At 38.1% G+C, this 144,179-nt stretch overlaps 6 protein-coding genes, 1 long non-coding RNA gene and 1 pseudogene across 11 annotated transcripts; 3 read left to right on the forward strand and 5 right to left on the reverse strand.

Annotated features, from left to right (window-relative positions):
• The first annotated feature begins 5,717 nt into the window (after nt 1-5,717).
• On the forward strand, nt 5,718-13,240 carry LOC110937503 (cellulose synthase A catalytic subunit 3 [UDP-forming]). Its single transcript, XM_022179932.2, has 14 exons — nt 5,718-5,900; nt 6,726-6,789; nt 7,402-7,597; nt 7,676-7,890; nt 7,979-8,066; nt 8,143-8,344; nt 8,434-8,700; nt 9,623-9,968; nt 10,053-10,190; nt 10,942-11,067; nt 11,151-11,363; nt 11,447-11,714; nt 11,794-11,996; nt 12,084-13,240. Exons 2-14 carry the CDS (start codon nt 6,769-6,771, stop codon nt 13,017-13,019), a joined length of 3,219 nt encoding a protein of 1,072 aa, XP_022035624.1. The 5' UTR covers nt 5,718-5,900; nt 6,726-6,768; the 3' UTR covers nt 13,020-13,240.
• A 118-nt stretch (nt 13,241-13,358) lies between these two features.
• LOC110937505 lies at nt 13,359-15,327 on the forward strand. The gene is made up of 2 exons (XM_022179934.2): nt 13,359-14,648; nt 15,192-15,327. Exon 1 carries the CDS (start codon nt 13,493-13,495, stop codon nt 14,603-14,605), a length of 1,113 nt encoding a protein of 370 aa, XP_022035626.1. The 5' UTR covers nt 13,359-13,492; the 3' UTR covers nt 14,606-14,648; nt 15,192-15,327.
• On the reverse strand, nt 14,956-16,227 carry LOC110937506 (glutathione transferase GST 23). Its single transcript, XM_022179935.2, has 2 exons — nt 15,895-16,227; nt 14,956-15,459 (listed from the first exon to the last, which is right to left on the reverse strand). The coding sequence occupies exons 1-2, from the start codon at nt 16,210-16,212 to the stop codon at nt 15,112-15,114; spliced, it is 666 nt and encodes a 221-aa protein (XP_022035627.1). The 5' UTR covers nt 16,213-16,227; the 3' UTR covers nt 14,956-15,111.
• Nucleotides 16,228-41,673: 25,446 nt separating this feature from the next.
• Nucleotides 41,674-43,912, reverse strand: LOC110937488. 2 transcript variants are annotated; one of them, XR_002590820.2, is made up of 5 exons: nt 43,448-43,912; nt 43,317-43,366; nt 43,170-43,226; nt 42,747-42,812; nt 41,674-41,826 (listed from the first exon to the last, which is right to left on the reverse strand). XR_002590820.2 is itself a non-coding variant. In XM_022179913.2 (5 exons), the coding sequence occupies exons 1-4, from the start codon at nt 43,640-43,642 to the stop codon at nt 42,805-42,807; spliced, it is 336 nt and encodes a 111-aa protein (XP_022035605.1). In that variant the 5' UTR covers nt 43,643-43,912; the 3' UTR covers nt 41,674-41,826; nt 42,747-42,804. The 2 variants fall into 2 exon arrangements, 1 of the variants encoding a protein (XP_022035605.1); XM_022179913.2 differs by having other exon boundaries at nt 43,170-43,260; nt 43,325-43,366.
• Nucleotides 43,913-49,283: 5,371 nt separating this feature from the next.
• On the reverse strand, nt 49,284-49,787 carry LOC110934010. The gene has a single exon (XM_022177206.1). The coding sequence runs from the start codon at nt 49,785-49,787 to the stop codon at nt 49,284-49,286; it is 504 nt and encodes a 167-aa protein (XP_022032898.1).
• Nucleotides 49,788-52,227: 2,440 nt separating this feature from the next.
• On the reverse strand, nt 52,228-94,506 carry LOC110934009 (annotated as a pseudogene).
• A 5,972-nt stretch (nt 94,507-100,478) lies between these two features.
• LOC110937487 (cationic amino acid transporter 9, chloroplastic) lies at nt 100,479-103,873 on the reverse strand. Its single transcript, XM_022179911.2, has 8 exons — nt 103,499-103,873; nt 102,595-103,004; nt 102,246-102,422; nt 101,929-102,153; nt 101,676-101,852; nt 101,371-101,592; nt 101,211-101,300; nt 100,479-100,843 (listed from the first exon to the last, which is right to left on the reverse strand). The coding sequence occupies exons 1-8, from the start codon at nt 103,707-103,709 to the stop codon at nt 100,700-100,702; spliced, it is 1,656 nt and encodes a 551-aa protein (XP_022035603.1). The 5' UTR covers nt 103,710-103,873; the 3' UTR covers nt 100,479-100,699.
• A 5,768-nt stretch (nt 103,874-109,641) lies between these two features.
• Nucleotides 109,642-113,962, forward strand: LOC118491166. Of its 4 annotated transcripts, XR_004890669.1 has the most exons (10): nt 109,642-109,852; nt 109,947-110,056; nt 110,404-110,539; nt 110,732-110,922; nt 111,030-111,112; nt 111,253-111,324; nt 111,460-111,524; nt 111,611-111,687; nt 112,588-112,791; nt 113,064-113,959. It is a non-coding gene; the product is annotated as an uncharacterized LOC118491166 (long non-coding RNA). The 4 variants fall into 4 exon arrangements; XR_004890668.1 differs by having other exon boundaries at nt 109,947-110,093; nt 112,588-113,962; XR_004890670.1 differs by having other exon boundaries at nt 111,020-111,112; nt 112,588-113,962.
• Nucleotides 113,963-144,179: the final 30,217 nt, after the last annotated feature.

Consider the following 144,179-nt stretch of genomic DNA (forward strand, 5'->3'; position numbering starts at 1 on the left):
GTTACGATGAACCCAAGGAATTTGCCTTCTTCCATTCTAAACGAGCATTTCCCTGGATTGAGCTTTATGTTAACGCTTCGCAGAGTTTGGAATGTTCTTTCAATATCTGTGAGCATGGTATCTTCTTCCATGCTCATGACGACCAGGTCGTCCATGTAGATTTCGACACTTTTGCTTATTTGGCCGCGGAAAGTGTCGTTCATCAACTTTTGGTAGGTTGAGCCCGCGTTGCGCAACCCAAACGACATTTTTGTATAGCAGTAATTTCCGGTGGGAGTCCGGAATGCCGTTTTGTCTTCATCCTCGATTGCCATTTGTACTTGATGGTATCCTTTGTAGCAATCGAGGAAACACTTCCACCTGAATGGTGCGAGATTATCGACCTTTTCGTCGATTTCTGGAAGCGCGTAACAATCCTTGGGGCAGGCTTTGTTAAGGTCTTTGTAATCGACGCACATGCGCCAGCCCCCGGACGGTTTTTCTACCATGACTGGGTTGGACAACCAAGTCTGGTATTTAACTTCCCGCAGGATGCCTGCGGAGAGCAGTTCTTCGATCTGCTCTTGCATCGCCTGATTTTTAGCTGACCCAAGGTGGCGTTGGCCTTGGATCACTGGCTTGATACCTGGCATGGTATTCAAGTGATGTTGCGCAATATCACGTGGGACCCCTGTCATGTCTGCGGGTGTCCACGCGAAGATGTTTTGGTTCCTGAAGAGGAGTTGCTTCAGTTGCGCTTTGGTGGTCGGGGACAAGGCGTGACCCACTGTGACCTTTTGTTCTGGGTATATCGCGTTGAGAACCCATTTTTCTGGCTGGTCGTTGGGGGTGGGCCTTGCGACCTTGGTCGGACGTACTTCGTCCGACATCATGACGTCCCTGCGGGCATAGATTATCGCGACCCCCGATTCGGTTGGGAAACCAACCGCAGAGTGGGGGACCGACGTAATCATATTGAAATCTCCTTGGGATTCTCTCCCGAGGAGTACGTCATATCTGGAGGTGTGAGGTAAAACCATGAAGTTTACCTCTTCTGTCCTTGTGCGGTTTCCGCTGGAAAGACGCACAGGGAAAGTAATCTGGCCTAGGGGAAAGACAGTTTCCCCTGCGAACCCGGTTAACGGGTAATCTACTGCTTGCAACCGATCTTTGTCCTCCTGGTCGAACTAGTTGAAGCATTGTTCGTAGATTATATCAGATGTACTGCCCGGGTCGATGAATAGACGCTCGGTGCAGTAGTGTGCCAGTTGGCCTGAAATGACGACGGCGCGCCTATCGCGCGGTCCGCCTCGGACCTTTGGAAAGACGACTTGCTCGTCCTTCCAGTCACATTCCGGCCTTCTTGCCGCTTTTCGCGGCCTGCCCGTGCCTCCGTGGATCATGTGGGTGGAAGCCACGTGCATGGTTCTCTTCCCGGAGGAGGTACCTTCGCCATGAGGGGTAATGCGCTTGGTGGGTTTTTGCCCACCTGGCAAAAGATGTTGCAGTTTCCCCTCCTTTAAGGCGCGCTCAATCTCCAGTCGGAGACTGATGCAGCTGTTGGTGGTGTGGCCCGAGTCCTTGTGGTACTCACAGTAGAGTGTGAGGTCCTGATTTTTCTTGAACTTCATTGGTTGGGCCGGTCGCAAGAACTGTGGGTTCGCAAGGAGGACCTCACTTGGCGACATGGTGATCTCGGTCCAGTTGCGGTCCCGAGATTCTTTCTTTGACGCCCGACTGTCTCGGGCGGGGTTGTAGTTCTTTGGGTCGAACGTGTTGGTTTGCGGGAAGTATGGTTTGGAAATATCGCGATTTCCAACGTCCCGGTTGCGTTTATTGTTACGCTTGGACCATTGTTGGGATGTTTCGGCTTGGGGTTTTGCCTTTGTCACATGCGGTTCGAGTGACCGCTGTGTCTGGGCGTATTTCTTAACCGCAGTCATGACATCTTCCCATTTTTTGGGCAACCCTCCTTGCCAGAGATGGTCATGATCATCTCTCTGTCTTTGACGGCCCGGATGAAGTGGTTTCGTGCCATTTGGTCTGCCACGTCACCTATCTCCAGGCACTCTTTATTATATCGGACGACGAATGCTTCGAGCGATTCGTCGTTCCTTCGCCAGATGTTCATGACGTCACACGAATCTCGTTCGTGGCGTCGCTGCTGGCAAAAATGTGCGAGGAACTTGGTACGCAAGTCCTCGAATGAATCCAGTGATCCCACTGGCAAAGAATCGAACCATGCCCTGGCCAGGCCCGTAAGGGTCTGGGGGAAAAAATTACACCAAGTGGGTTCGTCCCACTGGCCGTTGATGCCCGCGCCCATGAAGACGTTCATGTGGTCGTCCGGGTCGGTCGAACCACTGTATTTCCCAACGTTGAATGGGAACTTTGTCGTGGTGACATGGGCGTTGGCAATCCGCGTGCCGAACTTGGAATTTTCGGCCGCTGCCTTTGGCCTGTATGGTTCGTTCGCAGGGCGCTTTGCCGCCCTAAGGTATGTGTTGCGGGGATGACTGGGAGGAACATAGTTGCGTCCTCCTGGTCTGCTACTGGTGTCATGCGAATCACCGCGGTAGCTGTGGTCGTCAGGGTCGGTATGACCGTACCCTTCGGTGTATGGTTGTGGGCCCAATCGGCTCTGAATGCCTGGGCCGCGTCTGGAGGTTGATCGCCTCCTGTCCTCGCCATGGGGGCCAAGGCGGGTATGTACCGGTCCTCTGGTGTGGGACCCGTATGAGGAATCATCCTCGCTGAGGGTGTGGACCGAACAGTAAGACGATCCCCGTTCTTCACGTCGGCTTCTTGAAGCCGGGCGTGAATGTATACTGCCGTCGTATTGTAAAATACGGTCAACAGGGGTGTGCGGTGCTGGGGGAAGCCCAGCTCGTATATTCGCTTCAGTACAAGCGCGGTTGTATGCTGCAGTCAGCGTGGCTGCCTGCTGCTCGTACCAGGCATGAACGGTCATGCCTGGTGGGATCACAGATGGGAACTGTGATAAGTCATGTCCGAACATAAAGGAGGGGCTCCTTTGTGTGGACGTGCCAATGTGTCCGGGTTGGGAGGTCGAGGCATTGACCCCTACCGGGTTTGGGATTGGAGGATTTTGGTTATCCGCAGTGTTGTTTTGGTGATCAGTCATGATCGTGAGAGAGGAAAAAGGATGGTTTAGAAAATGCTAAGAGTAGCGGTGGGCGCCAATGATGAAACAATGGTTAACCGGGCAGGGTTAACACACTGGTCTCGTCAAGAAGGGTTAATCCCTTCCTCTCGAGGATCGCTGGCTGGATCACCGGTGGTTGATCTCCTGCACAAGGAAACAAGCCGTGACTCGTAACAAGGAGGATGGGGTTGGGGGGTGCTCCTTGTTACCACTCTCCGGCGTGAGAATCAGTAGTTTGCTTGGGAAGCAAAGTAAGATAGTAGTAGTAGTGAGAGAGTTGTGAGAAGATACCTCAAACCTGGTTTGGGGTTGGTATTTATAGCCGAGGAGTGAAGGAGGATGATGATGGATGGACTGACGACGTGCTGCACCTTTTCAGGTGTGTCAGGCTCGTCGGTTATGGAGGTTACGCCACGTCAGTCCATTGCTTACGTAGCTCTGACAGGTAACTGCCATTGGTGCCACTTGCACTGTGGTGTCAGTACCACTTGCTTGAGTGCATAGGATGCGGTGCAAGCCGCATCGCTACGTGCGGTAACATCTGAAGTTACCGCGTCTCCTACTTGTGATCAAGGAATACGCGAGATGCGGTGCTAGCCGCATCGTCGTCTTGTTTGCATCCCTTGTCGTGACGAAAATGTCCGTATGGTGCGGTGTCAGCCGTACCGCTACGTTCATCTTCTTCTATGCCTAAGGTAAGACTTTCCTGTATTGATAGAAGTGTTCACTGGATGCGGTGCGATGCCGCATCGCTGTGAATACTTCCGTTTTCATACACCAGATGTGATGCTATGTCGCATCACTCTACCGTTCTCATGTCCCATGTGAGTCCTCCTTTGTTACTAGATAGATTGGATTCAACTCTTGTGTCGACGCGTTCCCGCATGGGCACAAGTAGGTTGTTTAGCTAGTGGGGGTTTTGATAAGGGTAATGGTCACTCGCGGTCGATGCTGACGCGAGATCTGGGACCATACCCCTTCAGGGCCTCACCCCTTTTATGCGTCCTTAATTCTTTAAAGGGATGCGTGTATGGATGAAGCAGCAAGTACGAAAATGGTATGCATGGGATGAGTCACAGACGCATGGGATGATGGGATGAGTCACGGACGCATTGGATGAGTCACGGACGCATGAGATGAGTCACGGATGCATGGGACGCATGATGTCATTGAGACACGTGTCACTTCTACATTGGCGGACACATGAATGAGCCCTGCAGACGCATAAGCTCTCTTGTAATCAATGATGCCCTGCTTCACCGACGCATGAGGTGACCATTTTGATAAATCAAACTTATTTCTTGGCTATTTTCGTAAATTTCTAAAAAACAAAAGTGATTCTTTTGGTCAACGTTTTTTTTAATGTCTAATCGTTTTGGTGTCTTCATTTATAAATGTTTTTGATCAATTTATAGTTTTATAATTTAGATAACCAAATTCTCCAAAAGTGATTTTACTAAAAAACTCTAAACCTAAGTTGTGTATCTTTCCATCTATTCACAAATTCATATTCTTCTTTAGGGTGCAAACGAGCCGAGCCGAGCCCGAGCTTGACCAGACTCGAGCTCGAGCTTGATTAACTTATGTGAGCTCGGGCTCGAGCTCGGCTTGATTCGAGCTTTGTTTTCAAGGCTCGAGCTCGGCTCGTTTGTATTTTCTCAAGCTCGAGCTCGGCTCGGGCTCGGCACGTTTATTATATATTAATTAATATATTAAATAAAAATAATATAAATAATAGACTTTTTAGGCTCGCGAGCTCGACAAGTGAAGCTCGGGCTCGGGCTCCTTTACTAAATAAGCTTATTTTTAGGTTCGAGCTCGGCTTGTAAACATGTTTGAATAAGCTCGGCTCGTTTACACTAAGGCTCGATAAGGCTTGGCGAGCCTAACGAGCTTCACATACGAGGCTCGAGCTCAGGCTCAATAAGCAAACGAGCTTTATTTTAGGCTCAAGCTCGGCTCAGACTCAATAAGGCTTGACTCGTTTCGAACTTTTTCTCGAGCCGATCTCGAGTAGCCGCGAGCCGCTCGGCTCGTTTCCACCCGTATTCTTCGTAATGTCAAAATGACATTACTCTCTTTGGTGCATAATGCAATGAGTTAATTACTGTTTTCGTCCCTGTGGTTTGTCAAAAATCACTATTTCAGTCCATTAGTTTAAAAATTGCGATTTCAGTCCCTGTGGTTTCACTTTCGTAACCATTTCAGTCCACCTTGTAACCATTTCAGTCCCTGTACTTAACCGAATAATGGATTGAAATGGTTACAAAAGTGAAACCGCAGGGACTGAAATGGTTACGAAAGTGAAACCACAGGGACTGAAATCGCAATTTTTAAACTAATGGACTGAAATAGTGATTTTTGACAAACCACAGGGACGGAAACAGTAATTAACTCTAATGCAATTAAAGAAAAAAGAACACTTACATAGGTAATAGTGCATATAAATAATAGTTCAGGGTCCACTTGTATAACTCAGTGTTACCAGAAACAGTAGTTTATCATTTATGCTATTTTAAGCATTGTCGGTGTACGGTGGTGACGAAACGAGTGGCATGAGTGGAGTAGCAATGTCACTTTCGTCTCTCGTAAGCTATTTCGACTTCAATTCTCATTTATCTCTTCAAACAGCTGTAACAGCAACTTGTATCATTCATACACACAAAAATATCTATATCGCTCCACAAACACAAATATTCTCCACAAACACAAATATTCTCCACTCGCTCCGTATCCACTGCTTTTCGCCACTCAGGTCCGCTTTCATCTGCTAATTTCCATTCATTATATGTCAATTTACGAGAAATTCCACCGGTTTTACTGTATAATTGTATTTGCATTTGTCAATTTTGTGATGATGTTGATTTGTGATAGTAAAACTAAGCTACTGGAATTATATTTGCATTTGTTAATTGTGAATTTTGAATTTTGTAATGATTTTGAAATCTGATAGTTGTAAGCCTAAGCTATATGAATTTGTTACAATTAGGGAATTTGATTTTTGTGATTTTAACACAGGTGCTTACAGTATAATTGTTGTGTTCTGCTCAATTATATTTTTGCATTTTTTTAATTGTTAATTTTGCAGTTTAGACACGATAAACCTGTTTAATAATTTTATATTATTTTTAAACATAATTGAAATTAGGAGGCTAGGCTCCATCGTTTCTCCTTCTTGGTACATTAAACATACAACCGTGTTACCGACATGAGGTATAAAGTAGTTAAAACGAGTCGTATTCATGTTTGATACTTGTGTTAATCGCGTTGTCTCTGACATGTCACGATACGACCTGTTTTTGTCAGCCTTACAATTTTGTAATGATTCTGAATTCTGATAGTAAGTTTAAAGCTATATGAATTTGTTACAATAGGGAATTTGATTTTTGTGATTTTTAACACATATAATTGTTGTGTCCTGCTCAGTTATATTTGCATATGTCAATTTAGCAAGGATTTCAAATTTTGATAGTAAGCTTAAGCTATAAGAATTTGTTACGGTTAGGGAATTTCATTTTTGTGATTTTCACCAGGTGCTTACACTTACAGATTGTAGTTATCGTTTGTGGTATCATTTCAGGCTGAGATTGATGGTTGAGTTCACAATTGGTTGATTCGGAGCAATGGAATCAGGAGAAATTGGGGTTAGTAACTTAGTATAATAGTATTAGTATTTTGTAACAAGTTTTGGCCTCTTTTTTCCCTCTCTAGTTCAATGTTGCAAATTTACGTGTTAGAACGATGGAACTGGTATCTATGAACATGCCATGCTGATTATGGAGTAGATGATTGTTTTTGTTGTAACTTGTTGCTTTTTTTTTATCTACTATAAGACCGCCCGTAATGGGGCCTTTTTTTTTTTTTAAATTCAAAAAAAAAAAAAAAAAAACGCTCGAAAACGCCCCCCACCCATTACACCCCGGCGTGATTAAGCGTTTTTCGACAAAAAGTTGGGCCGGCGTGTTTAAAAAAACGCCTAAAAGGGCTTGTGGCAAGGGTTGACTGACCAATGGGGAAACTTTTGCATTGTTTAATTTAAACAAAAATTTTGTGTAATTAATGGAAGGGGCGTTATTGGGCATTACCCCCACTACGCCACTTTTGCAAAAACGCCCAATAATGCCCCCATGCTGACTGGACTGCCACATGGCAGAAAACGCCCCAGGTGGGGGCATTATTCGACAAACGACTACGCATGGTCTAATATGGTATTGGATTTAACTTCAGTTTACATTTGTTATGTTTTGATTGTGCAGGGGAAGTCTTTGAAGAACGGTGGGAATCAGGTTTGTCAGATATGCGGGGAAAATGTTGGCACCACAGAGAAAGGAGAGGTGTTTATCGCTTGTGATGTATGTGCATTCCCAGTTTGTAGACCGTGCTATGAATATGAGCGCAAGGATGGCAATCAGTCTTGCCCTCAATGCAAAACTAAATACAGGCGACATAAAGGTTGTGATTTACTTCAAAGCCACCTTATACAGTTATACCAATCCAATCTCTTTGCTAATTACTAAGTATATATTGTAGGAAGTCCTGCTATTTTTGGAGAGGAGGAGGATGTTAACGCTGATGATATTACTGCGGATATTCACTTAACCGAAACTCAAAGTGAGAAGCAGAAGATATCGCAGCGTATGATGAACTGGCACACGACATATGGAAGAGGGGAGGATGCTAGTGCTCCGAATTATGATAAAGAGGGCCCGCATAACCATATACCTTTTCTAATCAGTGGACAAGAGGTTCGTTGAATGCTTAATCTACACATCCATCTTTCCGTTTTAATATTCGTTTGCTTCAATTACGATATTTAATTCTGCTTATTATTAGGTTTCTGGTGAGTTTTCTTCAGCATCTTCTCCTCCTCGTGGCGGAAGAACACATTCGCTTTCTTACCATGGTGATATTAATCAATCACGTACGTTATGATGAGAAAATGAATTAATCTTTAAAAATACACTGCTCTTATTTGATACGAAGTATTCTGTTTGCAGCTAATGGTAGAGCTGTGGACCCCGCAAGGGAGTTCGGAAGCACAGGATTAGGCAACCTTGCTTGGAAAGAGAGAGTTGACGGCTGGAGGATGAAACAAGATAAGAATGCGGTTCCGGTTCCATTGACCACTAGCCATGCTGCTTCTGAAAGAGGTCAAGATATCGATGCCGCCACTGATGTGCTGGTCGATGACTCGTTGTTGTAAGTCTATTGGTTCCATGTCGTTATGATGCGCTATTGAACTGAACTGTTGCTGATTGATTACTTTTAACTTGTTTTATCTATTAAAGGAATGATGAAGCCCGCCAACCACTTTCTAGAAAGGTTTCTATTTCGTCATCCAGAATAAATCCTTACAGAATGGTTATTGTACTCCGATTGGTCGTTCTGTGCATTTTCTTGCACTACAGGATAACGAACCCTGTGACCAATGCGTATCCGTTGTGGTTACTTTCTGTTATATGTGAAATATGGTTTGCAATATCTTGGATATTGGATCAATTCCCCAAGTGGCTACCAGTAAACCGTGAAACATATCTCGACAGACTAGCTCTTAGGTAATTCACTTCAGACTTCCCCATCATACTATTTATTTAATAAATGTACTAGGTTATAACCCCGTGTATTACACGGGTTGAATAAATAAATTTTATATACTAAATAATAAAACAATATATCTTTAAAAACCTCCTTTATTGCATGGTTTGAATAAATTTAATTTTTTATATATTAAATGATAAAAAGTTATATCTATAAGAACCATATGTATTGTATGGTTGAATAAATGTAATTATACCAAATAAAAAAATCTATCTTTAAAACCATGTGTATTACACGGGTTGAATAAATGTGTTATTGTTTACCAAATAATAGAAACGTTATATCTTTAAAAACCCTTGTGTATTACACGGGTTGAATAAATATTATTTTATATACCAAATAATAAGAAAATTATATTTAAAAAAAACTAATGGATATACTCGGTACGCCATAGATATGGTGATTACGGAGATGATTATTGAAAAGAATATATAGTGGTCAAACATGTTATTCAAGAAACAAATAAGCAGCTATTTGAGTGATAAAATATAAAATAGATTATATTTTAAAAACACCCGAAATAAATCTAATTTTATATATAAAGTAATATACAAGCTGTTTAAAAATTATGTAATAAAATCAATATAATAAGTTTTTTAATAATGAAAATAAAAATAAACAATATATTATCACAAAGTTTGGTTTTGACGATTAAACTAAATAATATTTAGTAGGAGAGTTATCTATAATTAATTAGAATAGATTAAACTAAATAATGATTATCCATAAGAGATTAAACTAAATAATAATTATCTATAAGACATGGCTTAATATGATGACAAGTGTCCGAAAATGGTTTCTTTTATTATATGTATAGATATAAATTTGAATTTTTTTTTTTTTTTTTTTTTTTTTTTTTTTGCAAAATCATTGTAACAGGTATGACCGGGAAGGAGAACCGTCACAGTTAGCTGCTGTTGACATATTTGTTAGTACTGTGGATCCCTTAAAGGAACCACCTCTTGTGACAGCAAACACTGTTCTATCTATACTTGCAGTTGACTATCCAGTTGACAAGGTTTCATGCTATGTTTCTGATGACGGAGCTGCTATGTTGACTTTCGAAGCTCTGACCGAAACATCAGAGTTTGCAAGAAAATGGGTTCCTTTTTGCAAGAAATATAACATCGAGCCCCGAGCTCCTGAATGGTATTTCTGCCAGAAAATTGACTACCTCAAAGACAAAATTCAGCCAACTTTTGTCAAAGACCGTCGAGCTATGAAGGTAGAAACCGTTTGACGCAAGTAATCTTCGATTCTCTTTACTATTTCTCGAGTAAAAATTGGTACTTTGTTCCTTTTTTGGCAGAGAGAATATGAAGAATTCAAAATTCGTGTCAATGGGCTTGTTTCCAAGGCTCAGAAAGTCCCTGAAGAAGGATGGGTTATGCAAGACGGCACACCGTGGCCCGGAAATAATACTAGGGATCATCCCGGAATGATCCAGGTAATCTAACTTTCCCAAATTATGTCAAACTTGTATTTTTACCCGCCGCCGCAAAACTTAAAGTAACTCAAACTTATACCGTCAAATATTTGACCCGACTCGTTTTCGAACAAAATTTACGTCAAAACGTAGACCAACTAAAAACGCACATGAAAATAAGCACGGAAACGTATTATATTTGACCTGACTCATTCCTGAGAAAATTTACGTTGAAACGTAAACCAACTAGGATTTATAACAAAACGTAGTTAAAAATAAGCATGTAAGAAAATAGTGTTTCTTTATGCTAAAGAATGGTACCACGCATTGCGTTGGAGTCGAAACGTTAAGTAACTCGAATTTATACCGCTTAGTGAAAACGTATTGTATTTGACCCGACTCGTCCCGAACAAAACGTAGACCAAGCAAAAATGTACATAAAAATAAGCGCGTAAAACTCTAGGGGGGTCAAAATGACGTTTTACAAAGTTTTTAGAAAGCTGAGGGAGTGTAAGTGGTAATGCTAAAAGCTGAAGGGTTGAATACACAAAAAGAAAAAAAACCATGGGTTGAATGGCATTGTTGTAAATTTAATAAAGAAAAATAATAAGAAATAGAGGTTGTGTCTTAGGAACTATTCCTACGACACCCGCTTTTGTTATATATATATATATATATATATATATATATATATATATATATATAATAATTAGTACATCTTGTTTATGCATTTCTCTCTGAATCATGACTAAATTGTTCTTTTCTTTTTCAGGTTTTCTTAGGTCAGAGTGGTGGGCTTGACAGCGAGGGAAACGAGTTGCCACGGTTAGTTTACGTTTCCCGAGAAAAACGTCCCGGATTTCAACATCACAAGAAAGCTGGTGCCATGAATGCACTCGTGAGTAATTTTACATTCAAATCTTCATGTATAACTTTTTAACGTAAATGATGACCCGTAACTTACAGTACAACAATTTATAGGTGCGTGTATCGGCGGTCCTTAACAACGGCCCTTTCATATTGAATCTTGATTGTGATCATTATATTAATAACAGCAAGGCACTGAGGGAAGCCATGTGTTTTATGATGGATCCGAATCTTGGAAAATACGTTTGTTACGTTCAGTTTCCACAGAGATTTGATGGAATTGACAGGAACGATCGTTATGCTAACCGAAACACTGTCTTCTTTGACGTAAGTTTTTCAAACCGGTTAAATTTATATTCTTCCATCCCAATTATACAAGTGTTATATTACATCCTTTTAAGTTTTAACAGATAAACTTGAGAGGTTTAGACGGCATTCAAGGCCCTGTTTATGTGGGAACCGGATGCGTATTCAACAGAACAGCATTATATGGTTATGAACCACCTATTAAACCGAAGAAAAAGAGAGAGAAAGGCGTATTGTCTTCCTGCTTTGGTGCGTCACGAAACAAAAGTTCAAATTCAAACAAAAAGGGGTCAGATAAAAAGAAATCGAGCAGGCATGATGATCCCACCGTTCCGGTATTTAGCCTCGAGGATATAGAAGAAGGCGTTGAAGGTTCACAATCTAGTCTTATAAAAACATATCTCAATGTTTATATCTTAGTCTTATTAACGATTCTGTTTATTCATATCAGGAGTTGGGATTGACGATGAAAAATCATTACTAATGTCACAAATGACCCTCGAGAAAAGATTCGGGCAGTCAGCTGTTTTTGTTGCGTCGACACTTATGGAAAATGGCGGTGTCCCACAATCTGCAGCACCAGAGACTCTTTTAAAAGAGGCTATTCACGTTATCAGTTGTGGGTATGAAGACAAAACCGACTGGGGGAGTGAGGTTCGTTTTCGTTTTGGTTTCAACTTTTTAAACCTTTTAAGATGATTTGGATTTTTGAACAGTATCTAATGAGTTGAATATTGACAGATTGGGTGGATTTACGGTTCTGTGACGGAAGATATTCTTACTGGATTCAAGATGCATGCACGCGGTTGGCGATCGATATACTGTATGCCACCTAGAGCAGCCTTTAAAGGTTCTGCACCTATAAATCTGTCGGATCGTTTAAACCAAGTGCTCAGATGGGCTTTAGGGTCAATTGAAATCCTGTTCAGCAGACATTGCCCGATTTGGTATGGTTATAGTGGAAGACTAAAATGGCTCGAACGTCTTGCGTACATAAACACAACCATTTATCCAGTCACCGCAATTCCGCTTCTGGTCTACTGTACGTTACCAGCTGTGTGCCTCCTTACCGGAAAGTTCATCATTCCGCAAATTAGTAACCTTGCGAGTTTATGGTTTATATCTCTATTTCTTTCCATTTTCGCAACGGGAATACTTGAAATGAGATGGAGCGGGGTCGGGATCGACGAGTGGTGGAGAAACGAACAGTTTTGGGTGATCGGTGGTGTTTCCGCCCATCTTTTCGCTGTTTTTCAAGGTCTGTTGAAAGTGCTTGCGGGTATAGACACCAACTTTACCGTTACATCGAAGGCATCCGATGAAGACGGTGATTACGCTGAACTTTATATGTTTAAATGGACGACGCTCTTGATTCCACCGACAACACTCTTGGTGGTGAATATGGTGGGTGTGGTCGCGGGTATCTCGTATGCTATCAACAGCGGATACCAGTCGTGGGGTCCACTCTTTGGTAAACTTTTCTTTGCGTTTTGGGTGATCGTTCATCTCTACCCTTTCCTTAAGGGTCTTATGGGGAAACAAAACCGGATGCCTACTATTGTCGTCGTGTGGTCTATTCTTCTTGCATCCATCTTCTCTTTGTTGTGGGTTAGGATCGACCCGTTTACTACACGAGTCACTGGCCCAGATGTTCGGTACTGTGGAATCAACTGTTAACCTGTCAATTGGACATAAAATCCCACCCTACATACGACCTCTGGATATATAAGCTGCCTGTTTTCATAACTACCTTTTTTTCTGCACAAAATACATGAATTGATGGGTGTTTAATGTTTTTCTATATAGCTTCTTTTCTTTCCTTTTGTTATGTATATTTGAATTTGAATAGTATAACATTTTACACATAAGCATCATAAAATATAAAATTAGTTAACACAGATCCATATTGTCATTTAGCAAAAAATATTCACTCTTTATAAGAACAACTCAAAATAGTCCACCTTGGTCTTTATTTTCACGTGACCACACAAGACCCTGGTCTTCTATATTTCCCACCATCGGATCACACCTCCAAAACACATCCAACGGTGACCAACACACCATCTCAGATCTTTATTAGTTATAATCATCATCAAATCATATCACTCTTTCTTTCTTCACCTGAAAGCTTGACCCTCCGCTGAACAATCATGGGTTTCACAATGGGTCTGAACCTACTCCTGTTACTAGCCATGGTTGCAACCAACATCCTCTCACTCTACCACCTCTCCACCACCATGATCTCCACCAAACCACCCACAACCCCCACCCCACCTGTCCCAGACCACCTCCTCCGCCAGCTCCAAACCATACGCGCTACCATCACCCACCTCACGCGCCACCACTCCAACCCATCCATACCCACCACCCCTTCCACTATCCCCTCCGAACTCCTCCTCTACACCCAACTCTCCCCCATCGCATCCTCCTGCCGCCACCACCCTGACCTCCTCCACCAGTACATGAACTACACCCCTTTTTCCCCTTGTCCGCCACCGTCCTCCGCCGCCGCTGAACCACTCATCCTCCGTGGCTGCCACCCTCTCCCCCGCCGGCGTTGCTTCTCCCCCACCCCTAACAAACAACCCACTTCACTACCCACTAACCCCTTCTCTCCGGTGCCGGAATATTCCATTTTATGGAACAATTACAAGTGTAAAAACTTTAACTGTCTTAACCCTGATCTGGGTTTTGATTTAAAGAAAGAAAAATCAAAACTTTTAACTTACAAAACCGATCTTGATCTCCCAATATCTCAACTAACAGACATTGCTAAAAAGTCAAAAATCGTTGTTCGGTTAGCGTTGGACATCGGTGGCGGTACGGGTACTTTCGCTGCTCAAATGAAAGAACAAAATGTGACAGTGATAACCACCACAATGAGCTTGGGTGCACCTTACAATGAAGTGGCTGCACTCAGGGGATTGGTGCCTTTACATGTTCCATTGCAGCAGAGGCTGCCTGTGTTTGATGGGGTGTTGGATCTTGTGCGGTGTGGGCATGCTGTGAATCGGTGGATCCCGGTGCAGGCGATGGAGTTTTTGGTTTACGATGTTGATAGAGTGTTGAGGGGTGGTGGGTTCTTTTGGGTGGATCGGTTTTTTAGTAAAGGGGTGGATCTTGATAAGGTTTACGCGCCGTTGATTGGGAAGTTGGGGTATAAGAAGGTGAAATGGGCGGTTGGGAAGAAGACGGATTCGAGTGGCGTTAAGAATGATGAGGTTTATTTGACTGCTTTGTTGCAAAAGCCGGTCTCAAGATGACAATAACGATGATGACGGTGATGGTTTTGTTTTCGCTCTTGAGGTACCGATTTGTGGTAATGAAGCTTTTCTTAGTTGTGATTTGAGGGTAAATTTAGTATCTTTTTTTCTGATGATCCTGTTAGTGCATCAGTGTGTTAGTTCTAGTTTATGGGACTTTAAGTAAAGATCAAGATTATGAAATATAATTATGTATGTAATATGTAAATACCTTCACTAAGCAGTCATGTATTGAGTTTGATTGAAGGGATGATGGATGGTACATGTATGTACTGGACTTGAATTATTCAATCGAACGATGGGTTTTCATCTGTTGGTTCGAGGATCTAATCTGTTTGGTTATTCGGGGATTACATAAAGGTTTTGGATTACATAAATCTTGCAACTCATACATACGGCGAAACATATGGATGTTCCATTTATTTAACATACACGACGAATGTGTATATATTAGCGAATAGCGACACATTTGACACCATAAAACAAACATGTTTGGTTGTAGAAAGTTAGCCGAACAGAGTTTGTTTGCTTTTTTGAAATCTGGCTATTAGGGTCTCTTGATCAGGCCAGCTTTCATGAACTGCAGGGATCTCAAGGAATCTATCCCTCCATGCGCATAGTTTTGGAAATGAATCTTCATCAAGGAGTTTCACACCACTTACCACTTCTAAGGGACGAGAATAATCAGCAAGCCACCCGAAAGCAAGATCCAAGAATCCAACGCGCTCTCCACTCAAGAAGTTATTTTCATTTAGCAGTTGTTCTACGCGTTTTAGATGCGCCAACGTTGTTTCTCTAGCTTCCTCTTGATCCTTCCCTTGCTTCCTAAAATAGCCATAGACTGCTGGTAAAACCTGCATTTTAAGTTTCAACTTTTCATATAAACAATTCATTAATGTAATAAAAGTAAAAGTTAATTGCCAAAATCGTCCCTGAGGTTTGAGCATGTTTGCCATTTTCGTCCAAAATGACCTTTTTGTACCATTTTGCCCCTCACGTTTGGCATTTTTTGCCATTTTTATCCAAATGACTAACTTAGTTAAAAAACACCGTTCAATGAGGGGTATGTTTGAAAATTTACATTTATAAGTAGGGGTATTTTGGTCTTTTGGCCAAAAGTTTACACGCGGTGTCCTTAACCTAATGCGAGTCAAAATTGCCAGTCATAAACAAAACGAACCGAAAGCTTGCATGATTTCAACCAACCTATTTCAAAACCAAATGATGAGACATGCACTTATATTAATAGCAAGAACAACAACAAATGTTAATCATAGTCGGTAATTTACCTGCTCATCGCCGTATTTTGCCCAGAAACGTTCATTGGCTCTGAGAAGAGGATCTTGAGGTAAGAAAGGACTCACGTCCTTCCATGTCTCATCGATGTACTCTAGAATCACAAGCGAGTCGCAAATGGGTATTTCATTGTGCACTAGTACCGGCGCCTTCTTGTAAACAGGGTTGTACTTCAAGAGTTGAGGACTCTTATTGGCATGATCTTCATATGTAATTTCGTACTCTATGCCTTTCAACTTTAGTGCCCAAACAACCCTTTTAACAATTGGGCTAGGCCATGTCCCCAAAAGCTTCACCTTTTCCATTTCCATTTTTGAGGTTGACTTAGTAATTAGTTGGGTTCTTTCTTTTATAGGGCTTTTGTAAATAAGTATCTTCTAAGCATATACCTTGTGCATTGCTATTGTATAATAAGATGATTTCCTGCATGCTAACTAAATTTTGGATTGGGTGTAACTAGTAGTCAAACAAAACAAAAAGATATCAACAAGGGGAAAACATGGGTATGTCTATTTGGTACCCCAACATCATATTCGGCTGAAAATGATGCCTTATTCTATTACTTGTTATTATTTTATTATTACTATTATACATATGAATTTTTACTTGACATGAACAGTAACCTTCATTTGTTTAATTATTATATATTATATTTTTATTATAATACTAAAATATTTTAATTATCTTTTAATATATTTTGTTTTTGGATTATAACTTTTAATATAAGACGTTCTATAGAATTTTATGAGTTTATTGTTGCGACCTTCTTATTTTTATGATTTTATCTACGTCTAGATCTAAATTTTGCTCAAAACTGATAAAGTAATTTTTTGGTATAGTAAGTTGTAGCAACTGTCGATGTCGTACCAGTATTGTGACTGAAATCATCAGAGCAGGTACCAGTGTTTGTTTTTATGGTTATTGATCGATGTAAAATACTGTGGATATCTTTTTGGGTGTATAAAGACTTTATTTTTTCGGTTCCTTCTTTCAGTCGTTGTATTGTGTGTCAATACCATAACAGACCGATATCGATATAAACCGAATTCCTGCCGCATAATGCAGGCAAATCCCACTAGTTATATATATTAACAGAAACCTGTGATGAACAATGTTTTTTTAATATTTATTTTTTCTAAGGTTTCATTATTATATTGATTTATTACATTATTGTGAGAACTAATTTGAACACAAAAAAAAAACCTAAAAAATCTAAAAAACATACAATTTTTTTAAATATTTTTTTTATAAAAAATTGCTAATAATCGAGTTTTTTTAGGTTGATGCGTGTGTAGTGTAATATATTTTTGATGTATATTTAAGCCCCTTTTTACACTTTTAGCCAAGTTTTAAATTTATAAAACACGATATTTACTAACACTAAACACACATATGGGCAAGTGCACCCATCGTGGACGTAGTATAGTGTTGGTAAGATACCGAGGTCGTCCAAGGATACAAGAGCTTTTAATACCGGTTTATCCTCAACGTCTAATCAAATCAAAAAGTTAGAAAAATGTTTTAAACTAAGAAAAATAAAAACTAACTAAATGCTGAAAATAAAAATAAAATAAAAACAGATAGACAAGATGAATCACTTGGATCCGACACGTGTATTAGTATAACCTTTGATTATTTTCGCACTTTTGCACTTGTTTAAGAGATTATCTTAGTTATTGTAGTAGGCCCCTCTTTTGAAGGCGACGTTACCCTCAACCCAGTAGTTTGAGTCAGCAAGGATACAATCCTAAAGGGTCGGATTATTGAAAGATAATGAATTAAGTTATTAATGCAAATTGTGGTAGGCCCCGCTTTTGGCGGTGACGTTACCCTCGGCTAAGTAGTCTGAGTCAGCAGGGATACAGTCCTAAATAGCCGGGTTATAGTATTAATAGTAGTTAACTTATGAGGGGGTCAAAGAGTTTGGATCCCCGCCATCCAATACCTATGGGCATTGAAGGAGATCCTACTAAATTTGACCCAGGTCCCAAGCAGGACCTCTAAACGCTGAACAAGGGCAAGACCCTTACCAAACCGTTCCCTTAACCCCCGACCAGGTAGCCAACATACCTCCATATAGACCGTGGAGATATGAATGGTGAAAATCTTTTATTTTATATAGACAGTAAAATAATGCCAAGACACCACGGACAAACGATAAGGAAAGATCACCTTCAACATAAGTAACTAGTTATTAAAGTCATTAATACAAAACCAAATAAAAAGTGCAAAAGATTAAAAATAAAAAGTATTATACTAAACACTTGTCTTCACCAAGTGATGTAAGAGACTTAGGCAAACATGGCCTTGATTGTCAAGAACTCTTACGATCAATCTTGGATCCCGAGACGACTCACACACTCTACGATGGACAATGGATGATGGTGGTGGATGATGGTGTTATGGTGGTGGTGGGTGGTGGATGAGGTGTGAGAGAGGTGGTGTGCCAAGGGATGAGAGAGAATGAAGCCAAGCTCCTCTATTTATAGGCTGAACAGAAGGCTGGACACGGCCCCGTGTCCGCTGGACACGGCCCCGTGCCCGCCTGACACTCTCTCTCCTCATTAATTGTAATTGCGAATTACAATTAATGCGCCTGCTGTACTTTCACCACGCCCCCGTGCCCGCTGGACACGGCCCCGTGGTGGGCAATGGAAGCTTCTACTGGTTTGTCTTTTCTGCTGCTTCCTGGGCACGCCCCCGTGTTCGCTGGACACGGGGCGTGTTCAGACTCTGTTTCTTCTCTTTTGCCTTGGGAGATGCCGTTGAGGGTCCGGGCAGTCCACTTTTGTTCCTTTTCTTGTATTTTATGGTAGAATTAGTTGTCTTTTTGCTTCTTTTGTGATTTTGAGCTCATTTCATCCTGAAAATACAAAAGGAAGACAAAAACACTCTTTTTCCAACATTAGTACTAAAAAAGGGTTAGTTTTATGCCTTAATTGATGTGATTTATATGTTGCATTTTACACACATCAAATACCCCCACACTTGAACTTTTGCTTGTCCTCAAGCAAAACTCTTTAAATGTGGCTTACACTCCCAAATGGAATAGGTAGAAGAGAAGTTTTTTTAGCTTGTCCTAGAGTGTCGGGAATCCAAGGTTTTTATAGGTTTTATTTTTATTTATTTACAATCCTATTCGTTATGATTTATTTTGAACGTTTCATAAGATGAATTACTTAATTGGGCATAGCATGCCTTATTAAAATTCCATTTATATACAAGTTCACATACCTCACGGGAGATCACTCAACACTCGGCCGAAGGTGTATATTTAGTGAATCACTCGAGAGCGGCACGGAACTCACGTCTTCCATAGGCTTGCCAAGCAATCAATCCTCCTCCTTTTTAACTTTTTACCTTTGTAAATATCAAGAGGGCTTTTTGGGTGAAGGCTTGGGTTTAAAGGTGGGTGGTTGGTTAGTGGTTAGTAAAAAGGGCGAAAATCGTAACAAGCGTCGGTTTTCGTGAAGTACCTTGTTTTTAGTGACTTTTTATTTTGAAGTATTTCTCCAAACAAGCTTTTATAGCTTTTGTTTGTTTTTGACTTCATCATTTTTTTAACGTCACATAAAAAGGTGAGTTTACGAAAAAGCGAACTTGTTACTAAAATAAAAAAAAATAAAATAAAAAGGTTTTTGGTGGGTAAAAAGGGTTTTGGGGTAATGAAATGAAAGGTTTAGGCTCAAAGGGGCTAATTAGGGGGATTTTGGGTAGGTAAAAAAAATTGAAAAATAATGGTTTTGAAAGAAAAAAAATGGTTAGTCCTAATGCCTCCATCATTTACTTACTTGGGTTTAAGTTGGTAAGGACCGGGAATGTATCGTCGTGGCAAGTTCTAGATTTGTAAGGACCGAGCGGCTATTCACACAAGAAACGAAAAATGAGCATTTAATCTAAATATGTGTATTTTTGTGCTCAATAAAGGCTCAAAACTCACTTTTGTGGGAATGGGTTTTTAATGTGACCAAGCATATATAATCGAATTTTTAACTAGACTTGTTATACCGTTTCATAATTTTCTTATGTTGGTTCTTTTTTTTATCACGACGCTATCGGTTGTAAACTTATAAAAATATAACCTTTTTAGAACTTGTTATTCCCAACTTAAACTAAGACAAGTAAAATAAAAAAATGAAAAAGTTTTTGAAAAAATTTGGGGTGTTTAGCGGTTCCAATAGAGTTTTGTGTAAGGCTTGTGTTTAGGATTTTGCAAAATTTCAAGGTTTTAGCATCCCCCCCCCCCCACTTAAATTACACATTGTCCTCAATGTGTCCAAAAATAATGTTTTTGGTTGATTAGAATGTATAAAAGTGGGTTAAAAAGCAAAGATTTATGTTACTGGCATCCTGGACACGGCCCCGTGTTCACCGGGCACGGCCCCGTGGTCAAGTGCCAGTAACAAAAATTACAGAATTGAAACAGAAGCCTGGACACGGGGGCGTGTCCGCTGAACACGGCCCGTGTCCAGTTACCTGAACTGGGTGATTTTCTGCAGGGGCTCAGCACGGGGCCGTGTTGGTTGGGCACGGCCCGTGTTGAGCCTTCTGTGATGGAGATTTTTGTCGGGTTGCTCTGTTCTTCGTGTATGGTTCCATTTTTCTCGTTCCCTTTTTCATCCATTACCACCATGAGTGTGTTTTATTCTCACGACAACCATCAATCATAAAAACCATCATAGTATTGCAAATCATAGAGAGACATTACATTAAGTTAGCTAAATAACTAGGGGATACATAAGGTTATCATAAGGGTTCTACTTATTTAAGAAAATTTCAGGAATAGCTTCCCGATGTAGTAACTCTCTCTAGCCGATGGCTCCTCGGTTGTCATTCAAAGCCATTCTTCTATCTCCCTTGGGAGGTAGAAGGTAGCTTCATTCTCTTCGATGTCTCGAGGAGGAATGCTCACCGGGACTCCTTGCACCACCCTTGGTTGAGGTACTTGGTGCATGGCGTGCCATTCTGCTGGAATGATGACCTCGGGTACTACATTCCACGCCCTTTGGGTTATCACCGGGACCAAAGGCGGGGAAGCGAGAAGGTTTAATCTCTGGTGCAAGAGATTTACTTCTCGTAGGCAGCCCTCCAAACCTACCGTCAGATGATTAATACGATCCACCAAAGCTTCTTCTACTCCCGTCATCTCGTCTATGGCTTCCCTCAAAGCGTAAACGTAGTTTACTAGGGAATCCTCTGCCGTAGACGACCTCCTTCCATTTCGGTTATTTCTCGAAGATGTTCCGCTGTTCCTGCTGGCCATTTTCTGCGAAATAATCCGAAGATAACTAAACTTTTGCAAAACAGTACCTCGAACACGGCCCCGTGCTCAATGAGCACGGCCCCGTGTTCAGCTATCTGCAGGATTTTTGTCTAACGACTCCAGGTTTTTAAATTATTTTAATACACTTTTATTGTGTTTTAAGCTTAGATAATTTAAAACAAAGTTATAGAACTAACTTTAGACAAGAATCTGTAGCAAAAACTCCTACAAACCTTTCATAGAAGGTTGGAATCATGGGTTTCCAAGCTTCCATGGAGGTAAGGTTTGAAAAGTTTTTGGAAGAAGGAGAAATGAACAAAAGTGGAAAAGACAAGATGGTCCTTAGGAACCTTCTTTTAGCACTTACCTAGGATGGTATATGTGAAGATCCCAGGAATCTCTGCTTGGTGAAGTGGTCAAAAATGAGCAGGATTCAGGCTGCATTTAAAGAAAACGACAGCACACTGGACACGGCCCCGTGTCCGCTGGACACGGCCCCGTGTGCAGAGAAAATCCTGACACATTTTGTCCGTATTCTGACAGAATCAGCAGAGAATCTTCTGAGTGAACACGGGGGCGTGTTGACCGGGCACGGCCCCGTGTCGGCAGGCTGTTTTATGGAGTTTTGTTTCTTACTAAGGAGCTAATCTATATCGGGTGGCTCTTGACTTGTTGGAACAACCCCAAAGTGCCTAAGATACCTTAATTGTCCTATACTAAGGCGAGAACGCAAGAGGTTGTCGGTGAGGGTAATTCCTATTTTCATTCTAGGTGGACAAGTCCAACCCTTTCCCGGGCTCTCGTTAAAGAAGGTGTATGCCGAATCGCTCAGGTCTATGTATGCATCAAACGAAGTCGATGGGGAGTCCTTCACGGCACAATCGGCACAGGGACGACTATCGTCCGCGTCTTTTCTAGGTAAGAAGGTATTTTCGGGAGCAACGAGGTTGTCGGAATGCGGTTCCAACATGTCACACCCCCAATTTCCACGTGTCACCGGTGGGCCCGGTGTGGGGTACAGTGACGTAGTTGGCATCGTCATAGACAATCAACACAATACAATAATGCACAGCGGAAGCAGAATAGAAACATTTCAACTTTAAATAAAGCGTAATAATAAATATCACAGTAGTTGAAATGGATCCACAGGCGGATCAAATAAAAATAGAAACAATAGTTCAACAGATAAATGTCGTCCGAGTTTGCGAGACTATTGTGGACGCTCTCTAGGAAACAGCCAGCCTATTTCCGTATAGTACCTGCACTTAATCTTTTGGGAAAAATACGTCAGTTTACACTGGTAAATACAAATCGACTGACTCATTTTGAAAATGATTGAAAATTGATTTAAATGCACAAGGCATAAATATTTTTATTAACTTGGGATAATTATATAATATAAACTTGTGAACGATTTACATGCACTTATATCTCTGGTGGCCCGGGATCTACTGTCCGGGCTAGAGATTTAATTGACACACCACATCAAAGAGTTATACACGACGGGTGTACGCCTACACCCCGTGCTCTGGTCGTGGCCATCTCGTAAGATAATGCCAAGGATATCCGGGACACGGTCAACAACCCCCCAAAGCCTTTTAAGTAAGACAAAACTGTTTAAACGAAGTCGCACAAGCTATTCAAGACTGAACACCTATAAGGAGCAGGACTTGTGCGCCCGATCAAGCGGTATTTTAAATACCGTACCCCAAGCCCGTATAGGGAAAATAAGTCAAAATGTATTTACCTGAGCAAGTATAAGTCACAAACGATAAGTGGTGGTAGCTTTTACCGGGCTTCCTAATCTGGAACAAAGGTTTATAATTACCCTATTAGATTCCTAACGGCCTTTTATTTAAGCTTAAGCTTTGACCGGTTAGTTTTAGGAATGATACGGTTTACGCACGATTAAACGAAAGACCGGATAGAATGTGATTTAGACCCGACAAGTTTGAATACTTGTATAATATGGGTATACTAAATACATTCTGGATTTTGAAGTAAAAATGATATCGTTTGACCCGTTTCGGTCAATTTACGCAAACTAGTTACGTAAACCGAACCGAACGCGAAAAGGGCGATATGGGTAGCCAAAGGATTCAAATGCAAGTTCCCTGAATTAATATGCTTAGAATATGATATTACATCAGTAAGTTATGTCCTATATTGCCCGGGATAATTTTAAACTCAATTTATGCCTTAGAAGGGCATTTTGGTCATTTAAAAGATAATAAAAGGGTAAAATTAGAAATCTGAGTTTCGGGTCTGGTTCATACAGTAAATATACTTAATATATCATATTATATCAGTAGGGTATGACCCATATATCAAATATATCATTTAAAACCAAACTATGCACCGTAGGGGCAATTTAGTAATTTCACAAGGGCTAAAAATGCCAAAACTGGAAACCTGAGTTCAAAATATCATACTTACTGTTATTATATGAAAATATGTGATTTACATCAGTAGGTATAAGTTTTATAGGTTTAAAACAAGTACAACGCTTACTATGCGCTTAAAACGCTAAAAATACGATTTAAGGGCGTTTTCGGGTTTTCACAGTAAATCTGAGATTTTTATATTTCCAGAAGTCTTATAATAATTTATTCATCATACAAAATCAGTAGAAAAAGGTTTCGGGTCAAACGGATGTGTAAAACTCCTTTTATAGCTAAAACGGTCAAAACCGACATAAGCCGAAATGACTAGGTGATCTAGGATCCGTTCAGCCAAAACTTAATTAAAAATCATCAAAATTCCCAGAATATTATATTACATCTGTTGGTAAAAAGTTTTATACCAAAACGTGGCCAGAAATGGGTTCTACGCGTAAAGGACCGTTTATGTAAATTTATAATATAGTTTTACGCTAATGGCCATAACTCACAATCTGGACCACCAACTGATCCGAAACTTTCGGTGCAAGTTTATATAATAAAAATAAAGATTTCTATCCTTTCACTTTTCCAAAAATCCCGGTTTAAATCAAAAAGGGCAAAATAGTCAACTTTATGCATAAACCGGAAACAAGCATTCGAATAGGCTAAGCATAGACTCAATCAAAGAAAATTCCAGAAAGTTTAACTAAAATAAAAATAGTCAAAAATACTTTCCAATACAGATCTTGTACATGCATGTACGAATCCGAATCGATAGTCTACGAAATAATCGTTTTACAAGACTTTCGGTTCCGATTCGTGGCTATACTATAGATTGTCGAGTTGATGATGATTAAAACACATTTATATATATATTACAAGTTATTTTCAATGATCAATCAGGTTGCATGTCATCTATATCATTAATCATGTCATTTTTCGCAAAAATCACTTCTGTTGACTTTTTAGAAATAGGTTTGACTCGTCATTAAGCATGCATGTAGTGGGAATCAGTTAGTACCCTTTAGAGGGTTTGTTTCCCACATAAATACCAATCTATAACAAGTTTCAATTCGAGAAATTACTGAAAGAAATCCGTTTAATCAGAAAGTCAAAGGTTATGAACACCCAGTTTGACTTTTACTAATAATCACAACAAGAATGGATTAGAGAACGAATTGAATGCTTACAATGGTCCTAAGGATGTTTAGTGGACACTAGAAGTCGGCCTTGATGCTCAGATTATCTCCAGAGAAGCTTTGAGAGCTCTTGCAAGTCTTGGTGTTCTTGTTCACTATTGTAAATGTCAAGAAATGAGCTAAATTCGGATTTAAAGCTGAGATTCTGAGGGTTACTGTTGATGGTAGGCATGCATGGCTCTTAATTGGTGCAATTGGAGGCAAGACCAGCTGTTAGCAACTCAAAATCGGACCCAAATCTGACCCAAACACGATTTCTGTCGCTGGGCAACCCACGCGGCCCGCTTGGGCTTTCCCAGGCGGGTCGCCTGACCCCTGTTTCAGCCAAACAACTTTCGTGCATTGACAGAATTGGTCCCTGAGCTTGAACGTGCCGTTTCGGCTACTTTTCTCGACCCGTAAACCCCCAAACTTGGTTTCTAAGAACCTTAGGACTTTTACCAACATGGTAATGCCCTCGGATAACTTTGCGCTCAACCGAAAAACCCTGAAATTCGACGTTGACGCTTTTAGTCCCTTAAGTACGGTTTTGGCCATAACTTTCTCATACGTTGACGAAACTTCATGAAATTTTTACCACATATTCTAGTGAGTATATTTTAGCTATACAAAGCTTCGGGTCTGCCAAAAGTCCACTCAGAGGTATAAATTAAACATGTTGACACTTTTGGCCCCTATAGTTTACGATACTTCACTTTTGGGCAATTTCCGCGTCGTATGATTCATGAACCATCCGTTAAAGGTTATAAACATTATGTGGGGTTATCATAGAGCCTATTTATCCATTGTTGACACTTTAGACCCTTATATTCCATAGTTTTCACTGTTTGTCACTTTTAGTCCCTCTAAAGTATGTTTTCACATAACGGAACCTTATGACACGTGTCAAGACATTATTGGACGAAATTTTTCGAGGTGTTACACAACATTTCCTCATGGTCATCGTCTTGGGATGGATCTAAAAAATCCTTCCTGAGTTCTTTTGACCAATTGAGAAGTAGTTCTTCTAGTTGAAATAGCTCGTCAAGGAGCATTTCTCCTAGAATATCTGGCTGGGCGCATTCGAGGGAGAAATAATGCTTATTTTTACTTTCGCCCCTCTTAAGGTTACAAGGAATCGGTGGGTCTATATAGTGGGGCCTATAAGTGAGGAAAAAACATTTTAATTCCTCATGTTCGCCTCCACATATTCGACACCACAAACCATAAGAGTGCCGAAAGTAAAAAGAATTACTATCACTCATGTTTGTGTCAGAAATTACCAACCCCCGGGATCTAACGGTTCTGTTTTCAGCAACTGAATCTTGGGCACGGGGGCGTGTTGAGTGGACACGGCCCCGTGTTCAGCCTACTGTCTGACTTAAAACAGGATTGCCAGTTCCAATGATTGAGCACGGGGCGTGTTCAGCGGGCACGGCCCCGTGTTGAGCTCTGCAGAAGCTAAAAATCTAAGAAAAATCCTAAAAAAAATTAAAGAAAAATAAAAAATATGATTAGGCCGTTGATTCCTAACTTTCTTAAAATCCTTGTGTCCCCGGCAGCGGCGCCAAAAACTTGATGCGTGTCAGTGTATATATGTTTTTAGATGAGTATTTAAGCCCCTTTTTACACTTTTAGCCAAGTTTTAAATTTATAAAACACGATATTTACTAACACTAAACACACATATGGGCAAGTGCACCCATCGTGGACGTAGTATAGTGTTGGTAAGATACCGAGGTCGTCCAAGGACACAAGAGCTTTTAATACCGGTTTATCCTCAACGTCTAATCAAATCAAAAAGTTAGAAAAATGTTTTAAACTAAGAAAAATAAAAACTAACTAAATGCTGAAAATAAAAAGAAAATAAAAACAGATAGACAAGATGAATCACTTGGATCCGACACGTGTATTAGTATAACCTTTGATTATTTTCGCACTTTTGCACTTGTTTAAGAGATTATCTTAGTTATTGTAGTAGGCCCCTCTTTTGAAGGCGACGTTACCCTCAACCCAGTAGTTTGAGTCAGCAAGGATACAATCCTAAAGGGTCGGATTATTGAAAGATAATGAATTAAGTTATTAATGCAAATTGTGGTAGGCCCCGCTTTTGGCGGTGACGTTACCCTCGGCTAAGTAGTCTGAGTCAGCAGGGATACAGTCCTAAATAGCCGGGTTATAGTATTAATAGTAGTTAACTTATGAGGGGGTCAAAGAGTTTGGATCCCCGCCATCCAATACCTATGGGCATTGAAGGAGATCCTACTAAATTTGACCCAGGTCCCAAGCAGGACCTCTAAACGCTGAACAAGGGCAAGACCCTTACCAAACCGTTCCCTTAACCCCCGACCAGGTAGCCAACATACCTCCATATAGACCGTGGAGATATGAATGGTGAAAATCTTTTATTTTATATAGACAGTAAAATAATGCCAAGACACCACGGACAAACGATAAGGAAAGATCACCTTCAACATAAGTAACTAGTTATTAAAGTCATTAATACAAAACCAAATAAAAAGTGCAAAAGATTAAAAATAAAAAGTATTATACTAAACACTTGTCTTCACCAAGTGATGTAAGAGACTTAGGCAAACATGGCCTTGATTGTCAAGAACTCTTACGATCAATCTTGGATCCCGAGACGACTCACACACTCTACGATGGACAATGGATGATGGTGGTGGATGATGGTGTTATGGTGGTGGTGGGTGGTGGATGAGGTGTGAGAGAGGTGGTGTGCCAAGGGATGAGAGAGAATGAAGCCAAGCTCCTCTATTTATAGGCTGAACAGAAGGCTGGACACGGCCCCGTGTCCGCTGGACACGGCCCCGTGCCCGCCTGACACTCTCTCTCCTCATTAATTGTAATTGCGAATTACAATTAATGCGCCTGCTGTACTTTCACCACGCCCCCGTGCCCGCTGGACACGGCCCCGTGGTGGGCAATGGAAGCTTCTACTGGTTTGTCTTTTCTGCTGCTTCCTGGGCACGCCCCCGTGTTCGCTGGACACGGGGCGTGTTCAGACTCTGTTTCTTCTCTTTTGCCTTGGGAGATGCCGTTGAGGGTCCGGGCAGTCCACTTTTGTTCCTTTTCTTGTATTTTATGGTAGAATTAGTTGTCTTTTTGCTTCTTTTGTGATTTTGAGCTCATTTCATCCTGAAAATACAAAAGGAAGACAAAAACACTCTTTTTCCAACATTAGTACTAAAAAAGGGTTAGTTTTATGCCTTAATTGATGTGATTTATATGTTGCATTTTACACACATCAAATACCCCCACACTTGAACTTTTGCTTGTCCTCAAGCAAAACTCTTTAAATGTGGCTTACACTCCCAAATGGAATAGGTAGAAGAGAAGTTTTTTTAGCTTGTCCTAGAGTGTCGGGAATCCAAGGTTTTTATAGGTTTTATTTTTATTTATTTACAATCCTATTCGTTATGATTTATTTTGAACGTTTCATAAGATGAATTACTTAATTGGGCATAGCATGCCTTTTTAAAATTCCATTTATATACAAGTTCACATACCTCACGGGAGATCACTCAACACTCGGCCGAAGGTGTATATTTAGTGAATCACTCGAGAGCGGCACGGAACTCACGTCTTCCATAGGCTTGCCAAGCAATCAATCCTCCTCCTTTTTAACTTTTTACCTTTGTAAATATCAAGAGGGCTTTTTGGGTGAAGGCTTGGGTTTAAAGGTGGGTGGTTGGTTAGTGGTTAGTAAAAAGGGCGAAAATCGTAACAAGCGTCGGTTTTCGTGAAGTACCTTGTTTTTAGTGACTTTTTATTTTGAAGTATTTCTCCAAACAAGCTTTTATAGCTTTTGTTTGTTTTTGACTTCATCATTTTTTTTTAACGTCTGATGCGTGTGTAGTGTAATATTATTTTGATGAGTATTTAAGCCCTTTTTACACTTCTGTGATGGAGATTTTTGTCGGGTTGCTCTGTTCTTCGTGTATGGTTCCATTTTTCTCGTTCCCTTTTTCATCCATTACCACCATGAGTGTGTTTTATTCTCACGACAACCATCAATCATAAAAACCATCATAGTATTGCAAATCATAGAGAGACATTACATTAAGTTAGCTAAATAACTAGGGGATACATAAGGTTATCATAAGGGTTCTACTTATTTAAGAAAATTTCGGGAATAGCTTCCCGATGTAGTAACTCTCTCTAGCCGATGGCTCCTCGGTTGTCATTCAAAGCCATTCTTCTATCTCCCTTGGGAGGTAGAAGGTAGCTTCATTCTCTTCGATGTCTCGAGGAGGAATGCTCACCGGGACTCCTTGCACCACCCTTGGTTGAGGTACTTGGTGCATGGCGTGCCATTCTGCTGGAATGATGACCTCGGGTACTACATTCCACGCCCTTTGGGTTATCACCGGGACCAAAGGCGGGGAAGCGAGAAGGTTTAATCTCTGGTGCAAGAGATTTACTTCTCGTAGGCAGCCCTCCAAACCTACCGTCAGATGATTAATACGATCCACCAAAGCTTCTTCTACTCCCGTCATTGAAAATCACCACGAGTTGTGAAAATCACCACGAGTTGTGAGAACTGTGAGAACTTTTTGATCCCGAGCGAGTTGGGCCAATTTTTTTTTGCACAAACGTAGATGAAAACATTACAAACACATCTGTAAAAAAAATTGTCGAGTCGTTAGTTTTGACTTATGCAGGTCTTTTTTACGCGCTGGTGTAAAATTTTATTGAAGATAACACCGGCGCGTAAAAAAGACTTGCATCAGTCAAAGCTAACGATTAGATAATTTTTTTACTTTCTTTTACAGATGTGTTTATAATGTTTTAATCTTCGTTTGTGCAAAAAAAAAATTTGGCCTAACTCGCGCGGGATCAAAAAGTTCTCATGGTTCTCACAACTCGTAGTGGTTCTCATTTTAACTCATCCATATATATATATATATATATATATATATATATATATATATATATATATATATATATATATATATATATATCGGTTCTATGCAGAACACTAAATATTGCAAGAACACACAGAACAAAATGAATCACTCATTTTTTTCAATCCTAAAACCCAAAAAGTAAAAGATAATGTTATAAATGTAAGATTTATTGTTTCTCACACTAGAATTTAAAACAAAATATGAAAAATCTTCAGTTTTTAAATAACCTACACACATATAGGACTATAGGTTTTGTGTAGGCTAAATTACCTACATGTATGTAGACTATGTGTAGGGAAAAATATATGATTTTTTACGTATATATAATACACATATGAATGTAAAAAACATAAAAATTTAAGAAATATAAACACTAAATCCCAAAATTTAGTGATTTAGAGTTGTTCTTTTTGTTCTCGCAATAATTAGTGTTCTGTAATTGTAATGATCCTTATCCTATATCGCAATGTTGAACTAAAATAAACATAGAATGCAAATGAACCGAACCATTATCAATTGAAAAACATTGGTACCGGTATCGATATTCATTTTTATTGTTTTAGATCGATGTAATTTTTCTCTTTCGATTACTATATCAAGTACTCGTAACATAACGAGTCAAACAGTAATATAAAAGAGGAGTAAATCTCCTATATATTAAAAAGAGGAGTAAATGAACACTAATAAAAATGAATGAATAGTGTCGGGTATTGGTATCGGTATAAAATGAGAAGACATGAACAGTAATATAAATATAAATATTAAAAAGAGGAGTAAATGAACACTAATAAAAATAAAAATGAATGAATAGTATCGGGTACCGGCACCGGTATCAAATTTATCAAATTGAGTGTATTTTTGGTATCCGTTCGGCACCGGTATTCATCGTGTTTTACCCTCAAATACCGGTGTCGTACCAGTACCGACCGTATCAAGCCGTACCGTACCAGGTATATTCGCTACCGGTACCCACTTTTGGGTATTTCGGTACCAGTTGATACTGAACTTATCAAATCCTGTAGCAACGTAGCAATGCAAGTAATTGCACAATTTAGATTATTTTTCATACACACAGTAAGTAAACTGTATTTCGTTTGAATGAGATTTTATATACACAAACAACTTATTTTGCTTTATTTTTTTTTGTCTTTTTACGTAATGAATGAATTGTAGCATGTAAAATTAACTTGGATATTTAGATTATTGATGAGCAAATCGTATCAAATCCTGTAATCAAACCGGTATCGTATCGGTATCAAATTTACTATACAAAATCATTTTCGGTACCAATTTGGTACCCACCTTTTGGCATTTTCAGAATCGTTACTTTCGGTTCGGCACCGGTCTAGCACCATAACTATATTTATTGATTTTTACCTTCAAATACCATACCATACCGTATTGTACCAAGCATTTTCGGTGCCGGTACCTAATTTCGATGATTTTCCGGATCGGTACTTTCGGTGCCGTTACCGGTACCGAGCTCATCCATATTTTAACGTGTTAGCATCGTAATAATTGAATTGAAAACAACCGAATTTCCAACGTGTAGGACGTGTGGGTCCTATTATTATATATTAGGTTATTTAAAATCGCTTTTTTTAGGACGGATTGACTATCCTTTTCACGACATTTTTATTTATGTTTTGATATTAGGTATCTGCTTGACGTTACTGACACGTGTTTTGCAGTCATTGGGTTCCCGCCGCAACGCGCGGGCGGAAATTTAACTAGTTATATATAATTTAAAGGAGAAATTTCATATTTAGTATTTTGGTCAACTTTTTTTTTCCAAAATGTTACACCTGGCAAGTTTTGTCTCTAAATGCAAAATGGTAATTATTTATTTGTTTATTTACTTTTTTAACAACAAATGCCTAGACACCCGTGATCATTCAGCTGAAGAGCAAAACGTGGTGATTCGACCCACACTCCCATGAGGAAATCCACAACTGAGAAAATCTCCTAATCTATTGGATTAAGGTTTATTAGTGTGAGGGTGTGAACCTATGAGATCACCTTCCTTTCTCTCCGAAAAACTTCTCGTTAAGGAAAGGAGAGTGTTCCCTTTCTTCATAATCAAACAAATAGACACTCGACTATTGTCCTTTATACTCTGCAGATCTCTTCAAACTTTCCTTCGTTATCATTATCATCACAACAAAATCTACAACTAAACCACAAGCGATCAATAAACTCCTACATTATTTCTAACTCGATGATGAAGAACCTGCTTCCAACTTCTTTCCGGATGCTGATGATAAGAACTTGGAATTTTTGATTGAGCTTTTGGTTCAGTGATATCCAGGGCCGTCCCTGAGAATGCAAAGACTCTAGTGGGCCCTGTGCGAGTAGAGAAAAATTGCCCCTAAATTTAAATTATATTTAAAAAAAAATCCAAAAAATGAAACCTTAAATATAAGATTACAGGTTATCACCCGGGAACTTTCCGGATAGGAAAAATTAATTTATATTAATCTAATTATGTCACGAAATAAAATAACAGAATTAACCTGACTTTTGTTTTACTACTTTTTATCTGGATTTTAAATTTGTTTATACGGGTACGTGACTTCATTCATTTATAAGAAAATCATAATTGTAATTTTTTTTTTAATTTTTACTAAGATTATATCTAGTGGGCTCCATTCTATTAAGAGTAAATTACAAGTTTTGTCATTTATGTTTGTCCCAAATTTCAGACGCTGTCCTTTACCTATAAAATTGATGAGTTTTGTCCTTAACGTTTCAGAATCATGCACGGTTTGTCCTTTAGGCCAAACCCAGTTAGATTTTTTGGTTAAATCTGATCACCCAGGGGTATTTTAGTCTTTTTACCCTGTTTACTTGGTATTATTAAAAAATAAAACAAAATAATTTTAAAAAATAGAGTAAACTGCCATTTTGGTCCCTATGGTTTGGTCACTTTTGTCACTTTAGTTCAAAACTCAAACTTTTTGCATCTGGGTCCCTGTGGTTTCAGTTTTATTGTCATTTTGGTCAAAAAAAGAGTTAATATCCAAAATGGTCCCTGAGGTTTGCTCACTTTTGCCACTTTAGTCCAAATTCCAAATTTTTTAAATCTGGGTCCCTGAGGTTTGCATTTTTTTTGCCATTTTAGTCCAAATTTCAAAAAAGCAAATTTTTTATTGAATTTTGTCTTTATCCTTATCTCTCACAAGGGCAAAATTGTCATTCTATATTATTATAAAGCAATTTATATTAAAGAAAATAAAAAAAAAACCTTAAAAGGGCAAGAACCCAGAACTTCATCTTCAACATCCAGGACTTCCAACTTCCAGAACTTCATCTTCATCTTCCCATCACCACAACCATCCTGACGGCTTCAACCACCATCCCCAACGACATCACCTCCACCCCCGCACCACCACCACTGCACTACCATCATCCCCACAAAACCCAAACCCCCACCCCTGCTACCTCTGTGAGAACCACCGCCACCATAAACCCACCACCACCGACTTAACACCCAATCAGACACATCCATCACCCATTAACACCCTAATCAGACACATACACATACACACGCCGAAAATCTTTGAGAGAGGGAGATCGAAGTGAGGAGATCAGTGAGGAAGCCGGAGAGAGAAAGAGGGAAACGACAGAGATGGTGGCTAAGGTGGTTGCCGGCAGTGGCGGTGTCTCCACCGGAACCCTAACCCCAAACCTGCAACAACCCAAATCCGAAACAACCTGCAAACAACCCCCCACCGTCTCCACCATCACCACCCTCACCGAAACCCTAATCCCAAACAACCTGCAAACAACCCTAATCACCAACCACCTGCAAACAACCTAGATCCATCCGGAAGAGAGAGAGGGAGAAGAGAAAGATCCATCCGGAAGAGAGAGAGGGAGAAGAGAAAGATCCATCCGGCAGTGTTATGTCTTGCCCTAACCCACTGATCTTTCATCCGTTAGTGTCTAACCCACTGATCTTTCATCTGTGTTTTAATGTCACCGGCGTGAGGAGGTGGCGGTGGCGGTGGTGGCGGCAGAGAGGAGTAGAGGGAGAGAGAGAGAGAAGTGGTGGTGGTGCTTGTGAAGAGAGAGATGGTTTTTTTAAAGAGGGTTTTTTTTTTTATTTTCTTTAATATAAATTGCTTAATAATAATACAGAATGACAATTTTGCCCTTGTTTGAAATAAGGATAAAGACAAATTTCCGTAAAAAAATTGATAAAATTTGACTTTTTTGAAATTTGGACTAAAATGGCAAAAAAATGCAAACCTCAGCGACCCAGATTTAAAAAATTTGAAATTTGGACTAAAGTGGCAAAAGTGAGCAAACCTCAGGGACCATTTTGGCTATTAACTCTCAAAAAAATGAAATCAGATCATATTTGTCTTATAAAATCTTGCAATTTTGTCATTTTCCTCAGGGTCAAATCAGGTCATATTTGTCTTATAAAATATGATATTTATTTATAAAAAAGAAATGATCATTTTGTCCCTGCGGAAAATGACAAAATAGCAGCATTTTATAAGACAAATATGACCTGATTTCATTTTTGGACCAAAATAGCAATAAAACAGAAACCACAGGGACCTAGATGCAAAAAGTTTGAGTTTTGGACTAAAGTGGCAAAAGTGACCAAACCACAGGGACAAAATGGCAGTTTACTCTAAAAAATATTATTATTATTATTATTATAAGTGTGTGTATATATATATATATATATATATCAATCATACCGTCACCGTCACCACCAACCTCCATCGCCACCATCACCACCACCCTTCACCCTTCATCGACATCATCACCACCCTCCACCAAACACCCTTGTCAAAACCCCCTCCAATCCTAATCGAAAACCTATCTCAAAATCACTTGTTGAACCTTTTGAATCTAAGATCTGAATCACCACCCCCAAATTAAAACATCATCCAATCTTCAACCATCGTTCATAAACAAAACCCCCAAATCACCACCCCAAATTAAAACATCATCCAATCTTCAACCATCTTCAACCATTGTTCTAATCAAACAGCTCGTTCATAAAAAAAAGTCACCGTTATGATCGTGAACCGGAGTTTAGAGAGAGAAGGACTTTCATCGTCACCACGTCGCCGGAATTTCATCTCCGGTGACTGGTTTTAGAGAGGGAAAGAGAGAGGAAATGATAAAGGGGCTAGGTTCTCTTACTTGAAAGTGTGACTGCCCTCCATCCGCCGAATCACCACCATCACCATCACACCGGACGACCACCAAGAGCGCCGTCGAACTAACCCACCAACTGCCAACGTCGCGACATTGATAGTACCGGAAAGAGGAGATCTGATCGGAGATCGGAACTTGTCGACGGTGATGATGACGGTGGAAGTGGAAGTGGAGGTGGAGGAGATGACGTCGTTGTATCACGAGACCACCTCCACCGTCGCCCCTAAAACAACCACACCACCTCCATCCGCCGGATCACCACCAACTCCGTCACGCCGGATCACTATCATCACCGTCGCCATCTTAGAAGAGAGAGAGAGAGAGAGTTTAGTTTAGACAGAGAGAGAGAGAGAATGTGCAGGAGTTAATTTAGAGAGAGAGCAGATTTTTATTTCATACACTTTTAAATTTGACACAATAGTCCCTCTAATATAAATTGTTTTACACAATAGCCCTTGGATAATGAAATGACAAAAATACCCTTGGATAATCAAATTTAACCAAAAAAATCTAACTGGGTTTGGCCTAAAGGACAAACCATGCATGATTCTGAAACGTTAAGGACAAAACTCATCAATTTTAAAGGTAAAGGACAGCGCCTGAAATTTGGGACAAACATAAAGGACAAAACTTGTAATTTACTCTTCTATTAAAAAAAAGTGAACCCATAAAATAAAAACCGGGACAAATGTTAGGCCCAAAAATAGCACCCCATGCCCTTATAAGTCGAAACACCTGGAAAAATTAAATTAAAAAGCAAGGTTCGAACTCGTGTCTCACGTAAGGAATTGCAGACGCTTAACAACCAAGCTGCATCATCATTTACACTTTAATCTGCTTTGTAAATATTATATATGTATGTATAAAAGAGATTTTTTTAGGCCCCAAAAAAGGTTGGCCTTGTTCGGTGGCACACCTTGCACACCCTACGGGTCGGGCCTGGTGATATCTCCTGATGACATGGCATCTGCGTATTGCCAAGCGGACTACGATTTAAATCAATCAAGTCTTTAACCATCTTACATGGTATCAAAGCCTTAGGGTTTTGGATACTGTCTTCCCTGCGCATTACACACAAATAACCAAACCCTAGCCATTGCCACTCAAGAAAAAAACCTAGACAGGGAGGCGTGCCGCTAGTACCGCCGCCGCCGCCCTTTCGGCCACCGTTCGTTTTTTTAGTTTTCAGTTCCATTCTAAATAAAGTCTTAGTTTTCGGTTTAGGTTTCAGCTATTATCACTAAATCTTTTTTTTAACACCATAGCATTTTACAGCCACCACACTAAGTGACTATCCATCTCTGATTAGACGACCGCCGCAAAGCTGTCGCCATTCCACCCATACACACGCCACCACAATCTCGCCCACGCGTCGCCTTTGACTGTGGTGTGACCCCATCGAATTTTGAAAGTGTGGTCCGTATTTTGAGCCTTGGGGTTTGGCCGCCGTCGAATTTTGAAAGCGTGGTCCGAATTTTGAGCCGCACAACCCTGTTTAGTCACGTTTTTTTCGACGTTTTTTTCCTGCTTCAATTTGTTTCGTATGTAATCAAGAACCAAAAAAATGATGCTATGACCCCATCTTGTTGATACCGCTTCTCCTCATGTTGCTTCTTGCCACGATATGCCGACGCACTACATTTTGCTGCCACCATGCTGCATTGGATGCCTCTTGTAGGAATACGTGATCATCCAAAATTGTGCAGTCTCATTGAAGATTATGAATTGCAAGATTATGGAATTTTGGCATAAGTTTTGACCAGAATTGAAGACCGAGTTTGACTTTGTGTTTTTTTTTTGCTTTCTAGCCTTAGCTTCCAGTTTCCTACCGCTTCAACTCTGGGGGAGTGGGGGAGTAGTGGATTAGGGTTTATTAGTGTGACAATATGGGCCCACTTTATTTTTCTAGGGTTTCTTATATTCTCTATATATGATCGGAGTGTCGCGCTCCGATCAAAGATAATATTTATAAGCCCTATTTACCCTTAACAAATAGCTAGTGGTAGCAAGGGGTCGAACCACGAAGTGTATGTGGTTTGCGATTGGATTTGAATGAATTCTTAAAAGATGTCACAATTTATGAAGCTTGCTATCTTGTTTTTGTGTATTTTTGTTTGATTGAAAAGATATGAATTTAAATTACTAAAGTAATTAGGTTGATAACTACTAATGATAAACAATTGCAAAAATGTAATTAAAGGTTTAAACAAGATAGAGAAAACAAGGCTCACACCCAGTTCGGTAATTTCAATCCTAGGGATTCTACACGTTTTAGATTCAATTTAATTGCAATATGATTAACAAGTTTAGTGTTACGAGGCTTAGGTGCCAAGAGCTATCAACGTCGTAAATGACGGACCGCAATGCACTTCGTTACCAAGAACATGTAAACTCTAACCTAGATAAGGCATAATTGCACATAAACATTTCGCGAAGTCAAATTTAATCTTCACTGGACAATTCACGAATACAATACCAATGCAAGACAATTAACATAAGTTTCAAAATCAAATCACAACTTGTCACAAATCGAATCTCAAATACAATGTTTAAACCCTAAGAACTTACAAAAACCTACACCGGGGTGAAACCTCTAAGGAATTAGCCGTGCATAATCGAAAGGATTTGATCACCGGATGAGGAGAGCTTGAACATCACCATCTTGAAGCCTTGAAGTGGTGGAAATAGTGATTAGGGTTTGGAATGTTTGATGATGATGAATGGAATTGAGATTAGGGTTGTAGGAAAGATGATGATGATGAAATTGGATGATGGATGGATCGATTGGATGGAATGGAGATGGAATGGTGTGTATCTTGGCTCCAAGAACAAGTTCCCAACTCAAAATAATGTGTAACCCCCGAAAATTGATGACAAAAAATGTTTTTAGATCATTCCCAACCCCAAGGAATCAATATTTTGCGTTGTCAACATAGGGAAGCCGTCACGACGGCCTGATGCCCCGTCGGCGACGGTTGATGTTTAATTAAATGTTGCCGACGGTCAAACTTGCTGCCTACGAGCTTTCTGAGCGACGGAAGAATGCATCAACCGTCGGCGACGGCCCATATGGGCGCCGGCGACGGTGCCTAGATGCTTTTCTTTCTGTTTTTCCCATCTCTTGAGTTCGGTTGACCCGTTTCGCGTCCCGGTGGCTCGTTTTTCATCCCGGTGACCCGTAAAGCTCCCGAAAAGCTCCTTTAACTCTGCTAGACCTGCAAAATACATATCTAATCAAAAGTAGGCTATTCAAAATTAAAACTTGTGTAAAAACATCAAATTAAACAATTACAATCACTGGTTTTCGACCACATATCAATATATTGTAATCCTTATTGTATGAGTGAATCAATCAAGTCGTTTCCATGTGCTTCCTATCTCTTAATTAACTACCGAAATGTATCTGTTTAAGCTCCAGTAAGCTCCCAAGCACATCATTTCCCAGTTACCTTCATTCAAGGCCCCGTAAAGCTTCCAAAATGCACCTTAAACCTATTGAGGCCTACAAAATACAAACCATCTCAAAGTAGTGTATTCTAAAACTCAATTTCACACAAATTGGTAAAATTAAACATATTAAGCTTTAGAAATTCACTAATCCATCACCTTCAAATTAGAAACTGTATTCATGTTTGCACCCACCTTCAACCCCAAGTAAGAAATATGAAACTTGTCAGGTTTGTAGTTGAATACAACCGCCATCCTAACCACCTCTTGTTCTTCTACGCCCACACCAAATAGTTGACTTTTCCTTTGATTTACTTTTAGCCCGAACACCATATAGAAAACTCCTTAGGATTCCCCTTTAAGTTCTTTAGATTGTTTTCCTCCTATTAAAAATAATGTCTAAAGCTATTTAAATTTAAAATTACTATCATGATTCTTCGTATATTATTCCATATATAAATAAGTAACAACTTTGTGCATATGTGAGTTGTACCATGAGCTTAGGGAGTTTTTCAAAAAAAAAAACTTTGATTTTTCACTTTTAACCCAAGCATTTTCATATTTTGTATTTTAACCCCTTTTAGTTTTTTACTTTTAACCCAAACTTTTCCATATTTTATAATTTAACACAACACTTTATTATTTACAACTTTGGTCACCCATACTTTTTTATCTTTCGCAAGTTTTACGTTTCGTTCTAAATTTTGCAAGTTAACACGTCGTAGCGCGCATATGAAGTTCAACGTTTTTTGCTCTATTTTTTCATATTTGACAGACCCGTCGCAACGTGTCCATTTTTTTCCTTTTTTACAAGTTCGTCGCAACAGGCGGGTCCTAGATCGACTAAGTTATTATTTTCTACGTTTTCTGTTTCTGGTTAATTTCTTCGCATTAACACACTGTAACGTGTGTGCGTGGTTCAACGATTTTAAATCTACTTTTCGTTCGGTGTAATTTTTCCCATTTTATCTATTTTATTTTTACGATGTTGAGAGTCGATGCCGTTGTGGCATTGGTGCTACTTAGCACTGTTTACGACGTTTTTAACCTATTAAATTTTTTAATAATATTTTGTTTCGGTTTACCCCTATACTTCCTTTACTTAAAAACTATTTTTTACATGCATATTTTATGTACGGGTAGGTATAAATATGATTTGTTCTACATTCTGACGTAAACTTTTTTTTATAGACGGGTCAGGTCAAATACAATACGTTTTCGTTTGAAGAAACCATTTTTACGTGCATATTTTTATGTACGTTTTGGTATAAATTCAAGTTGTTCTAGGTTTCGACGTAAACTTTTTTGGGAAATGATTCGGGTCAAATATAATATTTTTCGTGTTTATTTTATGTATGTTTCGTAAAATTTGTTTCGAACCGAGTGGAGTCAAATTATGGTTTCTTTTTCTTTTTTCGAAAGCTCTAATTAATCCCTTTCGATTACATGTGCAGATTTACTTCATACCCGTTACGTTACCTATGTATGAGTTGGGTCACATATAATACGTTATGATTGTTATATATGAATTTGATTCACTTTACGTTTGATCTACTCACAATGTTTATACAGGTTACATTGAGTTCAACTAGATACGTCGAAATGTGTGTTTTCATATGGTTAATGCATCATATAACGTTTGGAACAATTCATTCGATGTTTACGATGTACACGCGCCGCAACGCGGGCAGGTCTTAATCCTAGTTAAAAGTAAAAAAGTAAATATTAAAAATAATATATTGATATAATAAAATATAAAAAAGTATATATTATTTTAAATTTAAATTTCTATTCATGATTCTTTATAAACTCTATATAATATAATATAATATAATATAATATAATATAAAATAAAATAAAATAAAATAAAATAAAATAAAATAAAATAAAATAAAATAAAATAAAATAAAATAAAATAAAATAAAATATAATATAATATAATATAATATAATATAATATAATATAATATAATATAATATAATATAATATAATATAATATAATATAATATAATATAATATAATATAATATAATATAATATAATATAATATAATATAATATAATATAATATAATATAATATAATATAATATAATATAATATAATATAATATAATATAATATAATATAATATAATATAATATAATATAATATAATATAATATAATATAATATAATATAATATAATATAATATATATAATATAATATAATATAATATAATATAATATAATATAATATAATATAATATAATATAATATAATATAATATAATATAATATAATATAATATAATATAATATAATATAATATAATATAATATAATATAATATAATATAATATAATATAATATAATATAATATAATATAATATAATATAATATAATATAATATAATATAATATAATATAATATAATATAATATAATATAATATAATATAATATAATATAATATAATATAATATAATATAATATAATATAATATAATATAAGAGTTAATTACATAGTTAGTCCCTGTGGTTTGCACAAAGTAACATACTTAGGTACTAATAGTTTATAATCACATTCTAGGGTATTAACTTTTCATTTTGTAACGTTTGGAGGTATTAACGTTATTTATAGGTTTAAAATCACATACTATTAGTACCTAAGTATGTTATTTTGTGCAAACCACAAGGACTAACTATGTTAATACCCTAGAAGTTAATACCTCCAAACGTTACAAAATGAAAAGTTAATACCCTAGAAGGTGATTTTAAACTATTAGTACCTAAGTATGTTATTTTGTGCAAACCACGGGGACTAACCATGTAATTAACTCATAATATAATATAATATAATATAATATAATATAATATAATATAATATAATATAATATAATATAATATAATATAATATAATATAATATAATATAATATAATATAATATAATATAATATAATATAATATAATATAATATAATATAATATAATATAATATAATATAATATAATATAATATAATATAATATAATATAATATAATATAATATAATATAATATAATATAATATAATATAATATAATATAATATAATATAATATAATATAATATAATATAATATAATATAATATAATATAATATAATATAATATAATATAATATTAAATTTTTGTTTCCATGCTAAAAATTTGTACGTATCTTTCAGTATACTAGGGGTATTCAAACCTTCGCGCGTTGCGTGATATTAGATGTTGCTTTCATTTGGTTAAGGGTTCAAGCTTTTGTAATGTTAAATAAGTGTCAATAAGTTATCATGTTGCTTTTAACGGGTGCGGGGTGTGATAAAAATTTAACATTGATAAATAATGAAAGCCTTAGAGCTTTAATCGCCGAGCTCGTAAAACTTCAATTTGCTTAAAAAACCTAGTAACCAAAATAATGCCAAGAATCCTCCATAAACAACAGATTGGGCTTAAACTTAATTACATGAGCATGAGACAGATCTATACGTAAGCATCAATACCATGTAATCAGCTAAAAGCAAATTAAATGCAACTCCAATGTGAACCCATGATCACACCTGAAATAATCAACATTTAAAAAAGAACACATGAATTTATGTCTTTAGATAAAGTGATATTATGAAGTAGTGGAGGCTTTGTAGAACAAAGCATGCTATGAGGCTATTAGCTACATCGGTAGTAAAATAGAAATTCCTTTATTTTTAGCAGTATACCACTGATTATGAATTGCTGCAGAGACAATAACATAAATTCCTTTATTTGTTTAGCATTATAAAGAATGCTTATGAAAAGAAAAACTGGCCGAAATAAAAAGTATATAAAGTGAATTAATCGAAAATAAGACCTCATTATATTCATCATAAGTTGCTAGTTGCCACATCAGTTTGTTTGAATTATCCACATAAAAGCGCTAAAAGAAGGTTCTTCATGTCGACGCTTAAGGGGATGTCGATGAAGTTCAATAGTACATATAATCTAAAATTAAACAATCATAATTTATTATAAAAGTCTACATTTTTTTGCGATATCTTCTAAGTTTGAGGAGAAATATAACCTAGGGTACTTATTAATCTAAAACTTCCAGATCCGCCTCATCAAAAAAAGCATAACATCAACTACCTCACCAAAACAAAAAGTATACTGAAGTACTGAACTATGGAACACAATACTTTCATAAAAAGAAAACAGAAGCAGAAAATACCAGTCATCAACTATGTTTGTGAGGCTTATAAATGATGCACTTGGGTCTTTAGATTTGCAGCCAGCCACATAAAGTGGCAACATAGTGTGCCATTATATGTACATATTATAGATATCAGCACAATTCAAATTCTCCTAACTAAACCTCATACCACCAAATCCATGTTTTATATTAATATTTTTCGCTTGGAAACTTTTTATCGCAAGATACTCCATCTCAAAATACAACTAAAATCAAAGAAAAGAACAGGCTAATGAGAATGAAATCGAGGCTTACTGAAGCAAAAAAGCATCCTCCAATGACTTTTCGCCGAGAAACACCAAACGTCGCTAGCTCAGACTACTGTTTAACAAATTATTCCAAATTTAAGTCACAAATCTGTTGCGCAAAGAACATTCTCAAAAAACACTGAAGACAAAAAACAGACAACATTAACCAACAATCACTCACCAAGCAATGCGGAAAACAAACCGACTCTCACATTACCTCTATAGCCATGTGAGTAATTAATTATGTTTATCTCTAATGCTTATGTGACATCATGGTTATAATTCAAAATGTGAATTTTGATCGGTTCTTACCGTTAATTAATTATGTAGTCGGCAATAAGGGTAGTTCGTCGGGTAGTTTTTAGAATACTCATCCTCATTTCAGAAACAAATGAAGTGTATATCATATATTGAAAAATACAAATCATACCTTTGTGGCATAAGCACTTTAAGAACTCGATCTTGATGTGCTTTCGTCTTCCAAATCCTAGATAACATGTATAACACTTACCTAAATACAACTGTACATACAAACGAAGTTAGATAATCAATAAGACAAATAGATCGAAAACAATACCATCATACTTGAAGGCCAAATCGGATTGACAAATCTCCATGTTTTCTCGTCTAGTTGTACCGAACAAACACATGAACAGAAACAAAATGAGATCGATTAAGAGAAAATTTGCAGTATACAGTAATACAGACCTTCGCCGGGAGAAATGTAACGGCAGCGGTAAGATCTAAACAATCAGAAAGAACACACCACCAGAAGAAGAAATCGGAGAAAGACTGCGGAACCCTCAGCGACACCTCCGTGTCTGTGCCGCCGTCGTCTCTCTGGTCCCTCCTTTCGGTCTCTCTTTCACGTGCCGCTTCGTCGCCGCCGCTGTGTACTGTCATGCAACGGTGGTGCCGGAGAAGGTGGCCGGAATCGTCGGCGTTACCGCTGGAATTTGGCCGTAGAAGGTGGCCGGAATCTTCTAGATCGTCACTCGTTCTTGAGGAGACATGTGTTGATGATACGTGTTAGGTTTTGTGGCAAAGTAAGGGTGGGCGGGGCACCCACCGAAACCCATACGGGGACCCCGGTTGCCGCTTAGGGGATGGCACCGCCGTTAAATCGGTGAGGTAGAGAGAGGGAGGAAACCGGTGGGGAGTTACCGAAGAGAGGGGGAGGAGAGAGGGATGAGGGACCAATCAAAAGTTTCTTTCTTTTTTTTAAAAAAAAAAAAAAAAAACCAATTCACCTAAGAGGGGAGTGCCGCCATCAATTTTGGGTGTTAGGGAGTTTAAGAGGGGAGTTGACGTGACACACGAGGATTGGTTGGGCGTAAGAGAGGGGACTCACCTCTTAGGGTATACGGTGTGGGACGCGGTGAAGGTCGGCAAAGATGTTTGCCGATCGGCAAACACCGCCGCCGACTATGTCGGTACGCGGCAAACAAACAAAATCGGTAACCCTTTGCCGATCAAGAACATGAGAGAGTGAGGGTAGAGAGAGAGGGGGGGATATTGTGGGTGGGGTCCATTCCTATCTCAACCAATCACAATTTTTTCCTTTTTTTTTTTTAAATAGTTTACCACTTCACCAAGTGTTTAAACCATTGCCAACACTTTTCACCAAAGTTTAAACACTTTTGACTGATTGACATGGCGCGCTCTGATTGGTCGGTTTTTTGGTTTGCCACTTCAAAATGTTTAACCACTCCTTACACCCTTAGGTGAGCACCCCTTAAAGCCCAATAGTTAGTTTCCAATAGTTAATAAAATGGGGGTCTGACATACGTGATTAAGCAATGACCGCCCATAAAGCCCAATAGTTAGTTTCCATCTGCTCTGAAGAACTATTCATAAGGTTTGATTTTTAATAGATTCTAATTAGATATATCGATATATAATTTGTTACACAAAAATAAATGATAAAGAAAATATGGTTTTAAAAAATGAAAATACGTTAAAAGCTAAAAGTAAATATGAATAAAATAAAAATATGTTAAAAGTAAAAAAGTAAATATTAAAAATAATATATTGATATAATAAAATATTAAAAAGGTATATATTATTTAAAATTTAAAATTACTATTCATGATTATTCGTAAACTCGATATGATATGATATGATATGATATGATATGATATGATATGATTGAGCTATTAAATTTTCGTTTCCATGCTAAAAGTTTGTACGTATCTTTTAGTATATTAGATATTTAGATATATTATAAATTATAAATTATATTATAAATTATAAATTTGTAACACAAATGGGCATTAGCTGGTTGTACTGCATGGTTAAAGTGTGTTATGTGCATATTTGTGTTGTATCTTGAGTAATGTCATGTGTACATTTGGTATTAGGAAGCCGCGTGTCCCTTTGCCACGCATCCTTGCAACGTGTAAAACCCTAAAGCTTCACGTTTACTATCTCTCTCTCAAAGACATACGTCACAAACAATCACTTGATCAATCTCAGGCAATCACCTAAATCCTACCACCGAATCAGCAATTGAACAACCGATTTTCAGTGGTTTTCCAGCGATGGCGACGACGCCGGTCCCAGGTTCGTCATACATTTTTATTGTTATTGTGAGTTGTGATACTTTAATCAATCTTATAATCTTTCATGGGGATTTCTAGGGTTTGTTAATATTGTTTGTGTTTAACTGTTTATAGAGAGAGAGAGAGAGAGAGAGAGAGAGAGAGAGACCAGGGTTTATAACTCATAGAAAAGGCATCAGTTGAGCCTCCGGTAAGTTATCTGGGCCGTGCTACACATCGGTACATAGGAGGGCGATCCTCATGGTGGTGTTTGTTTCCCAAATTGTAAAGCAGGATGGTTCAATCGACACCCTATGGAGCAACATATAGGCAATTTGACATGGTACTAGGTTTGACTGTCTGGTCGTGTACCTACCCCTTACATACGCTGCGTAGAGGTCAATACGCAGCGTATTGTGGTAACCCTATATGCTGCGTATTGGTCAATACGCAGCGTATGTAAACCCTAAGTGTGCAGATAGGCAAACTCAATGTGCAGATAGCGAGAGCCTTTTTCACAATTTCCACGGTTCCTTAACTCGGGCTTTTTTACTTTTTTTTACCTTTTATCTTCATAATCAAGTGGCATGATTTTGTGATGTTGGTTGTTTGATTTTAGTAACTCGGTTCTTTGCTAATTTTGTGGTTTTAGTTGTTTGAAGGCAGAGGTGAGTATGTTAGATTGTGATGCTTCTTCATTTGCCATGAATTAAAAAAATGAACCAGCTCAAAAAAAAAATAGCATGTGAATTTGTGGAATTTTTTTTAATGTTATTTGATTCTTTATGATGAATTGAAGTCACCTTATGTGTGGTGTTCTTAATCCCTTTGGTTTAATTTTCCACAAATTAAAACTAGATGTTGGCGACACTATTTTTTTTGCTAATATTGAGTGCAGTTCATCAATACAGTTGCTAAGAACATGTGTAGTGGCAAAGGAATTGGGCGTTTTTGCCCCATCATGCCAAACCACGGCCACCACACCGCCCCCTATGCGTTTTCTTTCAAAAAGTGGCTTTGCGTTTCATTTAAAACGCCTGTTGATCAAAAAGTTAACTGAATGGGCCAATAGGAAATTAGAAAATAGAAATTAGAAATGGGTAATCATTGGATGGGGCATTTTAAACTAATGCCCCAATGCTGATTGTACTGCCACGTGTTGCTTCATGCCCAAGGGAGGGACATTAGTTTCAAGCCCCACTGCACATGGTCTAAGGGGGCATAATCCACCAGTTCAGTTCATCTTGATTAAAGTCTTCAAAGCATGCTTAAAGTTTTCAGTAGAGGTTACAATCCCCAAAGGGATTTAAAAACACTGATTGATGACGAGTCTCATGGGGATGACGGATAGCCAGATACGGAGCTGAGGTCACGACGCCTGAAGGTAAATACAAAGGAGAAATGGATAACAAGCATCTTAAACTAGCATGGATATATGAATGACTGACTATGTGTGTTTATGATTGGAATAGGATATTATGTTGAGTTGTTAAGTGCCTCTTAGCAGATTGGTATGGCTGGAATTGAGTTAAAAATTCGAAGCAGTCACCCTCCTTCTGATCCTCCTTTGCTTTATTTTAGGGTTATCTAATTGCTAGCTGAGGTTAACTGATGTTTTCCTTTTTACCCTGATATACTATTCTGTCCTGCATCTTGGGTCGCCGGGTAGGGTCTAGCACAACAATACAGAGTGGTCTACATGTTTCTCACATATTCCATTCATTGATTTTATCTTCTTGGCCATCAATTAAGAGCCCTTATTGGGCGCTCAATGATGTTCAATTGGATTAGATGTTGATCAAACACAATTGACGGTTGCGTTTTAGCACAAGGAAGTGGAAGCAATGGATCATCTGAACAACTGAGCTATGTTTCGATTCTGACCAAAAGATACTCCTAAATTATTTCTTTATTTTCACGTAGCGGATAGATATTGGTTTGTATCTGAAGTAGGGGTTACGACAAAAGTTTTTATCAGGTAACGTTTTGCTTTTGTATATGAAGCCGAAACACTTAGAACTTTTAGTTACCATTGTTAACTAATTTTTTTAGGTTGTTATCATCACAGACGCAACGGCTGATGAAAGCAATGGTTATGGCTTCGACAACTTTTCCGATCAGATTCCAGTTGCTCTGACCACCGGTCCTCACCCTGCATGTGACATCTTCGTATAGATCGGCAACAATACGGTATGCATTGATTATTCCCCACCATATCCAATAATGGATCCCTAGAGGTCCTGGTTATTATAGCTGGAATAAAGGTACACATAATGCCTAGTAGGGGTGCAAACGAGCCGAGCCGAGCCCGAGCTCGACCAGGCTCGAGCTCGAGCTCGTTTAACATATGAAAGCTCGAGCTCGAGCTTGGCTCGATTCGAGCTTTATTTCCCCACCATATCCAATAATGGATCCCTAGAGGTCCTGGTTATTATAGCTGGAATAAAGGTACACATAATGCCTTGCCTAGCTAGATCTCTTTGTGTTTTATTGAGAATTTTTGAAGTTAAGGTTGCTTTTGTAGTTTTGTGTTGACTGGTGCATTTTTTATAGTGTGGCCATGTTTGTTGTTTAATTCATCAACAAGTCTTTGGTAAGATTGGTTATTCTCCACTTCTTCATCATTAGGTTAAAAAGCCTTACTCTTAAGTTTATGATGGTATTTCTGGAATTAAGAAGTTCTATTACGATTTAGTATCACATGAAAAGACTTTTAGCAAACCTAACAGATTAGAACATTGGCTTAAATAACATAATTTAGCAAACCTAACATATTAGATACTATGGAATAAGAGATAAAATATTCATTATCTCCACCTGCTAAGTTATATGCAGTTCATGCTTTAACTTTCTAGAACAACTTTTAAGTGCTTTTATCATCAAATGAATGTATTTTCAATTTTGCATTTCTAATTTAAAATTTATACATCTATACTCTATAGATATATTTTATTTCTTATGAAGGTTGTGCAACAGCCGACTGTCGCCATCCCGGATATCTTGGCCACCATCATAGGCTGTTGAGAGATACATACTTGGAATCAAACCAGAAAACCAAAAAAAAAAAAAAAAAAAAAAGCAGAACAACAAAACATTTTGTTTTCCAAAAATTAAGCTTGGTGTTCGAATCTGTGTTCTTTCCTTATAACCGATCAATTAACTAATATAAAAATTCATGATGGAAAATGTAATCGTTTGCAGGTTGATGGGTGCATTTAAACGCTTCAGGGGCGCTCTGAAAGACTCCACCAAGGTTGGGCTTACAAAGGTCAATTACGAATTCAAGGTATGTTCTGATGCTAATATGATATATTTACTACCTTTTCATTATTTGATTTTAGTAAGGACACGGTAACTTTAAATCTTAGGAGTTTGTCATTTTGAGCAGATGCTACTCGAAAAGATGATGTTTGATCACAAATGAAGGCTTTGTAATCATTCGGATCTTAGTTGATTGTCTAGACGTATAGCCAGAACTCCAGAAGTATTATTTTGTTTTCCAAATGCTTGACGCCTTGACCTTATTTTAGTTCAATAGTAATAACACAAGCTTTGGGTTGAATAACATGTGCTTGAATTTTAGTTTAAACAGACCGTTGTAGTCAATTTCGTTGCTTGCGGCACAACGCGCGCGGAGCGATTTTCTAGTTGATATATAATTCGTTACACTTTTTCTTGTAACGTAAAATATAAAACTAAAACAATAAGGGCAAGGATGAAAGTTCCTCTAGGGATAACGGTTTCCTCAAGAGTTCATATTGATGTGAAGGTTTTGCACCTCGACGTGGTCGGCCTTCGCCCTTGGGAAATCTAGAATGTATCTACAATATATCGCGATCCAAAATTCTAATTATTTATCCAAAACACATATAAATGTCAGCATAAATTAATATGAATATCTTTACTAAATCTTGTTTGCAAGTAAAATCAAATTCTATCAACACAACTCTACATCATAAAATTTAAGGTAACGTAACATAAATAAAATAAAATCTATTAACATCTCAAGATGCATTCAGTGGCGTTGACTTGGTTGAATTCGTCCATGACTCCATCTCATGAATAACCTTGCTCCCATCACTTTCCACCACCAACACCTCCTCCCCAAAATGCACATGACGCGAACCAACATTGTCCAAACCGATTGCCTGATCGCGTGGTGAACCATCCGTAGACCAGGACCTATCCATGGCTTTGGTTTGGTTGGAGACAGCGCTTCGACGAGGGGTTGTTGGATGAGAAGGGAACCCTCTCCTTGAATTTGCATGGTCATAGTTGTAAGGCAATTCATTACTACAACAACCCTTAAAGCATGTATACAAATAGGTCAACAACCAAAAGACCCACGGTGATCCGATCAAAACTAGCGCGATCCCAGGAAACCATGGTTTGGAAAAGCTGGGCGCGAAAACATAAAATGTTAAGAAAATACCGCCGGTGAAAACCAAAACGAAGAAGAGGGAGGAGATTAAAGGTACCCTTAAATCTCCATCCCTTTCATCCTCCATTCTTTTAATATCTTGCTTCCATTTCTATAGCTATCTATCAACATAATGCCATTCCCTTTCTTCCTTTGTTTTCTGAATTTTACTTGTGTATCTCTCCTCACATCTCTCATTTTTTAGGGATTTCTTATATTTATATGTTTGTTAAATTTGTCAATTTACCCACCATTTGTGTTGAGAAAATGTAGGGGTAATTTATGAGGAAAATCTTCTATGTTTTTTTACCTGCGGCCGTACATTTTAAAGAAGAATTAGAAAGATTAGATTCAAACATTAATTGCCTTCAAATAATTTGTTTAATATGTTTGAGAACATACTTGGTTTGGACTTTGGAGCATGCATGCATAAATACATATGTGTGGGTCCAAAAATATATGCATAATTCATGTTACACATGACGTAGGCATTATGCAATCATCTTCTTGTGTTTTTTAGATATATGAAGCATATTTCCTTTTTAATATTCAATAAATAGTAAATTATTTCTTCGAAGAAGATAAATTAGTAAAACAATTTGTTTTCTTTGGAACAAATAGTTAATTATTTCTTCGAAGAAGACAAATTAGTAAAACAATTGGTTCTCTTACTTGGCAATGTCACCGTCCTATGAATCTTAATTAAGAGTTACACATGTAAAACAACAATGTCACGATGACCTTACAACGATGTCATGATGAGCTTACAAAAGGGTTTTTTCCATCTAGAATTAATCTATCTACTGTGATTTCATACACATGAGTGCATGGAAGAGAAAATACCATATGTGTAACATGTGAACCTATTCTTGTCAAACATTGTTGGTAATTTTAGAGTCACCAAGTTGTTTTTGGTAATCGGGATTTACTTGAAAATCAAATAAGAAATCATAACAAACATGGATTTGAGTTAGGAGGTGTAGAGTACATATTCGATCAAGACTATTACAATTTCAAGTACCATGAAATCTCATAGTTCTAAGGGTGAAACCTGTAGACCATGTGGGTTCCAAGGGGGTACCGCCTTTGTAGGGGTAGCAACAAACCATCGGTAGCAATAAACCACTAATAGCAACAAATTTACTACTGATAGAGTTCCTACTGATAGTGCTTCAACACATTTAACTACTGCGATTACACCCAAGCTGTCATACCTTTTCACGAAAGGATGTGACATATCAAGCCAATCAACCTGGTTTGACCCTATATATTAAATAATCTGGTTTGGTCGTAAGATTAAATATATTATGATTTAATATTTAATCTAGTAGCCATTATAATTATTTACATAATACAGATCAAAATATATAACAACCTATTAAATAAGTAGTTGGTAATTGTTGATGGATCATATTACCCTTATTAACTAATTATGTTTACTCTTGTGTGTTTATATAAGGAGACTTATGTAGAGGTTCTAAGGTTAGACACATAACCTAATTATCATAACATCATAATCGACCCTTTTCTCCTAAACCAATACCCTTTTCGGTTTCATCATCACCATCATCAGTTTGCACCCTAAGGAGGAAACATATCACCTTGACAAAGATGTCGAACTCAGTGGCTTCATCTCTGACTGGATTCTCCACTACACTGTCTGCTGTAACAGGTATGTTTACATGTTTTCCATTATGTTTAAAACAGAACTGGTCATCATTGGTTTCAACAACGAATTTCACTTTGAATTATAACATAAAATAACATTCCATTCTTGAAAATACACTTTCTTTCTTATCCTATTATTGATATGCATCCAAAAATACTTTAATCTGAGAAAAATTACATGATTCGAAAAGCTATTCGAGTAACTGAAATACAAAACACAAAACCAACAAACATTACGCAATGGTTTTGGCCAGACTTACGAGAAAAGTTTCAACCCACCCCCATTTCGTGTCCAGCTCATCAAGCGAAGGCCTAACTTATAATATTCATATTTTAACTATGATTATGAATTTCTTTAACTTCTCTCTCTCACACCCTCATGGTTATTAAAACTATCTCGGAGTAGTGAAGTACAAAGTGTTACCTAATTGAAATAACTTTTCATTTAATAATATTTTGAAATATGATTTTGTGACAGTGACATGTCAACATTTTCCGGATTGTGGTGTTGGTTTACCCAAACAGTCGAAACATGTAACAAAACCCTAAACTAAAACCGAACCATGACCAAAAAAATCTTTGACCAAACCCCATAACTTCAATTCCTTTGGCCAAAATCTAACCTAATCCAAATCGAATCCATCAAACCCAGAACCTGCGGATCCTATGAAATTCAAAAAAGAAACAATATCTCTTTTATTGTCGTCGGATAATTTGCCGAAAGAACCACTTTTACAAACGGATTTTCGAATCTAAGTGTTTGCAAATGTAATGATGTACCCACTCGTGGGGCACAAAAAAGATTACAACAACATACATCAACGATCAAGTGCTCACTTATGATATGCATAAAACATTCATTAAGCTTCGGCTTCAGGTACTCTATGGTAATAAATGGTGCCGTCACTTGTAGGATTTGCATTATATTGTCCATAAAATGCATATACAAAGACCGCAACAATGCTAAGGATGACAAATCTCAACCATGCTTCATAGTGAAGCTGCATATGGAAATTACAATCAGTCTATGGTACAAACACAAGCACTCATTGTTTTCAAAATATTTGGCATACAAAAAGCAAACTTGCCTGATAAAAAATATATTAAAGAAGATGCAAACAACAGGCACTAGTGGAACCCAAGGGCAAGAAAAACCAGGTGGGTCGCTACAGACCTGCTGCATGAAGGTAATATGCCATTATATACTAATAGCTAGGCATTCTGCATTCATATGAATTTGACTCCACTTACATGTCTAAATTGAAGATTGCAATAGCTATGTGTCAAAAACAACATAGTCTTAGTTTCTGTGCGATTCTTGAATCTCATGTGGATGTCAACAAGCTTTCTAAAATTTGTAAGTTGGTGTTTCGTAATTGGGAGTGGACGTCTAATGGAGGAATTTGTGATAAAGGGACTCATATTATCATTGGTTGGAACCCGGATGTCTTTGATCTGATGGTGCTTGCACAAACTACTCAGGTTATCCATGTCCAACTTATTTTCAAGTCTGATAGAAAAGTGTTGTTTTGCTCTATTGTTTATGCAGCGAATTCGTATATTTCGAGAAGGGACCTGTGGGACCAGTTGTCGGTGCATAAGCTGGTAGTTGATAATGGGTCTTGGGTAATCTTGGGGGATTTCAATTCAACCCTCAACCTTGAGGATTCCTCGAGTGGTGCATCAACAATCTCGCCTAGTATGAGGGAGTTCAAAGAATGTATTTTGGATATAGAAGTGTTTGATATAAACTGTACGGGTTTCCACTACACGTGGACACAGAAACCTAAAAACGGAATTGGTTTAATGAAGAAAATAGACCGGATCATGGGGAATATCTCATTTGTGAGTAATTTTCCAAAAGCTGTTGCTATTTTCAACCCGTATAGAGTTTCTGACCATTGTCCTTGTATCCTTAAGATCCCGAAGAAGGAAACGAAAAAACCAAGATCATTCAAGTTTGCTAATTTTTTGGTTTATAAACCGGGTTTTATGGAAATCGTTAAAACCAGATGGGATGTGGATGTTGTTGGGGTCCATCAGTTCAGGTTAGTGAAGAAGTTGAGATCTTTAAAGTCTCCGCTTCGTTCCCTTTTGTATCAGCAGGGTAATATTCATAAGAAAGTTGTTGAGCTTAGAGAGAGAGTTGACTCTTTACAACGGGAGGTTGATCGAAATCCTTTTAATGAGGAGTTACGAGTAGAGGAGGCTAATGTAAATCGGGAATACCAGGATGCCTGCCTGGATGAGGAGCGATTCCTTAAACAAAAGTCCAAAGTGGACTGGTTGAGAGCTGGAGATGCTAATTCAGCGTTTTTTCATTCTTCTCTCAAAAGCAGAAACCATAGGAGCCGAGTTGATGTTGTCAAGGATGCTGGTGGTAATCTATGTGAAGGTGCGTTAGTGCCCAATGCTTTTGTCGAGTTTTATCAGAACTTTCTGGGTTGCGACGGTGTGACAACTCTCTCCCCTTCGCCTGATCTCTTTACCAAGGTTCTCGAGACTGAGGCTGAGAATAATATGATTAGACCTGTAACGGATGATGAAGTTAAAAAGGCGATGTTTGATATTGGCAACGACAAAGCGCCTGGTCCGGATGGATTTACAGCCGCCTTTTTCAAGCATGCATGGTCCTTAGTCGGAAATGATGTGTCGGTTGCTATCATGGATTTCTTTAACACATGTAGGCTTCTTCAGGAGCTTAATCACACCCTTATTGTTCTTATTCCTAAGACTTCGGCTCCGTCAGCAGTTACGGATTTTCGCCCTATTGCATGTTGCAATGTTATTTATAAGTGTATTAGTAAAATAGTGGCTGATCGTATAAAAGGGGCTCTAAATGATATTGTTAGTATCAATCAATCGGCTTTTGTTCCGGGCAGGAAAATTTCAGATAATATTCTTCTTACTCAAGAGCTAATGCATAATTACCATACGGATTTTGGCCCTCCTAGATGCGCGTTTAAAGTGGACATTCAGAAAGCATATGATACAGTGGATTGGAAGTTTTTAAAGGCGATTTTGAGAGGGTTTGGTTTCAATCATACTATGGTGCAGTGGATTATGCTTTGTGTGTCGACTACTTCTTATTCGGTTTGTGTTAATGGGGATGTGCATGGGTATTTTAAAGGATGACGAGGGTTAAGGCAAGGGGACCCGATTTCGCCTTATCTTTTTACTCTAGTCATGGAAATTTTAACGTGTATTCTGCAACATGCCACTAGAATTGATTCTTCTTTTCGGTTCCACAATAGATGTGAGAGGCAACGTATTATAAACCTGTGCTTTGCGGATGATTTATTCCTTTTTGCCAGAGGAGATGTGGATTCGGCTAGAACTATAATCACTTGTATCAATAAGTTTTCGGGTATGTCTGTTTTAAACCCTAATGTTCAAAAAAGTACCGGTTACTTTTGTAAGGTTCCTAATCATGTCAAGATGGCTATTTTGAGTATCATTCCTTTTGTGGAGGAGACGTTACCTGTCAGATATTTGGGAGTGCCGCTGATTTCTTCTAGACTCCTCTACAAAGATTGTAGCATTCTTGTAGAGAGGCTTGAGCAAAGAATTTTGAATTGGAAGAATAAACTTCTTTCGTTTGCTGGAAGGTTGCAACTGGTTACTTCCGTTCTGTCTTCTATGCATATTTTTTGGTCTTCATATTTGATCCTTCCTGTCCGTGTTATTAAGGAGTTGGAATCTAGAATGCGGAATTTCTTATGGGCACAAGGTGTTTTGTTTCATAAAGGAAAGGCTAAAGTCTCGTGGAAGGCAGTGTGTGTCCCAAAATATGAAGGTGGTCTTGGTCTTAGACGTATTCGGGATATGAATCGAGCGTTAATGGTTTTGCACATCTGGAGCATTCTCATTAAAAGAAATTCGCTATGGGTTCATTGGTGTCACACCCCGATCTCCACGTGTCACCGGTGGGCCCGGTGTGGGGTATCGTGACGTAGTTGATAACATCATAGTCAAACAACACAATTTATAAATGCACAGCGGAAGCAAAAGATAATATATTACAATCCGAATATAAAGTAATATCAAGTATTACAACGGAAAGTAGAGGATCCACAGGCGGATCTTAAAACTTAAATGTTGTTCAACAGACTTTAGGCGCCTAGAACTTGCAAGATTCCTTATTAACGCTGTTGGTGCACTTGTGTCTGTACTTTGTCTGTATTCGGTCTGTATATAAAACGATGTTCTAAGTCTGTAAGTTGACCAAGTCAACCATCCTCCGGTTTGACTTGGTCAAACAGTTAGAAAGTAGTTGTCTGTCTCGAAGGATAGCTCCTCGAAGGATACTGTTGATCCTTCGAGGTTCTCGAAAGATATGCTTCGATTGTTAGACCTCGAAGGATCATCCTTCGAGGTGTTTGCTGATCATTCGAACATATTGTCATCGATAGATGATCCTTCGGACCATCTATCGGATCCTTCGGACATGACCTGCTGTGTTTGGGTATATATACCCATGCAATGTGTTGAGTTCAGTAGACACTTAGACAGAAAACATACACCCGAAAGAGAGAGAGCTTTGAGAGAATTCTGTCCGAAACACTCACACACACTTTGAGAGTTTACAAGTTAGGTTTGTAAACATTGTGCTTGTAACCGAAACCTTCATTTGCATTAATACAAGTTGTGTTAATCGGTGAACCCTTGTGTGTTGTGTTTGTACTTGCTTAATCCCGGTTTGCTTGCTAGCTTGGATTCCGCACTCGCTAGTGGGTTAGTATAACAAGGTTTGAGGTTCGTCATCCTCCGACAAAAAGGGACCTACAAGTGGTATCAGAGCTTGGCTCTTTACCTTGTTTAAAACCGGGTTTTTCAAGTTCTTGGTGTGTGTTTGAACACTTGGTTTAACACCCGTTTTTGTTGGTTTTTCTACACCTTTAAACTGGAAAACGTGTCTTAAACTTACCGGGAGTGTTCAAGTTTGGGTTGGGTAACTTAAAAACTTGTTTTTGAGTGTGTTGGTAATTTCCGGCCATATTCCGGTCAATATTCCGGTGACTGGTTTGGAGATAAGGTTACCTTTTTGGGCAACCTTTCAAAGTTGGTGGGAAAGGTACAGTCTGCACATCCTTTCTGCCGAAAGTTGACTTACCTACCCATCACCTTTTCACCAACCCGTCACATCTGCGTCAGTTGTGTCAGAATCTCTCGAAAGATATCTTTCGACATCGAAAGACCATCTTTCGATCAAGGAAGGCTCGAAAGATCATCATCCTTCGACCCATCCTTCGAAGTCTGAAACATATCCTTCGATAAAGGAATCTTTTCGAAAGACAGTGTCCGAAAGATAGGGATTTAACTCGAAAGATAAGGATCTTTCAAAGGAGAATCCTTCGAGTTCTTGAATCTTTCGACATCATTGTTCGAGATTCAACAGTAATCTTTCGAGTACTGTTGATCCTTCGAACAAGTGTTGATCTTTCGATTGTGGTCAGGTTATTGTTAACAAGTTTCTGTGATTTACAAATCTTTCGACCAGGATCCTTCGGCTGTGTGATCTTTCGGGTGGCAATCATCCTTCGTGACTTTGACATAGAATTTATTTTTCTTGTCAAAGATGAATCCGAGTTGGTGGGAACTCCTGCTCCAGAGAATGGTGAATATACAAGTTCAGGTGTCACTCCCTCATGGTGGGGTACACCGGCTCCAGTCGATGGAAAATACACGAATACAAGGTCATCTCCATTATGGGCCGAATCTCCCACACCACCTCGAATTACTGCAGAAATGTGGGCATCAGTTACCAATCAAAGGCAAAGTGAAACGATAACAACAACAGATTGTTTTGGCAATCCAATACAAATTCCTGTAAAGCCGCCTCCCACCACAGACATGTATGGAAATCCATTACCCCCAGTTGCCGTACAACACCATTATTCTACTGTAGAATCGTCACTTCTTAAGAACAGTAGTCAGACAAAAACGGCGTTGTATGCTGAAATTGTCAAAGATGTCAGCAATGGTGGATCCTCGGGGAATGATAACAGTTCCGAACATGTTAGAAGTTCAGATGAAGATGTTTCAACTTCAGTTGAGGGTGATACAACTTCAAGTTCAAGTGAGGATGGATCTAAATGTGAATCATCAAGGGAGATTGTTGATTCTGATGCAGAAAGGCCGACACCTGAGAGTGATTCCAGTCAGGTATGTGCCGATAAACCCACTGCTGTAGATTGTGATAATTGTGCTAGATTAAGAGTTAAGTGTGCTGAACTAGAAGCAAACATGTCTGAGTTGCAAGGCAAACATAATGCTTTACAAGCTAGTTTGTTTGACTTGCAAGACAAACATGTTTCATTGAATGTCAAGTGGTGTGAATTGCAAAGCAAACACGAAGCTTTGCAAGAGAAATATGATGTGACATTTATCCACAACCAGAAGTTGACCGTGGATCTTTCAAAATGCACAGAAGCCAATATGTTTTATGAAAACCATGAAAAAGAATTTAAGTCAATGATTGAGACGTTAAAGAAAGATAAAACTGAATTGACTAAAATGGTTTCCAGAAAACAAACGGAAATTAATTTGTATATCTCACGTCTTGAGACAATGCAAAAAGAAATGGTCTGTGTAAAAACGGAAAGTGAGGCAATCCAACTCAAGCTAGATAGCTATTTGAGTTCTAGCTATGTGTTGGATCACATCATTGATGTTCAGAAAGAAAAACGGGATGTCACATGCATAGGATATAAGAAATGTCCACCACCTGTGAGACACAATTATGATGCGATGCCTGACGAGGAGGATAGAGTGTTCTTTGAACCATCTGTTCCTCTAGATGTGAAGGAGTTTGCAGCAGGACTCGGATACAAGAAAGATGTATCACCAGATTCAGATACTGCAGCAGATACATGTGTGTCTTCTGCTGAACTGAATCAGGATCCTCCAGTCATCATTGAGGATGCTGATTCTTCTGATGATGAATCTGATGATACCATCCCAGCAAAGTCTAATGCGGAAGTCAAAGATGAGGACATACCTCTCGAGAATTACATTCTATGTGATCCTCCTGCAAAACCCGCTAAGACTGTTGCAATCGAGTCTTCGTCTGCAAAAGAGTCGGAGGGTGTGAACTTGCTGTACACTCTCGTTGGTGATGATAAAATCTACTCTGACGAAGATTTTCCTATTAAAAATGTTAATCAATCTTTAATAAGTAAAGTCTTTGAAGATTCGACAAGTAAGTTTTTGGGAAAGACAGGACCACGTGTTACAGTTACACAGTGTCCTCCTATTCCAAAGGCTGAAATTCGAAAACAATTTGGGAATAAGAAATTACCAACAGTACAAAAACAGCAAAATCATGCCAAACCTAAAGGAAAAGCACCGACTCAGGGTCAGAGGAAACAGACCCAAAAGAAAAACAAGAATGTGAACTTTGTGAAATCTAAGGGAACGGACAAAATCGAAACGTTTGAGAACAAATCTAACTTAGATTTTGTTAAACAAGCAACTGTGTTGAAAAGAAATGATCCAAACTGTTCAAAACCTAGTACCTCGGGATCACAAAGTTCATCATCGTCGGCTAGACGATCACATGATGCTTCGGGGATTGTTGAACGAAGATATTGTTTTGAGTGTGGAACAATTGGACATATCATTCGAAATTGTCCATATCTTCATAAGTTGAAAGCAAAGGTTGATGATCCCCGTGAACAAAATCATGCCGCCCAAGAGAATAGAAAAGGCAAACAGGGCGAAAACAAGAAAAAGGTTCGGAAGATAAACCTCGTGAAATCTAGAGGGACTGATAAAATTGATACTTCCAAAAACAAATCCAATAAGGATTTTGTTAAACAAAGTAAAACTTTGAAAAGAAACAGTCAAAACAACTATACACAACACACAAACGGTTGTGATGTAGGACCAAGTACCTCAAGATCACGAAGTTCATCATCCGGCTATTGCAGTTATGATACTCCGAGGTTTGTTGAGCGGAGATCATGCTTTGAATGCTGTGAGTATGGACACATCATTAAGAATTGTCCATATCTCACCAAGAGAAAGTCAAAAATTGATGCCCCCCATGGTAACAATTACCATAAAAGATCTGTTTCACCAAAACAGGACCCTCGTCTTGTTAAACAACGAGAAAAGAAACAGAAAAAGAAACAAAGAAAAGAAGTTGAAAAGGTTTTAAAACCGGAGGTCATCCAAATAAAATCTGTTAAATCGGATGTTAAACATGAAAAACAGAAACAGATTTGGATACCAAAACCGGTAACTGTTTCAGGGGGAGCTGCATCAATTCCGAATCATCGGGAAATGGATGTTACAATTCTCGATGATGACGGACGACCCAAGTCTGTGAAGGCTTGGGTCCCTCTCTCCAACTAATCTCTGAATGAGTGTGCAGGAAGTTCCAGGAGGAACTATTGATAGTCTTAGGATTGTTGATAGTGGAATGTCCTTGCACAAGATAGGCGACAGGAGAAATTGTTGCCTTTGATGGAGAGAGAGGAAAGAAAAAGAAAATGTGGCTGAATGAAGTTGCAAAATTCGACCAAATGAAGAACGTGCCGAAAATTTGGTCATTCTGGTTTTTGATCGGGTCCTCAGGAACGAATGAAGTGAAATGTGTGCCGATGCCTTTGCATGGATTGAACATCCGCACACCATTTCTGAAAGAGAAAGTCAAAGACCTTCGCTGGTACAATGTGGAAGACCAGCCGGACCCGGAGGTTTATGATTTTATTGCTGTCAAGAGACTTTTCAGTAGTTGCAAATTCGACTTTGAAGTTCACACCGGATGGATATCCAGTTGGGAGAGTGCTTAGATTCCTTGCAATGCACGGAACAGTTGCAGTGCTTGGATTCCTTGCAATGCACTGAACAGTTGCAGGATACGCCTTTAAATTCTTAATCTCTCCTATACTTGTCGACATTTAAGCTACTTTGAACAGCACTCTTTGACCTGACACGTTGATCTCGGATATCACCTCACACGTGATTGTTTCAATATGAAACACATCAATGTTGTCATGGTCCGCATCGCTTACCGACATGCCAACTCACTTTTCCAAAATTTGTTAAATCTTTTCTGATAAAACTTAATTTTGGTAAACGGCATTAAGGTCAAGCAAGAGTAAAACCAATATCGGAAAATCATTTTTGTTAATACCTTTGTGCTTTTAAATTTATCTTAGTTTCTTGATTTTAGGGGGAGTAAATTCAAAAATCTGAAAATCCAAAAACATCGAAAAATTTCAAAAACACAAAAACAATGGAAAAACAAAAATGAGTTTCCTGGAGAGCAAAAGAGAAAATGATAGTACATCAGTGGTCTATCCAAACCTCTTTAAACCTTAAATGAAAAACGATAAGCAGCTCTATATAAGATGTATCGGTAGGCTCACAATCATTTTAAAGTGTGCAGGGTGATATAAATCTTAATCGACTGAAGACCAGGTGGGAACCACTCATTGGCATATGGTCTTAGTACCGAAATTTCGTTTGATAGATTGCCGAGGTTCTGAGATATTTGGTCTTTATGCTGCTTATCATCTGGGTATCATGGTTGTATCTTTTACCGAAAAATAACGGGGACGCAAGTCTAGAACTTCCATGATACTATACATACGTGTACATATTTCATACTGCATTCGACCTCAATAAGTGATAAACAATCACATGTCCAAATCAAATAAGTGATAAAATATCACATTTATCCGGGTGTCAAGTTCGTCTCTCTGCTGTACGGAAGTACTGACCTGTTCACGGACTTGCACCTGTGCCCTCATGCATATGAAAATCAAGTTCCTCATCAATAAGTGATTATATCACATAGGACTTGTTTTCAAATCAAAATAAGTGAGTATCTCACAATTTATACGGTCAAACAGATGATAATCGGTATACTCACCGGTAAGATGAACTCTCGTGCATACCTTGATACGGGAATGTGTCGTGATGTGGATGAACACCGGTCGGTAAGTATAAATCATACCTTAACGTATCCCCTCGCCATGATTACATCTGATAAGTTGAGTTTAAGTGGACAACAATACCGATAATTGTTATAGGATGCTTATCTTAAATGTTAACTAACTGAACAACAAGAGTGTTTTGGCATGACCGTACACTGATATGATTCTCTTACCCTCGAAACTCGCAAAAAGAATGTTTGTATATATTTATTTATTTACTGCTTAACTTTTATTGTTTTCTTTTTAAACAGTTTCGTCGTTTGGTGCATATCAGCACGACATTAGCGGTGATGTCGTTTGATAACACTCAAAGGATTTTAAATTGTTGTCTTTTAATTTCAAAAACACGCCTAAAATCCGTGTTTTAATATAAACTTTATAAAAGCCAAAAAGATTCTATTTCTGCTTTATTTTCGATCGTACGATGTTGGAGCTCAAGTCTTCGTTACCTGAAACCTGTCTGAAAACCGAACTGACTAAATATTCATAAACGGTCAAAAATTTGCATGTTTGAAAGTTAAAAACTAAAATTGACAAATTTATTAAACTTTCAAACTGTCGGACGGTGTTTGATTGTGACATGGTCATTCGTGTGTCATTTGTTTATACTATATTCCAAGCAGTTGTTCTCATTACGCGTTTAGATTTCTTGCATGTGCAGATTCTAAAGGCTAGGAGAACATGGTCGATGACAAGCTCTGGAATGAAGACACGACGAGAAGGCGCTCAAAAGATGAAGATGATCGAGTTGCCGCTGGCCATCATCAACACCACAAGGATCTCACTTCATAAAGATAAAGTCTTTTCACGAGCATAACTCAAGGGGGAGCTTATGTTAAGGGGGAGTTTGTCAACACACTTCCTACATGATACGGGTAGTTTGTTGATACACTCTCTGCTTTCAAGACGTGAAGACTTTGAAGATCCTCCGACATTGAAGACTTGAAAGGACATCAGAGTTTTGGTAACTCGAAGACCAAAGACCGTCGAAGTTCGAGACGAGTCTACAACTATAGAAGATAAAGACAAAGCTACAGCCAAGGGGGAGTTTGTTGGTGCACTTGTGTCTGTACTTTGTCTGTATTCGGTCTGTATATAAAACGATGTTCTAAGTATGTAAGTTGACCAAGTCAACCATCCTCCGGTTTGACTTGGTCAAACAGTTAGAAAGTAGTTGTCTGTCTCGAAGGATAGCTCCTCGAAGGATACTGTTGATCCTTCGAGGTTCTCGAAAGATATGCTTCGATTGTTAGACCTCGAAGGATCATCCTTCGAGGTGTTTGCTGATCATTCGAACATATTGTCATCGATAGATGATCCTTCGGACCATCTACCGGATCCTTCGGACATGACCTGCTGTGTTTGGGTATATATACCCATGCAATGTGTTGAGTTCAGTAGACACTTAGACAGAAAACATACACCCGAAAGAGAGAGAGCTTTGAGAGAATTCTGTCCGAAACACTCACACACACTTTGAGAGTTTACAAGTTAGGTTTGTAAACATTGTGCTTGTAACCGAAACCTTCATTTGCATTAATACAAGTTGTGTTAATCGGTGAACCCTTGTGTGTTGTGTTTGTACTTGCTTAATCCCGGTTTGCTTGCTAGCTTGGATTCCGCACTCGCTAGTGGGTTAGTATAACAAGGTTTGAGGTTCGTCATCCTCCGACAAAAAGGGACCTACAAACGCCCTGAGCAGCTTCCAGCCTAATACGTACTTGTACCTGTCACTTAGACTTTGGAAAATACGTCAGTTTTCACTGGTAAATACACTCAACTGACTCATTTGAAAAGAGTTTATGAAAATTGGTTTAGGCGCACAAGGCACAAAACTATTTTTGACACTTGATTAAGATGCACAAGGCAAGATTAATCTTTTATACTTGGGACAAACTATATCTCATGTTATCAGTTTTACATAACTTGCTCTACATGCGGGGCCCGGTCCTATGCCGGTTCAAGATTAACCGACACACCACTATTCCCTTATTGGGAATCCCTTATTGGGTATAATCAATTCATAAGCATAAGGCATCTGTCAGGTGTATGCCTACACCCCGTGCTTAGGTCGTGGCCATTGCATTTAATGAGTCAAGGATATCCAGGACACGGTCGCATTAACCCCCAATGTTTCAGTCAAGCAATACGAATTAAAAACAGGTTATTTGGATTTCCCGACACATTGGTCTTCGAATCCCATACCTGACCATGCAGTATTTATATTACCGTATCCCAAGCCCGTAATAGGGAAAATAAGTTAAGAGTATTTACCTGAGCTAGCTCCTGTCTTAAATAGCAAGAGTTATAACTCAGCCGTATTCCTAAGTAAGCGTAGGTACAATTTACCGGAAAGCTCTAGTCTGGAACGATGGTATAAATAACCAATTAGACTGCTAACGGGTCTTTAATTAAGCCTAAGCTTAGACCGGTTAGTCTTAAAGAAATATACGGTTAAGACGCATGATTAAGCGAAAGGCCGGATAGAATGTGATTTAGACCCGACAAGTTTGAATACTTGTATAATGTGGGTATACTAAATACATTCTGGATTTTGAGATAAAAATGATAACGTTTGACCCGTTTCGGTTAATTTACGCAAACTAGTTACGTAAACCGAACCGAACGCAAAAAGGGCGTTACGGGTAACCAAAAGAGTCATATGCAAGTTCCCTGAGATAATATGCTTTAAATATGATATAATATCATCAAGTTATGTCCTATTATGCCCCGAATGTATTTAAACTCAATTTACGCCTCATAAGGGCATTTTGGTCATTTAAAAGATTATGAAAGAGTCAATTTGGTAATCTGAGTTACAGGTCTGATTTATACAGTAAATATACTTAATTTGCCATATTATAACAGTAGGGTATGACCCGTAGACAAAACTTATCATTTAAAATCAAACTATGCACCGTAGGGGTATTTTAGTAATTTCACAAGGGCTAAAAAACGACAAAACTGGAAATCTGAGTTCAAAATCTTATACTTACTGTTATTATATGAAAATATTCTAAATACATCAGTAGGTATGAGTCTTATATGTTTAATATGAGTATAACACTTACAATGCGCTAAAAACGCTAAAAATGCGATTTAGAGCCGTTTCCCGGTTTTTAAAAGAAAGCTGAGATTTTTATATTTCCAGAATGCCCAAAATAATTTATTTAACAAATAAAATCAGTAGAAAAAGGTTTGGGGTCAAAAGAATGTATAAAACTCATTTTATGGCTTAAACGGTCAAAACCGGCATTAACCGAATCGACTTAGCGACGTATGATCCGATCAGCCAAAAATTAAATAAAAATCTTCAAAAATCCCAGAATATTATATAACATCAGTGGGTAAAAAGTTTTATATCGAAAAGTGGCCTGAAATAGGTTATACGCTAAATGCGCCGTTTATTTAACATAAAGATATAGTTTTACGCTATCGGCCATAACTCAAAATCTGGACCACCAACTGATCTCAAATTTTCGGTGCAAGTTTATAAATTAATAATAAAGATTTCTACTCTTTTACTTTTCCAAAAATCACGTTTTATATCAAAAAGGGCAAAATAGTCAACTTTTAAGCATAATCGGAAACACGCATATGAATCGGTTAAACATAGACTCAAGATGTAAAAATTCCAGAAAGTTATACATAAATAAAAATGGTCAAAAATACACTCTAATACAGATCTCAAACATGCATGCACGGATCCGAATCGATAGTCTACGAAAAAGTCGTTTTATAAGACTTTCGGTTCCGATCCGAGTTTATACTAAAGATTGTCGAGTTGATTATGATAAAACACATTCTTATATTCATTATAAGTTATTTTTGATGATCAAACTGATTGCATGTCATCTACATTACCATTTATGCTATATTTCGCAAAAACGATTTCTGTTGACTTTTTAAGAACATCTTTGACTCGACAAATAGCATGCTTAGAGTGGGAATCAGAGAATACCCTTTTGAGGGTTTGTTCCCCACATAAATACCAACTTATAAGTGGTTTCAATTTGAGAAATGACAGAGCCAATTTCGTTTAATCGAAAAGTCAAACTTTATGAACAACGGTTTGACTCTTAACTAATAATCTATGCTAGAACGGATTTGAGGATGATATGAATGCTTACAAAGGTCCTAATGAAGCCTAGAAAACACTTGGAGGCTGCCTTGACGATCAGATTGCTCCTGGAAATGCTTTGAGAGTTCTTGCAAGTTGTGGGTGTTCATGTTACTATCACAAGTGCCTCAAAAAGTGATGAATTGATCAGATTTATAAGGGAAATCAGATGTTGTGAGAGGTCTCTAGGTGTCTATACTTGCATGTCCATCCATTGGTGCACTTAGGAGGTGATATTAGCTGTTATGCACTCAAATTTCGGACCAAAACAGCAGCTGATCGCAAAAAGCTGCACCTGGGTTTTTTGGCAGCTCCAAACTTTGTTAATTATTGGCAGTTTTGGTCCCTGTCCTTGCACGCGAGGTTTTGGCTATGAATCTTGACTCGTAAACCCTCAAATCTGGTTTTAAGAACCTTGGGACATTTACCAACATGGTAATGTCCTCGGATAACTTTGCGCTCACCCGAAAAGTCATGAAATTCGACGTTGACGCTTTTAACCCCTCAAGTACGGTTTTGGCCATAACTTTCTCATACGATAACGAAACTTCACGAAATTTTTACCACATATTCTAGTGAGTATATTTTAGCATTACAAAGCTTCGGGTCTGCCAAAAGTTCACTCAGAGGTATAAATTCAACATGTTGACACTTTTTAGCCCCTCAAGTACGGTTTTGGCCATAACTTTCTCATACGGTAACGAAACTACGTGAAATTTTTACCACATATTCTAGTGAGTATATTTTAGCATTACAAAGCTTCGGGTCTGCCAAAAGTTCACTCAGAGGTATAAATTCAACATGTTGACACTTTTAGCCCCTATAGTTTGTAATTCCTCACTTTTGTGCAATTTCCGCTTCGTATGATCCATGATCCATCCGTTTAAGGTTATAAACATTATGTAGGGTTATTATGGAGTCTATTTAGACATTGTTGACACTTTGGACCCTTATGTTCCATAGTTTCCACCGTTTGTCAACTTTAGTCCCTCTAAAGTTTGTTTTTACATATGCAAAGTCTATGACACGTGTCAATACATCATTGGACGTAAATTTTCGAGGTGTTACATCCTCACCCCCTTAAAAGAAATCTCGACCTCGAGATTTACTGAAACAAATGAGGATATTTCTCTTTCATCGTGGATTCCACTTCCCACGTGTATTCGGGACCTCTACGGGCATCCCATTTGACCTTAACAATAGGCACGTGCTTCCTTCGAAGCTTCTTCACCTGTCGATCCTCAATCGACAATGGTTTTTTTTTCCACGAACTTCAAATTCTCGTCTATGTGTATATCTGCATGCGGTATAACCAGTGATTCGTCAGCGAAACACTTCTTCAGATTACAGATGCGGAACACATTATGTATAGTGCTAAGTTCTTCCGGCAAGTTTAACTTATAAGCAACTGACCCGATACGTTCGACAATCCTGAAGGGTCCTATGTACCTCGGGCTTAGCTTGCCTTTCTTACCAAATCGCATCGCTCCCTCCTAGGGCGATACCTTAAGTAACACTTTATCACCTACATTGTAGTGAAAATCTTTGCGCTTTGGATCCGCATAACTTTTCTGCCTATCCCTGGCAGCTTTCAAACGATCGCGAACCTGAACGATCTTGTCTGTCGTCTTGAAAACGATTTCTGGTCCTGATAGTTGGACATCTCCAACTTCTGCCCAACATATAGGCGATCTACACTTCCTACCGTATAAGGCCTCAAAAGGCGCGACCCTAATACTAGTATGGTAGCTATTTTTATAGGAGAATTCTATCAAGGGTAGGCGGTTATCCCAACTGCTACCTAAATTAATCACACATGCTCGAAGTATGTCTTCCAATGTTTGGATGGTACGCTCACTCTGTCCGTCCGTCTGCCAACCGTTATGTGATAGTGCTCCTTGACTTATTGGCGGAACATATCCTTAAATCCTTAGGGTGCAATACATCGCGAGCTCCACCAAGCTCCTTAAATAGGTTTTAGCTCATAAGTTATTTGATCTTGATATATTCGATTACTTCGAATGATTTCATATATTCAGAGCTTACTAGCCTGACAATTGACAGATTGGCACACCTTTCCAGGGTGATATCTTTTGTTGAATCTTATTTCTTAACAAGAACTTAGGAGGTTTGCTATTTCCATGGATCCTTGATTCTCCGCCGAATATTGGCAACTTATAGATGGTTATGGATTTGATCGATCTTATTCGTTGTTTCCAAGGCAACTTTTAGATCCCGATAATTGGACTTACCAATTTTCTGTCTAGCAATAGATGTTTAACATCTTATCTATACAAGGTCTCCCAAAGGAGCAGCGTTGATACTTATACAACAATTATTACCGAAAAGCTTATCTTAAGGCGATATGGTTATTCCAATCACTGCTTGACTAATCTCAAAGAATAGTTGTTCCTTACAGCTAGTCGAATAAATCGACGATCCTGGCAGCAATTTGGGGATTTCTAGTTATTGCCTAAATAGGGTTGCGGTAATCAATGCATAAGCAAGATGAACCGTCTTTCTTATTTACTAAAAATCGGAGTTCTTAGAACCTTGAATTTTGGCTTTACGAAACCTTATCCAAAACTTATTTATTTGGCTCTTAGTTCTTCCTATTTCGTTGGTAATAACAGATATAAGATTCTTACATTAACTGCAGCCCTAAGCGGGATGTTTGTCCTAACATCCTCTTGCCTCTCAGAAGGTAAACATGGTAATTCTTATAAAGAAGCTAATTATGACACATAGAGATGTCAGAGATTTCCGCATTCTCAGGCTTTGGCTCATCTATCGCTGTCGGTGTCAGATAAATGACACATTCCCTTTACCATTGCAAGGATGCCCTAAGTAGAGATACTTATAAGGGCATTTTTATATTGGATATCTCCTTTGAATACTACTAGTCGACTTTAGTACAATATGACCATTAGGATATCTTCGGGGATCCCATGCATTAAACCTCCATACTGATCAGGCATGGAAGCAATCTATGGGACACACTAGGATACGCAAATCCTCATATGGTACTCTTATCAAACATAGTTTGGCATTCGCAGACGATAGAAAACAATGAGAAAAATAATAAAATAAAATAAATAATATATATTGTCGTACTCTTTCTGGGGAAGAGTACTCCAGATTTTTATGAAAGGATTATCTCCGAGGGTGGGAGAGAGGTCATTTAAAGATTCCATTGGTAAATTATACCTCATATTTAATATATGAAGTCCTAATGAATGTAATCCAGAGTTTGCTAAGCTTATGGTTTGCTAAAGGTTTATTATCCCTTGCATCAATGTAAAAATACTTGGCAGTCACTATCAATGCTAAATGGTAAAGGACGTACCTAATGCTATTATCGATGTGTACTGTCTCAGGTATTCAACCGGTAGTCCAGGCGGTTCCTTTCTTATCCTTTCCAGACCTAGCTGCTCCTTTCTTGGCAGCCTTAGGGCAATTAGTACTGATGTGCCCCTTTTCACCACAACTGAAACAGTTTGCATTCTTCATGTCCCTACATTCGTGGGACTGGTGGCCAGCTCTTTTACAGATGCCACATTGCTTTATCTTTTGGTTTAATCGACACTGCCCCCAATGTCTTCTTTTGCAGGTTTTGCATGTAGGCTTTTTGTTGGAATCCTGTTGGTTGTTGTTGAGCTTGGATTTGCTCTTCTTAGAATTCTGAGAGTTATTCTCCTCCCTTGGTCTTTTGTCATTAGTTTCATTCATGAACGACTTTTGTCTCACTACATCTTGAGTGAGAGACAAGGATAGATCTACAGCTGATCTGTAGTTGATTGGCCTTGAAGCCTTAACATCCCCTTTTATTTCTGGTGCTAAACCCCCGATGAAACGCGCAATGCGTTTTGGTTCCGGGGTAATTAAGTAGGGTACCAGTCTAGATTAGGGAGTTGAAGTCGGTAACATATTGCTGACAATTTAGGTTTTTCATTGTGAGATTCAGAAATTCTGTCTCCACCTTTTCCACTTCGTGTTGTGAACAGTAGTTTTCTTTGATAAGGTCCGCAAACTTGGACCATCCCATAAGGTATAGGGGAATTTTCCCCGTGGACTGCATCATGGCCTTCCACCATACAAGAGCCTCTCCTTTAAAAGATTGTGAAACGAATTTTACTACGTCCTTATCAGCACAATCGCTGATGTCCACAACCGTTTCCATTTCCTCAAGCCATTCCATAGCATCAATTGCTCCTTTTTCGCCATTGAAATCTCTGGGTTTGCATGAGACGAAATATTTGTAGGTGCACCCGCCCTCAGTTGAACGGGGCTTATCATAGAGTACTAACTCCTGAGGTTCGCTCTTTTCATCTGAAGAGTGAACGGAGCTCTCCTTTCGAGCTGATGTATGCGTTTCCGTATGGATCTTTGAGTGAGTGACACTCGGTTCCTTTTTGTTCTCAAGTACCTTATCCACAACTTCACTAATTGCTGCGCTAATCAAGGCCTGAAGAGTAGTGCCATTAACATTTATATTTATATTTGCACCCTTGTTTTTAGCCGCTGCACTGCTGTGCGCTTCGTCGGAAACCTCCATTCTGGAGCTTTGGTACTAACACCAAAAATAACGTATGCTTAGATGCAAGTTATTATGAAATCATCGTAATAGATGATTTATAAAGTCATGGTATTATTACTAAACCATAATGGTTGTTTGGTTTATAACTTCCTTATAGTATGCTACTAGAAAGTATGTCAATTATATTTAGCCTAGGTCAAAAAGGACCATCAATTTTGTTTATGGTTCGGACCGAGTCCATTACCTTTTGACTGGGGGTCACAATGTCCCAACTGTCCTTGTCATAACGACAATCTTTAGATAGTTGGAAGGCTTGTCATGAAGGACATTAATAATCATAGGCCCGAAGGCCTTGTCACAAAGGACATACAAAATATGGTACATAAGGCATTAATATATAAGCCGCAATCTTATTGGATCAGAGATCTTAAGGTTCGAACATAGTTCTTCACCTTTGGACAGAGAGTCAAAGACTACAACCGTCATCTTTTGAAAGATAATTTATTTTGCCACAAAGGCTAGTCAATGTACATCATTCTGACTAACTAGATGATTGTGAGCCCCAGAGGGGTCAGTCATGGTGAAGCTTTGAAGGCTAACTAACCATGAAGTAATAGCCTACTTAATTATAGGGAATTGTCGAACTTGATAATTTAAATAGCCATGGTGCAAACAAACCATATAGGCCAATAGATAGTATTTAGTTTATTTGATCATGTTTTGCCTAGATTTTTAAATAAACCATCTTTGGCATTTAAATGGAATAAATCCTTAATACTTACTAGACAGGGGACGTAAGTCACGACTGTCAATGTCATAGTGACATTTTATATAGCACAACGGCTTGTTCCATAGGACTTTTTGATGGCACAGATGCCTTGTCACTAGGGAAATTTTTAATACATAATCAATGATTCCTCTGGATCGGAAAATTTCATAATCCATTGTCTTGACAAGAAGTTATGAAATAGAACTATCGTTTTCATGTATGCATCCTTGCCCGTAGGTATACATCCTAGGTGGATGTTTAGATGTGTACATCATGTTCGACGTTTATTAGCCATGATTCCTATCGATCATATAGGCTAATTAAGGGGTTTGGAAGTTCCTAATATAGAGGTGACAATCGTGATTTTATCGCATCACTGTTGTCGGGAGTGTTAACACGTTTTCAAGTGTTAATCAGGATCTGAATCTCTTCTAAACAGGTTTCACCATCTTAGCAAGGTCTTCAATGACATTCAAGCTAGGTCAAACCTTTTAAGATTCTCTTTTAATACATACACTTAACAGAGAAGGAATAATATTTATTTTATTCAGGATTTTTATCACGGATCCTTATTTATAAGTTAGTAATAGCACAAATGGCCTAGTCAAGTAGACAAGTTAAATTTATAAGCCATGATTTCTGAGAATCGAGGCATTACAATTTATCCTAGTTATAAAACATTACGGATATTGAGGTGGCACCAAGGCCTAGTCACAAGGACATTTATAAATTATAAGCTAGGATTTCAGAGAATCAAAGCCTTGAGGTTTGAACCTAGTTCATTACCTTTTTCTGACAGGGAGTCATAGGTTACGACTGTCTTTATTACAATTTCTGGCCCGTGGGCCTATCAATTGACATCTCGTAAGATGTTAAGACATATAGTCATTGTACTGATGATACGTTCAGCGGTCACAGTAATGACATGACGCCATGATCAGTGTTATTAATTTAATCAACTGTCGTTCAGTGGTCATAATGATGACATGACGGCAGGATTATCGTCTAGAGGGCTTTTGAGCATAGCTCACCCCCTTAGGACGGGGAATCTCAAAAGATTACAACTGTCGATGTCGCAATCGGACAGGGTATTATAGCTCGTGGCACTTCATCCTTAAGGGATGATTATTTTACTTACAGGGAATTTTAAATAAATCTCAATTTTCAAATTTATTACCCGTAGGCACTTCATCCTTAATGGATGGCTGTTTTACTTGCAGGGAATTTTAAATAATTCCCAATTTTCAAACTTATTACCCGTAGGCACTTTATTACCACGTATGGTTAAAATATGATCATCTTAATTGATGATGTAAACCCAGGATTCAGAGATCATTAAATTGGGTTAAGAATCTTTTGAAGAATCCTTAATAACGTGTGTGATTTCCAACGAATCACATCTGCCGAGAGTGTTAACATGTTTTCAGATGTTAACTGGGATACGAATCTTTTAAACAGGTCTTACCATCTTGGCCCGGTCTTATAATTGACCCGAAGGCTAGGTTTCACTCTTAAGATTCTGAGTTTATAATTACCGCAGAACAATTTTTTTTTTAAATTGAAATGTTAATAAGGATCTGAATCTAAATTGAGGAACTGCCATCTTGGCCGGGTCTTAATATGACACGAGGCTAGGTCTTGTCCTTTTTGGATTTTTCCATTTTATTATAATGGTAGATCTTATAACAGAATTGTTATTTTAATTTACTTCATATATTATATTCATATATAATGATATAAATGAAATTTAGATAAAACATCCCAATGGTTTTAAAAGAGGTATAGAATTGCCCAAAAAGGGACTTAAAAGAAATGATGTTGTCCTCAAAGGGACCCAAAAGATAATTATCGTTATAAAGACTTTTAAGAAAACGATCTTCAGTAAAAGGAGTCTCTTCTTCATTTTTGTTCTGAATGTCCTCTCCTTGGTCGTACGTTAATCCTGGTCGCGGTACGAAGCTCAGCCTTCCCTAGGCCTCTAATGGGGAGAATTTCCATTATGGCTTCTTTGCTTGACGACATATCAAGAATATATAGAATTGAAAACAACAAAAAAATTCTCCGAATAGAGATGAGGGTATCCCTATGTTAAGTCTAGACTCAGATATGTGCAATTGTGTCACTGAGATTAAACACATTAGGATAGTGTTTAATTCACTCAGCGTTGGCTCTGATACCAACCTGTCACACCCCGATCTCCACGTGTCACCGGTGGGCCCGGTGTGGGGTATCGTGACGTAGTTGATAACATCATAGTCAAACAACACAATTTATAAATGCACAGCGGAAGCAAAAGATAATATATTACAATCCGAATATAAAGTAATATCAAGTATTACAACGGAAAGTAGAGGATCCACAGGCGGATCTTAAAACTTAAATGTTGTTCAACAGACTTTAGGCGCCTAGAACTTGCAAGATTCCTTATTAACGCCCTGAGCAGCTTCCAGCCTAATACGTACTTGTACCTGTCACTTAGACTTTGGAAAATACGTCAGTTTTCACTGGTAAATACACTCAACTGACTCATTTGAAAAGAGTTTATGAAAATTGGTTTAGGCGCACAAGGCACAAAACTATTTTTGACACTTGATTAAGATGCACAAGGCAAGATTAATCTTTTATACTTGGGACAAACTATATCTCATGTTATCAGTTTTACATAACTTGCTCTACATGCGGGGCCCGGTCCTATGCCGGTTCAAGATTAACCGACACACCACTATTCCCTTATTGGGAATCCCTTATTGGGTATAATCAATTCATAAGCATAAGGCATCTGTCAGGTGTATGCCTACACCCCGTGCTTAGGTCGTGGCCATTGCATTTAATGAGTCAAGGATATCCAGGACACGGTCGCATTAACCCCCAATGTTTCAGTCAAGCAATACGAATTAAAAACAGGTTATTTGGATTTCCCGACACATTGGTCTTCGAATTCCATACCTGACCATGCAGTATTTATATTACCGTATCCCAAGCCCGTAATAGGGAAAATAAGTTAAGAGTATTTACCTGAGCTAGCTCCTGTCTTAAATAGCAAGAGTTATAACTCAGCCGTATTCCTAAGTAAGCGTAGGTACAATTTACCGGAAAGCTCTAGTCTGGAACGATGGTATAAATAACCAATTAGACTGCTAACGGGTCTTTAATTAAGCCTAAGCTTAGACCGGTTAGTCTTAAAGAAATATACGGTTAAGACGCATGATTAAGCGAAAGGCCGGATAGAATGTGATTTAGACCCGACAAGTTTGAATACTTGTATAATGTGGGTATACTAAATACATTCTGGATTTTGAGATAAAAATGATAACGTTTGACCCGTTTCGGTTAATTTACGCAAACTAGTTACGTAAACCGAACCGAACGCAAAAAGGGCGTTACGGGTAACCAAAAGAGTCATATGCAAGTTCCCTGAGATAATATGCTTTAAATATGATATAATATCAGCAAGTTATGTCCTATTATGCCCCGAATGTATTTAAACTCAATTTACGCCTCATAAGGGCATTTTGGTCATTTAAAAGATTATGAAAGAGTCAATTTGGTAATCTGAGTTACAGGTCTGATTTATACAGTAAATATACTTAATTTGCCATATTATAACAGTAGGGTATGACCCGTAGACAAAACTTATCATTTAAAATCAAACTATGCACCGTAGGGGTATTTTAGTAATTTCACAAGGGCTAAAAAACGACAAAACTGGAAATCTGAGTTCAAAATCTTATACTTACTGTTATTATATGAAAATATTCTAAATACATCAGTAGGTATGAGTCTTATATGTTTAATATGAGTATAACGCTTACAATGCGCTAAAAACGCTAAAAATGCGATTTAGAGCCGTTTCCCGGTTTTTAAAAGAAAGCTGAGATTTTTATATTTCCAGAATGCCCAAAATAATTTATTTAACAAATAAAATCAGTAGAAAAAGGTTTGGGGTCAAAAGAATGTATAAAACTCATTTTATGGCTTAAACGGTCAAAACCGGCATTAACCGAATCGACTTAGCGACGTATGATCCGATCAGCCAAAAATTAAATAAAAATCTTCAAAAATCCCAGAATATTATATAACATCAGTGGGTAAAAAGTTTTATATCGAAAAGTGGCCTGAAATAGGTTATACGCTAAATGCGCCGTTTATTTAACATAAAGATATAGTTTTACGCTATCGGCCATAACTCAAAATCTGGACCACCAACTGATCTCAAATTTTCGGTGCAAGTTTATAAATTAATAATAAAGATTTCTACTCTTTTACTTTTCCAAAAATCACGTTTTATATCAAAAAGGGCAAAATAGTCAACTTTTAAGCATAATCGGAAACACGCATATGAATCGGTTAAACATAGACTCAAGATGTAAAAATTCCAGAAAGTTATACATAAATAAAAATGGTCAAAAATACACTCTAATACAGATCTCAAACATGCATGCACGGATCCGAATCGATAGTCTACGAAAAAGTCGTTTTATAAGACTTTCGGTTCCGATCCGAGTTTATACTAAAGATTGTCGAGTTGATTATGATAAAACACATTCTTATATTCATTATAAGTTATTTTTGATGATCAAACTGATTGCATGTCATCTACATTACCATTTATGCTATATTTCGCAAAAACGATTTCTGTTGACTTTTTAAGAACATCTTTGACTCGACAAATAGCATGCTTAGAGTGGGAATCAGAGAATACCCTTTTGAGGGTTTGTTCCCCACATAAATACCAACTTATAAGTGGTTTCAATTTGAGAAATGACAGAGCCAATTTCGTTTAATCGAAAAGTCAAACTTTATGAACAACGGTTTGACTCTTAACTAATAATCTATGCTAGAACGGATTTGAGGATGATATGAATGCTTACAAAGGTCCTAATGAAGCCTAGAAAACACTTGGAGGCTGCCTTGACGATCAGATTGCTCCTGGAAATGCTTTGAGAGTTCTTGCAAGTTGTGGGTGTTCATGTTACTATCACAAGTGCCTCAAAAAGTGATGAATTGATCAGATTTATAAGGGAAATCAGATGTTGTGAGAGGTCTCTAGGTGTCTATACTTGCATGTCCATCCATTGGTGCACTTAGGAGGTGATATTAGCTGTTATGCACTCAAATTTCGGACCAAAACAGCAGCTGATCGCAAAAAGCTGCACCTGGGTTTTTTGGCAGCTCCAAACTTTGTTAATTATTGGCAGTTTTGGTCCCTGTCCTTGCACGCGAGGTTTTGGCTATGAATCTTGACTCGTAAACCCTCAAATCTGGTTTTTAAGAACCTTGGGACATTTACCAACATGGTAATGTCCTCGGATAACTTTGCGCTCACCCGAAAAGTCATGAAATTCGACGTTGACGCTTTTAACCCCTCAAGTACGGTTTTGGCCATAACTTTCTCATACGATAACGAAACTTCACGAAATTTTTACCACATATTCTACTGAGTATATTTTAGCATTACAAAGCTTCGGGTCTGCCAAAAGTTCACTCAGAGGTATAAATTCAACATGTTGACACTTTTTAGCCCCTCAAGTACGGTTTTGGCCATAACTTTCTCATACGGTAACGAAACTACGTGAAATTTTTACCACATATTCTAGTGAGTATATTTTAGCATTACAAAGCTTTGGGTCTGCCAAAAGTTCACTCAGAGGTATAAATTCAACATGTTGACACTTTTAGCCCCTATAGTTTGTAATTCCTCACTTTTGTGCAATTTCCGCTTCGTATGATCCATGATCCATCCGTTTAAGGTTATAAACATTATGTAGGGTTATTATGGAGTCTATTTAGCCATTGTTGACACTTTGGACCCTTATGTTCCATAGTTTCCACCGTTTGTCAACTTTAGTCCCTCTAAAGTTTGTTTTTGCATATGCAAAGTCTATGACACGTGTCAATACATCATTGGACGTAAATTTTCGAGGTGTTACAATTGGATTTATTCTTACAAGTTAAGGAGATTGAATTTTTGGCAGTGTAAGCTTGGCTCGAATTGCTCTTGGAGTTGGAGGAAAATCCTCCAGCTTCGCCCGCTTATCAGGAACCACATCTGGTCTAAGCTTGGGGATGGCCGTAACACGTCGGCTTGGTATGACATGTGGTGTAATATTAGTCCTTTGGCTGGTTTTCTTTCGCCACGGACTATTTCTAATGCAGGTTTTACATTAGATGCGACTGTTTGTGATGTCTCGAGTGAGAACGCCTGGAGATGGCCTACGGCATGGAGGGATTTATTCCCTGTTCTGATACAACTTGATCAGGTGCAGCTCAATCCGAATAGAAGTGACCGTTTATTATGGAAGGATGGTAATGATCTTAGCGAGCATTCGTCTTCGACCATTTGGCACTCTCTTCGGGCTCGGGAAGAGGAGGTCAACTGGGTAGATTTTGTTTGGTTCTCTCAATGTATCCCAAGACATGCGTTCCATATATGGCTTATAATGCGTCGGAAACTCTTGACACAGGACAAGATCTTACAGTGGGATAGCTCGAGAAGGAGGAACATGAATATGATGTGTTGTTTGTTGTGTTTTGAGAATATTGATTCGCATGATCACCTTTTCTTTGAGTGCAAATTTTCGACTCAAGTTTGGTGTGTGATAAGGGGGGTATGGCTAATGTCGATGCTAAGTGGAATTCTATTGTTGCATGGCTTCGCAATCGGGCTCGGTCAAAGTTGGCAAGTAATTATGTCGGAAGACTTTTGGTGGCGGCCACTGCTTATATCATATGGCAGGAACAGAATCCTCGTATTTTCAAGAACCATGCGAGACCTCCGGATGTTATATGTGCTAAGATTCTTCAAACAGTTCGGTACAAGTTGATGGGTGTTAAGTTCAAGAACACAGAAAGAGTGAGGCGGCTTTTGGGAGAGTGGGATATTCATGGAGGCTACGTGAATGATGATGGCGGCTGATTTGTATTGATTAGCTTGGTGTTTTTCGGTTTCTAGTTGATAGTCTAGTGGTTTGTTTGGGTGCTTTGTGTTTCCGTTTTTGGTTGTTTTTGCTTTCTTGGGGGTTTATCCCTTGAAAGAACTAGTATGGATCCTCCATGCTACTTGTTTTTATTTGTGTGAATATATAGAATCATCGGGGTAACCCTTTACCCAAAAAAAAACAACATGATATCTGATCGAGATCTACAAAACTACAACGAATACCCAAACCACAATGATTTATTGCCCAAAAATATGATAATGAACGATTCAAGATACAAGCCTAACATCTCTAAATAACTCTCAAAGATTACTCTTGGTGCACGTGTGTCTGTACTTTGTCTGTATTCAGTCACGATAAAACGATGTCCTTTGTTAGTCTTGTAAGTTTGACCAAGTCAACCATCCTCCTGGTTTGACTTGGCCAAAAATTTGGTACATGATTGTAACATGTCTGTGTCGAAGGATGACTCATCGAAGGATAGTTTAGATCCTTCGATGAGCTCGAAAGATGAACCTTCGATTGATGTTGATGGACCTCGATAGATCATCCTTCGAGATATATGTAGATCCTTCGACAGATTTCAGATCGATAGATGATCCTTCGATCAATCTATCTGATCCTTCGACCAGACAATCTGTGACGGGTATATATACCCATGTAGTGTGTTCACTTCATATAAAAGACATAGACACTAGCAGAGAAACACTTCTATGAGAACACACACACACTTTGAGAGTTTGCAAAACAGATTTGTAAACATTGAGCTTGTAACCAAACCTTTCATACGTATTAATACAAGTGGTGTTAATCGGTGAATATTGTGTGGCTTGTGTTTGTGCTTGTTTCATCTCGGTTTGCACTCTAGCTTGGATTCCGCACTTGCTAGTGTGTTTATCATAACAAGGTTAAGGTTTGACCTCATCGTCCGAGGGACCTACAAGTGGTATCAGAGCTTTGGCTCTTTTCCTTGTTAAAACCGAGTTTTTACAAGACTTTGGAGTGTTTGGACACATGGTTTAGCACCCGTTTTTAGTGTTTTTCTCGCATTTCTTGACGTAAAAACGTGTTCTAAACTAACCGGGTGTGTTAAAGAACGGGTTGGGTAACTTAAAACTTGTTTTTAAGGAACTTGGTGATTTCCGGCCAAATTCCGGCTTACTCCGGTGACCGGTTTCTGGATAAGATCTTTCCATTTTTAGAATATTTTATTGGTCAAATTGGTTTTGGTGAAAAGGTATGGTCTGAACATACCTTTCTGCCGAAGGTTTCTACCAACCAATCACCTTTTTCACCAACCTGTCACTTTTCGTGTCAGCTGTGTCAGTAGATCGAAAGATATCCTTCGAAGTCGAAAGATCATCTTTCGATTAAAGGAGGTTCGACAGATATTGATCCTTCGAACATCCTTCGAAGTCTGTGATTTATCTTTCGAGCCAAGGAATCTTTCCGAAGGATATATTGTTCGAGCTACAGTTATTATTCGAAAGATAAGGATCCTTTGTCTTGGAGAATCTTTCGAAGTCATTGTTCGAAATTCAACAGTGATCTTTCGAACACTGTTGATCCTTCGAACAAGTATTATCTTTCGATTCTTGTCTGTTTAAATTTAACAAGTTTGTGTTGTCTTGTCTTTCGATCAAGGGATCCTTCGGCTGGCTGTCACTTTTCGAGATATTCATATAGACTTCATTTTTCTTATCCAACATGAATCCGAGTTGGTGGGGAACTCCGGCTCCAGATAGTGGAAAATATACAAGTACAGGTTCAACTCCCTCATGGTGGGGTACACCGGCTCCAGATAGTGGAAAGTACACAAATACAAGTCTATCTCCTTCATGGGCCGAGTCTCCAGTGTCGACATCTTCGCAAGCAAATGCCATATCGTCAGGTCAATGGGCATTAGTATCAAATCAAACTCCGAGCATTCAAAGTATTTTATTGAGCGAAAGCGAAACCGGAAGTTTGAATCGACCTCCAAAGTTGATGCACTTAAACGAATATCCGGGCTGGGTTGATAGATTTCGTACATACGTTCTTGGTCAAAATACCAAACTGTGGATACGTTTCACTACAGATTTCGATCAAGCTATAGAGGTTGCTGCTTCAGATACTGCTACGTTTGCCGATCTTCCTGAAGATCAAAAGAAAACGTATGATCTGGAAAAGAAGCATACGCCATTCTCACTCAGGCGTTAAGCAAAGATATCTACCACCAGTTTGTCAGTTTCAAGACAACAAAGAAGTTGTGGGACGGGTTGAAAACCAGAGGAGTAGGGAATGAAGCAACACGCCAATTGCGTCATGATCTTCTCAAGAAAGAATTTGACGGTTTCACGTGCATGGATAAGGAGTCTTTGGGAGACATGACAAGCCGGTTTTATCACTTGCTTACAGAGTTGAACAATTTTGGAGTAGCGACAACTACAGCAGAGGTGGTGAAGAAGTTTGCTGATGCTTTGCCTCCCCAATGGAATAGCTTCTTGGAAATCTTGAAGTATAACGGAGTTTTGAGAACTACAAACATCAACGACTTCGTGCAACTTTTAGAAAACAAGGATCAGGAGGAAACATTAAAGGCAAAAAGAGTTCCAGTGCCACAAAATCCAGAAATGTATTATGGAACTTCAAATTCTTCGTCTGCAAGAACCGGTCCACATGCTCCACTTCAAACGGCGTTTGTCACAAGCACAGATATGTATGGCAATCCAGTACAAGTTCCTGTTAAGCCAGCTCCCACCACAGACATGTATGGAAATCCAATACAACCACCTCCTCCTCCTCCTGCTCAACAACAAGCGTGTTATGGAGGAACATCATCTGCTGGTCAGCAATCAAAACCAAATACAGTACAGCTCGACACTTCAAGCTTCTCTAAGGTCAGTGTAGAAGTAGCAAGGGAACACATGGAGCTGCTTAACACTATAGTGAGCGCGTACTATGGGTTAGTGGAAGGTCAGATTGGCAACATTAATCTGACACAAGAAGACTATCGGCAGATTGATAAGGAAGAGATGGACTTGATGGATATCAAGTGGGCCTTTGCTAGTGCTGTAAGAAGGGCAAAGGATTTCATGGAAAGTACTGGCAGAACCAGCTTGGAGAGTAAGAAAGACACCAAGTATGGGTTCGATAAACAGGCAGTAAAGTGCTTCAACTGTGGTGAACGGGGTCACTTTAAAAGGGAATGTACAAAGCCAGCACAGCACGGGAACCAGAACCCCTTCAGAAACCAAGGCAACCAGCAGAACCAGAACAGGAACAATGAGCGTACATTAATACCTGTCAACAACCAGAGCCAAGCTGGAACATCAAATGCCAACCGGGCACTTGTGGTTCAAGTGGATGAAGGTTGTGACTGGTCAATCCAGTTGAGTGGTGATGCTCCAAATGGAACAGCATGTTTTGCTGAAGTGGTTAAGGATTTAGTTCACACCAGTGGTGGAGAATCTTCCGCCAGTGGTGGTGAATCTTCTGAGGATGAAGACTCTTCGGGATATAGCAGGAGTTCAGATGAAGAATCCTCAAGTTCAGGCGATGATCATGTGGGTGAGACATCAAATGCGTCAGTCGATGCAGATATTGATGAGCTTTTGGAGGAAACTGCAGCAGGAACTCAGAGAAGATCTATCTTGGTGGATCAAGCTGCTTATTCTTCGTCTTCTCTCCATTCAGCCTTTATGGCTAATGTCGACAGTCATCAAGTCAGGTATGTGTCGATGAACCCACTGCTATTAATTGTGATAATTGTGATAGTTTGCATGTTAAATGTACTGATTTAGAGGCAAACATGTCTGAGTTGCAAGGCAAACGTGATGCTTTACAAGCTAGTTTGTTTGACTTGTAAGACAAACATGTTTCTTTGAATGCCAAGTGGTGTGAATTGCAAAGCAAACACGAAGCTTTGCAAGAGAAGTATGATGTGACATTCATCCACAATCAAAAGTTGACCGTGGATCTTTCAAAATGCACTGAAGCCAATATGTTTTATGAAAACCATGAAAAGGAGTTTAAATCGGTAATTGAAAAGTTAAAGAAAGATAAAACTGAGCTAACTAAAATGGTTTCCAGAAAACAAACTGACATTAATTTGTATATATCTCGCCTTGAGACTATGCAAAAAGAGATGGCTTGTGTGAAAACAGAAAGTGAGGCGATCCAACTTAAGCTAGACAGTTATTTGAGCTCTAGCTATGTGTTGGATCACATCATTGACGTTCAGAAAGAGAAACGGGATGTCACATGCATAGGTTACAAGAAATGTCCACCACCAGTGAGACACAATTATGATGCATTGCCTGACGAGGAGGATAGAGTGTTCTTTGAACCATCTGTTCCTCTAGATGTAAAGGAGTTTGCAACAGGACTCGGATATAAGAAAGATGTATCATCCGATTCAGATGTATCAGCAGATACATGTGTGTCTTCTGCTGAACTGAATCAGGATCCTCCAGTCATTACTGAGGATGCTGATTCTTCTGATGATGAATCTGATGATGCTGTCCCAGCAAAGTCTGATGCGATAGTCAAAGATGAGGACATACCTCTCGAGAATCACATTTTATGTGAGCCTTCTGCAAAACCCGCTAAGACTGTTGCAATCGAGTCCCCATCTGCAAAAGAGTCGGAGAGTGTGAACTTGCTGTACACTCTTGTTGGTGATGATAAAATCTACTCTGACAAAGATTTTCCTATTAAGAATGTTAATCAATCTTTAATAAGTAAAGTCTTTGAAAATTCGACAAGTAAGTTTTTAGGAAAGACAGGACCACGTGTTACAGTTACACAGTGTCCTCCTATTCCAAAGGCCGAAATTCGAAAACAATTTGGGAATAAGAAATTACCAACACTGCAAAAACAACAAAATCATGCCAAACCCAAAGGAAAATCACCGGCTCAAGCACAAAAGAAGCCGAATCAAAAAAGAACAAAAATGTAAACTTTGTGAAATCGACGGAAACGGACAAAATTGAAACGTTTGAAAACAAATCTAACTTAGATTTCGTTAAGAAAGCAACTGTACAGAAAAGAAATGAACCAAGTAGTTCAAAACCTAGTACCTCGGGATCACAAAGTTCATCATCATCGGCAAGACAATCACATGATACTTCGGGGTTTGTTGAACGAAGATCATGTTTTGAGTGTGGAACAATTGGACATATAATTCGAAATTGTCCATATCTTCATAAACAAAAAGGAAAAGTTGATGCTCCCCGTGACCAAACTGACCGCAGGCAAACTGTTTCGGTAAAACAAGATCCCCGCCTTGTAAAAGAAAGGGAAATGAAACAGAGACGCCAACAGGTCAAGAAAATTGAAAAGGCGATTAAAACCGATGTGGTTAACAAAACAGCTGTTTCTGTAAAACCAGACAATTCAAAAACTTCAGACAACAATGAAGTTAAAATTTTAAAGAATAACACTGGTAAAACAAAACAGACCTGGAAACCAAAAACGGTTACTGAATCAGGGGGACCATCACAATTTACCAATCATCAAAGACAAGAAGTTATTGTTATTGATGAAAATGGAAGACCCAAGACCACAATGGCTTGGGTCCCCATCTCCAACTAATTGATTGAGCTCATGTGCAGGGTGTTCCCGGAGGAACTATCAATAGTCATTGGATTGTTGATAGTGGGGCATCCAGGCACATGACAGGCGACATGAAGCTTCTCTACGACGTCAAATCTATTAGAGGAGGTTATGTTTCTTTTGCTGGAGATAAGGGTGGTTATATTACGGGTGAAGGAATGATATCCAACGGGATTGTCAGCTTTGACAAGATCAACTTTGTGCAACAACTTGATCACAATCTTCTTAGTGTTTCTCAAATTTGTGACAAGCAATTCTCAGTACACTTTGATGCTAATGGATGTTATGTGCTGAAACCCGGCTTCAAAATTCCAAAAGAATGGATTCTTTTGTCAGCTCCAAGGATAAATGATTTGTACGTCCTTGATATGAGCCAAGCTATTACTACGTCTGCACAAGCAACTTGTTTCGTTTCCAAAGCCACAGAAAAAGACTCTATCTCTTGGCACAGACGAATGGGTCACATTCACTTACGCAAAATGAATCATTTGGTATCAAATGAGTTGGTGAATGGTGTTCCTCTTAAAAATTTCCATCTTCAAGACGTCTGTGTTTCGTGCCAGAAAGGAAAGCAAACAAAGAAGAAGCACCCTACTAAGAAGATCAACACGGTGGCAGTTCCTCTTGAACGTTTGCACATGGATTTGTTCGGTCCTGTCAAGCACAAGAGTATTCGGAATGATCAATACTGTCTCGTGATTACTGATGCCTATTCAAGATTTTCTTGGGTGGCGTTCATGGCACACAAGAGTGAAACCTTTGGTATTATCAAAAACTTGATCATTCAGATTGAGAATTTGTATAAGTTGAAGGTTAGGCGGATACGTAGCGACAATGGTACTGAATTTAAAAATCATGCCATGGCGGAGTTTTGCACTTCAAAGGGTATTCTTCATGAGTTTAGTGCAGCCTATACTCCTCAACAGAATGGCGTCGCTGAACGTAAGAACCACACATTGATCGAGACTGCTAGGACAATGTTGGTAGAGTCGCAGTTGCCCATTCCATTCTGGACTGAAGCTGTGGCCTCTGCATGTTACACATTGCACCGAGTCCTTACAGTCAAAAGGCACAATAAGACCTGCTTTGAGCTTCTTCAAAAACGGAAACCAGATTTGTCTTATCTTGAACCGTTTGGAGCTCCATGTACAATCATCGATCCTAATGGAAAGTTTGGGGCTAAAGCAATTGACGGATACTTTCTTGGGTATGCCACCCCTAACTTACGAGTCTGGAATCTAGAGACTAAAAGGGTCGAGGAATGGTCTGAGGTCAGAGTACAAAGGCACACTTTGCCAGTCAAATGTCCTGGTCAACCTTGGATGTTTGAGTACGATGACTTTTTCAATTCGATCAATGTTGAAGCCGTTGAAGAAAGTGCTGCGGCAAGGATGTTTTTCGAGAGTGACAGTGCAACAGTTTCACCGGTGGTGCGTCCAATTCTTGTCAATCAAGAACCATCTTCGGTGAACAATAATACTCTCGAAAATGAGGATTTTCATGATGCAACCGAATTGAACGAATCTTCAGAGGATGATGAATTTCTAGATGCAGATCAAGAAGCTCCAACAACAGCAGTTCATGGTACTTCAGAGGGTACTCCTCCAGTGGATACCCATAGAACAGCTGAAGCAACTGCATCATCCTCTTCGTCAATTCCGGGCATTGATTTAGTTGTTGATCTCAATTTCAACAACCTGGGTATAAATATTCCAGTTCCAGATAATCCAGAAACAAGGATTCATAATACCCATCCTCAACAAAACATCATCGGAAATGTGCAAAGTGGCATTCAAACAAGAAACATGTTGCGAAACAACAACAATGCAGGCCTGTATGCAGCTATTCGAGAATCCGGGCAACAAAACGATTGGTCTTTCGCGTGTTATGTTTCACAGGAAGAGCCAAGAACTTGGAAGGAAGCCATGAAAGATAACTCTTGGTTGAAGCAATGCAGGAAGAACTGCAACAATTCCAGAAGCTTGGTGTCTGGAAACTCGTAGAGAAACCTGCTGGATACAAGAAGATTGGTACCCGTTGGGTTTTCAAATGCAAAAAGGATGACCGCGGAGTTGTTATCCGGAACAAAGCACGTTTAGTCGTTCAAGGTTTTCGTCAGATAGAAAGAATCGACTACAACGAAGTCTATGCACCTGTTGCACGTCTGGAAGCAATTCGGATCTTTCTGGCTTATGCCTCATTCAAAGGATTCAAAGTTTACCAGATGGACGTCAAAAGTGCATTCTTACATGGTGTGGTTGAAGAAGAGGTATACGTCGAACAGCCTCCAGGTTTTGAAGATCCTATCCATTCCGATCGGGTTTGGTTGCTCAACAAAGCTCTCTATGGTCTACATCAAGCACCACGAGCTTGGTATGCAACCTTATCTAACTATCTGCTGGAGAACGGTTTTCGAAGAGGTCTTATTGACTGTACTCTTTTCATCAAAGAACAAGATGGAGATCTTCTTCTGGTACAGGTATACGTTGATGATATTATTTTTGGTTCTACTAATGATGTCTTGTGTAGGAATTTCGAGCGCATTATGCAGGATAAATTCGAGATGAGTGCTATGGGGGAAATGACCTTCTTCTTGGGCCTACAAGTGCAACAAACTGAGTCTGGGATATTCATCCATCAGACTAAATATGTTGGTGACATCTTGAGCCGGTTCCAGATGTCTGATGCAACGCCCATTGGTACCCCACTGCCACAAAATCACGGAATTACTCCAGACTTGAAGGGTGAAGCTGTTAGTCCCTCATACTATCGCGCAATGATCGGATCTCTTATGTACCTCACAGCATCAAGGCCAGACATAATGTACCCAACGTGCCTGCTTGCCAGATATCAAGTCAACCCGAAGGCCTCACATCTTGCAGCTGTCAAAAGGATTTTTCGTTATTTGAAGGGTTACCCTGACACCGGTCTATGGTACCCTAGGGATAATAACTTTGACTTGATCGCATTCAGTGATTCTGATTTTGGCGGATGCAAAATCGACGGCAAATCCACAACGGCTGGATGTCAGTTTTTAGGAAATCGCCTAGTCACATGGCAGTGCAAGAAGCAGACGTGCGTCGCTACATCAACATGCGAAGCTGAATACATTGCTGCCTCAAGTTGTTGCTCCCAAGTTCTTTGGATCCAACAACAATTACGCGACTACGGTTTTGAATTCCTAACTACTCCTATTTACGTTGATAATTCTGCTGCATTACAGATCACTAGAAATCCTGTGCAGCACTCAAAGACCAAACACATCGAAATCAAGTATCACTTCATACGTGATTGCTTTGAGAAAAGGCTAATCGATGTTGTTAAGGTCCACACCGATGACCAACGTGCCGACCTTTTTACCAAAGCATTTGACAAATCAAGATTTGACTTTTTATTATTGGTAAATGACATTAAGGTCAAGCAAGAGTAAACCAACGTCGGAAAATCATTTTTGTAAATACCTTTGTGTTTTAAATTTGTCTTAGTTTATTGATTTTAGGGGGAGTAAATCCAAAATCTGAAAATCCAAAAACATCGAAAAATTTCAAAAACACAAAAACAATAGAAAAACAAAAATGAGTTTCCTGGCGAGCAAAAGAGAAAATGATAGTACATCAGTGGTCTATCCAAACCTCTTTAAACCTTAAATGAAAAACGATAAGCAGCTCTATATAAGATGTGTCGGTAGGCTCACAATCATTTTAAAGTGTGCAGGGTGATATAAATCTTAAATCGACTGAAGACCACGTGGGAACCATTCATTGGCATATGGTCTTAGTACCGAAATTTCGTTTGATAGATTGCCGAGGTTCTGAGATATTCGGTCTTTATGCTGCTTATCATCTGGGTATCATGGTTGCTTCTTTTACCGAAAAATAACGGGGACGCAAGTCCAGATCTTCCATGATACTATATATACGTGTACATACTGCATTCGACCTCAATAAGTGATAAACAATCACATGTCCAAACAAATAAGTGATAATATATCACATTTATCCGGGAGTCAAGTTCGTCTCTCTGCTGTACGAAAGTACTGACCTGTTCACGGACTTCCTCCTGTGCCCTCATTCATATGAAAATCAAGTTCCTCATCAATAAGTGATTCTATCACATAGGGCTTGTTTTCAAATCAAAATAAGTGAGAATCTCACATCATATACGGTCAAACAGATGATAATCGGTATACTCACCGGTAAGATGAACCCTCGTGCATACCTTGATACGGGAATGTGTCGTGATGTGGATGAACACCGGTCGGTAAGTATAAATCATACCTTAACGTATCCCCTCGCCATGACTACATCTGATAAGTTGAGCTTAAGTGGACAACAATACCGATAATTGTTAGAGGATGCTTATCTTAATGTTAACTAACTGAACAACAAGAGCGTTTTGGCATGACCGTACACTGATATGATTCTCTTACCCTCGAAACTTGCAAAAAGAATGTCTGTATATATTTATTTACTGCTTTCAGTCTTTACATTTGAAATATTCAAAAATACCAAAAAGATTTTAGGTGTGTTTTAATATAAACTTTATAAAAGCTAAAAAGATTTTATTTCTATTTTACTTTCGATCGTACGATGTTGGATCTCAAGTCTTCGTTACCTGAAACCTTACTGAAAACCGAATTGACTAAATCTTCATAAGCGGTCGAAATTTGAAAATTTTGAAGGTTAGAAACTAAAATTGATAAATTTGTTAAACTTTCAAACTGTCGGACGGTGTTTGATTGTGACATGGTCATTCGTGTGTCACTTGTTTATGATAACTATATTCCAAGCAGTTGTTCTCATTACGCGTTTAGATTTCTTGCATGTGCAGATTCTAAAGGCAAGGAGAACATGGTCGATGACAAGCTTCGGAATGAAGACACGACGTGAAGGCACTCAAATGATGAAGATGATCGAGTTGTCGCGGACCATCATCAACACCACAAGGATCTCAAGCATTAATGGTCAAGTCAGTCACGAGCATAACTCAAGGGGGAGCTTATGTTAAGGGGGAGTTTGTCAACACACTTCCTACATGATACGGGTAGTTTGTTGATACACTTTCTGCTTTCAAGACGTGAAGACTTTGAAGATCCTCCGACATTGAAGACTTGAAAGGACGTCAGAGACTTGAAGACACAAAGATCGAGACAAAGCTACAGCCAAGGGGGAGTTTGTTGGTGCACTTGTGTCTGTACTTTGTCTGTATTCAGTCACGATAAAACGATGTCCTTTGTTAGTCTTGTAAGTTTGACCAAGTCAACCATCCTCCTGGTTTGACTTGGCCAAACAGTTGGTACATGATTGTAACATGTCTGTGTCGAAGGATGACTCATCGAAGGATAGTTTAGATCCTTCGATGAGCTCGAAAGATGAACCTTCGATTGATGTTGATGGACCTCGATAGATCATCCTTCGAGATATATGTAGATCCTTCGACAGATTTCAGATCGATAGATGATCCTTCGATCAATCTATCTGATCCTTCGACCAGACAATCTGTGACGGGTATATATACCCATGTAGTGTGTTCACTTCATATAAAAGACATAGACACTAGCAGAGAAACATTTCTGTGAGAACACACACACACTTTGAGAGTTTGCAAAACAGATTTGTAAACATTGAGCTTGTAACCGAACCTTTCATACGTATTAATACAAGTGGTGTTAATCGGTGAATATTGTGTGTCTTGTGTTTGTGCTTGTTTCATCTCGGTTTGCACTCTAGCTTGGATTCCACACTTGCTAGTGTGTTTATCATAACAAGGTTAAGGTTTGACCTCATCCTCCGAGGGACCTACAATTACCACAACGATAATCTTTCTATGACAATGATTAGACAATAATCACTATAATCTGGTTCAAGATGAACTCAGACCCTATATACGGAACCATCTAATCGTCACACACTAGAGAGACGTGAACTTGTAAAAAATCTCTGAATGTGATCTCTTTGCGATCTGTGAAGTGTTATATTTTAATAACCAGACTTTCAAAAGCCGCCAACCTATCTAGACAAAAGCCCAACAGCTGCATATCTCCGGCCCATCTGATTAAACAGCAGCCCATCACTTCTTTAGTAGCCCAACACTTTGTACAAGTCCATTTCCTCATGACAAACAAAACATTATTATTATATACTATTATTTGGTAACACTTCGATGCAAGTTAGTGTTGTATTCTAGGCTTTCTTAGTATTTTATTCATTAAAAGCATTATACTTTGTGCTTTATTGCTTGTACAAATGGCTTTATTTATATACTATAATTTAAAAGATATGTAAGCTTATGGACTATGGTGTTTGTACTTGATGCTCCATTAGTGTTATTTGTTTCTTTGGCTTGTACTTTATATTAATGGTTTTGTAAAGTTTTGTGTTGGGTACACGTGGCTTCTGAGGTGTCCCTCTCTTCTACATTTGTCCTCTATTTTAGGATTCATCTCCTCTTAGGTGGTTTCAATATTAAATGTTTTGAGAAACGACGGTGGGGTCTCTAGAGAGAGAAACAAAGCAAAAGGGTGTTGTCTTGATGTTGTGGTCGGCTTTCCGGCCACCCATAGCGGCGGTGGACCTGTGCGATCTTCTCTATATCTTTTTTTAGCCGACAGCCATTTGCGTGACCTATTAAGGTCTGGTTTTGTACATATAGAATAGGGTTTTTAGAGAGAGAAACATCTCCGTATTTTCCGACAGCATTCTGGCTGTCTATGGCGGCGGCGGGGGTTGTATGACATTCTAACTCTCTCTCTTTTTCGTTATACTGGATGAAGTATATTCAATGTTCTTGGATGGAAACCTTTGGCAATAGGCTTTGTATGGCTGGCGGTTTATGTGTGTTCAATGATGATGGTTGTTTTTTAGAATCCTGATGATGGTTGTTTTTTGGGTGGTTTCGATGCTATGACGTCGAGTTACTGTTTGTTGAATCGATGATGATGATGATGCTGGTGCATCTGAGTTCTTTTTGGTTTGCGAAATCGATGACGATGATGGAACCGTCATCTAAGACAAACAAAAGCATGGTGAATAGACGCCGTAAATACACCGAACCACACACGTACGTTGCGCTACGTTAACTCGCAAAATTTAGAACGAAGCGTATAACAGAACGTAAAATCGTTAAACCACACACACAAACCCTAATTGTCTAAAACATTTTCTCCTCTAATTTAATTTTTGATCTTGCCTTTTATTGGATTCTTTTGATTTTCATCGAGTTGGATTGTGTTTGATTTTTGAATTTGATTGGTTTGGTTTCTCATTTCTGTGGCTGAGATGATTTGGGTCATATTTGGCTGTAGTCATGGTTTTCTTTGTGTTGTTGTTGAGTAATCTGTGTTAGTTAAAGAAAGCATGAAGGAGGTATATGTTCATTCAAATTTTTAGTGATGATAGAAAGTAAAAGTGAGTTGCAGAAAGTGGTGTAAAAGATAAACAGGGGAAGGTTAAAACAATGTCAGGTGCTTACATGACTTCTTGGGACTCAACAAAGAAAAGTCAAACTAATTTACCAAAAGATAGTAGTACTAATAAGCTTGGGCTCTTGTGGGCATCTCTAATTTCATAATTTGGCAGTGGAACTTTAGGTTATTTCGGTGTATTGGATATGTTATATCATTTGGGGCGAGACTTGGAAATTGACAGTTGAGATTTAAAGCAAGAGAAAGTCAATATGTTCACATGAATAAAATGGGTCATCAAATTAAATCCTAGATGTTTAAAAGATGTGAACCATAATAGTTTTCTAAGGTTCGACGCCGCCGCAACGCGCGGCGGGTCAAAACCCTAGTTATAAGTATAAAAATGAACAAGAAGATACATAAATGTAACACCATTTATATTTTAAGTGTAACATTTTAACACTATGGGTAAAATAAGAGATGCATATGCAAGAGTTGAAACACTATAACGGTATAGAATTCCAGCAACAAAACCACAATAAGCAATCACGGTAATGCACAATTCCTTCCATCCTCTTTGATACTTGACTATCATCCCAACGAAGTGTCATGACGCATGCTGCCACAACTGAATAACCCGTCTGCATCAAATTATACAGTCTTGTTGAAAACATACAAAACAATGTGTAGTGTTTTCTATGCACAAAAAATTATAAGACTATATACGAGTGATCCAACTGAGAGAATATGTGACAACATAGTCATGTTTAACAGTCCAACCAACATACACACAACAATTCCAACCCAGATTTGAGAGTGAATTGGAGTGTGTCATGCTGGATGAACTTTAGCAAATATTGCAGGTAATAACCCATCTCTTCTAATCCTAAGATACAAGCGAGACCGCACTACAAGTAAATTTTAGTCATCTAGACATTTAAGCGACAAAATAATACAGCAATATTCATACCTGAACATAAAGGCCAACCAGTAGAGTTGTTGTTAGCCCAGCAATTGCACGAATGCTGATTAAGACCGACACAAAGTTTAATCCTTTGGATTTAAAAGCCTCAGCCAAGGGAGCATCTTCACCAAGTAGTTTATAAGGTACCATACCCGTAATAACTAAACAAACACCTATGTATAATACAACACATACAAGAAGGCTCGCGATGATGCCTATTGGTATGTCTCCCTGAGAGTATCAAGTATAAGAAAACTTGCATAACTGAATAAAATATTTTAAAAAAATCAAGATCTAGTTTTATGATTACCTGTGGTCTTTTACATTCTTCGGCTGAATTAGCAACCAAATCAAATCGAACACATGCAAATAGAGCGACAGTGGCTCCGGTTAACATGGATTTAGAACCGTTTGGAGCAAAAGGTGACCAGTTTGAAACATCAACCTCAAAAGCACCGATGATGATGACCACAAGAACAATAGTTACCTGTCATGAGCCAGAAAAAAAAAAGATTATAACTCTACAATCATCAAAGGCTAATAATAAAGGTTACTCAAACTTAACTGGATGACCTTGGTAATGGTCATGATAGTATTTATTTACTAGTGTAGACTCTACAATCGTCATATAAGTGTTGTAATCTGTGACGAAAAAAAATTGTGTAGGAAATTTCTGTAGAAAATTGTCCCCTTTTCTAGTAGTGCACCACGGCATAACATTATAGCCAAAATTACTAGAAGAATCGGTGCCAATATGTTTATAGATAACTGTAACCCCTGCAATTAAAATGTGTTAGCAATACTTGTTAGAACTTACACGATATGCAGAGCCGATTAAAGATGAGAATTGGCACCGAAAATAAAACTGAAACGACTTGGATTCTCTTGGAATCGTGATACACTTTCAGATCAAACATTTGATGGTACACTCAAAGATTTGATCGGATAAGACCAAGAGTCGTCAAGAACGAATTTGATTTTTGATGCGAAGTACAAATCCCGTACCCTTTCTGTTCGTAATCTTCGACCAAGGAAAACCGTTTTTTCTTTTTCTCTCCTGATAGTGTGCGTCCCCCCACCAATTCTTATGGATTTCTTGTTTTGAAACAAAACACCCCAAAAGGCCAAAACCCATGGATCCATTACTAGTGGCCCACTCATTATCATAGTTGTGTATTGTTTTAATAAAACAAACATATATCATTTTCAGCCCAACACATAAAATTGATAACATGTGTATGATCAGGCCCATCAAATATATATAATTGAAAGTAGAAATCGATAAAACGCTAAACCTTATTAAATTAAAACGAGCATGCACTCCCGCATCTCCTAACTCGTTTAATATTTAATAAGATTAACTTGGTCGACAAGTTAATCCAATATCACCAAAATCCGTTGATAACACTAAAATTACCAACATTCCTCCCCCATTTTAGTGATATCCATGATTAACTTAAAACACTTCTCAACAAACACAAACTTATGCATAAATGAAATATCGCGACGATTGAATTTCACATTAGTATATTACACATTCCAAATATTCGAATATTAGGGTGTCGCTATGGATTGAACCCTTTCTATTCATAATGAATACATGAAGATAATATACACATAAGTTCACAAATTCATATGTTCTTACTTGACACAATATTTTACTAGCCTGTGTCCTATCCTTCAAAGAGTATATCAAAGCCAAGTCCAAGCTTCTTGAAGCGGCTAAACTTCATACTCTTATAGGTAGTTCTTTTATTCTCGCACCTGCAAATGCAATTTTTCAAAGAACTATTAAGAAGTTATACTTCAACCTCCTTTATCTTGCAGTCTGAACACAACCATGGGATGATTCTAATCATGTGTTCCAATATCTCTATGACAAGCTTTCCACATTGAATTCTGCATCTAACGTTGTATTAGATGGGAATTGGGTATCTTGACATAGGATATTAAAGTGTGGACTTTAAACTCATCCCTATGACTGATTTATTCACGAGATCTCTCCTAACTCTTTAGTTAGTTAATCAGCCAAATTAAACTCAGATCTTAAAAATTCCACAGATATCACTTTATGCATGATGAGCTCATGAATCATGCTATGTATAACACATAACCGTCTAGACTTTCCATTATACACCTGACTATAATCCTTAGTCAGCACTATCAGACCTGATAGATATTAGTGATATCGGTTTTGACCACAAAGAATCTCAAAGATCAAATTTCTTAGCCATTCAGCTTCTTTGCCAGCTGCTGCTAAAACTACAAATTCATATTCCATTGTAGAATTTGTGAGCAAGTCAGCTTCTTTGAAGCCTATGAGATAGCACCTCCAACAAGTAGGAATACCATCCATTTAGTTATACAACTTGCATCAGAATACCCTTCTAAAACTGAAGGAAAACTTTAATAACACAAACCATAGATCATGGTTCTTTTCAGGCATTCAAACAATTTATTTACCGCTTGCCAATGCCAAGTACCTGGATTACCGGTAAATTTACTCAATATCCCAAAACATATGCTATATCAGACCTTGTACAAATCATAACATACATTAGGCATCCATCGCTTTATATACTTCATCTGTGAAATTTATTCACCTTAATTACGCAAAAGTCAGATATTAGGACCTAGAGGAGTATTAACCGGATAACAAAGTAATTGAATTTCTTCCACACCTTCTCTATGTAATGAAACTGTATATTAATATACTCTTGTTCCTCCATCTTATCCTTGTTCATAGGATGACAACATCCTCCTCCAAATCCTATATACCAATCGATTACTCCTTTACCAGAGGAATCAAGATTGCTACATAAATAATTATCTGCTTGGTTCAGAAAGAACCCGTTAGATAGGATCATCTCAACAATGCTTGTTTAAGGTTTTGCTCAGGAGTTGATCATCTTCAATATTAAAATAATATATTGATCCTGATGTCCAACTTAACTCCTAGTCCTTTCAACTAAATAAAGATGAAAGTCAGACCCAAAATACTTAGTTATTCTTTTCCTCATGCTTTTTCTAGGTTGAGAACGAATAGATACACTGTCATTACCAGCAGCTGATGCTTTATCAGAATCAACGACATTCTCAATAGGATCAGAAGCCCTATTATGAGAATTACGGATGATATACCTTGATTCTATGACAGTTTTTACACACACTCAGTCATTAATTCTAAGACATAGAACCAATAGGCTTATGAATTTTAGCATAGCATATGAATATATACTCTATTCCTTTCTCACCTAAACTCTTTCTTTTAGGTTCAGTAAGATGCACAATAGCACTACCACCCCCAAAATATTAGATAACTCAATTCCAGGCTTATGTATCTAAATTTATTAAGGGCAGTCTAATTCCTTTTATTAGGAACCCTATGTAGTTAACACTAGGCTATTAACATAGCCTAAAACCTTTCACATAGACATGAATGAGATAACACAGATTTAACCATTTTTAATAAAATACTCCATGTCAAACAAAAGTAACAAGGCATGCTTCGCAATAGAAATATACACGAGTTAATATATCAAAGTGGCTCAAACTCTTCCAACTAAAAGAACCACTAATTTAATACCATTCAAGAGAATAAAGATGCGACTCTAATTATCCCGTTCAGTCCAGATATCAAACATACCAATTAGCCTTATTTCATTCATATTGCATATAAGATGATATAATTTAACATCAATTTCCTTTATTTTGCTACCTAGTTCTTGTTTGTGTTTCAACAAACACCTAGTGAACAGATTACCTTTAGTCATATATGATGCTTGTTTTATAAAATCATCTACCACATATATAGAAGGCGTTCATACAAATCATGTTTTCCATGTCACACATTCCAGATTATTTACAATATGAGAACTCACCTTATAGATAGTTAATCAAACATTACTATGAGTTAGATACGAAATTAGTAGGAACATAACAAGTATCATGTTAACATAATTCTTTAATCATACATAAGGACAAAACCGACAACCTTCAAAACGACTCTTGTAACGCACAAGACAATACAACCGCAACGGTGAACCCTACGCGCCGAGCACGTAAAATTCCGCCATACTTACCCGGTTCAATTCACATATATGATCCGTTAAACAAACAGATCACAAGTGATCTCGGTTTCTATCAAAGCACGTTACTTGTTCATGCTTCAGCACATAAAATTTATGCATAAAAGGAAATAACTTATCTGTAATTTGAGACGATCACACGCAAGAAGGCCATTGTTCCTTCAGTTTGTATCAAGAAATAACCCATTAAACGCTCAATGATTGTAAGACCGCGTGTTTCCCTTCTTTGATTTCCTCTTGCTAATTACAACACTCCACGGGTTTTTCTTCTGCTCGTTATTTACGCACAAGTGTCGTTTTTGGTTTCACTTCGGTTGACAAACACACAACAAAATCCCATGTGCCAACGACCAAATATCAAATCACTACTTATATGTGTGTGTAAAAGAACCTTCAATGATCACAACGTACACCCATGTATGTCCTCATGCACCACATAAACACACATGTCTATATGTGTGAGAGATATAAATAAATAGAAGTATGTCTCTGCACATGCAGATTCATCCCATGGGTTATATATAGACCAAAAGATATGTATCTGTATGTAGACACACACATATATATGCAACCATCGATGACTCCCATTTAGAGCAACCCAAACAACTTATGTCCATGCCATGTATTTAGTGAATGAGGAACACATATACGCAAGCCTATGTGTATATGCTTGATCACGCGAAAAAGATCCCATGCGCAGGTCCGATTCGGCGAGAAAAAGAAACAACCGGCACTTGTTGTGTCATTGATTTTCGTGGGGTTGTCGAACCCGGTTTCGATGTCCGCCGTGCCAGCCGCGAGGCTCACTGTGTCCTCCCTTCGAGCAGTAGAGAAACCATGACATCAATCACTTCTTATCTTTTCCTATCTAGTTATAGTCGAACCAAAATTAACTGACAACATCCCCGATCGAGGCCGACATTTCAAACAAAATCGAGGCTGTCCGTCATCACTAAACCATCAAAGCACGCAACCAACTATTATCCGATTCAGCCATGAACGCTGAAATAGCTTCTTCTTTTCGTCTCGATTGAATACGACCGAAAAGCACCATACAAATCTTTCTTATTTAGGAATTTGCAAATCCACAAGAACCCGAATTCAATTGTTAATTGAAATTCAAAACTAACAAATTCGTACTAGTTAGCCGAACCGTGAACCCCTTCACAAATCAACCAGACCCAATTCTTTCTATAAAACCGCATATAGATAAGTCTATATCCTGAAGCCTAAAGGTCGACATATAGTCCCATACCAAACTCACGGATGATTTAATAAGTATCATCACTTACAAGTTACTGGGTAATTGTGAAATTCACCACCAAAAAGCCAAAACACCATATATTATAATATGTGATCACTAGATTACTATTATTAATTTTCTTTTCCTTTGTTGAAAAGTTCGTAAATACATGAACCCAACTTCAAGATTTAAAACACATGATCACTTAGATCTGTCGCCGTTTCAAATAATCGGGTGCAATTGGCAATTAGATTTAGAAAATACGTTTAAAAAACGGATGCAATTCGCAGTTAGATTCAGAAAATAAACAAGTAACCGAAATGTTTGATTTTTGTTAGAACTTACACGATATGCAGAGCCGATTAAAGATGAGAATTGGCACCGAAAATAAAACTGAAACGACTTGGATTCTCTTGGAATCGTGATACACTTTCAGATCAAACATTTGATGGTACACTCAAAGATTTGATCGGATAAGACCAAGAGTCGTCAAGAACGAATTTGATTTTTGATGAGAAGTACAAAACTACAAATCCCGTACCCTTTCTGTTCGTAATCTTCCACCAAGGAAAACCGTTTTTTCTTTTTCTCTCCTGATAGTGTGCGTCCCCCCACCAATTCTTATGGATTTCTTGTTTTGAAACAAAACACCCCAAAAGGTCAAAACCCATGGATCCATTACTAGTGGCCCACTCATTATCATAGTTGTGTATTGTTTTAATAAAACAAACATATATCATTTTCAGCCCAACACATAAAATTGATAACATGTGTATGATCAGGCCCATCAAATATATATAATTGAAAGTAGAAATGGATAAAACGCTAAACCTTATTAAATTAAAACGAGCATGCACTCCCGCATCTCCTAACTCGTTTAATATTTAATAAGATTAATTTGGTCGACAAGTTAATCCAATATCACCAAAATCCGTTGATAACACTAAAATTACCAACAATACTCAAGATTGAATCATCGTTGATGACACGAATTCATACCAATAATCATTATTTTAAGAATTATGTATCATTATTTTGAGGTAAATAAGTACTAAATAAAGATAACTCAGGTTACAGATTGCACGGTTTAAATCAGGAAAACTAATACTATTTATGAAAGTTTGAATTATGTAATATATGAAATATGATAATATTTAACAGCTTTATAAAATTTTGAGTTATTTAACATAGGCAAATTTTGGATTTGGTCCTGGATAATTATAGTGAAAACGATTTTAAAACGGTGCAATTTAGGTTTTTTTTAACGGAAAATTTGGATCACGAGCGTAACCACCCGATTATATCCATCTCCACTAGGCATAATGCCTATAAACCAATTCAGGAGGAAACCCAATAAATATGAGAAAACCCCCTTGTAGGAATCGAACCCACGACCTATGGTCCCAAAGTCTTATCTCACCTTCAAGATGCCACTAGGCTATAAAGTTATTTGCGGTGCAATTTAAATTAACATTCGATAACGAGATGCTACACCCTCAAATCACTTTAATCTAATGCAATATTATTTTCAAGATTGTCAAAATTGAATTAGAGCAAAAGAAAATAAGTAAGAAAAAATATATACACACACAAAGTCTTGAGCTTGGGGTTTGTTCTTTTTGAAAAACACCAAATGAAAATACAATGGATTAGACATTAGTGGGCTGAAATTATAGAATTAACTATGGTGGGCTTATACAATTAATTATCGTGGGCTCATATGTTGGCTGGCTTGCACATAAAATCAATGGAGGAAGCAGGTTGCTAGCTTGGCTGGACCAAGAGCTGCCGCCTGTTAGAAATATAGCTATAGTGGGCTCATAATTAAACTATTTGGAAGTAGAGTTGCACAAACGGGTATTTTTAATAACCAGTTTATATTTCTCGTTTTAAGGGTTAAAACCGGTTATTGCTATAATCGGTTCGGTTCCGAATATTTTTTACCAAAAAAACCATATCCTATGTGCCTGCTTCCGGGTAAGGTTCGGTTCCGGTTCTTAAGAAATCATCATCAGCGTACTCAGTAAATCCCACTAATAGCAAAGCTAAGGTAGGGTCTGAGGAGGGTAAGATGTAGACAGTCTTACCTCTACCCCGTAGGAATAGAGAGGCTGTTTCCAGTGAGACCCCCGGCTCGATAGTAGTTTTGCATCAAGCCTTGGACATAAGGCACATAACACTCAACAATTGAGACAATTGCCGATTAGTGCATGTACCTCCTTGTCTTTCGGCTATCAAAGCTACCACATGATGCATGATTAACTATCCCCTCTTTTAACGTTATTTTCACGAAGTTAGTAAAATAACGTTAAAATTAATGCACTTTCACTTTTGCCCCCCGAGCGCCCACACATATTGTCGGGTTTTTTATACCCTATTTCCGAGTTTTTTAGTTCTACATTTTCGTTATTTTAATACTCTATTGCGTTTTTATTACTCTATTTTCTCGTATTTTTTGTTTACTATTATTAAATATGCATTGTATATGTAAGAAAAATTAAAATAAATGCACTAACATAAATTTAAAAGAAAGATATCAGAATCATGTATTGGGTATAGCCTAGTATAATCGGTTCCGGTTCCGGCTCTTGGCCGGTTTCGGATAATAATCGGGTATGATCGGTTCCGGTTTCGGTTCCAAGTATCGAGATCAAAATGCATACTCTATCTATACCCTACGGGTAGGATCGGTTACAGTTTCGGGTATAGAATACCTGAGTATTAAAAAAACTGGTTCTGGGTTTTTTTTACCAAGTCCGGTTTTTTGTGCACCTCTATCTGCAAGACAGTTTGTTTCTCTCCATCTTAATCAAGACTTTGGTTTTATTATTTTCATTGCAAGACTTTAATCTCTTATGTGTTTATAAACAATTGAACAGTAACTTTTTTTTTAAATGTTACTTTCATTAGAAACACGCTAGCAAGAAGCTGAAAAAACATAATATCCACTTACAACTCAAACGGGCATCAATCTTTCCAAGAAAGATTATTACACAAAGAACCATTTTAATCCAAATATACGCTAAAGACTTAACCTTAATCTTTCCAAAAAAATATTATTATACGAAGAACGATTTTAATCCAAATATACGCTAAAGACTTAACCTTTTTCAAAACTATAGCTATTGAACGAGCACAAGTCTCGAAACTCAAACGCAAAGATATCCAACTATGAATAATATATGAACGCAGTTTAATCGCATCATCAGATTGTGGTGTTGGAGTTTACCCAAACAGTTGATACATGAAACAAAGCCCTAAAATAAAACCGAATCACGACAATAGAAAAAGATTTGACCAAACCGGAAAACTTTCTTTTACCAAACTCGAACCTAACACAAATCGAATCCATGAAACCCTGAATCTGAAAAGGTGATGTGGTGACAAGAGGTTGGGATGGTGATCCAGGTTGTGGTGGCCGAACGTGCGTTGGTAGCATGACATTGGCCGTGTTGGTCAAAGATATGTGCAATGAATTGCATACAACACTCTGCAAGTGGATCAAGGATGATGCACATACATACTATAAAATGATCACTATAGGCTGTAAAAAGATTTCAGGTTTTCAAAGGCACCACTCCTAACAGAAATTTTACCAATCAACTTGACAAGATGATATGCTACAGATTTTACATTATGAGCACATATGTTTTTGCTCATGGGAAGAAATAAGATTACAACAATACACCTCAACGAATCAAATGCTCACATACAATATGCATAGAAGATTCATTCAGCTACAACTTCCGGTACTCTATGGTAATATATGGCATCGTCATTTGCAGCATTTGCATTATATTGCCCATAAAATGCGTATACAAAGACCGCGACAATGCTAAGGACAACAAATCTCACCCATGCTTCATAGTGAAGCTGCATATGGAAATTACAATCAGTCCATACAATTCGTGGTTTAAATAATCGGATAGTCCCCTGAGTAGATAGCAGGTAGGCTCCCTATGGTTTGTTATTTTGTTACTCGGATAGTGCCCTGAGTAGATGCAGTTAGTTTGGAAATAGTAGGTATGCTCCCTATGGTTTTGACATTTTGTTACTCGGATAGTCCCCTAGTAAATGTCAGGGGACTATCCGAGTAACAAAATGACAAACCATAGGGAGCATACCTGCTATTTCCAAAAGGTGGGGACTAAACGTGAAACCATAGGGACCATCTGGGCAATTAACTCTTTTTTTATAACTTTTGGCATATAAATATATTGAAAGGCTACAAAATACAAACCTGAGCGAAAAGGAATATGTTAAAGAAGATGCAAACCGCAGGCACTATTGGAACCCATGGGCACGAGAAGCCAGGTAGATCTCTATATACCTGCATGAAGATAATATGCCATTATATAATATACATTAATAGGCATCCATATGAGTTTGACTGCACTTACCTGTCTAAATTGAAGAGCTGCTGCTGCAAAGATTGCAATAGCTACGGGTAAAACAAGAAATATATACACAAGAGATGAAACACTGTAACGGTATAGAATTCCAGCAACAAAACCGCAACAAGCAATCACAGTAATGCACGTGATACCCTCCATCCGCTTTGAAACCTGACTATCATCCCAACGAAGTTTCATCACACATGCTGCCACAACTGAATAACCTGCCTGCATCAAATTATATATTCACGTTGAAAACATACTATAGAACGCGTAATGTTTTCTATGCACAAAGTTTCAGAAGACTATACCAGTGATCCGACTGAGAGAATATGTGACAGCACAGACACGTTTAACAGTCCAGCCAAAATAAATGCGACAATTCCAACCCAGATTTGAGAGTAAACTGGAGTGTGACGCGTTGGATGAACTTTAGCGAATACTGCAGGTAATAACCCGTCTCTTCCAAGCCCAAGATACAGGCGAGACTGATCATTAAGAAATAATAGAACGTTTGGTGAACCAGTACGGTTTGGTGACAAAATAATAGAACATGATTCTTACCTGAACATATAGGCCAACGAGTAGAGTTGTTGTGAGCCCGGCAATTGCACCAATGCTGATTAAGACCGATACGAAGTTTAACCCTTTGGATTTAAAAGCCTCAGCTAAGGGAGCATCTTCGCCGAGTAAATTATAAGGTACCATACCCGTAATAACTAAGCAAACACCTATGTATAATACAACACATACAAGAAGGCTCCCGATGATTCCTATTGGTAGGTCCCGCTGAAAGTATGAAGTATAGGAAAACTTGAATAACTGAATCAAATATAAAAATAATAATAATGATAATAAACAAGATCTAGTTTTACAATCACCTGCGGACTTTTAGATTCTTCGGCTGAATTAGCAACCGCATCAAATCCAACATATGCAAAATAAGCTACAGTGGCTCCAGTTAACATGGATTTAAAACCGTTTGGAGCAAAAGGTGACCAGTTTGAAGCATCAACCTCAAAAGCACCAACGATGATGACCACAAGAACAATAATTACCTGTCACGAGCCGGAAAAAAAGATTGTAACTCTGTAATCACTAAAGGATAATAATAATAATAATAATAATAATAATAATAATAATAATAATAATAATAATTATTATTATTATTATTATTATTATTATTATTATTATTATAAATAATAATAAAAGTAACTCAAACCGGATGACCTTGGTAATGGTCATGATAGTATTTACGAGTGTAGATTCTCCAACACCGCGGCATAATATTATAGTCAAAATTACTAGAAGGATTGGTGCCAATAGATTTATAGAAATAAACCCAAAGATATCATCGCTTCCATGTCCAACCCAATTTGGAATATTATCCTTGACGGATGGTATGAGCTCAAATATATTAATAACGTAGCTGGCTAAGCTCCGCGCTATACTAGCGGCACCAATATGATAATCCAGCATCATATGTGTAAACACAAGAAAAGCAGTGAGCTCATTAAAAGCTGTGTACGAGTACAAGTATGCTCCCCCAACGACTGCAGGAATGCGAGAGGCCAGCTCAGCATAACATAGAGCATTCAGAACACATGAAGCTCCTGCGAGTAGGAAGCTAATCGTAACTCCTGCAATGAAAAAGTGTTAGCAATACAAGTCATCTTGCTTCATTCCATCTAAGAGTGTCATAACACCACCAACTTGAATTTTGCCCCGACCCGATCCGAATATTCTAACCCTTGGTTGTGACAAATCTGACCACTAAAAAAAGGTGAACCCGCATAAAAAAAAAAAAAAAAAAAACCCTGAGTCCGCCACGTAATTATTGTTCTAAGAGGAATGTAACATTTAAATATCAGGCACAACCACACAGGAGACAGCTTAAATAACTTTTTCAAAGGTTTCCAAATTACCAGTATAACTTTAGTAACATTAGATAATGATGGTGTATTCATATGGCTAAAATATCCAATGCAGCCTATGCAGGGCTCTTCATCACATCAAATCTATAACTTCAAATTAATAAAGTAAAATCCAATAATAAAGCCAATTGGTTACATATTCATATACAGATTTCAAAATTAATGAAGTAAAAAGATTTCAATTAGCAAATGAAACTGACCTGGACCGGCATCACGAGCGACGGTGCCGGTGACGACGAAGATGCCGGCACCAATAGACGCACCGATGCCTAGAAGAACCAAGTCAAACGGTCCGAGACGGCGGACGAGACCTTGACCGGAGTTCGAACGGAGGACGTCGGATGATTTTCCTAAGGGTTTAGTTCTGAGAGCAGAAGAAGCAAACTGAGACAAAAATGAAGAACCACTCATATTGTAAGTGAATTTGTATAAAAAAAATGTTGCTGCTTCCGTCCCTCCGTCAAGTTCGCCGGAGAAGAGACGCTGGCGGTTGGCGGAAGATATCTGAATCTGCGCACATAATTAGAGTAAGTCAAATGGATGGTCAGTGTGTGGTTTGCTCAAACTACAAATTTGGTCCTTACAATCAAAGAAGTAGGCGAAGATGAACCGAAAGTAAAGGGTGGTAAGCGGATCCGCAAAGATGGACGAAGAAACAAGAAGAGACGTTAGCGATGACGTACGTGCATTATACTTTAAACAAGAAAAAAGGAAATCAACAAAGAGCAGATGGTTTTTGGAAAAAAGTTCTCGAACATTACAATCAAACTGTTGAAGAAAAAAGTTCTCGAACATTATTTAATGTTTTTTTTATTTTTTATTTAATGTAAAGTATTTTTAGTAATTTTTCAATTTAATTTTTTTTTTATGAAAGCAATTTCATTCCAATCATCAGGGCAAATTACATAAGGATAGCAGGTAGACGAGCAACAAACTGCGCCGCCATCCCTTTTTGAATAGAAAACCCCAATCTACTAAAAACAAAGCCTCGCCCCTGAGGGGTCGAAAAGTTGCTATGGACCACACGCTGAACTCTAGACAAGAACCGAACTGCCTCCGGCGCCAAGGAGCCGAACGTGTCAAACGCCAGGGGGACAAAGGCATGTTGATTATCCTCACAAGCTTTCGCGTGCTTTTCCACCTTCTTTGACTCTGCTTTCAGTACCGCTTGCCCCGCCACATATCCATTTTCCCGGAACCCGACTAGTGGGGATACACCTGTGAGATCGACACAAGCATGTTTCCCGCCCTCCCAACCAGAAACTAGCACGTCAGCTGGGCGTAGGGTGGATCTCCCCTCCGACGGGTCTGTAAGAAAATTAACCGGTGCCTCTTTCTTCGCCGAGATCCCTGCTCGTCTGAGAATATCCATTAACGCGTCTCGCACAAAGTCATGGCGATACTTAAACCCCGGCAACTCTCTACAGTGTAACGCATGCTCCCCGTATTTATCTAGGCATGCTTTACGGCAGACTGGGCAAGTTTCATCATTCGGGAACATGGGGATCATCAAACGGTACTTAAGGATTGACCGGTACTCCACCGCTGACATTCGTTGACCCAAACCTTCAATAGGAATAACAGTTAAGAAATCTTGAGCGTGAGGCCTCTGTAGGCATTCAATGACGGCTTTCTGGCAGGGTGACAAATGGAAATCTTCTCCCAAACTTTGTGCGATTCGACAACAGAGGGCATTCGCCAAAGTTTTCTGTGGCTTTTTGGGGGCGGTGTCCTTGTTAGAGAAACCGCCGAGATCAAAGTCAGGTAGAGATTCATGCAAGCGTTCCAAGGCGCTGGCATAATCCGGATCAGTGTTAGCAACCCCACTGTTACGTAAGATGTGGTCCTGCAACTCCCAAGATTGAGACCGGGAAGCCACAAAGGCATAGGCAGCCACATCCCGGGCCGAGAGAAGGCCCAACCCACCAAGCCTCATTAATTTAATGTAATTTTATTTTGGTAAATTATTTTGTTTCATTTATTAATTAATTAAAAAAGAAAAAAAATAGTTTCCCTCATGAGGGGTGCACCCCGTACGTTTTTGGCCAAAAGACGTGTTAGAGAGAGGAAATGACATGGAAGCGTACGATTGGGTTAAAAAATAATTCTCCTCCCCTCATTAGGGGGCACCCCCTTCACCCTTATGATGAGGGGGTGCTCCAACTCTAGGTTGATAGAGTTTTACTAAAGCCAATCAAATTAGTCCATATCAACTCTCATCTCCAAGTCTCTCAAGCACTTAATCACAAAAATGGTCCCCCACATGCAAACTCCCTCTCTTTCCCCATTCTTCATCGGTGACGACTCACAGAAATTCCAATCAAACACTCACCTAAAGTTGAAGGCGGTGGTGTTCCCCTTAGGTAAACTCACTCCCCATAGTGTGAGTACCGTACCAGGTATTTTCAGTATCGGTATCTGTTTTTGGGGATTTCCGAAACCGGTACTCGTTCGGTACAGGTTGATATCAAGCTCATCACTATACAAATATTTATGTAACAAGTTTTTTAATGGCGTTTGTGGGTTTGTACATTGTGGGAAAACTGAGGGTTTTTTTTTATAAAAGTTTGTAAATCTAATGTGACGTTGATGTGATTTGTATATTGTGGGTGCTCTGATGGTTTAAAAGCTACGAATTTAGTCTCTACTCGCTAAACATTTTTTTTCTAGTTCATCCCGTGGGTCAGGGAAAGATTATTACTCTTTTAAAAATTACAGTTTAATACTGATGATATATATATATATATATAGGGGACCGCTAAAATGAGAACCACCTCGAGTTGTAAGAACCGTGAGAACTACACCGTACGGGGCGAGGTGGACCAAATTTTTTTTTCATAAACGTAGATGCGTGTATTATAAACACATTTGTAAAAAAAATTCAAAAAAAAATGTCGTGTGTGTGGTTTTGAGCACCGCAAGTTTGTGTTTACAGGTACCGTAAATTTTACCGGAAAATTTACGGTACCCGTAAACACAAACTTGTGGTGCTCAAAACCACACACACGACATTTTTTTTTGAATTTTTTTTTACAAATGTATTTATAATACACGTATCTACGTTTATAAAAAAATTTTGGTCCAACACGCCCCGGATCAAGTAGTTCTCACGGTTCTTACAACTGGATGTGGTTCTTATTTTAGCGCAATTCTATATATATATATATATATATATATGTTGTTATTGCTATAACACGGATTGTGTTCGTGAATATAAGGTAATTTATTTGTTTATTTTACATTCGTTAATTTCGTTCATTTATGTTATGTTTTTAAAAGTGTTTTTATACTTTTTTTAAATTTTTTGTCTATCTGTAGCATCTGGTTTTCGGTTTATAATTAAAGAGTTTGTTTGTAAAGTAGAGTTACAAACGATGTAGTTGTAAGTTTTAAACGATCGTTGAAAGTAGAGGGTCAAAACTTTGAAATTAAAAGTTCAAAGGGTGTTTCGTAATTGGACAAAGTATCAACAACAAATCAAATTTGATTTCTCTTTTCATGCCACGTTGAGATTTCTCACAAGATTTAATATGCAGATTTGTTGAGATTCAATTTGTTTTGGTGATACCACACACAATCATGCTATATCGATTTGTTAACAGGTTTTTTCGTATTCTCATTAAAATTGTTATCTCAACTCTAAAAGTTTTTATTCGATGATTTATTCTTGAGTAAACTTCCGTTTTCTTCTTATGGTTTGGTCATTTTAACGGTTTTGCCGTAGTCCTTTAAAATAGTCATTTTACTCCCTGATGTTTCGGTTTTGTTGCCAGTTTGCTTCACACCTCTAACTCCATCCAAAATATCTGTTAGCTAAAAGGGTATTTTGGTAATTTTATGGATAAAGTAAGGATAATTTGGTAATTTAACATTTAAAGATATTATATAAAACTAGCAGGGTGCCAGCGCGATGCGACGGGGACAACACTTTGCATTATGGTTGTAGTATTTGTTGTAACATTATTGCGGTAGATATATGTCTTAATAGATCATTGTGATCATGGGCCCACGTCAAATGATTTGGACAAGTTAAAGTTTCTTGATGTCTGAAATTTAAAAAAAAAAAAAAAGAATTTTTACCTTCAAAGTCAAAGTTTGCATCTTTTCTTTGAAAAGCTGGAAACTATGCATGAGTTAAGTGATTGATAACAAATCAATAAGAACATGAAACAAAAACCCCATCTTTAAGCCATTCCAAAGCCCAAACCTAACATCTTCCTAGCCAATAGCCATGGCATTAGCGGTTCCAGAATTGTCTATAAGTGGGTCATTTCCACCAAGCCCATTTAAAGTTCCGTGTACAAAGAAATCACCAACATAGTCTTAACTCGTTGATAGGAACACAATAAATATCATAGTAACTCGATTACAATACTTTTTAAGCATTATAAACCTCATAAAATCTAGTATCAAGACCACTCTGATTGTAACAACACCAACTATAACTATTTTTTAAAAATAAAACAATAAAATTAGAAACTTACGTTCCGCCTACGCCTACACTTGCGATAGTCTCAGAAGATATAGTAGCAAATGGAAGCTCGCAAACAACAACTAAAGCCCCAAAATTGGCGGTAAAACGAGAAGCTCTTGCGCCGGCACTGCCGACGCCGATTGTTAACACGTCGAAGTCATAGCTGCGTGGCTTGGCGCTGTTAGTCGACTCGGTTCTGATAGCGAAGAGACGATACCCCATTGCGGTTGTATCATCTTTCTAGAACAAATTTTGACCCCAAATGGTCAACAAGGTTGCATCTTTGAAACTTGACTCCATCTTTCTTCTTTCCAACATGTGTTTCTTTTCGTTTCTTTCCACTTTCATTTGTACCAGATTTCATAGATCTGGGAGCTGCAACAAAAGCATCATTCATATCTGATCTTTTCATCTTCATTATTACCTTAATTTAGGGTAAATTACACTTTTCGTCCTTTATGTTTCTATCGGATTGCAATGGATACCTTTTAACTTTAATAATTACAGTCACAATCCTTTATTTGTAAAAACCATTACAGTGTACGTCCTTTAACACTAACTTGATTAAAATTTTCAGTTAATTCTATTTATATAAGGGTAATTTAGTCTTTTTACTTGGTTAAAAACAAAAAGAAAACCACCCAACGCTCTCTATCCACCAGATCTATGAATTACCACCCTCATCCGCCATCTTCTCCGGTAGGTAAGTTTCCGGCAGCCTAACACTAGCACTGCCATTAGTATCATCCCTTCATCTCTTCTTCTCAAATGCAAACCCACTCCACCACCACCACCACCGACATTCGATTCAACTTCACAAACCCTCACCGCTGCCTTTCTTATCCACAGATCTGTGATGCCATCAGCCCATCACCACCACCACCATTTAAATCCATGTTGTCGATTTGCTAAAATCTGTAAACAAGAGAGATGATAAGGTTTCAAAAGATAGTGAGAGAGAGACGCAAATGTTCAGATATGGTGGTGGCCGGTGGTTCTTTTGGTGGGTGGCCGGAGGTTCTTGAAAAGGTAGCAAACATGTATAGTGATGGTCGATGGTTCTTTTGGTGGGTGGCCACAAACAATCTGAATCAACCAATTTTTAAATAATGAAAGAGAACCCCATCGAAATTGTTGAAGATGGGAAAGGCTTATGCAGGTGGATTACAACTTTTCCCCATTTTGGTGCTGAATCGATTCGATTAGTACAGAACAAAACTGAAGCAATTTCACTTTCGATTAGCAGAATCAAGAAACTATTAAACATGAGTTTAGTTAGGGTTTCAACTTTCAAGAACAATAACCGATCATATACAGCAAATGGAATGAAAAAGAAAGTATAAATTAACGATTCTAGTAAGAAAAAGATGTGGTGGGGGTTGTAACTCGATCAGAATACGAATTGGAAAAGAAACTAGAAATGGATGATTCTAGTAACAAAAAGAATATACAAATTGATGATGACTGCAGCTTAGGGTTTATGGAATTAAGAAAAGTGAACCAATTTTTTCTAGATCAGAATTTAGGTTTTTATTTTTTGTTTGTTTCAAGTTTTTCTTTTATAAAAAAACTTTTAAATAAAGGGGTAGGGTAAAATGACTGAAATACCCTCATGTGGTTTACACATGACCAAACTTAACTGATAATTTTAACTGGGTTAGTGCTAAAGGATGTAAAGTGTAATGGTTTTTACAAATAAAGGATTGTGACTGTAATTATTAAAGTTAAAGGGTATCCATTGCAATCTGATACAAACATAAAGGACGAAAAGTGTAATTTACCCTTACCACCTTTATCTATTATCTATATTAAAACAAAACACTTTGGTGCCACATGGCATGTTCTTACACCACTTATTGCCACCTGTCATCATGTTAACCCTTATTGAAAGAAATTGAGCGGGATTCCACCACGCCATTCATCCCTCTTTTTGCTTGCCAATAATTGATAAGAGATTGATGCACTTTCCATATTGTTGAAATCAGTTTCCTTCCTGTCTTAATTGCAATCACAATAACCACGCTTTTGTAATAGACCATTCAGAAAACCCTAAATCTCAAACACAAAAATTATCATTCAGGTATGTTTATCTCTCTATCTTTGATGTTGTAATCTGACAATTTTTTGATTTTTTCGCTTTAATCGATCTCTAATCAGTTATTTTCAATCTCCAGACCCCAAGATTTCTTTATCTTCAATCGTGATTGAAAGCAAACAGTCTTCATGGAGAAATTGATTGAAAGCAAAATTTAGGGTTTATAGAATTAGAGGCAGAATTTATCAGGTTCTCTCAATCCATCTTCCATCGTGATTCTCATCATGTATGTTAATGTGTAGGATTTGGGGGTTTCAAGTTCATCTGTTGTGATTAAAAACTATGATGATTTTGATGATTCGACCATTATTTTGGCTTCTGCCTACAGATCGTTTGCAGCCACAACTGCATTGGTTGCTGGTTTAGGTGTATTAGGTTTTTTTATGAAGAGCTAGCAATTAATATGCAGTTGTTAGCTTTTTTAAAGAGCCGTACAAATGGGTTGGATCTTTGAAATTCACCAAATAATTAGATAATTAGATAATTGTGGTTATATTTATTTATAATTGTTTGTTTTGAATGTGTTATGTGGGCAGGATGTTTGAAGTTTGGAATCCAGGCTAAGGAAGTTGCTGGGTTGCTTGGCTAACGAAGCTGTTGTGACAAACTCTTAGCCAAAATTGATTGTTGTTGGTACATGCTCCACTATATGAGTATGCTTGAATCTACAAGGTGGGTGCTGTTTATAATATTACATTTCAACTTTGAAAAAGAAGGAAAAGGTGAAACCTTTATGGGTTATCTCAACTGGATCAAGTTGTTTCAACAATCTTAATACTGAGTGTTTTTCAACCCAACCCCATTTTTGACCCGATTGGCAACCCACCCATGTTCATACAAACTCCATTTCAATGTTTTCCGCAGGAAATTGCTTCAAATCTTACCCATCCAGGAGAAACTGTTAATCATGCAACCATTGATGACGTTGATGATGTGTACAACATTCATAACATGTAGATCTTGTGATATACGGGTCGTTTATTGAAGAACAATCTTTTTTCCGACATTCTAATTAAAGCAATGTGCCATGAGAAACCAATAATAGGTCCTGACATGTGAGTATTCAAGAAATATGTATGCTTTCTAGATTAACAACCTTTTAACATCTTGAGAACATTTTTATTCTGAATTTTTGTTAAGATAAAATAATAGCATGTTACAGGTTGATGAAAAGGTCAATGCCTACCTCTTTCCTAAGGAGCATATAATGGTTTTAATTTTTAGCATAGATTATAATAACAGGAGGTAAATTTTTCAATCCCTATTAGCTATCAGTATGTCATTTGTTAAACTGTCCAAAAGAAGTCCCAATGCTTTGTTTAGTTCAACTTAGTTCAAATATCTATGCACATATCCTTTTGCTAATTTACCTTCTTACATGGTAGGCATCGGGTGGGTGTTTAGGGATTAAAAACAGGAAGCATGTTCAACGTGTAGCAAGGTTTTTTCGTACCAAGGTATCTATTTTTTATTTTTACTTACTCTTCAAATATTTATTCCTCTTGATAATTATACACACTATCAACTTAAATAGCATTATAAGCTGCTTTATAGACAATGTTAACTACGTAACACTCAACTTCTTTTTTCAGCAAGAAGTTTAGCGAAGCCGCATTATGGATGAGATAGCAAAAACAAAGTAGATAAAAATAACCTGGTACAAAACCCCTATAGTTATCTTTTTATTATTTTGTCTTTTTGATTTGTGAATGTCTTGCTATTTTTAGCTTTATATTCTTTCAGGAGTTGGAGAATTCAAGTTCGTAATTTCGCATCATACATGCGTGTCACGTTGGCTTGTGATCACCAAGTTATTGATGGTATGCGTTGTTATGGCTATAAATATGTGTGTAAATGAAATCGGTTGGGTAACGGGTCAAATGCGTATGGTTGGTACATGTCGGGTTGACATGTAAATGTTTTTTTTGTCCAAGTTACTAATTTTTTATTAATAAATATTTAGTTGCAAATATGAGGTGTCTCAAGGTTTATATTTTTTTTTCTTTTTATGTGTTGCTGAATTTTATGACATTAATGCTAAACATTACATTTGTTCAACCCGTATTAAACTTATATAAGAAGCACATGCGATTACATCCTCCTGCTTTAGTATGTTCACAGTTAAGTTGGTGATGAAACAATGGTTAACCGGGCAGGGTTAACACACAACTCTCTCACTACTACTACTATCTTGCTTTGCTTCCCAAGCAAACTACTGATTCTCACGCCGGAGAGTGGTAACAAGGAGCACCCCCCACCCCATCCTCCTTGTTACGAGTCACGGCTTGTTTCCTTGTGCAGGAGATCATCCACCGGTGACCCAGCCAGCGATCTCCGAGAGGAAGGGATTAACCCTTCTTGACGAGACCAGTGTGTTAACCCTGCCCCGGAGATCGCTGGCTGGGTCACCGGTGGATGATCTCCTGCACAAGGAAACAAGCCGTGACTCGTAACAAGGAGGATGGGATTAACCCTTCTTGACGAGACCAGTGTGTTAACCCTGCCCGGTTAACCATTGTTTCATCAGTTGGGTTAGGGGTTTAGGTCAATTATGTGGTTTAGGATCTGTGGAATTCCTTGGCCAATTTTTTTTGAGTCAGGCCTTTTTATATTCCTTTGAGTCTTTTGACCCATTGTAAAAAAATTAATGTTCACATATGACTCAACAAATAATTTAATTGTATTTTATGTGAATATGTACTAATACAAGCTATGAACAGATTCCAGTGGGGCGCCCGTGAGCGATGGGCCCATCCGTGAGTTAAGTTTAAAATAGTATTACATTATTGTTTATTTTGTACACGATTAATAGCTTTTTCCTTTTTTTACCTAAGCTTTGCAGCTGATAATTTTCTCTTCTACATGAGATAATTTTAAAACTAGAGAAGGCATTGCTGTTAGATATGTATGTGAGAGCATACAAGGTACTTTTTTAAGCTCTATGTTTCCTTAATTTTTAGTTTTTTGACTGCATCTCTTGGTGAGTGGTTTTTCCGTTAAAGGTTTAGTAGTGAGGTTATAGACCTTACTTGGCCTACTTGGTCATGATATATAGACTTCATCGTTACAATAACAAGTCCATTAATTGCTAGACAGTCGATCTGAAGTATCATGTTACCCTGATATTTAGTTCAATATGCCATACAAGGCGCAAAGATGTTTTGGTTTTCGCATCTTTAACAAAGCTTCTAAACAGAGTATATGAATCGGAATTTGGATCTACAAGACATGTGGGTAGAACGTTTTCTGGGATTGGGAATGGAAGCGGGTTCCCGGAACTGATAGAAGTCAAAATGAAAAGGATAGGAAAGACAAATGGGGGTGGGCGAGTCACGGCGTAACAGATGCGTTCTCGGTTAAATAGTTACACATAGATATGAATGATGCAAGCGGGGTGCGGGACGGGACTGGGTATTTATGGAACAGATAGCTATTCCCAAAGTGAATTATTTTGCTTGGCGGGCGATGAGTGGGAAAATCCCAACTACAGATGCATTGGTAGCTAGAGGCGTCCCAAACATTAATACAACATGCTCAGCATGCGGTATATGTCTAGAGTTAGTGGCTCGGTGCACCATTTACTGGTGGACTGCATATTCATAAGGACAATATGGTGGCAGATATGTGTTTGGGTCATTCAATTTGACTCAGCGGATTCTTACTTACGGTCAGGAAGCATCCAAGCCGGGATACAAGATGCATGTGGTAAACACCATATTTCTAATGACATTGTATAGTATTTGGAATAGAGGAAATCAAAAGATCTACAAAGGTGTATCGAGAACGGCCTTCCAAGTAGTAGAGGAAATCAAAGAATCCACGTACCGGTGGATGTTAAAAAGGTCTAAAATTGGTGAAATATCCATGCAACAGTGGATTAGTTTGAAGGTGCAGTGGATTAGTTTGAATGTGTTAAGACATGTCAGTATGCAATTCAACTGTTCGTTTTTAGTACGTGGTTTAATTTTTTATCTGTAACTCACTATTTACATCATTCTTACTTGAAATATCGATGCAGCACGTGATATTTAGTGGGAAATAATTACTATATATTTTGTAAATATTCTTTTATATCATACTATGTGTTCTTACATTTAACCTCTATCAAGCGTAAGTTGGAAGTTTAAACTATGATGAATTTTGTTTTCATTTAGATTACATATTTTAATCAGTTATGTAAAGTAATGAAAGGTTTTTCTTCATTTCAAGTAAGTTTATGTTAACATTATTATATAATATAATTACTTTGAATAACCTGTATAACCATATGTGTTTAAGCAACTCATGAATGTGAGCCATCAATTCAGTGATTCTTCAAGGAACAGCCGAGTGCTTAACTCATAGTTGGAAGCCCTGAGAGCTAAGGTACCTACTCGCACTTCATACCTCTAATTAATTTAATTCCTTTGGATAAAAAGATTCCTTTCGCGTTTCAAACGGGTTTTGCTCAAAATAGGTTCATGTCAATATGTGTTCTGCTCAATATACGTTATGGTCAAAACTGGTTAAAAATGCTTTATTTAAGAAAATATATATCAAATAACCAAAGTTATAAAAAAATAATTAAAAAAAATGAAATCTATTCGGGTTCTAAAAATTTCTATAAAATCATTTGTACAATAACATCTCAATACCTATAAAAAATGAATCAAAACATATTTACCTATGTGAGAAAAATCATATTTTTATACGTTTATATTGAAAAGTTCTTTCATTACAAAGTTCATCTCATTGCCAGTAGATATTATATGTTTGTGTTAAGTCACACGCGAAGCTCGCGGGATCTTAGGCTAGTTATCAATAAAGAACTATAAATCATCATTTGTTTTAAAAGCTTGTAGGATTGTGACTTGTGAGTCAAGATCCAAACTTGACCCGTAACGTACTAACCTGGACGGTGTTTTGATATGTACCCTTTAGGAAAATTAAAAACTGATAACTATGAAAAAAAATCAGCTCACTTCTGACCCAAACCTAATGTGAACTGCAACTAAGCTTTCATGACCCGCCCTTTTTTTATGCCTAGAGATATAAATTACCTGATAAACACGAAAGGCTAAACAAACACCCTAAAGCACCAAAAACACTATGTTTGGTTTTTTATTGGGTCCATACAATGCATCTACTTTGAATGCAACCCGCTTCATAAATTTCCTAGCCAGTTGTATAGAAGCAAGCTTGATCTGCATTTGAAAATAAAACATTTTATTTTTCAAATATGTAATCAATTTAAAACTATAAACACAACCATACTTTTCCTAAAACACCGGATTCTTGCAACCAGTTAATTGGGATACCAAATTCTTTTGAAGGGGACATATCCACTTTTCTTGGTGTTCATATTTTTTTTACAATGAAACATTAGAATTTTCGAGTCGGTTGTTGTTCGGGTTGGGGCAGGGCGACCAACTAGTTCTTAAACCTATATACGATCAGATGTGCCTAATTATTAAAATACGTTCGATTTTCAAAATATTATTTAAAATTTATTTTTCACGTTGGTCATGTTTATTTTTGTTAATAAATTTAGAAAAAATGGAGTAATATCAACATTATTGTATTGGATCCAAAAGTTCAATGACAAAAATAACACTAGCAATAATCACCTGAATTTGCAGCCTACGCAAATAATATACTCCGGGTTATTCTAAATTAAAACACATTTGTGTTATGGCGGTACTACACAAATAAATATAGAAGTTGTGTTCATGTTGGATAGCATACAAATCTTTTTTGTAAAGTTTACTGATATAAACGTGTACACCATGCTTAATTGTTTGTACAATTTCTACTAGGATATACATGAACCGTTTATAATGACTAACTGCATAAAGCTAGAAAAAAATAGTAAAAATATGAATGGGGAATTTTAAACTAAATAGTGGTCAAGAAATATCAGTTAGGCATATGTATTTATTCAAAAAAGTTACAATTTTACAACAGATTAAGTTTAAATATTCAAGTGTTTTTATTAAAAATAAAAGTAGTAATATGAATATGACTAAAAGTGTGATATTGTAATCGTAATTTAGTATTAACTAAAAAAACTAATATTCTAAAATTACGGTTAAGAATTTGGATAGGTGTGTCTTTCCATCAATCTATAAATTCTCACACCGAGAAACAAAAACTTAAGTGTTGCAAATTAATGGTGGGAAGTGGAAAAATTAACAAAAATGGATAGTAAAGGATCTCGAATGTGTGACTTTGGGTTAAGAAATTCAAAGGTTTACCACTGCAACAAGTTTTAATTTAATATTATGGGTTCCTTAAAAATAATTTTATTGGGTCCTTCAAAAAAATTCTATACCGTTTCTACTGTTTTTTTTTTTAAAAGATTGGGGTCCGTGGACCCCGTCCCACGAAGAGTGGGTCCGCCCATGCGTACATCCAAAAATTTTTGTAATCATTAAAATATTGTATTTTAGTTATGGGAATGCAAAAATTTTCATTCGTTGCACAATTTGGGTTGTTTTCGCGTCCGTTACGACTTTCATCGTAATTAAGCGAAAAACGCAACTGTACAGCCAAACGAACCGACATCCATGACATTTTTAAGCATAACTCAAGTTAAATATACTTTAACTTCATCATGGAATTTGAAAATGGGGTTAACGGGTGTTAGAAGTGCCGAAACACGGCAAAACAAGTTCAGGGGCCAAAGCTGTCAGAAATGAAACTTTTTGCCCTTGCTGAACCTTTACGGTCCTCAAACCAAAACCTTTGCGGTCCGTAAAGCCTCCCCAGTAGCCTTTACGGTCCTCAAACCTACCCTTGCGGTCCGTAAAGCTTGCCCAACACCAGTTTTTGTAACAGCCCCTTGTTTTTAAGTGTGTTGGCTAAGTATAAGAGATCCCCAAGCATTTAATCTGGTCCAAACACTTGTAAACATCCTATTAATCCTTGCTCAACACTCCAAACACATGGCATCATCCTATGCACTCTTGATTCCTATAAATAGCAAGCACCTTCAACTCCACAACTTGCTCATTTGATCTTTCTTATCTCCTAAACTCTAAGTGGAGGCTACCACATTTGTTGTAGGCTTCCCATCTGAGTTTTTCTAGTCATCCTTCCATCCTAGAACATTTGTAAGTGTTCTTCCTAGTCTTGTTTATTTATTTTTAGCTATTTCAAGCTAAAAGTCAAACAATGTTTGACTTTCGGCTTTGACCATTAATTGGTCAAGACAAAGTTCAATTGAACTTTACAACGTGATCGTATTCACGATGGTTATAGTCGCTTGCAACTATACCTACTGATTACCACATTGACTAGTCGAAGTAGGGGTGTGCAATAACCGAATCGTTAACCGAAACCGAACCGAAAACCAACAAAACCGAACCGAAATTAACCGAAACCGAATTGACCGAAAGTTGGTTAACGGATATTTTTTTTACCATCGGTTAACCGAAATTAACCGAACCGAACCGAATCATTTATTTTTTTATATATTTCTAGCTTTTATACCTCTATTTCATGTCTTTCATTTTTTATACTTTTATTTCATGTAATAATACTTCTAGTTCATTTATTTATGCCTTCATTTCATTTATTTATACCTTCATTTCATTTATTTATACCTCCATTTTATGTATTTAAACATCTATTCATGCATTTATACCTCCATTTCATTTAATTATATATCCATTTCATGTATTTATACATCTATTTCATGTATTTAAACCTCCATTACATGTATTTCTAAGCAAAATTACAATTAGCCCTTGTTTGAATTGGTTATTAACCGAAAATTAACCGAACCGAACCGAGAACCGACAAATTAACTAAATTAACCGAACCGATTAACCGATGACTTCGGTTACGGTTACGGATAATGCTAATAACCAAACCGTGCACACCCCTAAGTCGAAATGACGAGTCAAAGTTTCGGTCAGAATGCACGTTTATGTGCATTTTACGACGGAACTATTTTCGGGTATCAAAACACTTTGATTTGATACCAAATCAGTTTTTCAACTTAGTTAAACATGTTTAACTCGTCACTTATAGTTTAGTGCTTGTTTAGGGTCGTAAGTCAAGCGGTCTTGACAACCGCTTAGACTTTCGAACCCAACCCGTTTGGTCAATCATTAGGATCCGACCAAATACATATTGTGACCATAGTTGTATAGGTAATAACCTCCAGGGGGTTATACCTTATGGTTACTTCGTTTGGTTAGTTGTATGATAGGTAGTTTATATGCCTAAGGAAAATGACCAAGATGCCCTTTTTGCGCATAAAATCAATTTAAGCATATGTAACCTAAATTTTGACACTTAAACTGATATTGCAACATTATTAAACATGTTTAGACATATAAGACTTATCATAGGACTAGTTAGACCATCCGAACGCACAATTGCACAAATGACACGTTAAAGTAGCGTAAACTACCTTAATGGGTCATAACGGGTCAAAAGCACTTAGGATTCATTCCAAATCAGAATGTAGACTTTGTTAAACCATTTCATATGAGTTCCAACACTCATTTGGTTTACAAGACCTCATTCTATCCGATTCCTCCGATTATGTACCGTTACTTTAACATAGTTACCGATGTTAGGACACGTACGAAGCTTGATACTTCACTTGATTCAATGATACTTAGCAATCCCATGTGAGTACATAGCTCCCCTCTTTTATGCTTTCAAAACATTTTGGGGTGACTCATATGTGCTAAATGCTTTTCAAGTTTTCATAAACAAAGTCTATGGTTTATATAAAACACGAGGATTTTAATAATGTGAACGAACTTGTTGGTGCGTTAGTCGAAAGACGAATGACATTCATTAGCTTTGATTAAGCCGACCAGTAGTATGTTATGGTACCATAGGATCTGACAAATCCCGTTATCGGACTATCCCCATGGATTTGGTGGATAATGCGGGTAACGACAGAATCTGTTATTATTAACAAATCATGTGTTGATTTGTTAGTCGATGTTAAAGAGGCTGTTCAGGGTCTATTAAAAATACCCCATGGGTGGTATAGTCGAGTCACACAAGTTTGAATGTATTCACTAAAGGACGACCAAAAGTTGTTTTCACAATTAAAACACAGACGATTGAACGATGGTTTATAACACGGATGATTTGAATGATTTTGGACGATTGGTTTATGGTAAGTGATTAGATAACGAGATGGGTGTAATGTGATAAAAGCATGGTGGATACGCTGCTGGTACTTCCTATATAAAAGTGCTTTTATCACATTACATGTCGTAGCGTTATCTAGATCACTTGGATGAATGTTTTCGAACGATGTCACACAACGAGGTTTACTTAAAGATATAAACCATACGAGTTTTCATACAAGACGAATTACTACTTGGTTTTACAAGACAAATGTTTTCGGTCAAGATTCATGGCTACGATGTTTTATTTTACTTATATCAACTTGTAAAGTTGATTATATATATATATATATATATATATATATTGCAATATCAAACACTTTTTGATTTCAAGGAATACATTCGTCGACTCTCGAGGTTGGATGAGGTATTGCAATATGAATTCAAGGCCATGAATTTGACATACAAAACCTATGTACTCGCCGGCATTTTTATGCTGACTGTTTTTCACATATGTTTCAGGTTCTATTATGTGACGATTGTTGATTGCTTGCTACACATAGGATGGACGCGGGCCTTAGTGACCTTAAAACTTGAAAGACGATTATTTGTATTTATTTGGTTATTATCAAAAGAGTCTATTAACGAAATAAAACGAAACCTCAAATACCATGTGTTGTGAAACAATGATTCTGTGATATGACTCCCCGACGTTTCCGCCGTGGTTTGTTGTATTACGCGGTCGGGGTGTTACAAGAAGGAAGGAAGGAAGGTCCAATGATAACAAAAAAAGGGAGGCATCTACGGAAGGTTAAATTCCGGTGACCACCACTTTTGTAAACCACCGTCGGAGCTTTGCCAAAACCACCATGGCGGCAAACAAGAAGACAACCACTTTAACCATTTTAATCGGCGACAACACAAATCAAAACAAGTTATTGATTTATAAATCACCTATCAATTTGTTGTTGCTAGTGAACTTAGAGAGAGAACGGGCATAAGACTTTAGGGTTTCATCCAGATCCTTTTTTTTTATTTTATGTGATCCCCTAGATATATGAATATAGAGAAAGAACGAAGCGAACGACAGAAGATGGAATTCAAAATTTAAGAAGTCCCGCTCATGTAACCAACTTAAGTGGTTTGGTTGTTAGAGTCCGGGAGTTAAAAAGGTAATTAAGATGAGGGGTTACCATCTTAAGTGGTATGGTTGTTAGAGTTTGGGAGTTAAAAAACGTGATTAAGATGAGAGGTTAAAATGTAACTAATGTTTAAAAGTCTAATTTACCTTTATTTTAAGTTGTACATTGTGTATTAAAACAAAAAAAAAATATCTTATTTTTAGGTATTTTAAAATATCTGTTCATGTATTATAATATAGTATAGATAGTTGTTCATCAATTGTACTAAATATTTTAAAATTAAGTTCCACTAAGTAATAGTAGATGATGACCAAAAGTATGTTATTATATGAATATAGAGAAAGAACGAAGCAAACGACAGAAGATGGAATTCAAAATTTAAGAAGTCCCGCTCATGTAACCAACTTAAGTGGTTTGGTTGTTAGAGTCCGGGAGTTAAAAAGGTAATTAAGATGAGGGGTTACCATCTTAAGTGGTATGGTTGTTAGAGTTTGGGAGTTAAAAAACATGATTAAGACGAGAGGTTAAAATGTAACTAATGTTTAAAAGTCTAATTTACCTTTATTTTAAGTTGTACATTGTGTATTAAAACAAAAAAAAAATCTTATTTTTTAGGTATTTTAAAATATCTTTTCATGTATTATAATATAGTATAGATAGTTGTTCATCAATTGTACTAAATATTTTAAAATTAAGTTCCACTAAGTAATAGTAGATGATGACCAAAAGTATGTTATTAAATTTTCTAGATGATGACCAGAAGTGGGCTAATTTTCCCGGGCACTGTCGTTATTCTTATTTGTGATCAAATCTGTTGTTTGTATTTGCCTGATAATCTATGACATTGCTTTAATCACTTGTAAACTAATGCATCATTTACTTGTACATTTTAATCCACGTGTGAATACTGACCAAGACAACTATCGAAATGTCGACAAAAATGAGTAGGTCGTCACAGCACCTTTGAATTTTTTTAAACCATTATATACGTAAAAGAATTATAAGTTTGTTATGGAGGGGAAGAAGTGTAACTAATTATCCATAATTTTGTTAAAACTGAGGGATTTAAGTGTAATAAGACAACAAACTAAAATATAATTATTGTTTAAAAGACCAATTTACCCTCAATTTAGGGGTGTATCTATAAATTAAGAGAAAAAAAGTTCTTATTTTTTGGGTATTTTAAAATGTCTCTCCCTCATGCATTATAATATAGTATAGATTAGTTATTATTTTCTTTTTTAATCATTTGTACATTAAAGCATTATCGACTTGTGCCTTTTAATCCGCGCGTCGATATTGAACAAGACAACTACCGAAACATCGACAAAAATGTGTAGGTCGTCATGCTATCTTTGGATTTTTTTTAAACAATATAGATTATAAGATATGTCAAGAATAAGTAAAAAAATTATAAGTTTGTTATGGAGGGGTGAATTGTAACTAATTATCTGTAATTTTGTTAAAACCTCAGGGATTTAAGTGTAATAAGTTTAGGGGCTAAAAAATAAATAGTGTTTAAAAGACCAAACTACCCTCATTTTAGGGGTCTTTCTATAAATAAAGGGGGAAAAGCTCTTATTTTTTGGGTATCTTAAAATACCCCCCCCTCATGCATTATAATATATAGATATAGATATAGATATAGATATAGATATAGATATAGATATAGATATAGATATAGATATAGATATAGATATAGATATAGATATAGATATAGATATAGATACAACAACTACACACACTCTCTCTCTTATCTCTTCCCCTTTCTCTCTATATAAACTTTCCCCCCTCTTCTCCATGGCCACCGGTCAACATCACCACCACCTCCCCCGCCTAATTCTCCACCATCACCGGTCAACGTCAGCACCACCCCCGCCCATACCACACTACCAACGAGCACTACCATTATCCATCTCTCTAAATCCTAACCACCACCATCGTATACCAATTTCTTTTTTCTCTCTTTAAACTGTCGGGCACCACCATCAGCAGCCAACCAAAACATGTCCAAACCCATGAACCGTCACACCCCCACCAAAGTCGCCTGACTACTGCATCCAGATCTATTTAAAAACGACATCTTTGTTGGATATGATTTCATGGTTTTCTTGTTCAGATCTGTAGATCTGCAAACGATAGGATAGTTTCACTGGAGGCGGGTTTCAATTTAGGGTTGTAATTGTCTATTTTTCGATTTGGGGTTGGGTTCGACTAGGGTTGGGTTCGATTTGGTGTTGGGTTCACGCAGGTGGTGGATGGTGGGCGACGAATGGTTTTGGATGGTGGTCGGCGAATGGTTGTGGATGGCTATGGGTGGCGGTTAGCAAATGGTTGTTCGCAGATGGTGATAACACATGGATTTTAGAAATCAGTTTAAAATATATATATATATATATATACATATATAATTACCATAATACCCTTACCTTTAACAAACGTTTAGACAGAGTTAGAGGCAGGGAGTGAAATGAAGATAAGTTAAATAGATCAGGGAGTAAAATGACTACTTTTAAAGAATTGGGGTAAAACCATTAAAAGGACCAAACCATAGGGAGTAAAACGAAAGTTTACTCTATATTCTTTTTAAGTTTAAATTGAAATAATGTGGAATTAAATACATGGGCAATAAACAACAAACAATCTTGCAGTTTAGACAGTAATTAAAAAACTATAAAAATAAAACAACAATGAAATAAAACAAAATCAAAACTATAACATAATTTAAAACTCAAAACAGAAAAAAAAACTTAGTATTTCATAGGTTTCTTACTCTAAAATATCAAGCTTCTTAATTATCTTATATATTATCACTCGAAAATTGTGGAATTTAAAGTATCCTTAACATATCTACATATAATTAGGATTTTAGTATCACACACACATATATATATATAGAGAGAGAGAAATGGTAAAATGAGAACTACCTTAAGTTGTGAGAATCACGAGAACTAGGCCCTCAAAAGGTTTTTGCAAAAAAAAAAATATATATATCACTTGTTCCAGCGAAAAAATAAAAAATATAAAAAAATGTTGCATACAAAAATTTATATTGGGTGTAAAAAAAATTATTTTGTGATGTAAAAAAATTACATCACCGTAAACAAATTTTTCATCAGACGTAATTACCGACTCAAAATTCTTTTTTAGTTTTTTTTTTCCTTTACAAATATGCTTATAACATTTTCAGGTACGTTTGTGCAAAAAAATTATGCCCAACTCGCACGTGAAATAAGAGTTCTCATTGTTCTCACAACTCGTGATTGTTCTTAATTGAACCGAATTATATATATAGGATGAGGTTCATTACAGAACACTAACTATTGCGAGAACAAAAAGAACAACTCTAAAACACTAAATTTTGGGATTTAAGTTTCATATTTTTTTTTAAATTTATGTTTCTTACATTCATATGTGTATTATATGTACATAAAAAACCATATTTTTTTACCTACACGTAGCATACATACATATTGGTAATTTAACCTACATATAACCTACATATTGGTAATTTAACCTACACATAACCTACATATGTATAGGTTATACATACATGTTGGTATATACATATTATATATATATATATATATATATATATATATATATATATATATATATATATATATATATGGGAAGGTTCTATGCGGAACACTAAATATTGCGAGAACACGCAGAACACAATGAATCACCTATTTTTTCCATCCTAAAAACCTAAAAAGTAAAGAAAAAATGTTACAAATGGAAGATTTATTGTTTCTCACACTAGAATTTAAAAAAAATATGAAAAATTTTCATTTTTTATATAACCTACAGATATGCGCATTCTGTGTAGGTTAAATTACCTGCATGTATGTAGGCTAAGTATAGGTAAAAATAAAAGGTTTTTCATGCATATATAATATACATACGAATGTAGGAAATGTAAAATTTAAAAAATATGAACTTTGAATCATAAAATCTAGTGATTTAGAGTTGTTCTTTTTGTTCCGGTAATAATTAGTGTTCTGTAATGATCCTGATCCTTTATATATATATATATATATATATATATATATATATATATATATAAAAGACCCTTATGCTTACTTTATCATTTATATAATACATAATGCATTTATAAGTCCCTTTAATAGTGAAACATCGAATTAACGACATTTATATAAGTTTCAAAACTTTATAAAGACGTTCACTAACGTTTCCAAAACATGTTGTTCAAACCCAACATACTTAACTTTCAAACCATACTAACCCTATGTACAAAAGTATGAAAACACAACATCAAATCATTTTGTGACAAAAGAACTAGTTTCATTTGCGGAAGCTTCTTTGCGCGCGTGTTCGGTTCTATCACACAGCTTGATCTTCATCCGCAAGTTCCTATAGTTACCTGTGACCAAAATAATCCAGAACATCAATTATATGATGTTATAATGTGGTTTAACGAATCTAGAATGTCAAACTGATTAAAATAAAAATTTTTGCAGCTATGTACTACTGTCGCGGGGCGCGACAGAGAAAGCTTTAACCATCGCGGGCCACGAGAGCTGTCGCGTGTCGCGACGCTTGATTGAGTTTCTGTCTCGTGGTGCGACATATAGCTTTTTCCAGCGAGTTTGTTTTAAAAACCTGCATTTCCCAGCTATGAGCCATTTTACGAAAACTATCATAACTTGTTCGTTTCTAGTCCGATTTGGGTCACGTTTCTTTCTACGTGACCGTAATCAGATCATCTATAACATAGAATAAAAATCCAACATATGACTGAACAATTTTTCTTACTTTGAACCCTCGGCTTATAGAAGTTTTCATAATTATTCGACCCGTTTCAATTAATAAACCATAGAATTTACTTATGAGCTCAAAAACATCTATAAGAGCTTACCCATCAACATACTTATATTTTTATGACACATTATATTAAAACCCAAGTGTCGTTAACAAAGTATATACTTCTTAATCAACCTGTTTATCCAAATTAGCGACATTCATCGCTTTAACTTACCATAGTTCAATACTTTGGTGATTTTGACCCGTTTGATTTCACTAGCGAAATCCATCGCCTTTTTAGAATCAAACATGTAGTATTCGAGTCAATTTGACCCGTTTAAACTTTTAAGTGGAATCCACCACTTTCATCTTTTCTATATTGTCGAAATTTATACTTATTCTTGTTTGGTTACTACAAACGAAATCCTTCATTTTAGTACTATCCAAACGTTATAACAAATTGATTATCATTCAACAACTAAACATAAAAGTGCTAACAAGATATTACGAAGCGCATAGCCGCGTACCTTTAGAGCTTTCCCTTTAAGCGGTTATCCGTCCCGCCTGGCACACTTGACGATCCACCCAAATTACCTATAGAATTTAATTCAAATATATCGCTTAGAACTCATGGTTCAATATTCACCATATGATACTCTTGGTAAATCAATTAGGCGATTATTTCATATTTTTCAATATCTCTAATTCACTTAGACATTTTATCAAACATCTTAAGGGCATAATCATCATAATACCATTATCATGTTCATGATTAACTAGTTAACCATATCAAAACATCATTTGCATACTAATATGACTGGAACACCAAAAATTGACACTTGAACTTGCATCATAGCTATCAATTAACATCAATATCACAAGAATTCAAGTAATTTTCACAAAACCCATATCACACCTATATGACAAACATTGAAACTAATAGGTTATGACATGAATTGATCAAATTATTGTCTAAGACTTGTTCCTAGACTTATATTCATCATAATTTACCCATAACCTCACTCAATTCTTTACAAATTTCAATTACAAGAAATCATATAGGTTCAAAACATCACCAATCTAAGAATTTTAACATACCGTGTTATCTACTAAGTATGATGATCACAATTCAAGCCCTGAATCACCTTCAATTTGGTTTTGTTTCTTTGATTTTGAGTGAAATTGAATGAGTTAGGGTTTTGAAGAGCAGGAGTTCGCTCCTGGGGTTTTGATCGAACAGGATACACACACGAAGGATGTGTCCTGATGTTTATCCAGGATTATAACAAAACAAACTTTCAAATTTGGTACCCTTGGCCCCTCTAGTTTCTAAGTTTATAAAATGGTTATAATACTTTGATTTTCCCATCTTTTATAATAAGATTTTAACTAGGTTTATTATTCCTAATTTAAAATCTCACTACTTTATTTTCAATATATATATATATATATAATTTAATATTTTTAGGGGTGTTACAATATATATATATATATATATATATATATTTATATTGGGTGGGGTTCTAGAGTGAACACTAGTGTATTTGTGAACTGAGTGAATAAATCCTGGCCATTGATTTACATTATCAAATCGTAAAATACACTAGTGTATTTTATCATCAAATCATGGTCATTGATTTACACTTGTGTATTGATAATCAAGGGCTAGGATTAGTTCACTAGTGTTCACAATCAAGGGGGTTGTTTACAAATGAACTTAACCCTATATATATATATATATATATATATATATATATATATATATAGAACGGGATCCGGAGAAAACGCCTAAAAGTGTGAGAACGGTGAGAACGCATCCTGGCCCAACACGTGTCACGCGACATAGAGAAGGGCGGGGGGGCTTTTTTGTCCTTTCATATTCTTTTTTAAACGCGTGTCACATCACCTTTTCATTTTTTGGCGTTTAACAAATACGCGACGTTTTTATTGTTTTTAGATCAGGATCATAGTAAATATTTTGGCGTTTTAACTAAGTATGGCTTTGATTGTTGTGCCAAGTAGGATGCAGGCCTATAATATAAAGAACATCACTAATTTTCTTGATGTTATTTTTTTTATCAAGTGTTGTGCCATGTATGATGCAGGCCTATAATGTGACAGACAATTATAGTGTTTTGAAAAGATAAATAAATTCAATTTTCCATGTAGTGGCTTTTAATATAATAAGTGTTTGGCAATAACGTTACTATCTCTTCATTTTACTGTTTTTGCAATTACTGTTTCGTTCAATTTCATCTGTTAATTAGTGTTGCTTTTTCCAGTAATACTTTGTTTGGCGTTTTATATAGCAACAACGTGCTTTGCTAGCATCCGTTCTCACAGTTTTCACATTATCAGGAGTTTTGGTGTTTGTAGTTTTTGGCGTTTTATACTCAATTTTTTTATTAGTAGAGAATTATATAATAAACAACAGAGAATTAGATAACAAATAATAGAAAATGAAAAAAAAATTAAAAATTGTAATCTAATTTCTCATCCAAATCTTCACTATCATCAGACTTTTCTACTTTAACTTTTTTGGCGTTTTGAACCTGTTTTGAATACCTTATGTAGATCCTTATTTTCCTACATAACGCCCGTCTTTAGAAGATGCTTATGTCACACCCTCAAATTCCACACGCGGAGTACCACCGCTTGGAGGCGTGACATGACCAGGATCAAGCCACCAATTATATCAAACATAGCATTTAATAATAATCATAGACATAATTGATGTTCAAAACCAAACATTGTATATGTAGCGGAAGCATTAAATGTAAAACCCAAAACATAAGTATCAATGTGTGAATGTAAAAGTGTTTAATAAGCATTCACATGTTCTTGTCCACAACGACCCGCTTTTCCTCTGGTGCAAGCTCCAAGAATACCTAAGGTCCTGCAAGGCATGCAGCAAATAATCAACAAACTAGTTGAGCGAGTTCACAGAAAGTAAGTTCATAACAGTAATGCGTAAGTTCATCTAGTGGTGAGGGATTCTCACGATTATCCTTAACAATGGGGGATTCCCATTATAGTACTTACTAGACTAGTGCAACCATGTGTTCTTCTTAAACCGAGAACAGGAATACGTACTGGGTCACGCAGGATTTACGTGACGTGCCCTTCCCCGAGGACAGTGGTACGCGTGGGGGCTACGCAGGATTTACGCAGCGTGTCCTTCCGACCCGGAAGACAGTTGATGGTATTGGGTTACGTAGGCTTTACGTAACGTGTCCTCCCGACCCGGGAGACAAATGGTAATTACTGGGTTACGTAGGCTTTACGTAACGTGTCCTGACTATCCTGAGGACGATGGTCTATAGTCTAGTGAATGCGTAAGTACGAGTAATCGTTCCATCTCAACATTTCCAACCCAATTCCCAACCCGGGAATCCCATGCCTTGGCTGTGTGAACTCACCTTGGTTTGCTCGGCAGATACACAAAAGAGTACAGATAAGCTAGTAAATGGTCAACCACGTCCTATCATGGTTGTAATACAAGTCAGGTTTTGACTACGGAAAATGCACGTATGTGTCACATAAGATAACATGTTAAAAGCACATATAAGTCATGGCAACACTTATTGCACGGCATCAGTCAGTTTGTATAATTGGATCATACTTTGAGCGATTAAACAATTGGGCCCAACAACTTAACAAATTCAATAACAAATCTCGGCCCAAAAACATACACGTAAACAGTTTAACCATACACGGCCCAAATAATTAACACACGAATAACATTGTGCGATCCAGCTGGTCTTGTACGATCCAGCTGGGTTGTGCGGTTGAAATGTGGGCTTGTGCGACTGAACATTTGGGCTGCACAGCCCAACAGTCTTAACAATATCCAACATAGGTGTGTGGCCCAACAGTTAAGTAATATATAATAAAGATCTCGGCCCAGCAACGAAACAGTCAATTGTGCGATCAGTGTGGGGCTTGTGCGGTCTGACTTTGGGCTGGTTCGGCCCAACAGTTTCATTATCATACACGGCCCAATGGATGATATACTTGTGCGCCCCGATTGGGCTTGTACGGTTGTGGACCCTTGTGCGATTCAAGCATGTTGTGCGACCGGACGTTTTTGTGCGATTGAATCCTTGTACGATCAGGTCAGATCAGATCGTGTAAGACCTGATCTTGTGCGACAGGTTTGAATTGTGTGATTCATGTGTGCTTGGAAACCTTATGACTTAGTTATCAAATCCCGTAATTTTAGCAAGTTGGTTATATCCATTAAATGGTTTCCAATTTACAACAACCAATCAACAGCACAATCCATTTCAATCATGATGATTTTCGATCAAAAGGCATTCAAAACATCCAATTCTCATGAACCCTAAAATCATAACATAAGCCATTCTCTAACAATTTATATGAACACATAGCCTAGAACATCAACTAATCCGATTTACTTAGCACATTAACCAGCTACAATCCGATTAAATGATCATACACATATGGCCGATTATCAAGAACACTTCTACCTAGTTTTAGCATCATATAATTAACAGAAATACGAACATCATCAACGATCATGCACTCGAACATGGAACCATACATCAATACTGAAATCACTATGTGAATCATGCAATCCAACATATTAACAATCATATATTCAAGGTAACACACTAACCGGTTAAGGGGTGATCCGATTCAAGAATGATATCCGAGAGGAAAAGGAGTGATGGCCGTCGAGTTCCAAAGCAAAACGAGAGAGAGAGGAACTAGGGTTTCTTGTGTGTGTTGTGATTTTGTAAAAAGTGGAGAATGGTTACAACTTCCTAAGTGTTATTCGGTTTAGGGAAGGATGGGCCGAACCCACCACTTGGGCCGCCCTATAGCTCATTTACAAATAACACGGCCCAAAGGCCTTGTGCGGTCGAGTGGGTGTGTGTTGTGCGATCGGGTTGAAACATGCATACATACGTTACATCATGCACTCAATAACAAAACATTCATTAAATCCAATCATATAATTTAGTTCACATATGCACGTAGCGTTACACAAAGCAAGTCTAAAGTCCGAGTTGTCACATTATCCCCAACTAATTGGAAATTTCGTCCCGAAATTTGGTATGCACTCACTGAGGAAGCTAGGTAAACTGTATTGTTCACTGATTTTCCTGGGGTGTCACATCCTCCCCCCGTTGATCTGGAATTTCGTCCCGAAATTCCGAAGTAGTAGCTTCAGCCTCAGTAGTGGTTGCATTGGTTTCGAATAACTGGGGGTACTTTTCTGTCATCCTATCTTCGCGTTCCCAGGTGTACTCTGGGCCACGTTTGGAGTTCCAACGTACTCGAACAAGAGGGATTCTCTTGTTTTTGAGGACCTTCACATCCCGGTCCGTGATTTCAACTGGTTCCTCGACGAACTGCAACCGCTCGTCGATAGTGAGTTCTTTGAAAGGAATGATGAGGTTTTCATCTGATAGGCACTTCTTTAGGTTTGACACATGAAAGACATTGTGAACTGCCCCGAGTTCAGCTGGTAGGTTCAATCTGTAGGCTACCTTGCCAACCTTTTCTATGATTTCGAATGGTCCGATGTACCGCGGATTCAGTTTGCCCCGTTTGCCAAAACGAACCACACCCTTCCAGGGTGAGACTTTCAATAAAACCCGGTCCCCGACCCGAAATTCCAAAGGCTTTCTACGCTTGTCCGCGTAGGCTTTCTGACGGTCGCGTGCTGCCGCCATGCGTTGTCGTATATGTGCAATCTTTTCTGTGGCGTCCACTACGATCTCTGGACCCGTGATCTGACTATCCCCCACCTCTGCCCAACAGAGAGGTGACCGGCATTTACGTCCGTACAATGCCTCAAATGGAGCGGCTTGGATGCTGGTGTGATAACTATTATTGTACGAGAACTCCACCAAAGGGAGATGCTTTTCCCAGCCGTTGCTGAAATCGATGCCGCATGCCCGAAGCATGTCTTCTAGAGTTTGGATCGTTAGCTCAGACTGCCGATCCGTCTGAGGATGATATGCTGTGCTCATGTCTAATCGTGAGCCGAAAGATTTGTGCATCGCTTGCCATAGCTCTGACGTGAATCGTGCATCGCGATCCGAAATGATGGATGTGGGCACCCCGTGCCTCGAAACAACTTCTTTAAGGTAGACGTCTGCGAGAGTGGAGAACTTATCCGTTTCCTTTATAGGTAGGAAGTGTGCAGACTTGGTGAGTCGATCCACGATCACCCATATGGTATCATTCCCACGCTGGGATCTGGGTAAGCCTGTAACAAAATCCATGGAAATTTCTTCCCATTTCCATTGAGGTATCTTAGGCTGCTGAAGTAGGCCAGCTGGTTTCTGATATTCAACCTTGACTCTCGCACAGGTCAAGCATTTTCCAACGTACGTAGCAATGTGGGCCTTCATACTAGGCCACCAATAAGTAGTGCTGATGTCGTGGTACATTTTGTCCGACCCTGGATGTACCGAGTAGCGAGACTTGTGAGCTTCATCCATTACAAGTTCGCGTAGACCGCCATAAAGTGGGACCCAAATACGCCCCGTTACATAGTAGGCGCCGTCTGCCTTCTGTTCCATTTGCTGTCGTGAGCCGCGTAAGGCTTCAGCCTTGACGTTTTCGGGCTTCAATGCTTCTATCTGAGCATTTCGTATCTGTGTAGGAAGGCTAGACTGAATCGTAAGCTGTAGCGCTCGCACGCGCCGAGGTAAAGTGTCTTTCCGACTGAGGGCGTCAGCCACAACATTGGCTTTGCCTGGATGGTACTTGATAGCGCATTCGTAATCGTTCAGTAGTTCGACCCATCGTCGTTGACGCATGTTCAAATCCTTCTGCTTAAGAATATGCTCGAGACTCCTGTGATCGGTGTAAATCGTGCACCTGGTACCGTACAGGTAATGTCGCCATATCTTAAGCGCGAAAACAACAGCTCCCAGCTCTAAATCGTGCGTCGTGTAGTTCCGTTCATGAACCTTTAGTTGACGAGAGGCGTAGGCAATAACTTTATCCCGCTGCATCAATACGCAACCCAGACCCTGTATTGATGCGTCACAATATACTACGAAGTCATCTGTGCCCACTAGCAATGAAAGAATAGGTGCGCTGCAAAGCCTATCCTTTAGATACTGAAAAGCAGTTTCCTGCGTGTTGCCCCAACGGTAGGTGACACCCTTCTGTGTCAGTAGTGTAAGCGGCTGAGCAATCTTTGAAAAGTCATTGATGAACCGCCGATAATAACCTGCCAAACCCAAGAATTGGCGTATTTCCGTTGGCGTTCGTGGTGCAGGCCAGTTTCTGATCGAGTCTACCTTGGATGGATCGACATGGATCCCATCCTTGTTCACTACGTGGCCTAGAAAATGGACTTCACGAAGCCAGAAGTCGCATTTCGAAAACTTAGCGTACAGCTGTTCCTTCCGAAGGAGTTCCAAAATAAGGCGAAGATGTTGTTCGTGCTCCCCCTGACTCTTGGAGTAAATCAGAATGTCGTCGATGAAAACAATGACGAACTTGTCAAGATAGGGTTTGCACACCCTGTTCATAAGATCCATAAATACGGCAGGCGCGTTCGTTAACCCAAACGGCATGACAAGAAACTCGTAGTGGCCATAATGAGTTCTGAATGCAGTCTTGGAGACGTCCTCATCCCGGACTCTCAGCTGATGGTACCCCGACCTCAAATCTATCTTCGAATAGTAGCACGACCCTTGCAACTGGTCGAATAAGTCGTCGATGCGCGGAAGAGGATAACGGTTCTTCACCGTCACCTTGTTGAGTTCACGGTAGTCTATGCACATTCTGAACGTACCGTCTTTCTTTTTCACGAATAGTACTGGAGCTCCCCAAGGCGAAGAGCTTGGACGAATAAAGCCCTTTTCCAAGAGCTCTTGTAGCTGCTTTGACAGTTCCTCCAGTTCTGATGGAGCTAGACGGTATGGTGCGCGAGCTATGGGTGCTGCTCCTGGAGCGAGCTCAATCTGGAATTCGACCTGACGATGAGGCGGTAGGCCAGGTAAGTCTTCAGGAAACACCTGAGGGTAATCACGTACAACCGGAATATCCTCCAATTTCTTTTCCTTTGCTGATGCGTCTGTAACGAGTGCCAGAATGGCAGTGTGACCCTTTCGTAAGCATTTCTGAGCCTTCAAGAAAGAGATGATGCCGACCACTGCACCACTCTTGTCACCTTGAACTTCGAGAGGTTCCTGACCAGAACGAGGAATGCGAATAATCTTCTCGCTGCATAAAATTTCTGCCTGGTGTTGGGATAACCAATCCATCCCAATCACGACGTCGAAGCTACCCAAAACTATGGGAATGAGATCGATAGAGAAAGCTTGACCAGCTTGGATAAGATTACAACCCTGAACTACGTGCGTGGCTTCTAGACTTTTACCGTTAGCTAACTCTACTACATGTTTGGTGGGTAAAAGTGTTGGTGCACGTTTTAGCAGTTGACACATTTTCACAGACATATAGCTTGTATTCGCACCCGAATCAAATAAAACAGTAACGTAAATATTGTCGAGGAGAAACTTACCCATAACTACGTTGGGATCGTTCACTGCGTCGCCTCGACCTAGTACGAATGCACGACCACGAGCTTCATTGCCGTTGTTGTTGTTTCCCCCGTTGTTGTTATTCCCGTTGCCCTGATTGTTGTTGTTGCGATTCTGATTCTGGTTCAATTGAGGGCAATCGCGTTTGAAGTGACCTTCAGCCCCACACTGGAAACATCTCCGGTTTCCACGCTGTGGCTGCTGTTGCTGCTGTGGGTTCTGTGGAGCTGGTTGTTGCGGTTGCTGGTTCTGGTTTGCAGGCCGTGGGCTCCTACAGTCTTTGGCCTCATGTCCCATCTTGAGACACCTTTGGCAACGACCCTTGTTGCATGGGCCGCTATGGTGCCTGTTGCAGTTGTGACACTTGGGGTGAAAACCCTGATATCTTCCCCGTCTATGACCACCAGAGGATTGCTGACTGGGACTCTGGTAGTGGTCAGTCTTCTGTTGCTGAGCTTGAGACTGAACGGATGCTGAACCTTTACTAGAATCTCCATCCCATTTTCTTTTGCTGTCGCTAGTAGTAGCAGGAGTAGCTGAAGGAGTGGTTGTAGTAGTAGCGTTGACACGCTTAGGCAGTTTATTCTGATCCACTGCCTGGTCAGTGATACGATGAGCGAGGCGTTGAATTTCCTGGATGTTGTCAAGATTAGCCGAGGTAACATGGCTCTGGATTTCTGGCACCAATCCCTTGAGATACATCTCAATGCGCTTGTATGGAGGGTCCACCATAGTTGGACATAGCACGGCTAGCTCATTAGACCGTTTAGTATACGCTTCAATCTCTGATCCAACCATTTTCAGATTATACAGCTCGTCTTCCAGCTTGTGAATATCTTCACGCGTACAATACTCCCTCTTGATAAGTTCCTTAAAATCGTTCCAGGGTGTGGCGTTAGCAGCTGCCAACCCCAGAATTTGCACCTGCGCGTTCCACCAGGTTAGCGCGATTCCTTCCAAGGTGCCAGTTGCATACTTAACCTTGCGAGCCTCAGGGCACTCGCACATTTCGAATACTGACTCTAGCTTTTCGAACCAGTGGAGGAGTCCCACTGCCCCCTCTGTGCCGCTGAAGGTACTTGGACGACAGTCCATGAAGTTCTTAAAGGTGCAAACTTGCTGCGCTGGTTGACCTATTGTGTACGAATAGGGCAAAGTTTAAATACAAGGGCTAGTTTAGAAGTGTAGGATCTAAAGACCCTAGCGTAAGTTATAACTACAGGATATACTACCTGCTCGAGCAGCTGCAAGTGCCGCAGCAACTTGAGCTTGAACGAGAGCCTCTAGCTGGGCTTGAGTCATGTTAATTCTTCCAGACATGATCTTCATAGTAAAAGTAACGTAAATGAGAGTGGTTCGCGAGTAGGGCGATGACAGAAAAGTGTAAGCACGTAGGGATTCTCATGCTATAGTATCATGTGTATCTAAACGTAATGCGAGCAAAGTTCTAAGCAGTTCTAGCAAACAGGCAATAAACATAAACCTTATTACCTAGGATGTCGAGTCTTGCACGTGGAGCGAAGCGTCGTTGTGGATCGTTGAGAGCACTGTTCTGGTTATAGTCTGGTTTTAATAAAAATGTTTTCCCATATTAAAACCAAGTTCGCTATAACCAATGGCTCTGATACCAATCTGTCACACCCTCAAATTCCACACGCGGAGTACCACCGCTTGGAGGCGTGACATGACCAGGATCAAGCCACCAATTATATCAAACATAGCATTTAATAATAATCATAGACACAATTGATGTTCAAAACCAAACATTGTATATGTAGCGGAAGCATTAAATGTAAAACCCAAAACATAAGTATCAATGTGTGAATGTAAAAGTGTTTAATAAGCATTCACATGTTCTTGTCCACAACGACCCGCTTCTCCTCTGGTGCAAGCTCCAAGAATACCTAAGGTCCTGCAAGGCATGCAGCAAATAATCAACAAACTAGTTGAGCGAGTTCACAGAAAGTAAGTTCATAACAGTAATGCGTAAGTTCATCTAGTGGTGAGGGATTCTCATGATTATCCTTAACAATGGGGGATTCCCATTATAGTACTTACTAGACTAGTGCAACCATGTGTTCTTCTTAAACCGAGAACAGGAATACATACTGGGTCACGCAGGATTTACGTGACGTGCCCTTCCCCGCGGACAGTGGTACGCGTGGGGGCTACGCAGGATTTACGCAGCGTGTCCTTCCGACCCGGAAGACAGTTGATGATATTGGGTTACGTAGGCTTTACGTAACGTGTCCTCCCGACCCGGGAGACAAATGGTAATTACTGGGTTACGTAGGCTTTACGTAACGTGTCCTGACTATCCTGAGGACGATGGTCTATAGTCTAGTGAATGCGTAAGTACGAGTAATCGTTCCATATCAACATTTCCAACCCAATTCCCAACCCGGGAATCCCATGCCTTGGCTGTGTGAACTCACCTTGGTTTGCTCGGCAGATACACAAAAGAGTACAGATAAGCTAGTAAATGGTCAACCACGTCCTATCATGGTTGTAATACAAGTCAGGTTTTGACTACGGAAAATGCACGTATGTGTCACATAAGATAACATGTTAAAAGCACATATAAGTCATGGCAACACTTATTGCACGGCATCAGTCAGTTTGTATAATTGGATCATACTTTGAGCGATTAAACAATTGGGCCCAACAACTTAACAAATTCAATAACAAATCTCGGCCCAAAAACACACACGTAAACAGTTTAACCATACACGGCCCAAATAATTAACACACGAATAACATTGTGCGATCCAGCTGGTCTTGTACGATCCAGCTGGGTTGTGCGGTTGAAATGTGGGCTTGTGCGACTGAACATTTGGGCTGCATAGCCCAACAGTCTTAACAATATCCAACATAGGTGTGTGGCCCAACAGTTAAGTAATATATAATAAAGATCTCGGCCCAGCAACAAAACAGTCAATTGTGCGATCAGTGTGGGGCTTGTGCGGTCTGACTTTGGGCTGGTTCGGCCCAACAGTTTCATTATCATACACGGCCCAATGGATGATATACTTGTGCGCCCCGATTGGGCTTGTACGGTTGTGGACCCTTGTGCGATTCAAGCATGTTGTGCGACTGGACGTTTTTGTGCGATTGAATCCTTGTACGATCAGGTCAGATCAGATCGTGTAAGACCTGATCTTGTGCGACAGGTTTGAATTGTGTGATTCATGTGTGCTTGGAAACCTTATGACTTAGTTATCAAATCCCGTAATTTTAGCAAGTTGGTTATATCCATTAAATGGTTTCCAATTTACAACAACCAATCAACAGCACAATCCATTTCAATCATGATGATTTTCGATCAAAAGGCATTCAAAACATCCAATTCTCATGAACCCTAAAATCATAACATAAGCCATTCTCTAACAATTTATATGAACACATAGCCTAGAACATCAACTAATCCGATTTACTTAGCACATTAACCAGCTACAATCCGATTAAATGATCATACACATATGGCCGATTATCAAGAACACTTCTACCTAGTTTTAGCATCATATAATTAACAGAAATACCAACATCATCAACGATCATGCACTCGAACATGGAACCATACATCAATACTGAAATCACTATGTGAATCATGCAATCCAACATATTAACAATCATATATTCAAGGTGACACACTAACCGGTTAAGGGGTGATCCGATTCAAGAATGATATCCGAGAGGAAAAGGAGTGATGGCCGTCGAGTTCCAAAGCAAAACGAGAGAGAGAGGAACTAGGGTTTCTTGTGTGTGTTGTGATTTTGTAAAAAGTGGAGAATGGTTACAACTTCCTAAGTGTTATTCGGTTTAGGGAAGGATGGCCGAACCCACCACTTGGGCCACCCTATAGCTCATTTACAAATAACACGGCCCAAAGGCCTTGTGCGGTCGAGTGGGTGTGTGTTGTGCGATCGGGTTGATACATGCATACATACGTTACATCATGCACTCAATAACAAAACATTCATTAAATCCAATCATATAATTTAGTTCACATATGCACGTAGCGTTACACAAAGCAAGTCTAAAGTCCGAGTTGTCACAGCTTATTTTTTGTGGCATCCTTTATTGTGGTTTGATATATACTTGTCTGGTGACATGTTGAAGATCAACGCCTACTCGAATGTATTGATCCCTTCATGCCATCAATATATCCATCAAGAACAAAGTGACATGATGACATATCAGTGTCATCAGTCTCTTTTTCATGAATATTTGTCCATCTCATTCAGCAAAAGCTTATAGAGATACCCACCTCAGAGAAGAATTCATTCAGTGAAACTTCATTCAGAACAATACTCAATATAGAAGAAAACGAGGTTCCGCATCTATGGCTTTTTTAACTATTTTTTTTTGGCGTTTAAAGTGAGTGGTTTCTAGAAAATATGGCGTTGTTTTTGGTGCGTGATCAGTTAATTGTGCAGAGACGTCTTTCTTATAGGATGTTTTTGGCGCGTAGTTTAGGCGGGATTTTATTTATAATAAATGATATTAATAAAGTAGTCGTCTTTTCAGTTACTGTGTGTATTTTTACTGTTTTTGTTCAGCTTTTTATGAGTTTTTAGGGTCATAGACGTTCCATCTTCCAAGTTTGGCGTTTTTAATGGCTTTAACTAGTTTTTGGCGTTTTTTTTCCCATTTTTAGCTTTTACTAATACTTCTCCAAATTACTTTTATTATAGTTTGGGAGTTTTTGGCGTTTTACTGCATTATGGCGTTTCACAATCATTATGACTGTTTGGCGTTTTATTTATATAATGTATTTTTTTATTCTTAGTTGAAAAATACATAACAAACAACAGAAAAAGAAAATTAAAAAAATAAAAATAGAAACAATTCATCTTCCAAATCTTCACTGTCATCAGTCTCTTTCTTCTTTGAAACATGTTCACAGGCGGTTTGGCTTTGTCATACTTGTGTTTTTGTGGCCGTTTGGAAAGACAAAATGACATGAGTTTTTTGTTTGAATATGTATCTTCAAACCACTCATCAGTGCCATTCGTCACTTCATGCCATTATAATATTCATCAATAACAAAACACAAAAAATGACATAAGTCTGACACCAACATCTTTTTGTTTATGATTTGTCCATCTCATGCAGCAAAATGTTATTTGAGTCACAACACCTCAGGGAAGAATGCATTCTCTGAAACTTCGCGTAGAACAATATTGAATATACAAGAAACGATATTTGCCATTTTTGGCGTTTTACTGAGAAAATAACGTATCTGAACGAAACGTCGATTTTTTGGAATTTTTGATGTTTGAGTGTTTTGGCGTTTTCTATGATGGTTGGTATATAGTAAAATATGGCGTTTTTAAGTAGGTGTCTTTGATGTTTTGGGAATTTTGGTGTTTGTAAGATGAATGGTATATAGTAGAATATATGGCGTTTCAGGTTCGGGGGGGGGGGGGTGTTTTTTATGTCTAAGATGTTTTCTTTATATAGGGAATGTGTTTTGGCCCGTAATGGCATTTTATTCATTAGTTTGGCGTTTTGGTATAGAAGTGTAAAGACCCTTTTACCCTTAATGAAGCGCGTCCACTTAATAGAATTTGTGTTATTTACGAAAACGCCACCGCGCCAATCTAGTCCATAAATTGTTTTGATCGAATGATCCATAAGCGTTCTCACCGTTCTCACACTTTCCACCGTTTTCTCTAAATCCTCACCCTATATATATATATATATATAGGGTGGGGTTCATGCGAGAACCACCCTTATTGCGAGAATCGCGAGAACCAATGTGAACAGGGGCAATTTTGTAAATACATAATAAAATTCAAAACAGATGCTACTCCTCCTTTTTATGGACTTCAAATAACAATTAAATCCTCTTTTTTATTCACTTCATATCCAGATCCACCAGTTTCTACACAATTCATCATCTCAATTCACTTCACACTCCAAATCCCCCAAAATTCGTTGTATCGATCGTATAATTCATCATGTATCCATCGTATATTCAAATTAGGGCTAAGAAAAGAATCATCCATCATATATTCATCATATATTCGAAATTAGGGCAATAATAACAGAATCATTGAAATTTCGGCACAAATAAGGAGAAACTGGCACAAATAAGGAGAAACTGAAGAACAAACATCAAATGGATTCATCGTAACATGATGCTACACAATTCTGTGAATTTGTAAATTTATACAATTTGTTTTTGCACTTTCATATGTTAACATGATGATTAATTGTCGATTCAGATCCTTTATATGTTAATATGACGATTAAATCGTAGTTTCATACCTACATTAGCGAAAATGGTTTGATGTATATGATGTTTTAGGGATTCGGGGTAATTGTTGTGATACACCGACTTGTAATGTGGTAGGTATGTGTGTTTTTTTTTTGTATGTAGGTTTTGTTACTGAATAATTTTAATTACATTTGGTGGTAATACAAAATTTGAGTTGATAATGGTTAGGTTATTCTATTGAATCAAACATTACCTGTTGATATTGTCAGTCATGTTAATGCACATGTGCACATAGTTATGCACATGTGCATAATTAATATGGCGATGATAAAGCTGATGCATAGATTGTTAACAAGGTCGTTTATGTTGATGCACATGTGCATAGTTAATGTAGTGATGATAAAGTTGATGCATATGTTGTTAACAAGGTCGTTTATGTTTATGCACATGTGCATTGTGTATATGGTGATGATAAAGTTAACGTTAATGCACATATTTATTGATAATTTATGTTTATTGATCTTATTTTTTATTATTTTATTATTTTTTTTGTATATTATTGTATATCAACAATAGGAAAAAAATCAAAGAAAGTAATTTTTGTTTTGAAGTCAATGGATGAAGGGTCAAAAAAATGTCGGATGCAATGGAAGATGCTTATGCGACATGCAATGGAAGATGATCACGCGACAGTTAAACAAAGAGGTAAAAAATTGAAAAAATAACTTTTGTTTTGTATATTATTTTTTTATCAAAGCAAACCTGTTGATAAGCTCAATCATGTTAATGCACATGTGCATAGTTATACACAAATGCATATTTTGCCAGATTATTTCAATTAGGTCAGTCATATGGATGCAAACGTGCAGTTAGGCACATGTGCATAATTTGCCAGAATATGTTAATAAGGCCATTCATGTTGTTGTACATGTGCATAGTTATGCACATGTGCATAGTTTGCCAGAATATGTTAACAATGTAATTTATGTTGATGCACATGTGCATAGTGTATATAGTAATGATAAAGTTAATGTTAATGCACATTTCATTGAGATTATACGTTTGTTAACCCTATGTTTTTTTTTGTTTTGTTTATTATCGTAGATCGATAACGGAAAAAATTCAAAGAAAGTAACTTACGTTTTGAAATCAAGGGATGAAGGGTCAAAAAATGGTCGGATGCAATGGAAGATGATTACGCAACGGTTAAACAAAGTGGTAAAAAATGTTGATTAATATTCGATGATGCAGTTGGGAGTTTATTCCAACATTCCGTTCAGAATCCATTCCAACATTCCGTTCAGAATACATTCAATTGCGTGAGAACGAACACTGCCTAAGTTGAAAGTTATTCATTTGTGGAAGTTAAGTTTATGAGTTTTATTTGTGTTATTGTTATTAGGTGTGAAGGTACATGATGGGATGATTTGGCTCATAGGAAATGTCACACCCCCAAAATCCACCATGCGGAGTACCACCGCTTGGAGGCGTGACGTGACCAGGATCGAGCCACCAATCATACTGAACAGCGTATTTAAGTAAATCAAGCCAACCACAATACGATTGGTGACCAAAAGCTAGTTAACCAAGTTTTAATTTAGACAGCGGAAACATAAAACACAAAACATAAGTTCGCAGTTCATAAGTTTAAAGTCCGACACATAGGTTTAATAAGTTCATGATGATTTAAATATTAAACACTGGACACAACTGTCCGTACACCACAACGACTCCATCCTCGTGCAAGCTCCAAGCAGTTAGCGACCTGTAAGGCATGTAACAACGAGTCAACAACAAAGTTGAGTGAGTTCACGTTTGGTTGTTTAGTTTTAAGTTGTTTTCCGAAAACGTGGTTTGTCTTTCGTTGGCGTAATTGCCGTGGGGGTTACCCCGTAGTTGAAAGAAAGTTTAACCAGTTCATTCTTTATTACCCATACCCTGTTCATGATTAGTTGGGGGCTTCCCCATGTGAACCACTAGACCGTATGATATCGACTACTACGCAAGTAAGTTGTGCCCTACATCAGTGTCTATCATCACTGATGGTTTGCCATAGTCCATTAGTACACGCCCGTCCGACTGGCACGGTGTGAGGTTTGTTAAACCTAATAGCGCTATTAACTAATGACCCGCTCGCCATTGGCCTCGGCGATTAAGTCGATATAAGATGAGGGACTTATGATAGAGTTTTGTCTAGTAAGTTTAAGGTTATTGTCCTACACAAGGAGGACGAACGTACGTAGTTCTCCCAAAGAGAATACGCAGGATTAATACTGGCATCCTACCCGAGGAGGATGGCCGTACATATCCTACCTAAGTAAGATATGTAGATTCCGTTTTAAATTCTTTAACCCATTCCCAAACCACCGGGAATCCCATGCCTTAGAAAGTGTGTGAACTCACCTTGGTTTGCGCGGTTAGATTCTCAAATATAGCTAACAGTCAAGGTCGGTCAATCACGTCTACTAGCTTATAGCTAGGGATGAATCTAGTGAAAAGATGATGAGAAGAGATGATGAAGGAGCAAGAAGCAAAGATCTTCTTGAATTTCTACAAGCTCAAGCACCTTTGATTCACCTTCAAGCACCTAAATGAAACTTGAAAATGGAAGAGATGGTTGTGAAATGATGGTGGTGATGGGCGGTTATGTTGAACCGAGAGAGGGAGAGGAGAGGTGAGGGAGATGGAGTATGAAGTAAGGTGTGAGATATGAATGAAGACATAAATGATCTTTCAAAGATATGGTCCATACATATAATCTTACATTCTAATATCTTGTTCACTACAACAAGTAAAATCTAAATAAAATATAAGATATAATCTAGGAAGTATGGTGTAGAGATATGGTGGTGATGGTGACCGATTGGCTAGGGGGGGGGGGGTTAAGTGTAAAATTTCATGGTAAGTTTGTAACTAATAGTTAAATTCCAAGTATATAGTTAGATATGTTAGTTAGTAGATATTCTAGTGGGTGTTATGGTAGACGGGGATCATGACAAGCCAAGAAATAATTAAACAATGTGTTTGGCAAAAATTTGGTGTCCCAGGTAATGTCCGGTTGTTCGGTCGGATACTGTTCCGTTAAGTTGTTAAATTGTTCCATAAGGCGTCTTATACATATATTTTTGTAACACAATTAATATGAAATGATTTGCAAGGATATGCACCATACTCATATTCTTACACCTCCATATTTTGTTTAGATCTTTAAGCAAGATATATCAATATAATATTAGATTTGGCTGATTTTTGTAAGATATGAAATGATTTGCAAGGATATGCACCATACTTATATTCTTACACCTCCATATTTTGTTTAGATCTTTAAGCAAGATATCCAATATAATATTAGATTGTTTCATATATCTTGGCAACTTTCACAAGCTAAATCAATTAAAATAATAGATCATAATCTAGTTATAAAGATTGTTTCATATATCAGGACCACAATTAATTCCTAACACATAGGAAAATATTCAGGACCATCTAGTCAAGTTTTCTGCACAAGCCAAGTATGTTAACAAACACATGTAAGTATATCACAGTAATCAGAGAGCAGTTAAATGATTCAGCACAGTCATCAAGCACTTTAATTAACACTAATAAATTGTACGGAATACATGTAAATTGAGGGTTGTCACATTCTCCCCCTGTTAAGAGATTCGTCCCGAAATTTAGCGCGTAGTTACTGAGGAAGCTAGTTAAGTTGCGTTGGTTTCCTGGTTTTCCTGGGGTGTCACATCATCCCCCCGTCGATTTGGAATTTCGTCCCGAAATTCTGCGGTAGCTTCAGTCTCAGTAGTGGTTGCATTTTTCTTAAACAACTGGGGATACTTGAGTTTCATTTGGTCTTCTCGTTCCCAGGTATACCCTGGGCCACGACGAGCATTCCAACGAACTCGGACCAGAGGTATTCTAGTGTGCTTGAGAATCTTAACGTCTTGATCCGTAATCTCTACTGGTTCCTCGACGAATCGCAGCTGGTCGTCGATAGTGAACTCCTTTAAGGGAACTATGAGGGTCTCATCTGACAGACACTTCTTCAGATTTGACACGTGGAATACGTTGTGAACTCCGTTGAGTTCTTCGGGTAGATTTAACCTGTAGGCGACCTTGCCAATTCTCTCGGTGATTTCGAAGGGTCCAACGTATCGCGGGTTGAGTTTGCCTCGTTTTCCGAAACGAACTACACCTTTCCAAGGTGAAACTTTGAGTAGCACCCGATCCCCAACCTGGAACTCGAGTGGCTTTCTTCGTTTATCGGCATAGCTTTTCTGACGGTCATGAGCTGCCGCCATTCGCTGTCGTATCTGAGCAATCTTCTCGGTTGTATCTACTACAAGTTCTGGACCAGTGATTTGACTGTCACCAACTTCTGCCCAACAAAGAGGTGATCGGCATTTACGTCCATACAATGCCTCGAATGGAGCGGCTTGGATGCTGGTGTGGTAACTGTTGTTATATGAAAACTCCACTAGCGGGAGGTGTTTTTCCCAGCCATTGCCGAAGTCGATTACGCCTAAGCATGTCTTCGAGGGTTTGGATGGTGCGTTCCGATTGCTCATC

The sequence above is a fragment of the Helianthus annuus genome, chromosome 4 (assembly GCF_002127325.2).
Source record: "Helianthus annuus cultivar XRQ/B chromosome 4, HanXRQr2.0-SUNRISE, whole genome shotgun sequence".
NCBI classification, from domain to species: Eukaryota; Viridiplantae; Streptophyta; class Magnoliopsida; order Asterales; family Asteraceae; genus Helianthus; species Helianthus annuus.

What these genes read in the sequence shown, in the direction of transcription:
- LOC110937503 (XM_022179932.2), top strand. Translation starts at nt 6,769, where the DNA reads ATGGAATCAGGAGAAATTGGG. An exon ending in CTCGACAGACTAGCTCTTAG is followed by an intron (nt 8,701 to 9,622) that starts GTAATTCACTTC and finishes TCATTGTAACAG; the next exon opens with GTATGACCGGGAAGGAGAAC. An exon ending in ATCATCCCGGAATGATCCAG is followed by an intron (nt 10,191 to 10,941) that starts GTAATCTAACTT and finishes TTTCTTTTTCAG; the next exon opens with GTTTTCTTAGGTCAGAGTGG.
- LOC110937505 (XM_022179934.2), top strand. Translation starts at nt 13,493, where the DNA reads ATGGGTTTCACAATGGGTCTGAACCTACTCCTGTTACTAGCCATGGTT.
- LOC110937506 (XM_022179935.2), bottom strand. Translation starts at nt 16,212, where the DNA reads ATGGAAATGGAAAAGGTGAAGCTTTTGGGGACATGGCCTAGCCCAATT. An exon ending in CAAAATACGGCGATGAGCAG is followed by an intron (nt 15,460 to 15,894) that starts GTAAATTACCGA and finishes CTTAAAATGCAG; the next exon opens with GTTTTACCAGCAGTCTATGG.
- LOC110937488 (XM_022179913.2), bottom strand. Translation starts at nt 43,642, where the DNA reads ATGACAGTACACAGCGGCGGCGACGAAGCGGCACGTGAAAGAGAGACC. An exon ending in TTACATTTCTCCCGGCGAAG is followed by an intron (nt 43,367 to 43,447) that starts GTCTGTATTACT and finishes CGGTACAACTAG; the next exon opens with ACGAGAAAACATGGAGATTT. An exon ending in CAATCCGATTTGGCCTTCAA is followed by an intron (nt 43,261 to 43,324) that starts GTATGATGGTAT and finishes TTGTATGTACAG; the next exon opens with TTGTATTTAGGTAAGTGTTA.
- LOC110934010 (XM_022177206.1), bottom strand. Translation starts at nt 49,787, where the DNA reads ATGGAGGATGAAAGGGATGGAGATTTAAGGGTACCTTTAATCTCCTCC.
- LOC110937487 (XM_022179911.2), bottom strand. Translation starts at nt 103,709, where the DNA reads ATGAGTGGTTCTTCATTTTTGTCTCAGTTTGCTTCTTCTGCTCTCAGA. An exon ending in CTATCATGACCATTACCAAG is followed by an intron (nt 102,423 to 102,594) that starts GTCATCCGGTTT and finishes GGCTCGTGACAG; the next exon opens with GTAATTATTGTTCTTGTGGT. An exon ending in TCGTTGGCCTATATGTTCAG is followed by an intron (nt 101,853 to 101,928) that starts GTAAGAATCATG and finishes CTTAATGATCAG; the next exon opens with TCTCGCCTGTATCTTGGGCT.